Source organism: Lagenorhynchus albirostris, chromosome 3, assembly GCF_949774975.1.
Source record: "Lagenorhynchus albirostris chromosome 3, mLagAlb1.1, whole genome shotgun sequence".
Lineage (NCBI taxonomy): Eukaryota > Metazoa > Chordata > Mammalia > Artiodactyla > Delphinidae > Lagenorhynchus > Lagenorhynchus albirostris.
The window spans coordinates 153,711,454-153,842,773 of record NC_083097.1 but is presented as its reverse complement, the minus strand read 5'-3'; the positions used below and the strand labels follow the sequence as shown (position 1 = coordinate 153,842,773).

The window sequence follows — 131,320 nt, the reverse complement described above, 5'->3', positions numbered from 1 at the left end:
GTTCTAGGGAGAGAGGGCTGCATGAGAGGACTCAGAAGAGCTGGCCCACTCACCCGTAACACGCTGAGGCCCGAGCAGCACTTCAGGGCCCCCTCACAGACTGTAGCTCAGAGGAGAAGGGCCAGTCTCTCCCTATCCCACCCCACCCCTCTCTGTGAGCAAAGGCTTGGGGACCACTGAGGCACTGCTGTCATGCTGGGTGCAGGGTTGGGGCTGCTTGGAGTCGGGGCAGTGCTTGGTGTGGTGGAGGAACTGAAACCTGTGAACTTGCTTGTGGCCACAGCACATGTTCCAACTGCCTGAGTGAGGCAGGGCTATGCCTGGGACAGGGAAGAAGGCCATGTCTCCTGAGGTCTCCTGCATCCTGTCTCGCTGCTCCGGAGGTCAGGTATGTGTTGAGAGTACAGCATGTGCTGCAGTCACCACCTCCCAGCAGCTCCTTCAGCCGAGCCTCGAGGCCAGCAGGGAGTTCTGCTCTGAGCTGTCCCCAGCTTGGCGGACACTGGCTGCAGGTGCCGTGGCTAGACCCTGGGAGAGGTCTGGCCCCATGCAGGCACCACATTTTCCCGGGCCCCTCCCCAGCCTACCTGCATCCATCAAGTCCCTTTGGCCTGTGCTGCCCCAGCCTACCTTCCCACTCCAGAATATGCCCAGGGACTAGTCCCCGGAGTGTCCGGTGTTGGGACAGAGGGTGAGCAATCCCGAGAGCTATCATCTCAGTCTACTCTGCCCCAGCCCCGCCTGGGACACACCTCTGGTGGATATTTCCTGAGGGCCTATGTGTGCTCTGCACCATGCCGGACACTAGGATACCACAGCGAGCAGGACATGGGGTTCTTGCCACTTCAGAGCCCACAGTTTAGGGAGAGGAGACTGAAAACTAACCACACAAACAAAATAAAAATGATAATTTCAGAGAATCCTAAGTGCCATGAAGTCACCAATACAGGGTGAGGTCTTTGAGTGTGTCCGGGGCTACTTTACATGGAAGGGCTCAGGTAAGGTCCCTCTTGACACATGGGGTTTGGGCTGAGACCCTAAGGAGGAGTCAGCCCTACAAGGTCTGTGGGAACATTGTTCTTAGCAGAGAGGATAGCAGGAGCAAAGACCCTGTGGCCAGCTTACACTCCTCTTTTGTGAGAAAGACAGGAGGCAGTTGTGCCTGGAGAGTAGGAGAGGGTGCGGGAGAGTACAGAAGCCCAGGCGGAAGGGGCCAGGGTCAGGTCGGGGCCTCCTGGGGGTAAGGAGCTGGGACTCTGTTCTTTGCGTGTGGCCCAGGGGCGGGCTCCACCTCAAATCTGTCAGCAGCCCCTCTAGCCGGAGGTGTACTGGTCGTGACGCCCATGAGACCTTTCCCAGCAGCCCCAGTCACTGCCTTGGTTGCCCATGGTCCAGATGGCACCTCCCACCCACATACGGCTCTGGGACCACCTGAATTTGTCCCACCAGCCCAACACTGGGATGGCGGGGCTGGGGTCCTTGTCCACTGAGGAGGCCACTGCTGGAGCTGCTGCACTGAAGTACACATGAGGGAGGGAGACAGGCAGGGGACATCTGAGAAGCACAGACCCGGGGCAGGGGCAGGGGGCTGGGGGACTGGGTGATGGGAAGATGAGGAGAAAGTGTGAGAAATCAGAGGCAGCTGGGGTCTGGCCAGGGTGGATGGGGGATTTGCTGAGACTACGGGGCCAGGGAGCTATTAGGGGACATCTGGAGGCAGCTGGATCTGTGGGTGCAGTCTGAGGTAGGCCCTCATAGGTGAAGGAAGGAGATCCTGTGGTCCCAGCTGCTGTAGACACTCAGGCAGTAGCCAGAGCCTGTGAGGGCCTCTGCAACATGTCGGCCCCAACTCTTGGCCCAGCTGGAGCAGGTGACTCAGGAACGAGCCTGACACCAAGCAGGCTGCCAAGCACCGGCACCAATAATCAGAGAACAGTGAGGACAATTTTGGCCCCTGGGCAGTGCATTTTATTAGTGAAACCCACAACTCATCCATTCTTGGATCTGGTGAAAACTCATCTTCTCTCGCTGCCCCGGAGGTCAGATCTGTGTTGAGGGTACAGCATGTGCTGCAGTCATCACCTCCCAGCAGCTCCTTGAGCCGAGCTGGCTCTGGTGAAAACTCTGCAAACTTACTATGAGGGCAAATCTCCAGGGGAAAGTCATCACATGGCCAGCCACTGGTGGGGGGTAACCGTTATGGACTGAACGTGTCCCACTCAAATTCATATGTTGATTGTGAATCTCTATATTGTACACCTGCAACTTATATAATATTGTACATCAACTATACTTCAATTAAAAAATCTACTGTGGGGCTTCCCTGGTGGCGCAGTGGTTGAGAGTCCGCCTGCCGATGCAGGGGACACGGGTTCGTGCCCTGGTTCGGGAAGATCCCACATGCCGCGGAGTGGCTGGGCCCGTGAGCCATGGCCGCTGAGCCTGCGCGTCCGGAGCCTGTGCTCCACAATGGGATAGGCCACAACAGTGAGAGGCCCACGTACCGCAAAAAAAAAAAAAAAAAAATCTACTATGTATCATATAAATGAACTGCAAGGATATATCGTACAGTACACGGAATATAACCAATACTTTATAATAACTTTAAATGAAGTATAATCTATAAAAATTTGGAATCACTATGTTGTACACCTGAAACTAATATAATATTGTAAATCAACTATACCTCAATTAAAACACAGTTCATATGTTGAAATCCTAAGCCCCAAGGTATTTGGCAGTGGGGCCTTTGGGAGGTGAACAGGTCATGAAGGTAGAGCCCTCATGAATGGGATTATCACCCTTATAAAAGGGACCCCACAGAGCTCCCTTGCTCCCTCTGCCATGTGAGAACACAGTGAGAAAGTGGCCATCTGCAACCTGAAAGAGGGCTCTCACCAGAACCTGACCATGCTGGTACCCTGATCTCAGACTTCCAGCCTGCAGAACTGTCAGAGAGAAATTTCTGTTATTTATAAGCCTTCTGGTCTGTGGTACTTTGTACAGCAGCCTGAGTGGACTAAGACAGTCACATTTAATGACTGTGTATAGACCAGGGCCCTGACCATCCACTGAGTCTGGGCAGGGATCAGGGAGGAGAGAGAGAGTGTGTATGCATGTATGCGTGTGCTTGTAATATGTGAGTGTGTGTGGCATGTGTGGTGCATGTGTGTGGGAGGTGAGTGTAGGTCTGGTCCCCATCACAAAGCTCCAGGCTTGGCTGGCTGAGGACAAAGGCTGGCATTACAGATGGGGGGGGGTCCCTGGAAGCGGGGCGGGAGATGAGGTGCAGGTGGTTCATGTAGGAGAGGATCCCAGGGAGCTGGGGAAAAGAGGGAGGGTGAGATAGGGAAGGGTGGACAGCCCATAAAGGGTGCATTGTTCAGATGGTTACTGTCATGGCTGATAAAGGCCTAGACCCTTTAAGGAACTGTACAGGAAGTGTCTCAGCATTCTCCTGCTGGGCAGAGAATTTATCCATGTCCCCTCTACTTCCAGGTTGCTCCTGCATGAAGGCTGAGTGTACAAGCAAAATTCCTGAGGCAGAAAAGCATGAGCTTGAGGCTGGCCACCCCAGCACACGCACAGTGCCATCCACCCACCTGTGCTGAATGCAAGCAGGTGAGACTGAGTCTCGGAGTACAAAACTTGCCTGCTACAGGCCCCCGTGGGACACTCAGATTCCCTCAGGTCACCCCCTTTCCCACCCCTCCCAGAGTCCCCTTGCCTGCAGGCAGCACTTCTGCCAGCTAGGTGGCATAGCTGGGGGTGGCCACCCCTGCTGACTCCTTTCACTGCCTACTGGTTCAGTGGCACGGGGAGCCCAAAGTGGCCCAAAGGAGAGACTGAAGTTCAGAGGAGGCATTATTGGGTCCTGGGGGCAGTGTCCAGCAGAGCCTAAATCTGCAGGCCTGGAAAACACCTCCTGAGGGTCCTCAGCTCCCAAGCTTAGGGGAAAGTATGTGACATGATGGGCCCACCAGGTTCTTGTCAGGGGACTGATGGCATAAACCTCCCCTTCCGTCCTAAGTGCCCTTGGCACCTGCCACAACTTGAGATCTCATTTATCCAAGATGTCAAATGTCACTGTGCTTAGGAATCACCTGGAGCACATGAGGAGAGGCAGCGCCCCAAGACCCCCATCAAGACTCAGGTTTAGGGGTCTAGGTGGCCCCACAGTCTGTGCTTGTAACAAGAGCCCCAGGTGATGCTGATGCAGGCAGAAGATGGGTCACACTTCAAGAAATGCTTATTAAAAAGGGTACAGGGTGGGGGCTTCCCTGGTGGCGCAGTGGTTGAGAGTCCGCCGGCCGGTGCAGGGGATGTGGGTTCGTGCCCCGGTCTGGGAAGATCCCACACACCGTGGAGCGGCTGGGCCCGTGAGCCATGGCCGCTGAGCCTGCGTGTCCGGAGCCTATGCTCTGCAATGGGAGAGGCCACAACAGTGAGAGGCCCGCGTACCGCAAAAAAAACCCAAAGGGTAGGGCTTCCCTGGTGGCGCAGTGGTTGGGGGTCCGCCTGCCGATGCAGGGGACGCGGGTTCGTGCCCCGGTCCGGGAGGATCCCACGTGCCGCGGAGCGGCTGGGCCCGTGGGCCATGGCCGCTGGGCCTGCGCGTCCGGAGCCTGTGCTCCGCGGTGGGAGAGGCCACAACAATGAGAGGCCCGCGTACCGCAAAAAAAACAAAAAACAAACAAAAAAAAAACCAAAGGGTACAGGATGATCCCTCCCATTTTTGGTGGGCAGAATAATGGCCCCCACAGATGCCCAAGTCCTAATCCCCAGAACCAGTGAATGTGTGACCTTACACGGTAAAAGGAACTTTGCAGGTGTGACTTAGTTAGGACTTTGAGATGGGGACGTTACCTTGGATTATCAGGGTGAGCCCCATATAATCAATGGGTGCTTAAAGGCAGAAGAGGGAGACAGAAGAAGAGTCAGAGAAAGATGTGAGTATGGAAGCAGGGTCAGATGCTACTCTGCTGGTTTTGAAGATGGAGCAAGGGGCCAAGAGCCAAGGAATGTGGGTGGCCTCTAGAGGCTGGAAAAGGCAAGGAAACAAATTCTCCCCTAGAACCTGTAGGAGGAACCAGCCTTTCTGACACCTGCTTTAAGCTCAGTGAGACCCATGTGAGACTTCTGATCTACAGAACCGTAAGAAAATAGACTTGCACTGTTTTGAGCCACTGTTTGTGGTAATTTGCAGTAGTGGTAAGGGGAAACTCGGACACCATTCCGCAAGAGAGGCATGGAGAAGGCAGGCAACTTATGCAGGTGGCACAACAGGGCGGGGGCCCAAACCCTGCATGCTTCCCATTAACTGCCCTGGGGGCGGGGTGGGAGGCAGGCAGGTCAGGATCAAGCTGCTGCCCGCCGAAGGGCCCACAACTGGGCAGAGTGGATGTGTTATGGACCCTCCCTGGGAGCTCATTTACAACACAGATGCCCAAGACCTTGGACTCAGAGGATCTGTGTGGGGCCCAGGAATCTGCATCACAGCATCAAAATGGTTTACCGACCTTCAATTGTTTAGAATTTATCAGCAGAAAAAGCACAGAAGGTGGTTTTAGGACATCCAAATATCCCAAATGTGACGCTGGCAACCTTGATCATGTAAAAGTGTGTGTGAGCAATGTGGCAGTGGAGCCCAGGTTTAACACCCATCTGGTCAAGTGGGACCCACAGAGGCTGCCACAGAGGCAGTGACGTGTGGTTACAGCTGCATTGTAGCAGGCTCACTCCAGTGTGGGGTAAAGGCCGGGCTGTGGCTGGACAAGAGTGGAAGCCAGGAGCCCCTCTAGGCCATCACAGCCACTGCTGAGCTATCTGTTGGAGATGGAGCCAAAAGGATTGGAGCCTCCTTTACCCAGGCAACTTCTTGTCCTTAGTTGTCAGCTCAGCTGGATTAAGTATTTGTGTCTTATTAATGGGACACGGGAGCCTCTCAGCAGGCGTTTGCTGAAAATGAAGGAGTTGCATGAGGGGAAGAGGGGACAGGAGGGGTCCTGGAAGTGGGGACCCCTGGGAAGCATCCTGGCCCAGCTGAGGAGTCCCGACATAGTCCTGTAGAAGGATGCATTTTGATTTTGTGCAGAGGCGGCAGTGTGTCCATGGGGAGTGGGGCTTTCTGCCTCCAGCTAGGCTGCTGGGCTGTTTCTAGACCAGTGGGTTTGGGAAGAGCCTCGGCCAGGCTGTCTGCCTATGCTCAGCAGGGCTCAGCCTCGTTCCACAGGCCCACAGCACACACAAGCCCCAAGTCCTCTCACTGCCACCACCACACTGCCTTAGTCTTTCCTGGTCTGATGGGTCCAAGGTGGCCCCTCACGGCTGTCACACCCTGCACTTCTCTGCTAGCTCACCCTCATGCGTTTGAAATTTGCTGCCTCCTGCTCTTCCCAGAATAAGCCCTGCCACTACCCAAAGGAAGCTCTTTTCTATTTAGTTTTCTGAGAGTCTAAAACCAAAACAAAAATATGTTATTTATTGAAACAGTTTCAATAAACACCCTTGCATTCGTGAATAAACAATACAATCTTGGATTCAGTTAGCATCTTTGAAAAGGGCATAATCTTGATCTGTCTTTATTCAATTTTGGAATCAAGATTAATCCAGCCTCCTAAACTGAGTTGGGTGGCTTTGAAAATCTTGGATAAGTTAGTTTGTTTCTTGAAAATGAGTAAAAATTGATCTGTAAGATTAATTTTTTCTGGAGAGTATTTGGGGGTGGGAGGGTACCCTTTGATTACCATTTCACTTTCTCTGACAGCCACTGATCCACTCAAGTTTTCTGGAGGCCACCCAGAGCACACCCGCTCCTCTGGCCTCAGACCCCATTTTTGCATGCTCTCTGGCTGTGGGAGCTTATGTTTTCTTCCTGCCTCCATTTCCCTGACTTTAAGATGGAGATGATACTGACCTCATGGAACTGTTGAGAAGATTAAATAAGCTCGTATGTGTGATGTGCATAGTACCATCATTCCTTGAGACAATTTCAGTGCTTTATATATCTATAGAAATTTGTCTACTTCTTGTAGATGATCACATTTATTAGAATACTGTTTATTTTCTGTCTATAATAACTTCCCTTTTCCACTTTGTCACTTGCATATTATTTCTTGATCATATTTCTAGAAGTTTATCTAGCTTATTAATCTTTCAGATTTGCTGATTTTTTTCTCTCATTTTTATTTTCTAGTTTCTTGTCCCTGTCCTTATCTTTATTATTACTCCTTTTCCATCTTTAGGCTTGCTCTGTTGCTCTTTTGTCAATCTCCTGACTTGAACATTGAACTCATTAAAAAAAAACTGTCCTGTTTTTCATAAATGTATTTAAGCCTTAGCTGGGTCAAATTTGGCATGCAGTGTTTTTCTGAGGTCATGCACTTTTAGGAATTTCATAATTTTTCTTATGATTTCCTCTTTCACCTAGATTGCTTTTAGAGTATTGTTTAGTTCCCAGATATGTGAGATCTTTTCAAATTTATTTTGAAATTTATTGCACTATCACAGAAAAAGTTGTGTATTTTTAACTTTGGAATTTATTGAGGCGTCCTCTGTGGCCTGGTATATAGTCAATTTCCTTTAAATTCTATGTGTGATCAAAAGGAATTTGCCTATTGGGTATAATATTCCCTATGAGTCCAAGTTTAATAACTGTGGCATTCTAGTCTTCTAGATCTCTGCTAATTTTTCACTTACTTGACCTGTCAATTTCTGAGAGGAGTGCATTCAAATTTCCACTACATTTTATAAGTTATTTCTCCCCAGGGTACTGTCAATCATTACACACACACACACACACACACACACACACACACACACACACACAGAGATTCTTTAGTAGGTTTCTCTGATGTCATGTGGACACATTTATCCACACGAATGCTGCCTATTATAAACACTACTAACATATCCACATTTAATAAAGTATTTATGTATATGTCTATGTATACTTCTTTGTCTTTAAAGTACATGCATATACCTCATTATACACGAGTTTACAGACACTAAAAAAGTCTAGGGGACTTCCCTCGTGGCGCAGTGGTTAAGAATCTGCCTGCCAATGCAGGGCACACAGGTTTGAGCCCTGGTCTGGGAAGATCCCACATGCTGTGAAGCCACTAAGCCCATGCGCCACAACTACTGAGCATGTGCTCTAGAGCCACGAGCCACAACTACTGAGCCCATGCGCCTAGAGCCTGTGCTCTGCAACAAGAGAAGCCACCGCAGTGAGAAGACTGCACTGCAATGAAGAGTAGCCTCTACTCACCGCAACTAGGGAAAGGCCACGCACAGCAACAAAGACCCAATGCAGCCATAAATAAATAAATAAATAAATTTGTTAAAAAAAAATCTGGTTGCATGTAAAAACAATCAATGGGGGGAAATTAGTGACTATATGCCAGCATAAATGTGTGTATACAGGAACATATGCATCTATATAAGCAAATGTGCATGCATGCATGTATAGCTGTATGTATGCAGAGAAGGTTCAAGCACATGTGGTAAGATGTTAACCTTTGGGGAACTGGGGTGAGGAAAGGTATACAAGAACCCTTTGGACTATTTTTGCAACTTTTCTGTCAGTCTGAAATTATTTCAAAATAAAAAGTTAAAAACTTAATGAAGTCAGTAGAAAGGACTGGAAGGAATCAGCTTTAAGGAACTTCCCTGTTACAGCAATTTAAGTCTCCAAAAGAATGACTGGAAATACTCAAAGAAAGAGAAAGTCAGAAATATAAACCTTCTTGTGATACCATTTGAGGTAGGGATTGAACCCACACCTTACTCTGAGCATGGTTGCTGAAGGTAAGGAACAACACGTGGAGCCTGCCTTTCAGCCAGAGCTGATCTGGGAAGCTCTCCCTGAGAGCAGAGTGACAGCGAATGATGTCAGTGGGATGGCTGAACTAAGCCCTTGTAAAATTCCTGCTCATGGCAAGGATTATCATCTGGGGTTAACTGCACGAGATATATGGTGGATGGGGCCCCTGCCAAAGTAAGCCCACGTGGATGACTTTCTAGTCATGAGAAAAACACGACTGTGTGACAGAGGATTGGACTGGCATCATCCGAACCAGAGGTCAATTTTAGCATCGGTGACAGCGGGTCAAAAAGATATGAAATGTCTTCTGGTGTGAGTTCATATAAAGAACACACTATCACTTAAATGTATTATAACCAAAAGATGTGGGTGTATCTATCAAACCTTTGGATATGCATTCCAGATCCAAGAAATACTGGAGATGGACAGCATGGTCAATGCAACCCCGTGGAAGCAGCCACACAGAGCTAGAGAGTACACATCCTGCAGGCCAACCTGCCTGACAATCCTGGTGTCACGGAGGATTAAAAGATTCTTAAGAACATGACAACCAGAAACCAGATACCAGGAATGCAAGAGCTTCAACTAGATCCTGGCAGGACACACTAGTAAAAGGACTTTGGGGACGCTAGGGAAATCCCAAGGCCCTGGGTATTAAACCAGATGAAAACTTACCGACATGGACAGCTGGAGACCATTAACTGAAAAATGTAGGTTATAAAATGCATGTACAGTGTGACCTCATTTGGGCAAAAAGCAAAACAAAAAATCATCTAGATATGTATGTGTCCATAGAAAACTATCTGACAGATATACAATAAAGTATCAAGTGGTCATCTCTGGATGGGGGAATATGTTGTGTTTAGTTTCTCATTCTTGATTGTGTTTTCACACATATCTTTTTTTATTTAAAAAAGGGAGCAGATGGGATGAGAGGAGGTGGAGAGAATGAGTATAGACTGCTCTTCATTTCTGTTGTGAAGGGGAGCAACTCAAGTTAAGCAGCTTTTTCTTTTTAACACAGGTGACATAAAGGTAGGAAGTGATGGAGCAGAGGTGGGGAGAGTGATGACACAGGACAGAGATGATTGTAGGAGTGAAGTTCCTGAAAGGGGCTGGGGGTCAGCTCCTGTGGGAGCAGGGAGGGTGGGTGAGGGGAGGAAGAGGCAGGCCTTCACTTGCTGCATTCTATTCCTTTGTCAAGTACCGTTAGGGAGCCATCTTTGAGAATATCTGAGAACAAACACGTACAGCTGAGTGTTCTGGTCAAGTAGTTATTTTTTTAAATAGCATCTTTAGTATGATAATTTGCTGCTTAAAAACACCCAAGAAATCAACTTTAATGTGGAGAGGTGGACAAACTTAACTATTAGTGAAATTCTGTATGCAACTCTAGCCCAGATTAAAATAAAAAATAAAAACAAAGTAGCCTGACTGCTATTAGCTGAAAAAAGGCAAGGTATGTTCAAGGTAATAAACTGTGCTGGACGGACACAATTCTGTAATCAACAGGCTACTGGAGGGCAGCTTGGCCCCTTGTGGAATCACAGTTGCGTGCACTTCAAAACATCACTTCTTTATTCACGTGGAAAGAAAATAAGGCCAACACTTGTTTCTACCCTGCTCCCCTGCCCACTCACTCACTTGTGGACACTGAGACAGCAACTGGTCGCATTTCTAAGTGGCCACAAGATCTCAAAGGTGTAGACATGAAGGGGAAGATGGAGCTCACCACCTTCTCCTCCCAAGAGAAAATAAAAGAATGAACTCTGAGAACCAGTGCCCGGTGCCAAACTCATTTCTTTTCTTGAAGTAAGTACATCAGAGACACCTGCTGAAGTGTCTTCATGATTTCTTTGAGGTGTCCATCAAGATTCTTCTTCCTGACCTCATGGCAAGGTAACACTCCACATGAGCTGAATGACAAGCCATTGGGCTGAGAACCCTACAGAGGAGGCTGGCAAAGTGCTGGCCACATGGCTCCTGTCACTGTGACTGCTGGGTCTGCCTAAAGGCTCCATCCTGCCGCTCAAGGTTATTAGTCACCTTGTGGATAACTTTTCAGAAGGCCTGTTCATGCTCATAAAACTGACGGATGTCACAAGCTGGCAGACAGAATGCTTATGAAGAATGACAGAATCAGGATTAACTGCAACATCACAAAATCCAGTAATTTTGCTGGATTACAGGCTGTGAGTGTGATGTGGCTGTTAAAGCTAAGGCCACCTGAGACGGTGTTCATTAGTGGGGCCTTGTTTGGAGGGCGTGTGCTCAGGCTGTATCTGAAATACTACGTTCACTTCTGGGCCCATGTTCTTAGGGTGCACTGAGGTGGTGATGCTCTGGGGGCTTTTTCATATGAAAGAGGGTTGGGAGAACTTTGAGTTTAAGCTAGAGAAGGGAAGTCTTGGAGCTCACTTTTCCAACTAATGTATTAAAGCCTGTCTCATAAAGGTGGATCAGACTCACTCTATTTCACCAGAAGGAAAGACGTGGGACCAATGGGTGGAAGTTGTGGGAACCAGGTTTTGGTTCAGTTAAAGAAAGAACTTTCTAACAGTCAAAACTACAAAAAATTCAGTGGGAGGAGCATTCTCTTCACTAAAACCATCTGAGCAGAGGCTGGATAACCTCTTCAGGTTGATTCCTACCCTGAATGGCAGTATGAACTAGAGAACCTCTTCATCCATTCCCACTCTCTATGAAATCTAAGTGTGTAGACAAAATAAAGCCAAGAATTTATTTCAAAGCTCAGCACAGAACTACTTCTTTAAAATGAAGAGATTCATTTAATCACATCTGTGTTTCTATGAAGTCTGTATTATAAGCCTATAGTTCCTACCCTGCACCTAAGTTCCATGTGGAAGGAATACTGTAAATGATCCATTTCACTGAACTGAGACTCTATATGCTCTTTTTGACACAGAACAAGAACACTGACTTGTGCTGGGGCTCAGAGTAAAAATGTCCCTATTTATACCCAAGATCTGTATGTAAAAGTGTCAGAACCACTAAGAGCAGAAAAGGCCAGCAGAACTCTCCTTCAGGCTCTGCTTCCCTCTAAGACCACAAAGCATCTAGAAGCTGCTTCTAGAAAGGGGCTCTTAACACGGTATCTACCAGGGTTCAGGATTCCTCAGAAAGTTTGGCAAAATTTTGTGCTCATGGCCTTTTTCTAAGGAGAGGATCACAGTTTTCATCAGACTCTCAAAGGTGTTCACGACTATGAGAAGAGTAAGATCTGCACGAGTGTGACAGCACTCTGAGGGCAATTCTGCTGCTCCCTTCCTGATGTGGGTCAGGGGCTGCAGCTTCCTCACTGTTGTGCAGGGGGTTAGAGAACTGATTCTGGATTTCCCTTCCAACACTAAAACCCCACAGCACAGAAATAGCACAGCAAACACCCTTGTTCACAAGGACCCCGGAGCCCTGAGGACACAGCAAATGAAAGGTTCCCAATGGCCATGACAGGCACATCCCTCTTAAATCATGGTCACATTTGGCTTCAAAGAGATGTCACTGGCCAATCTGTCACTGTTATTATGCATTTTATTACCACCTTTCCTGATTAAAGACCAAAAATATCAAATAACCACCTTATTGTCAAAGGTAAGCTTACACTTAAATTCACACAAGTAGCTACAGAATCTTCAGGAAAGTATATCCTAAGTTATTCTGAAATACTACCCCTTCCCCCACCAAAACAAAATCCCACCCACCTACATGTACCATTTAAGTCAATAAATTAAAAGTATTTTAGTACTATCTACTCTGAAAGTAGGAAGGGGGTAAGATAGAGAAATGGAACCTAGATTATTTTCAAGAGAAATGTTTTCCTTTTCTAGAAACCTTTAAAATTAAGATTGATACTCATCCATCTGGAATGATTCTAGTCCTTAAAGCAGTGAAGAGAGTGAGCCATTGTGGGCCCTTCTATTCCTATGGTTTTAAGTAGTAAACATCCTAAAGTGCCTCAAAACCAGAAGCAAAATGAAAGAGGCTCATCCATGCACAAAACCACAAGCACAATGCTGGAGAGGGTGTGGAGAAAAGGGAACACTCTTGCACTGCTGGTGGGAATGTGAATTGGTACAGCCACTATGGAGAACAGTATGAAGGTTCCTTAAAAAAACTATAAATAGAACTACCATATGACCCAGCAATCCCACTACTGGGCATATACCCTGAGAAAACCATAATTCAAAAAGAGTCATGTACCAAAATGTTCACTGCAGCTCTATTTACAATAGCCCGGAGATGGAAACAACTTAAGTGTCCATCATTGGATGAATGGCTATAGAAGATGTGGCACATATATACAATGGAATATTACTCAGCCATAAAAAGAAACGAAATTGAGCTATTTGTAATGAGGTGGATGGACCTAGAGTCTGTCATACAGAGTGAAGTAAGTCAGAAGGAGAAAGACAAATACCGTATGCTAACACATATATATGGAATTTAAGAAAAAAAATTGTCATGAAGAACCTAGGGGTAAGATGGGAATAAAGACACAGACCTACTAGAGAATGGACTTGAGGATATGGGGAGGGGTAAGGGTAAGCTGTGACAAAGCAAGAGAGTGGCATGGACATATATACACTACCAAATGTAAAATAGATAGCTAGTGGGAAGCAGCCGCATAGCACAGGGAGATCAGCTTGGTGCTTTGTGACCACCTAGAGGGATGGGATAGGGTGGGAGGGAGGGAGATGCAAGAGGGAAGAGATATGGGAACATATGTATATGTATAACTGATTCACTTTGTTATAAAGCAGAAACTAACACACCACTGTAAAGCAATTATACGCCAATAAAGATGTAAAAAAAAACAAAACCCACAAGCACACAAGCACCATTAACGATTTGAAGTAATACAAGGAAAGACTGACGGATTGGTGGATTCTTCTGGCCACACCTTGTGAGAAAACAATTACTCCGAATACTCGATTTTGCACTGCATGTTTTTGAAAACTCAGATTCAGGAATCTGCAGAATATTTTCAGTAAGAGGTCTAACAGAAATGTTTTGCTTTTCAATTTAAAAATATTTGCTAATATTGATTGAAATGATGACACTCCAATATCTACCTGTGTTCATGTTAAATCTGTAATCAGAGACGGTGATGTAGAAATACACAGTCAACTGTCACTTAAAAACACACCACAAAAATTGGACATGCTATACACTTCTCTTTTAAAATGTATTTGTATTATTTTCACCAATCAAAACACACATAATATATTTTATTATAAAACATTAGGCAATGTTACTTTTGAGATATGCAATCTGAAAGGTCACACCTGTGTTTACTACCAGTGTGAAACACCAGAGGAGTTACATTAGAAATCAACCAGACAAATTCATCATACATCATTACCATGACTTACACAGCATCAAATCTGGATTAAACCAGTATCCCATTCAGTGTTTCAACTATGGACTCTGGGTGTCAGTAAGGGGCCCTGCCAAGGGTTTTCTCCTTTCAGCACTGCGGCTCTGAGTTTCAGGGTGCAGAGATAAACACAGAGCCCTGTTTCCATCTCCTGTTTCCACAGCTGATCAACACTGAGCAGGATGTGTTTCGAGAATGCTCTCCTACTCTGACAGACTCTGTCTGCTCTCTGGAACCTGTACTTGAAATCAAGACCTGACATAGGGGAGGCAGTCACTTCCTTTTTAACAAAAAACTAAGTCAACAAACAAAACGAACCTAGTCCAAATTCCAGGCTAATAATAAATTACCTGGTTTATAAAAATATGTGTCCAAAATAGTTACTTCAGGGTTGTGTACAATATAAATTACAAAAATAAAATAGAAAAGATGAAAAATTGAGCATAATTTTTCAGTTCTTTATCCAACATCAGCATTTATCTATGGAGAGCAGTTTGAAACCATCTGCACTGCACCAGGGCCCTGGCACATCTCGGCTCAGGAGGGAGGACCCTGAAGTGGGGTGAGGTATTTCTATGGAGCTCGGCTGTCTGCAGCCCTGTGGCCTGTCCTAGGTGCACTCACTGATCTCTGATGGAAGGTGGTCTTGGCAGGAAACCCGTCCACACCATCACGGACTCCATCCGTGAACACACAGAGGAATGAGTGAGCAGAAAGCCAATCTGTGCGGCACCTAGCTCCACTTACAAATGACGCCTGGCTGAATGTACAATCACCCAGCGAAACCTTGATGCGCCCTCAGCATCCCTGTGCTGCATATACATAAGCCTAGGACAGATAATGTATTTTTAAAACTCTCACCTTTGTTTTTCTCTTTAAAGATAGATTTAGTAAAGTCTTTTTAAAGAATGTGTATTAGAGAGGAGGCCATTTTAAGATGTTTATATATGTATAGTGATAACTTGCTTCACAATACCATCAGGCCTCCAAAACCAAAATAATCCTAAGCCATGTAATAGGTGTTTCTGCCTCAATTCAAGTTAGTATTTCCATCTTATAGTTGAATGTGTCTAAACCTCACAATATAAAACTATTTATTACTTCAATATTAATTTTGTTCATCAAGGGTTCCAGTTTCCAGTGATAAGACCAATAAGATACAACTGGTGTAGAGATAATCATATATTTTAGATAATATTTATAATAAACTTTCTTATCAAAGTTCCTCCTCAGAACACATTCTATAGAATGTGAACAATGTTGATTCAATAGCTTCCAAAATAATTAAACACAAGATATGAATTTGTCACAGAATAAGCTCAAGGGAAAAGCATTATGAGCACAGGTAGCCGTATGTGACCATCGTAACTCCATTTCTGCAATGACACTTCAATACCCAGTATTTTACTGAACTTTGAATGATTTCCATATCAGTCTGAAAGTATCAATTTCAGGTGAGCAGTTTAAAAATCAGAAAATGTTCAATAGTTAATTATTACCCTTTAGGGTATTTCCTCCATATCCCTCAGAAGTTTTTCCAGAACATTCATGGATTTCCCTTAGGAAAAGGAAATGCCTCCACAAAGTGGAAAACAAACCATAAACAGGCATTCTGAATCAGTCTGCTTCCTAAAACAGACCAAAGGGGGATTTATGTGGTTTCTTTCAGAGAAGAAAGTCGAGTAAGAATGCTGTGTTGGAAGAGGGAAACTCTGCCTTGTGAAATCACGTATCTCACCTTGAGTGACAGAAGGTAAGAAAGGACCCAGTCCAGGCTCAAGCAAAGCAAGCACTTAGTAAGTGACTGCAATCATCTTCAGTGATCACTTCATAAAATTCTACTCTAACAGCAGGTGATGGGTTCAAGAATCTATTTGCCATCATATTATTGACATAGGTATTAGGTGCCTAATAAAGAAGGTGAAGTTCTAGGTAGCATTTTAAATTAATAAGTCCAGAAGACCAAGAAAAAAGAGATAGGGAAGATAGGATTTTAAAGGTATATATGTTTTAAGCAGCACAAAACAAAACTTAAAATTTTATCATGCAGTAAAGCTGAATGTACAGTCACCCAGACTAAGACAATTTAGAGAAAACAAAGTGTCCTGGTCTTATGGTAATTCTCAGCCCCAAACATGACAAATTTAAGAAAAGTTACATTTTAAATTTATAGATTTAATTATATTCCTTCTGAAATACGAAAGAAAATAACTCATACCCTAAAAGAAGGTAATATATGATAATATGATGGTGGCCAATTAATACACATAAATCTATTTTTCTGGACAGACACCAAATTACTTAAGAGGATTAAGAGACAATTCTAGAAGCAGCACTACCTTGAAGATTATTTGGCTTTATAAATACTGATTTCCAAAGTGCTAGAGGGCAAGTCTGAGCAAGCATTTGTGGTCACATGCATATAAGTCCCAACGGTTACTGAGGATGAGAAACTGTCACTATTACTGTACAACTTAAGAAAAAATTCATCTATTCTAATTGCTCACCTGAAATGACCTTGAACAAAATCTCTAAAAGTGTGGTTTGCACTTTTTTTCTTTAGACATAATCTGCTTCATTTTATAATCTAAGCAAGGCAAGCCTAGTACGACTGAGTAGGGGCAAGGCATCGTGTTTCTTACATGCAGAACATGGAGTTTTTCTATTTGGTTCCATCAACTCCCAAGTATTTCAGGCCCATGGAAGCGAGAGTTCCTTCACTGATGACAAGCTTGCTATTTCTAACTTATCATCGACAACCTTCAAGGGGTCCTGTTGAGGCATCCAGACTGCTGTCTGTGTCTGAGGCCAGCGTCTGCTCAGTGGACATGGATGAAATGTCATTGATAGACGACGACTGAGAAGGAGTGGCGTTGCTACTTACTGCTGCATCTGTGCTAAGAAAACCAAATATAATAAAATCTGAGGCACGACATTGCTGCAAATACAGGCAACGAGACTTCAGGTCATTTCTCAGCTCTGTCCTTTTGTAGTTTCCTATACTATTAGTATAAACAAGAAGTTACTTGACTATATATTTTGAACTTTTCCTGGAGTCTTTCTTTAGGCTCAAAATCCCAATTATTCCTCCGTCTTTCCCTGCAATATTCTCTTTCTTCCCAGTGGCTAAACATCATACATGTACTCATGTATAATCATGTTATTAACTTCTTTAAAAATACCTGCTGGTTTTAAAAAGATATTAAAAGAAAATTGCTGAATTTATCCTAAAACTATCAGTATCACAAAAGGCTTAAGCCCAAGTAGGATTCAAGTGTCATCAGACATTTCAATTATAATCATAAACACTTAGTCCAAGGAAAAAAGCATCAACCTTTGAAAAATTCTTTTGCAATAAAAATACCTTCTAAAAGAAGGATTACATGCAAATTAAAAAAGGAAAAAAAATTAGTGGACTCTTGTTCATTTTATTTTTGCTTTCTAAATCCCCAAAGCTGACATGTTAAGGCAAATGAAACTATCCTATTTCCTACTATCTATATTTTAGTCTGGTTTGAACAAAAACAAAACATCCAGGTTCCCAGAGGTAAGTCTTAAATTTGTGCTGAGTTAACAACGAGCACCTAAATTCGTATTGAAGTTATATAATCTCTAGACACTTGACACATTTGTCATGCTGAATATAAAATTCAAGAATAAGAAGCAGTCCAACATGTACTTACGTGTGTGTGTGTGCATGCACTTTCCAGTGGGAGTGGAGTGAGAAAATAAATATAACTAAAGAGTTTTGTTTAAGTAGAACCCTACAGGACACCATATATACTATGTCTTTAATGCTCATACAATTACCTAATTGTCAGACTTCTACCACTAAGTAAAACATGTAGAAAGATGAGAGAATTATATGAACAATTTTCTCAAAAGAAAACCCAATTCCATTTTATCTAGATTCACATTAATTTTCGTTTTTAACTGGTTAGGGGCAGTACAACGAGGGTCATGCACATTGAAAAGGCTTTAAATTCAATTTCCTTATCTATTAACAAAACTGACAGCAGCTGTTACAAGGATGAAACAAGAATGTTTATAATATAGTTGGTTCGCTGCCTGGCACAACAGTAAAATGTTAGCTGCCACCACCAGGACAAACCGAAAAGGAGAAGACTATTTCACATAAGGAGTTTTCAAATCCAATGCTGGTCAAGCTGGCACTTAACACACTGTTGCCACTTATAAAAAATGAATAGGGAAAGAAAAATATTATGCAGTCAAACTATTAAAGCAATCACTAACCTGAAGGTTGATCTTTCACAACACCATTCTTGCTTCTTTCTTCCCAATCCATTACTTCTTTGTAAATTAGCTCTTCAAATAGAAATGCAAGTTAAAATGCTTCATCAGTTTCTTTGCATCTCAAAATACTGCTTCCAAATCAATTGGAACCACTCCAAGGGCACTGTGATGTGCTATTTTTAATTGTGATAGACAATTAAGTAATATAGTTTACCTAGACCAAAATATAATTTGATCCATTATATCTCTTCAACCCAGCTATTAAGACAGCCAGGGACTTCCCTGGTGGCGCAATGGTTAACAATCTGCCTGCCAATGCAGGGGACATGGGTTCGATCCCTGGTCCGGGATCCCACATGCTGCAGAGCAGCTAAGCCCATGTGCCACAACTACTGAGCCTGTGCTCTAGACCCCGCAAGCCATAACTACTGAGCCCGCGTGCCACAACTACGGAAGCTTGGACATCTAGATCCCGTGCTCCACAAGAGAAGCCACCGCCTGTGCGCTGCAACAAAGAGTAGCCCCCACTCGCCGCAACTAGAGAAAGCCCGCACGCAATCAAGACCCAACACAGCCAAAAAAAAAAAAAAAAAAAAAAGACAGCCAAAAATGTATGGTAGCTCTGGATCCATGATGGGGGTTTTACAAAGTGGGGGTGAGGGAGAGAGAATGAGAGAGACACACAGAGGGAGAGAGGTGGGGAGAGACGGAGGGAAAGTACTAGCAAAGTGGCTCTAACAGAACAGTTTAAGTACTGGATACTCTCACATCTTTTTGCACATGTTTTCCTCCAACTTTACTGTGGTTCTCCAAATATAACCCCTCCAGATTGGTCAGAAATTAATCTAATTACCTAAGTTTTTTCTTGGCTTCAATCTCAGTTTTCCTCAATTTTCATGTGTAAGAAAAACTAATTACCTATTAACTAAGCAGCTTCCTAAAATTTTGCTATTCATGAAATAAAATTAGCATATTGCAAGCAGTTAGTGAGGCCTATGGGTGTGTGCACATGCAGGTTGTTGGTATCCCTATATCCCGGGGAGGGGCTCTTGGGAAGGACACATCACCATGTTTGACTTGCGCTGACCATAGTTCTCAATTACTACTGATTCTTCTTTTTAATGAAAAATTTTTAGTTCAGCCTCTTTTTTACTGGTTTAGTTTGCTGTGGGTTGTTTGGTTAATCTTAGAGTGGTAATAATAACTATCTGCATATTTTTGATCTGCAATTTTCCCCAAACTCTTATTTTAAAACACATATATAACTACATGGCTTACAAATACAGCAGAAGTTCACATGACCCCAGTGGGGTCTCCCACGTCTGCTTTACAGAGACCTATGAATTGGGGTTACTCAACAATTTGCAACATGTTGTCAAGGTAAGTGTGATACAATCACTGAGTTTAGTTTACAAACCAAGATTTGATAATGTAAGATTGTGTGAAAAAGCCTTTATTTTTCTCTTTTGAAGCAAATAATATGCAATTCATACACGTTCCTCTCTAATTCTGTTATCTTCAAGTTCTTTTTCTACTGGGAAATAGGAAGAGAGAGGATAAATGGGCTTCAGGGTTTCTCAACCCTCTCTTAGAAAGGCTATTGTCAAAAAGTGCAGGCATGAAGCAGAGGCAAGTGTTTTTTCTTGATGCCACATCGAAGTGAAATTAGAACAGACTAAGCCACACAATGATTTCATATTTGCACAGTATAGAACACTTCACAGATACCTCTGCTTTGCCTACCTGTATACAATGTTGGCAACATACACTTTTTTAAAAATCTTGCCCCATTGCAAGAAATGTCATAAGTAACAATCAAAATAAGTTCCGTCTTTACCTTTCCATTCTTCAATTGCATGTTCTCTTTCTTCCAACTGGGCATCATAAATTTGAGGTGGTGGCTAAAAGTTAAATTACAGCTAAAGTCAATAGTTAAAAAAATAATGAGGCATGAAGAAAAAGAATCACTTTGTAAGACTTCTAAAATATTTATAATATGGATGTAGTTTCATTAAATACTTGGCTTATTAAAGATTTCTTTATAAGTATGATTTCCATCAGTTTCAGAATCAAAATAATTGAGGAAAAGTTAACCAAAAAAATAGAGAATTATAGTCCTCTTAATAATCACACTCTAAAGACATCTGCCCAAATGTAATTATAAAATTAGTAATCACAGGCTGCTTCTTAGAGATCCACCCTGGACAAGGTACTGTGCTATGAAATACAGAAGCTGCAAAACACATTTCAGGTTTATATTTCTTCCTGTTAGAACTCCCAAACTCAACCCCCAATTCATAAATGGACTGCTTCAAAAATTTGCTTAAAATCATGTGTTTATAAATCAAATTCTTTTCATATAAAACAATGTTTAAAATGGTGGTTAAATGCATAGGCCAAGACATAATAATGAGCATGCCACTATGTGGTTATTTCACTTCCAACTAAAGACCATCCATACCAATGCTGCTACAGAAAAATGCACATGAGCACCAAACTCAGAAGTGGAACCCCCCTAGCAGGTACCTCTGGGGAAGGATGAACAAACTTGTGATTTTCAGGAAGTTTCTTAGCCTGACTGGGTGCCTAAACAAGATGATGTAAAGCAAAGCCCAAGGCACAGTGCCAGGTACACAAATGGATGCCTAAAAAAGGTGATATTATGATCACACATCAGCATCTGCATAAATGAAGATAATTATATCACCACAGCATAAGCATGTTCACTCCTGAGGTACTCTGAGTAGAGCCCCACTAACAAGAGTCCCAAAAGGGGTTGTGAGCCATGTTACATGGCCTCGTTGTAATCAGGAGTCCTTTTAAATCTAGGACTTTATGTACCCATTCCAGACTAACAGACAGAAGGTCCAAGGAAATGTATGCCCTGCCTTTACACATAAGTCTTTTCAAAATAGATGCTTACCGCTTCTGCTTCAGCAGGGTCATACCAAACAGTGATATAAGGGTGACGCAAAGCTTCATCTACAGAGATTCGCTTGTCGGGATCTATCACTAACATTTTTGATAGTAAGTCTCTGGCTTGACTTGCTAGGGTAAAAACAAATATTAGATTAATAAAGTAATACCGTTAACCTGAAAATCACACAATAAAGAACTAAATGTGATAGCAGAGACAGAACAAAAATATATTAACTTTGAGAAATTGTTGATAGCTTCAAGATTATTAGAGTCTTTTTCTTTAACAGTAAGTCAAGCAGCCACTTCCACTACAAACCAGGCTTTCAAATGTGCTTTCAGCTTCTGAATTTGGAAGGGAGAAGGACAGGGCACAAGGCTGAGAAGCCACATCCAGGGAGGGTGCAGGAGCTAAGCTAAGGGTGTCACTGCCAAGAATGCAGGCATGAAGCAGAGGCAAGTGTTTTTTCTTGATGCCACATCGAAGTGAAATTAGAACAGACTAAGCCACACAATGATTTCATATTTGCACAGTATAGAACACTTCACAGATACCTCTGCTTTGCCTACCTGTATACAATGTTGGCAACATACACTTTTTTTAACATCTAGAGATTAGTAGTTAGAAAAAAATCCAACAACTTTGATAACTTGGTTAAATATAAGGCTCACCTAGGTTTTAGCAATTAAAATTCACTAGTATAGGCAAAGAAGAGATGGGGCTTTTCTGAATGAGGCACAGTTTATCTTGATGTAGAGAGAAACAAATCTATTCTTTCCCTTAAAACACTTAGTGATAAGCACAGGAGAAGGGGAGAAGGAGCCTTTTAAAATTTCTGACTGTTCAACTGGGCTAGAATCTGTATTCAAGTATTCTTTATACCTGAAAACTGTTTGAATTCCATTTGCTGTAATTAACATAAGAGTCTTTCAGACTGATGTAAATATTTTGACCGCAGGCTTCAGTTACGTCACTTTATTGAGGACAAAACTTCTAGGTCTTTAAGCTTTCTTTCTGAAATGCCTTCATTTTACCTGTAAATGACTTTGAGGGTTTCAACTATTTTGTCTCTCAATGTTCACAGGTTTTAGAATGCAAACATAAAGTGAAAGCTTCACCCAGTATAAGAAAAAATGATATCTTACTTTTAATTTTGTCTCGTTCAGATTCTGATGGGAATATCCAATCTGGAAAGAGTTCTTCAAATTTGATTCCAGGATACTTTGGTCTGTTTTCTACGTAATTCCTCACAGTTGGCTGAAGTTTCTTCATGAAATCTGCAGATGGTGTTCCTAGCTGCTCAATAACTTTATTCCACTGATCAATATCTAAGGAGTCTCTTGAGGAAAATACAACTGAAATGCCTTATATTCATATTACATAAAGTAGCATCATTCAAAGAAAAACTTAAATTATATTTATACTTATCAACAAGTAATTAACCAGGCCACCTCACTGGGTCAGCAGAAGCATTCTGAAATAATATTCGAAAAAGGTTTGGGCTCCAAGTTAAGACTATTTAAAAAAAACTCTGCATCTTTATAAACTCTGATCACAGTTTATTAAATCAACACGATGAAGTCTATATGCCTTCCCATTCTAGATCAAAATAAAGTTATCTTGTAACTGAAGAATACCTATGACTGAAAGGCTTAAACATGAAATTAGGTAGTAATTATATAGGCAAATTGAAATCAGTTCTCATAATAAAACTATGTTAGATCTAAAGCTCCCTAAAGTAGAGAGACCTATCTGATTGCTCAATTTACAGCTGGGAGCCACCCCTGAGAGGCAGGTCTGGAGGGATGGGGTGCATGAGGGGGTGGGCAGGAGCCAAGGCTCTGGACTTTCTGAGCTCTCACCATGTCCTTTCCCACTGTAGCTGTGCTTACATTGAGCAGTGACAGCTTTGAGAGGTCATTCTGTTTTACTTGGCACTGACCCGGACCATCACTGCAATACAAAGGAGTGTGTTTCATTTCCTTTCAAAGTATATGACCTGGGTTTCAGACTCCATTGTGTATTAGACACTCACTAGGTGTCAGGCAGTCAATCTCCCTTGGGTCTCACCTTCCTATTTGTAAAATGCAGACAATACCAGCTTTGCCTCTTTCACTTGGGGCTTGAGATAACTGGCAAGATGAATGTGGAAAGGGATTCTATTGATAAAACCATAAAAATTATACAAGAGAACACAAGCCAGAGGAATCAAATAAACAGCATCTTTAAAAAGTGACTAATTGAGGTATGTCTTAGAAAAATAAAATGACATCACTGTGAAAGAACCTAGGGAACAGACACATGTTCTTTAAAGAACAAGGAGGAGGCCCTCTCGCTTCCTGTAATGTCTTTCTTCTTGCTGGTACACCATCCACTGGAGGATTCCATCACCAATCAAACATTTTTTTTCTCCCATCTTAAAGCAACAGCCACTCTCCTTTGGCTGAACATCGTAGCTTAGCTACCATTCCCATTTGCAGCAAAACAGAGTTGTCTATACTTGTATCTCTAACTCCCAGTCTCTCATATTCTCTCTTAAACATCCTCTCATCAGGCTTTTCCCCCATCACTTCATGAAAACTGCGCCCATCAAAGTTGCAGGTGACCATCCCTCAATTCTCAGTCCTCACCTTTTTGACAGTGTCAGTGAGCCTCCCTCAGTAACCTGCTTCCTGGCCTCCAGGGTCCCTTGCTCTCTGGGAGGTGCCTGCCTAAAGCTTTCTCTTTCTCTTAGGCCATGTTGGGACAGGAGTTCCTTTTCTACCTCAGGTTACGAATCTAAAACAAATCTCTGAGAACTGCAATCTGGTTTCTGGAATCTTTTTCTATCTAATGTTGGAAAAAGTTAGCAAAATTGTCTTTGGAAAATGATGTAATCTCTGTGTATGTTCTGAGAATGACAGTAGGTGACGTTATACATAAAATTATTATTACTGACATTGCAAGATGTTAATATGTAAATTAAGAATTTTAAATTACTTAATAGTGTACCAAAGAGTTCCTACACTTTTCATTTCTGTACTTTCTGAAGAAAACCTTTAATTAATTAAAGAAAGGAAAGTCACAAAATGAATTAAAAATTGAGACAAACTGAATGTTAAGTAGATACTTCTAATTATGTATCTTTAGGGCATTCCCTGGCAGTCTGGTGGTTAGGACTCTGCGCTTTCACTGCTGTGGGTCCAGGTTCAATCCCTGGTGGGGGAACTAAGATCCCACAAGACTTGTGGCATGGCCATCAATCAATCAATCAATCAATCAACCAATCTTTAGAATACATCAACTTTTCCCTTTTTAAATGAATTTATTTGCAAATTAAAGATCTCCTTTTTTACATATTGAAACAACTGAATCTAAGGTAAGGCTATGGAAAATTGCTAGAAAATTTATTAGAACAAAATAAAATGCTGTATTTAACTTCACATAAAATCTGTGATGTGAAAAATGTCAAGGAAGGTAAATAAAATGATAGGAATAAAATCTTTTCATTCCAGGTCTGTGTTGTGAAGAATTTATATTACAAATAAACCAACCTCATAAAACTATAAAAAACTAAAATTACTTTAATAAAATACATATAAAACATGACTATATAACTTAATTTCTTTTAAAGATAACCATCAATCTGCCAGCAGAGACCACTTTCATAACAAAAAACAAAATCAAAAGACTAATGGAAATTTTAGGTGGTTAGAACACAAATGAAAAAGGGTATACGTGAAAAACCATGTTAGAGCAAAAAATATTGAAGATGGAAGAATATGAGGAATATGAGAAAAGAAAGCTATTGAAACTATCATATATCTATTCTCCTTTATGCTATATATCATTAATATGATTTGCTGACCACAGTATAAGTTAACCTTTTGCATTTTATATTTATTTAAATGTCTGTTAAACTTCCCCAGTGTGTCACAAAATAACCTAAGTGGATCTTCTAAAATTTTCTACAAAATGTCAGAAGAGTAACAAAACAAAAAAATGTAGCAAATATTGTTTCTCACAAACTTTTTACTTTAATCTTTTTCATTTAGGTCTTTATGTAGTGTGCTTCAGTTCTTACTTTGGAGGAAAATATTTTAATTCATCTTGGTAACTAATGAAATAGTATATTAAACAAATTAAACAAATTACAAATTATTGGCCTATTAAATTTAGACAACAACTTTCTAGATAGCTAAATTAACTGAATTAACTAAACAGAATTTTCATTTAAATATCAGAATACATTTGTCAAAGAGTAAATACATTTCTTATAAGTTATTTTTAATAAAATTAAGAACTAATATAAATTGGTTTAACTTAATTCTATGCCTCAATAAAATTGTTACAGGTAGTCAAACAAAAAAGAAACATAAAATTGAACCATTTGGTGTGTGACACTAATTTAACAAACATAATCAAGACCCCCTTAGAATACAGTCTAGAATTATGACATTTTCCTTTTGACCTCCTGCTGCCCTTGGTATTTATGGAAAACATGGCCGGGAAGGTCCCCCGGGAAGGATACGATCAGTGCCTTGGAATATCACACAACCTTTCACCAGCTCTCCCATGATGCAACCCACTGACCAGATATCAACTGAAAATAAAGTGAAATGACAAAATTATGAAGTGCCATGAACAAAACAAAGGTGAGGAAAAGGATTCTAACAGTGTACTAAACACACAAACAAGGAAAATAAATTGCTAGTAACGGGTGAACTTTTTTACACAGTATGAAATATTGCTGACCTCTATTTTGGCCTTCGGTTTGCAGCAATCTGGGCTTTTAGTGCCAAAGAGTCCAATACTTTACAGCTTCAGAAACAAACAAAGTCCCAGAAACAAGAAGTGCCTGTCCCCACAAAGCTGTTTCCAGGCACATGCCCACCCGTGCCCCCAGCCTTCGTGGTTAGTGCTGGGTCTCTCCCTGTGAAGGATACAGTCTCTTCCTGGGAACAGGACTTTATGGAGGACCATTTCTGCCATGATGCACCCGACAGACCAGATGTCCACTACCAAACACCAGGTGATTAAAACCAGCCAGAGACCCTCCAACACATGTCCTTTCTCAAACCCCCTCCCAAACAAAGACAAACCCAGCTTGTCAGCAGGACTTTTGTAAAATATGAACACCACGCTTCCAGAATGATCCTTTTTAAACTGTCAAGTCAGCAGGGCCTCACAGGGACAGGCTTGTCTGGGCTCCAGGTGAGGGCCAGAGGTGCCCCAGCTTCTGGCTGTTCACCATCTTCTGTGGGGGCCCAGCTGAATTACAGGCCTCAGGTGACCAGGCAGAGGGCTATTTATTGCCCCTGCTGCTGGGGGTGGGGTGAGAGAACTAACAGGGGACCTAATTTTCTCTCATGTCCACAGAGGACTGGAAGCCCACAGAGCTGTGTCTCTCAGAATGGGAGCACAGGTTATAAAACATCTGAATAAACTTGAAGCACAACTCATTTCAGATGACTTAGGCAAACTTTCAGATTCTTTTTTTTAACACGTGAATGTGATTTAGTTCTTTTTGACAAATTTTTCAGAAGTTAAGCTTCAAAGAGCTCTGATATTGCTTGAATAAGTTTTGCTGTGAAAAAAATACCAATTTTACACACAAAAAGCACATGTTGTATTATTCCATTTATATCAAGTTCAAAAATAAGCAAAATCAATCTCTGCTGCTGGAAATCAGGATAATGGCTTCCTTTGGGGATTGAGACCCAGAGCGGGGCTGGGGAGGCCTTGGGTGCTGCTCGTTATGTGGGTGTGCTCCCATTGAGCTGCACACTCGGGATTTGCATACGTTTCTGTAAGTATGTTATACTTTGATAAACATTCAAAAATATTAACTTTAAAAGTGAATTTTTAAAGTGGATAATTTTAGCCAATGGAAATATAAAATTAATTATTTCTCATCTGTGAACTATGATAACCTATGTATAACACAGCCTCCACATTATACTTCATACAGTTCACAGGAAAGAGAAAAAAACTAGTGATGACGAACAGCACTATTTTTACACATCTCGGCCTCTTCCAGTTCTGTCTGTACTCACCGTTCTCTTTGTAGCCCATGCCCAGGATGACTTCAGGTGCCCGATAATACCGCGTTACCACGTAGGGGGTCATCATAAAGTTGGTGCATGCTGTGCGAGCCAGGCCAAAGTCAAGGATCTTAAGGGTACAGTCTGACTTTACTACAATGTTGCTAGGTTTCAAATCCTAGGGCAGAAATGATTTAAATTAATAAAAGGAACCAAAGCATGCTAAGTAAACAATCTCACATTGGTAAGGATTTGTGAGGTATGTGAGAGTGCTGGGAGAAGGAGGAAAGTTAGAATTGAACCCTGGGATTTTGGAACCATTTTGGAAAATCCTACTCTCATATTGAAACTAATACAAATCAGCCTAGAGAGGCCATATGGTTGCCCTTACCCCTGTGTGGAAACCTTCATGACACTCCTTTGCTTAAAACCTTCTGAGAACTTCCACAACGCCCTCTCCTCCCTCACTCCACGTCTGGTCATCCTTCAGTTCCCAACACTCTGGCTCTTCCCTGCTGTCCAATACAAATATAACTCAACCCACATGTGTAATTTACATTTTCTAACAGCCACCTTAAAAAAAGTGACGAGAAAAGGTAAAATTAATTTTAATAATATTTTCCTTTACTCCAATACAGTATATTTCCAGAATATTCATTTTAAAATGTAACCAACATATAAAAATTATTAATGAGATATTTTACATTCTTTTTGTTTGGTACTGTCTTTGAAATCTAGTGTTTATTTATAATTATAGCCACATTCTGAGTACTTAATAGCCTCAGGTGGCTAGTGGCTATAATACTGGACAGCACATGGCTAGAATTCTCTGACCCTGGAATCTTCCAAAGGCTTCTTCTTTCCTTGGAAGAAGAATCCCATGATTACCAACCCCAACTTCCCACCCTTCCCTGGGACCTACCACTCCCCACCACACATACTACCCTCAAAGTCCCTCCTCTGCCCCTCCCAGCATGGGCTCTGTAAGAGGAGGCCTCAAGGGTCTCTCTGTGCTTTCAGCTCTTAGCCCGGAGTTTGGCACAGGAAACTCTCAGAAAATGTTTGCTGAGTGAATGTACACATCATACTCCACCACACTCTCAGCACAACCTATCACTTCTGCAGTTTTTTCCGTCATAACTCTAGGGACTTTCTCCACGGTCATCCCCCACATCCCAGACCCTTCCTCAGACCACAGGAATTTGACTCTTGCCTTGGACTCCAGCCTGCAAACTCACCCTAGAAACTATGACTTCTAAACAATCCACATCTATTCTTTTCACAAGTGCTTTCCAGTGTGTAGCTACAACGTCAAACTGCCAAGTCACACCACACAGTAAGACCGTCACTTTTAGTGACGTTTCAGGCCCAGCACCTGGCTGAAACTTTCCAATCGATGTGTCACCAACGGGCATAGGTGTGTCTTGAGTGATGGCTGCCAGGTGTTATTGGGATAAGCAGAAAAACACTTAAAAATTACATCAGCTAAAATTATGTTTCATTACTGCTAAGCACTCTCTTTCTAAACATCCGGAATTCAGTAAAATATAACTTATAAATATATATCGCTTAAAAACATAATTAAAATTCCCACCAAGCCCATGCAGATGCACTGGTCCCTGGCTAGCCCCAGAGCACTTCCGCTGTGCATGTCCCGATGTGGAGATGTGCTGTGGGGAGCACTGCCAACTCACCCACAGCTGCTATTCTGCACAAAGGAAAGCAAGCGAAGAATCAGCCCCACGCTCAAACCAGTGACCCCTTCCTGTGAGAAAGCAGTAATACAGCTAAGGTAAAACAAACCAATCTGTTTCTAGATTCCTTTTTTAAAACCAAAGAGTATGGCAAGAACAGGCATTTCATAATACAAATTACTAACACATAAAATAATGCTCAACTTCATGAAAATTAAAAACCCAAATGACAAGGAACAATTTTTAGTCTCTCTTCTGGCAATGAGGAAAAGAATGGCAATATCCAGTGCTGGAGGAAGAAGCAGAAACAGACCCTTCCTTACACTGTTGGTGGGGACGTCAATAGGTGCTTTCTTTTTAGGAGACTGATGTTTTTAAAAATTTGAGACGTCTATACTTTACCACCAGCAGCCCCTGAAATCCAACCTGGCCCTGAACTAACACAGCGCCACATGAACAAGGATGATTAGAGTAGTGCCACCGGCCAGTCTGATGAACTGCTGTGTGATTAGTAGACATGCCCATTCCAGCCACCTCCACCTGTCAGAAAATTGTCCTCTTGCACTGATTTTGTTGGAACAATGCACTTTACTGCCATCTGCTGGAAAACTGTGATAATAAAATGCAAACCAAGCTGTCAAAGGTGTGGCTTGTTGTCCTGGCAGGACTGGGAGAGGCAGCCCCGCCTCCCAACGCTTGCGGATGGGAAGGTGCTTAAAGAGGTCTCAGGGCGCCTGAGGGCTCCCCACATGCACAGCCGCTCTCCCACCAGTCTCCACACACAACCAGAAGAAGCTTTCCACAAACGAACTGGACTTGTAGTTTGAAGATGGCAGAGTAAAGACAGTTCTGCCCCTTCAAATCTTGAAAACCACTCCAAACAAGAAACACACATTAAAATAAAAATGACACCTAAATTTGGGGGCTTGACCCAGAGTGCGGGGATGGCATCACTGGGGCAGCCAATAAGGGTGCACAAAATATCTGCAACCAAAAAAGGGCAAGAGCAGAGGAGTGGAAGGTTGAGGCCGTTGCTATTCCTGGTCAGTTCTCGGTATAGAACCCACTGACTGAAGAGGTGTCCCTGCACATTGTAACAAGCGTCCACTGCCTTGATCTCCCCACAGGTACCTATGACCCCTTACTCAGGTGACTGTACCTGGGAACAGCAGTCATTTGGAGAAGTGTTAGACACAAGTTCTAAGTGGATACTGAAAGTCAAAGACCCAAAGCAACATCATGCCTCCTCTAGCTGGTGGTGGGGGGTGAGTTGTGGAGGCCAGGTAATAAATGAAGACTGGTCCAGATCTCTTCCAGCTATATTATGACACAGGCCTAGGGCAAAACTGTGAAAGAATATTGCTGTTCACCTCACATGAGTGTGAATGGTTTCTGATCGTCTTTTCTAATCAGTATGGAAGAATGCATCTGCCCAGTCAAAGGCTACATGCCACACCTGAGGCCTTATTAATCTGCTCTAGCAACGACACCGTGTCCAGCACAAGCAGCTGCAATCAGGACTACTGATCAGCTAAGGCTCGATGGTCTACATTCTCTAGCATCCATCTAGTTTCTTCAAGGGCTGGACTAGTGAATTAAACTGAGCTATGAGGGACCACCATCCTCGCATTCTTTGGGTTTTAATGGCAGCATTAATCTCCTCCATTCTCCCCCACCTCCCAGAGTTCAATAATGTTTTTGATGTACTATCTTGAGGGGGGCAGTTTCAGGTTTCCACTTGGCCTTCCCCATCATAACTCTTACCTCACAGACCAGAGAACCAATGTAGGGGTCACTCTGCTAAGAGTACCAACTGCCAACTGTATCAGTTCCAATCACACACTTGAGGACTGGGGAGATGACTGTTGGGTGGGTCCATGGACCCTGTGGCCCATTGTGAGCCACCAGACTTAGACCCCTCAGGAATGAAGGTCTGGGTCACACTCAGGTAAGGCACAGAGACCTGCCAAGGTGATGGCTGAGGGTATGAATAATGGAGAATGGAGAGAATGAGTACCTGTTGTGGCTCCAAGGTCAACTGTAGTGAAAGGGGCTATAGTTGGTCCCTTCCCCTCAGAAAGGGAGGCCCACAGGGAGCCTGAGGGGGCTGGTCCTGACCTGTGTGGAGAAGCAGAGCTGAGGGGGGCAAGGGTGGATGGTGGTAGCCATGAAAATGCGTACCTGGCTCTCTGCTGTGGGACTGCAACTGACAGACACCCCACTGAGGTACCCTGACCCTCCCCTTTGCTTATGACAAGGCCACACACCCCACAGTGGCTCTTGGCTAATGACTGCATGGGGAAGGAGGTCCATTCTTATGAGACACCAGATTCCTCGGACGGGCAGCTCCCAACCCTCCTTCGTGCCCTCTCTACTCCAAGGGGTCAGACTGGGCTGACCCCTGTCAGCTTCCCCACCTCCACTGACTCACTCCCTCTGTTCTTCCTCACAGGCCTTCTCCCCATGCATCTCTTGCATGTCTAATGCCATCGTGCTACACTAATGCCTTCAATGAAAAACCCCACATGCTCTATGGGGAGGGAAGGCAGCAGAAAGGAATAAATGACTTGGCTGAGTAGAGTAAATTCCAACCTCAGTGAGTGGCCCACAGTGAAATAATGTGGACCACAACACCTGGGAAGGGCTTAGGAATTGAACGACAAGTACTGTGGAAGGCAGGATGGGGCAGGGAGCAGGACACTGAGGGATCTGGGGTGGGGGAAGGTTCACAGAAAGGTAAAGGTAGACCTCCCAGATCCACACAGAGGTGTTGGTTCCTCCTTTACTCCTACTGGCCTATTATCTAGAAAAACTGAAACCAAGTTTCCAGACTCAGGCCTCAAGCACAATACCAACAGATCTGCTGGTATGAGGCACAGGAAGGGCATGGGTGAGGGGCCCAGCCTGAAGACAGGGTGCTGTAGCGAAGGTCTGCATTTTGCCACATGAGAACTTCAGCCCCACCCCACACAGCCTTTCATACCAGCAGCCAGACTGCTCTCCCTCAGTCAAGAGACCGGAGCCTTTTCTAGAGAAACTAAATGATGTCCAGAGAAAAGACCTGCAAACAGAGACACCTGTGGCTATGTGTTGCTCTAGAGAAAAACCCCTCATTCAACAATCCCAACCCATGCACTTCCACTTGGCCTTCTAATCCTTCAGTCTTAAATAGGACCAGTGACAAAAGGTCACCAGACGTTTGAGGAAAACCTCACACGTGACAGCGAGAGACCAAATGCACTAAAACAAACAAACAAAACAAAACAAAACAAAACCTCAGGGGAAAGGAAAACACTGCAGGCAGCAATAAGAAAACTTCAAAGGGACTTCCCTGGCAGACCAGTGGTTAAGACTCCCAATGCAGGGTGCATGGGTTCGATCCCTGGTCGGGGAACTAAGATTCCGCATGCCACACAGTGTGCCTAAAAACAAACAAGAAAAACCCAGAAAACAAACTTCAAAGAAATTCTAGCCTTGTAGAGATGATAGTGTCTCCATGCAAGAAGAATAAAATGCTATTTACCACAGCCAAGACATGGAAGCAACTTAAGCGCTTATCAACAGACGACTGAATAAGAAGATGTGGTATGTGTGTGTGTATATGGAATTACTCAGCCATAAAAAAAAGAATGAAATACTGCCATTTGCAGCAACATAAATGGACCTAGAGAATATTATACTTAGTGAAATAAGTCAGAGAAAGACAAATACTATATGATATCACTTGGAAGCTAAAAACTGATACAAATTAATATATATACAAAACAGAAACAGACTCACAGATATAGAAAACAAATTTGTGGTTAACAAAAGGGAGAGGGGGGGCTTCCCTGGTGGCGCAGTGGTTGCGAATCCGCCGGCCGATGCAGGGGACACGGGTTCGTGCCCCAGTCCAGGAAGATCCCACATGCCGCGGACCGGCTAGGCCCGTGAGCCATGGCCGCTGAGCCTGCGCGTCTGGAGCCTGTGCTCCGCAATGGGAGAGGCCACAACAGTGAGAGGCCTGCGTACCGCAAAAAAAAAAAAAAAAAAAACAAAAACAAAAGGGAGAGGGAAGAGGGGTATGGGATTAACAGATACAAATTAACAGATACAAATTAGGGGTATGGGATTAATAGATACAAACTACCATATATAAAGTAGGTAAGCAACAGGGAAATACTGTATAGCACAGGGAATTACACCCATTATCTGGTAATATGGAATGTAATCTGAAAAAATACTGAATCACTATGCTGTACACCTGAAACTAACACAATATTGTAAATTAGCCATACTCCAATAAAAAAAAGAACAAAATGCTATAAAAAGGAACTTTTAAAAATAAAAAAGAGCTCCAACTAACTCGTACTTCAGAGAAAGACAGAATAAAGAACACAGTAAAGAAGGCATTCTGAAAGAAATAATAAAAAATTTTCCAGAACTCTATGGCATGTTCTTCCAGACTGAAGTGCCCACCACAATTAACGAAAAAAATTTCCATATCAAGGCATATCATCCTAACATTTCAGAATACAAGAAATAAAGAAACTTTAAAAAATGTTTCCAGAGATAAAACAAAACCCAAAACAGGGCACTTGCAAAGGATCAGTAATAAGAATGGCATTAGAAAGTTCAAAAGCCATACAACACTACACAACAGGGTACTGTATTTACACCTTAGAGGGGAACTGATTTGTAACTAAGAATTTTCTATCCAACTGAATTATTAATCATGTGAGAGGGCAGAATAAAGAGTTTCAGCTATCTGAGGCCTCAAAAATTTTACTTCCCATGCATCACTTCTGGGGAAGCTATTGGAGGATGTGTCCCACCAAAACAAAGGAGAGATAGGGATCAGGAAATGGGCTCCAACTCCAGAGAGAGGTGAAGGAAATCCCCAGGAAAACGCTGGAGCGAGGTCCAGGATAAGGTCTCTGCATCAGGTATGGGGGCAGCCAGTCCAGATGTGAGCAGGGCTGAGGCGCCAGGAGACAATCAAGGTGATGGAACAGCTAAGACATTTGGATACAGTGAGAGAAGACTTAGATACCTGGCAGAAACCTTAGGGTTTAATTAGCAATAAGGATGTGGAAAACTGCTCCCTCCTTAAAACAAACAACAAAGACCAAAACTCTAACAAATAAAAGACAAGTGTTGTTAACTCTAGGGACAAAAAGTTGAAAGGAAAAGAAATATAATCATGGTGTAAATATAGGCTTAGCTGTGAAAAGCGTTTATAGGGTCATGATGACGTAAAACACACTATGGACACTGATCCAAACCAATTACATTGTAACTATACTGGGAGGACAGGGGGACAGGAAAGGTGGCAGGTGAGGGGCACGATTGGTGAAAAAGAGCTAAGTCAGTACCTTATGTCCCAAACTGAAGAAAGATCAACAAATAGAGATCTCATCATATTATTTCAAGATATGGAGATAAACACCAAAATAACAGCTAAAAGAACTGAAAGAATTTGTTCTGGGGAGAGAGAAATAAGAGGGAGGAGGTGGGGGCTCTTTTTTAGTAAGTATTTGTAAAACTATTTGATCCTTGATAAAAATACAAAATTCAGCAAGTTGCAGAACAATATATGTACAAGATGATCCTGTTTTTGAAAAATATAAGTTAAAAAGGACGTTAGTATAGACAGATATGTTGGTATTAGCATCAGTAAGAAAATGTGTCAGTGTAAAGTTAGGAAGGAAACACACCCAACTGCCATCACTGGCCTCCTCCAGGTGACAGTGGTGGGCTGGGGACTTCCATTCAATTATTTGAATTATACAAGGTAAAAATTGGTGGGATTACAGGTGTTTTATTTTTCAAGTAATTAAATTTTATGTTTAGAACGAAACCATCTTAGTAAGCAAAACCGAATGTGTGTATTTATGCCTATCGTATAGTATACAGAAAAAAGGACAGGAAAAGTTCACAGAAAACCGTTAACAGGCTTAAAGGGATAACTGCGGTTCATCACCTCTTGGGACCTGGAGGGGTGGTGGGTGTGCAAACAGGTGCCTTATCTACCTTTCCCACAATGACCACGTGGTACTTTCACAGCAGACACAAAGTCTGGCAGACCCACAAATGTGTGAACAGGAGGGCATAAGACAAGGGGAGGGAGACCCAGTGGGGAGGTAAATGGGATGGAGAGGTGGTTGGCAGAATCATGCTGGGCAAACCAAAACTTTCTTGGACCTTCTGGTCCACAGGTATGGGCCTAAACCGCAGGGACGTAACATCACCTAACACAGGCACGTGCATGCTGCAGCTCTTACAAGACCCCCTAAAATGGGAGGATATTGCTGCCCCATGTATATCTGGGCCCAAGAGGGGAGATACAAGCAAGACAAACTGTTTCCTTTTACAAAATTAATAAGGCCTAACATAATGAAGCCTAATAATCTGGGAACTTATTCTCAGTTAAGACTTTAATACAAAATATATTTAAGAGAAATTAGGAGTGCCTTAATTTATATAAAGGTCTGTAAATATTTCTGAAGAGAAATAGAATGTTATGCTGGGAAATCTTTATTTTTAATTAAAAAGACCAATGTTACTATTTTTAAAGCAAGTTTGTCAACAGTATTTATATAATTTAAACTGAACACTTGGCGGCAGCAAAGGCTGTATTTTAAATGACTGAAGACTGGTCAGGACTCTTTGTGCCAGGCGCCCAACAGGCACTGGGAGGGCCAGGACTGGCCTCAGGCTACAGACCTCACTCAGGCCTCAGGCCTCATGCTCACAAGGGGCAAGAGTTTGGCCCTCTCTGGATTGGTGGGCTCTGCTACTGTGTTAGGTCTCTGATCAGTGGCTGTGATGGAAACAGTCTTTCCTGGCACCCAACAGATCCAAAAGAATTACTACTACTACACCATCAAAAATCTCTCTATTCTTTTTTGTATGAAAAGGCTTCATTGTTTTTGTCTCACTATCTTCTTCCCCCCACAGATTTCAGTTCAGAGAAAATACAACTTCTTGCTGTTGAAACATAATATTGAAAGACAGTCTGTCAACAAAATTAGTATAGTAATAATTTAAGGAATGCTAAGAATGTTTTCAATAAAACTATCTCTGCCTCTAGTCTCACTCAACATTATAGTTGCTAAAAAAACAAACAAACAAAAAACCAAACAAAAAAACACAACTCTATCATAATCTGCCCACACAGCAGTACAAGTGAAGAAAATAACAAAAACTCATAAAACCAGCTTAGAGAATATCTCTCTGGTTTTTAAATATGTACCCCCTGACAGGCAACACCATCATTCAAATTCCAGCCTTGGCCTATTCAAAAGATCTGCCTGGAACCTTTCCGAAAGCTCCCACCAGTATGGCTGGGATGCTGGAGTGGTAGAATTTTACGATGTAAGCAATGAACACTTGGGCCATAATTCACATAAGACTTCTCAAGCAACTGTATCATATACTACTTGGCCTCTAACTTTCCCCCACCCCAAATCCAAATTCCTTGCTCACTAAAAATGGGATTTCAAATATGGAAAAACTATTAACACCAGGTAAATCTGGGTAAAGAGTAAAGTTCTTTGTCCTATTCTTGCAATTTTTCTCTAAGTTTTAAGTTACTTTCAAATAAAAACTTAAAAAAAAAAGAAGTATTTTTCTGCAGTACTAGTCTGAACAGCTGGCTCATGCCTGCATCCAGGGTGGCTCACATGGGCCCAGGCAAACCAGGCATTCCACAAATGTCTTCTAATCTCAACTATATTTGGAAGAGTAACATGATCCCATAGTTTATTTGGATTTTCGACATTGACAAATTTTTAAAAAATATTATGTTCTTTTGTAACTGGAGATTATGACAACGAAATGATTGTGATTAAAAAACAAAACTAAACAATATGGTATCACTACTTACTCTATGAATTATACCAGCTGAATGTAGATGTTTAATACCACAGAGCATCTGGTAAAGAAGGTAGGACATTCTTTCATGGTCCAACTCCATATGAATAACCTGACATAAGTTAGCATCCATTAATTCCATAACCAAATACCTGGGGAAATAAATGATCAGCCATGTACACATGAAAATTATCCAAAATTCCTTTATGGTTATTAAACTAGAATTTTTATGAAATAGTAATAACTTACCACCTAGTCACTGCACTGGCTAAAGTAAAAAGATAACTTGTTTTCCCTAAACATTTATAAGGTATCTTGAAAAGAAGCAAATGTATAATGAAAGTTTGTAAAAGTTTTCAAAAAATGAAAACAACTAACAACAAAATGCCTTTCAAGTTAAATACAAAACAATTTTTATATCATAGTAAATAGAATCTCAAACATTCAAATTCTCCTATATTTAAACATTTTTGCTATTGGATCATTCTTACCAATATAGAAACCATGCTGTTATTGCTCTCATCTTAAGAAAACTTTGACCTTACTTCCCCCACCAGCTACCATCCTATATTTTTGCTCCCTATGCAAGCAAAACTCCCCAAAGAGGTGTCTATACTTATCATCTCCAATTTTTTCTCCCATTTTTCCTTAATCCCACTTTAATCAGGCTTTTGCCCCCACCACTTTGCTGAAACTGTCCTCAAGGCTCCATGTCGGCCTTCCATGTTGCTAAATCCAGTGGCCAGTCCTACAATCCTGGCTGACTGTGCCCTTTTCCTATCCCCAGCTTCTTACTGTTGAAGTGCCAGCACTTGGTCCTTGGTCTTCTTTTCTCTAACTGTACTTACAATCTTGGTGATCTCTGGTCTCTGGTCTCAAGACTTTAAATACCATCTATAGACTGACAACTACCAAATTAATACCTTCAACCCAGACCCCCTTGCTGAACTCCAGGCTCATTTATCTAACTGCCTATTTCACAGTTCCACTTGGGTGTCCAACAGACATCTTGAACTAAAACTGAGTTCCTTCTACCCTGCCTCGCAATCTGTTCTGACTGTAGCCTTCCACATCTCAGTTGAGAGCACTTTTATCCTTCTGGTGCTCAGGCCAAAACTCCAAGTGTTGCTCTCAGCTCCTCTTACTCTCATACCACACATCCTCTCTAGGAGCAAACACTGGGGTTCTACCTTCAAAACAGTGTCAGCATCCTATCTCTTGCCTTTACCATCACTATCACCCCTCTGGTCTAAATGCAGCCATCATAATCTCACCTGAATTGCTGCAATAGCCTCCTGACTGGTCTTCTGTGTCCTACTTCTAACAGTGGGTTCTCGACCCAGAAACCAAAGTTATTCTTTTAAAACATAAGTCAGATAAGCTTACTCTTCCTGCTGAAAGTCTTACTGACTTGTAAAGGAAAATCCTTACAGTGGCCTAGAGGCCCAGCAGTGTCTGGCCCTGTCACTTCTTTGAACCCACCTCTTCAACTTTCCTCTGCTTCTTCTGATTCAGCCACACTGGCTCTTGCTGTTCTTATAACACACCAGGCACACTCCCTCTTCTGCTCCTTTACACTGCCTGTTCCTTCTATCTTGATACTACCTTCCCCCAAATATCTGTAGGACTAACCTCCTCACTTCCTTGAAGGCTTTCTTCACATGTCACCAATCCAGTGAGGTCCTTCCCTAACTACTCTACTTAAAGTTGCAACCTGACTCCTAACGCCCAGCACTTCTGAACCCCCTTACCCAGCTCCATTTCTTCTACAACATTTGCCACACATCCTAATGAATGACATCATTTCCTTATTTGTTATGTTGACTGTCTATCTTCCCTGGCTTTCCTGCAAGCTCTAGGAAGAAATATGACCACCTGCGATTCTTAAAAAATGAAAGGGATTTTTGCTGTTTTGGTCACTAAAGTATGCCAAGTTCAAGAGACTGTCTAGCACACAGTTGGCAATCAAATATTTGTTTGGTTTTTTTTTGGCCTCACCGTGTGGCTTGCGGGCTGAAAGCATGGCGTCCTAACCACCACACTGCCAGGGAATTCCTGGCAATCAAATATTTGTTGAATGAATGAATGAATACATGAATAAATTTAGGATAAAGTTGTGTATTATATCTCAATAATAAATTAATATCTCATTTCATCATTACTAAGATAATTCTATTTCACATTTTGGAAGTTTAATGACTTACCCATTTCAAATAATAATTATAAACACCTAAACCCTACAATCTTGGGGACTAGAGAAAAACATGTTATATTTTATATTTCAGTAAAGGAAATCAGCAGCATTAATGGCACTGTCTGCTCTGAAGAATTATTTTCAGTCATCCTTTATCTGTTGTAGAAATGATAACCATCTAGGCACAAATAGTTGAATACTATTATTCATTTTCCTTAATATTTCTCTTCCACAGAGAAAAGTGGCTAGGATATCATTTAAAAATGTGTTCTCACCTATATTTCCTAAGTAAAAAAAGGAGTTACTTTCTTTTCTAAATTTTCACTCTTTGATGAGCAGTGTATTACTGAATAAAAATTATACTTACACATCTTGAAATTCTTCTAGAGTTTTCTGTGGTGTAAACACATTTAACAAACTAATTATCTGAAAAGAGAAAATTATATCTCAGCATGTCAAATGACTCTACTTGATTATAAAAATTAAGTTTAACATTAAAGTGTGTTAAAACTAGAAAAAAAATCACAGCAGAGCTTTGTATTTATTATTATTGTTATTGCTTTTACCAAAACATTCTATTACACAGCATTTGAAAAAAGCTAAATGATTCGGATTCTCAACTTGGAAATAATATGCACTTTTAATCAAATCACTTTTATGTGTCCCCAGTAACTTATTACTATAGAATTTTAACACATAATGTCTTTCTAGCTCTGAACATAAAAAAGTAGCAATTACAAGTAGAAAAACACTAAATAAAGCAATATGTTAACTCTGAAAACTTAAATACAATATCCAAATTTCTAAAAAGTTTTGAAATGTAAAGGCTAAGCTTATATTTTTGGTATGATAAAGATGAAATGCCTCATAGCATTACCTATTAACATTACCTTTATGTAAGGAGGATTCAAGAACGGACCCCACCACAGGCCTTGGTCCTGGCACCCCAATGGTGAAACAATGAATTCTGCTGCTTGAGCATCAAACACACGTCCTCAATCATTTCAAATGACTGAGGGAAAGATGAATTATTCAGTATATAGGATTGGAGTGGCTGGCTAGCCAAGGGGGAAAAAACTAGATTCATACTTCAATCTTTACACCAAGATAAACTCAAAATGGAACAAAAATTTAAATCTAAAACATGAAACCATGAAACATTAAAATATGAATAAACATTTATAAAATTCTGGTGTAGAAAAGCCTTTTCTAAGCATGACAGGAAACCTAGGAGATTTGATTATGTTAAACACAACAACAAAAATCAGTATGACAAAAACAACCTAAATTAGGTCAGATGGAAAAGTGAGGGTTGACAGCTTTAATATACAAAGATCTTCTATAAATGCATAAGAAAGAAACCAACAGTCCTAGAGAAAAATGGACAAAGGCCATGAAAAACAAACTCTCAAGAAATAAAAATAAATGGCTAATAGAGATATGGAAAGAAAATCAACCTCACAAATAAAAATAAGGTATCATTTGTCATCTATCAGTTTGGTAAGGTAAAACAAATCAACAGTATGTAGCTCTGGGGTATTTTGAAATAAAAGACATACTCAGATACTCAATAAAAGTGTAAAATTGACAGTCTTCCTTGAGGTTAATTTGTCAGTATATATTATTAAAACCAAAAGTGTGCATAGTCTTTGACCCAGCTATCTTGGCCAAGGAATTCACCTGGACAAGTGTGCAAAGATGCAATGTATAAGGATGTTCACTGCAGCACTGCTTATAATAGCAAAAAACTGGAAACAATCTAAATATCTGATAGTAGGTGATTGGTTAAATGAATAACTGTGCATCTGTACTATGTAGCCATTTAAAAAATGGTTTATATCTATGTTCATTAATGTATATGAGATCTAGCAACATTCCACTAGGGAAAAAGCAGGATGTGTAATAACATAACTGAGCTTATTTATGTATGTGTGTATATATATGCATAAGAATGCTCACCAAAATGTTAATGATAGTGGGTGGTGGGATTCAAGGATTTTTCTTTCTTGTTTATACTGTTTGAATTAAAAATAATAATAAACATATTTTTTTGTAACCTGAAAAAAAAACTTTTTTACTTTTTGTTTTAAACCTGTAAAATAAAGCATGCATTGGAGAATTTAAAAACAAACTCAAACCACAGACTCAAAAGATTGAACCTATCTTAGTTTTGTGTTTAATGTCCCTACACCAGAAAAATCCAGCATAAATGTTACAACAAAAGGAGCCATATAGAGTTGAGTGTACTTTTAAATACTTATCCCCCCCACCCCATAACAAAAAGAGGTCACATGGGAGGGGATCTCCAAAGCCCCTGCCAGACTTAACATTTTATAATTTTATAACATGGCAAGGTTATCAAAATCATGTTCAAAATAATGCTCAGGCATCAGTAGTAGAACATAAAATGGGCCTGAGTACCTCATTTTCTAGAGATATACTGTTTTTCCTTAAAATTTACAATGCTTTGATTTCTGTAGAGATGCCAAATACAACTATCTTGAATATAACATCATCTAATAACATTTATTTAAATAAATGTGAATATGTAAAAGCTACTTATAGAACAACGTTTTTCTAAAAAGTATTTGGATATTTCTCAATTTGCCAGGTCAATACTGTTGCCATTTTATACACAGGGAAACAGTGAAAACCAAATGGTTACAAGGTTAATTGACATTCCCATCTGTGTTGAGTGACCTAAATTCCTATGGACAATGATGCCTCTTGCTGACTTCAATATCTCCAATGTTGATTGAAAATTCTGTCAATAAAATATAACCATTTAAATAGTATTTTCATCACTAGTTTACCCTAGGTCTAAACTCTTTGTATCTCCAAAGACCCAGATGATTATGGCAGCATTGACAACATTAAAGTATTAGAGGAAATATAGACATAACTTACATTTTTATGATTGACACATTTTAAGAGGACAAGTTCACGATAAGCTCTCTTTGCATGAGTCTGATTCTGAAAAGGACGGCTTAGTTTCTTGACTGCAACATTTATCCCAAGAACTGTATCAAAAGCAGCACTATAATTAAGAAATATAATAGGCAACCCATTAGGATGATTTTGGAATATACAGCAATGCAGAATGTACATTCAATGTATTATCTTTTTAAATGAATAACAAATAAGGAAAAATCTGCTTGCTTCCACTCTGGTACTTCCGCACATTAAGAGCAAGGTGAGTTGGCTAAGCGTGCAGGACGAACGGACTCCTCTGCAGAGGTGCCACCATGGCAGCTGAAGCTAGGATGGGATTCAGCAATCTTTGCACATGGACGTCTCATTATATTAGTTGAGATTATTATGTTCAGAACCAAGTAATTTAATACAGAGCATGTAAGACTGCCCAGAAAACAAAATCTTCAGTTTAAATATGCCAATAAGTTGAAAAAAAGTCACTGGTATCACAGAATGAAATATAAGTATATTTTGGAGTATCACAGTGGAGAAAATGGTTTGAACTCATGAGACGGATATAATAAATCTAGATTTTGATTGATTGTGTTTTTCCCAGATGTAAGAATCTAAAAGGAAAACAGAAGCCAAAATCTCAGTTCATGGTAAATCCCCAAGATACAAAATCCCTAACATAAGCAATTGCTATACATAAAATTCTGCTAGAAATACCTCCTCATACTACTATGGTTAAGAAATAAAATCTTCTAGGATCTTTGTTTCCAGAATCTCAAGTTCCCAGCTGAAATTTATGATTAATTTTCCTCCAGAAAATAGACAGGAAAAATTGAGTACCTTCTGTACTAGTTTCAAGCTAGCACTAACAGTATGATTGCTGTCACTGTTACCTTTTGGCTCCTCATCAGGGGTTAAAAGCTGCTAAAGACCATCTGAGAACCTAAGCACCATTTAAAATACTGTTTCTATTTATTTATTCTATTCAGTTTATAACACTGTTTACACTTATTCACTTCAATTAATTTTTTTTGCCAAAAAACCCAAACTTAATTCAATTTTAACTTTTTAAAATTAAAGGCTGTCTGCTGTAGCATTTGGTTAAGAATTATTAGAAGCTTCCTGTTACTTTGGAATTACTTTTTCTTTAATTCACATTATGTGTTCATGTATACACAGATGTAAAATCACATGCCCAGGGACTTCCCTGGTGGTCCAGTGGTAAAGAATCCGCCTTCCAATTCAGGGGACTTGGGTTCAATCCCTGGTTGGGGAACTAAGATCCCACATGCTGTGGGGCAACTAAGCCCGTGTGCCACAACTACTGAGCTCACATGACGCAAACTGCAGAGTCCACGTGCTCTGGAGCCTATGGGCCACAAGTAGAGAGAAGCCCGCATGCCACAAGGAAAGATCCCACACGCCTCAATGAAGACCCTGCGTGCCACAACTAGGGCCTGACGCAGCCAAAAAAAATAATAAAGAAAATTAATTAATTAATTAAAATCACATGCCCATATGCAAATGTAATATTCATATGGATTATAAAATGTCAAAAATAAATCTATTTGTGAAACAAATCATTAATTAATACATGCACATGTGATTTGTACATATATATATATATATATATATATATATATATATATATATATATATCTCTCTCTCTATCTCAGTCTTGAGAATTTAAAAACAGACACAACTTTTTTGGTCTCAAAAGTTTTTGTCCAATGAGCCAAATGGACCAATTCTGAATATCTGAGCAGACTCATGCTTCCCCATTCCTAGTTCCAACTCCAGGAGGAGCTACCTTCAGTTATTCCTGGCTTTACTTCTTTTAGTAATATCTCAACTCCAAAGAATATACTTTTATCACTATTTCCTCATTTATCAACTTCAGAAATTAGCTATTTACTCCCCATTACGAACACTGAGGATTTAGTCACTTCATTGAAACCCCCAACTCCTCCTAGTTTTTTGTTCTCATGTTATTGTTATTATTATTTGTTGTTGTTGTTGGTACGCGGGCCTATCACTGTTGTGGCCTCTCCCGTTGCGGAGCACAGGCTCCGGACGCGCACGCTCAGCGGCCATGGCTCACAGGCCCAGCCGCTCCGCGGCATGTGGGATCTTCCCAGACCAGGGCATGAACCCGTGTCCCCTGCATTGGCAGGCGGACTCTCAACCACTGCGCCACTAGGGAAGACCTCTCATGTTATTTTTAACTTTTCCCTTGGTCACCCTTGTAACTTTAAATAACATGCCTAAACTTGCTGCATCAACTTTCAAAGGAACCTCTTGCTCCCCACTATGTAAAATGAGAATATTACACTTCATCTCCTTTTTCCTCCAGCTCTCTAATCTCTTTTCCTCCAATTTCTGTCTTAAATGGTCAAGTTTAATAACACATCTTTCAATCCCTATAATTAAATCTTCTGTGTTTCTTCCTTAGGATGTGTCTAAAAGTTGAAAATCGACTTACAGAGTGTATGTATGTATGTGCACACATGTAAACATTACTAATTTCAGAGCGAGGATTACATTTCATTTCTAAAGATCACATGACCCTTGCCACTCATAAGAGAATGTGATTGTTTCCAGCATTAAGGTTAAATGGATTCTCTTCTGACATTCCGTAAGTTCTCAAACATCATGCTGCTTTAAATTTGTTTTATTCTTAGATCGTGACTTTTTCTAACTTTTCTACCACAAGTTTCTAATAAACTTTTTTTTTCTTATTAAGAGAAGACAAATATACCTCTTTAGAGCTGTCACTAGTACTTCTTACCTCCTTACTCACATTATCTATTGTTTGGAATCTATTCCATTTTTCAGAAAGACATTTTTCTTGGGGTTTCAAGGCCTGATGTGTACCTATAGCCCTGGGATTTCTTTTCTCTGGCTTCCACTGTTTCTGGTGTTACACGTTCTTGTATTCTTTCTTGTTGGAGTACACTCTCAAGGAATTTCCTCAGAAAAAAAGGGCATGGAAGATAAATTATCTTACTCTTCCTTTATCCTTGATTGATAGTTTGTTTTCTAAGCTCGAAATCAATTTTCTCTCAGAGCTCCAATGATTTCCAAAGTTGAGTGCTGTTGGTGAGAAGGCGTATGCCTGTCTGGTATTCATTCTTTTGCTTCCTTTTTTGTTCCTCGTCTTAATGATTTATTACAAAGAACCATGTTTTGTCAACAACCCCAAAGCGCTCCCCCCCACTAATCACTATCCTTCCTGCCCCCCAAAGACAATAACTACTTCTGACTTTATTTTTATACTATAATTAAATATATTTATTTGGCTGTGCTGGGTCTTAGCTGCTGCACGCAGGATCTTCAATCTTCATTGCGGCATGCAGGATCTTTTAGTTGTGGCATGTGGGATCTAGCTCCCTGACCAGGGATGGAACCTGGGCCCCCTCCATTGGGAGCATGGAGTCTTAGCCACTGGACTACCAGGGAAGTCCCCTACTGACTTTTATCATAATCACTTCCTTGCTTTTACCAGCTAAACATGTATCTTCAAGCCCCTGCATCATTTATTTTTGCCTGGTTTTTGAAACTGTCTATGTCTGACTTCTTTCACTCAACATTATATTTGTGAGGTACATCCGTTGTTGTGTGAAGCTATAACTCATTCTGTGTCATCGCTATAATATTCCTTTGTTATGATTATATGACATAATGTTGATAGATACATTGGTTGTTTTCAGTTTACAAGCAAAAAACATGGTCATAAACATTCTTGTACATGGTTCTGGGCATGCATTTCTGATGAGTAGATAGCTAAAAGTGGTATTACATATAGTTTATTTTAGTAGATAATGCCAAACTGTTTTCTGAAGTGGTTTGTTCTATCAATTTCTAGGCATTTGATTTTTTTGTCGTATATTGACCCTGTGTCCTGCAAGAGGGCCAAGTTTAACAAAAGGGAGATCACAAGGGAAGGGGTGGGGGGGCACTAATCCAATCACGAGAACCCTTTAGAAGCAGTTTGTTTTGGCTGGTGGGAAGAGGGGAAAGTCAGAGAGATCTGAATCCTGAGAAGGACTAGACATGTTGTTGCCTTTAAGATGGAAGGGGGGTCACGTGAGAAGGAATGTGGGAGCCTCTAGGAGCAGAGTGGCCCCTGGCTGATAGAGAGCAAGGGAATGGAATGGAGACCTCTGACCTACAGCTGCAAGGAACTGGGTTCTGCGAAGAATCTGAACGCACTTGAAAGCAAATTCTTCCCCAGAGCCTCCAGATAAGAGCCCAGTCCAGTGACACCTTGATTTCAGCCTTGTGAAATGCCAAGCAGAGAACCCAGGGAAGCGCACCCAGATTTCTGGCCTACAGAACTATGAAATTATAAATGGTTGTTGTTCTGCTTTAAACCACTAAGTTTATGGTAATTTGTTACGCGGCAATAGAAAACAAATACATCCTCTCTTCCATATTTTTCTACCCTTTTGTCTCCCCAGGCTTCATTCTGGATACTTTTTTCCTCACCTATCTTTCAGATCACAATTCTCTCTTCAGTTATATCTAATATGCTTTTAAACCCACCCATTAACTTCATAATTCAATTACTATGTCTTATAGTTCTATAATTTCTATTTAGTTGTTTTAAGTTTTCATTTTCCACCAAAACTTTTTCATACTGTCTTTTATCATCCGGAACATAACATCATAACTCTTTGGAAGTCTGGATCCAATAATGCCAATAACCCCTGTGGATCTGTTTCTTTTCTCTGTTGTTTGTGCTGGATTTTGTGAATGTTGTCCAATCTCCTTGTGTGACTAGTTATTTCTGATTACGTCTTGCACCTTGAACTTGCAAAACTGTTTGCTATCTAGAAATAATTTGATATCCAGTATGATCTATCTTCCTCCAGGTGGAATTTACATTTATTTCTGCTGGGTACCTGGGGGCACTAGCAATTTGGGCTCACCTCACTTTGGGTTCAGCAAATGAGATGATGTGAAGTTAAGTGGCAGTTCCTGCAAGGGCCAGTTTCTTTTTGGTTCATCCTTACTTCTAGGATGCAGCCCTTTATCGGACCCAGTTAAAGCAAAGGAAGTTCACTAAGCCCCTTTAGAGGGCCCTGGACGCCAAACCCTGTCTCCTATAGCCCCACAAGGCAGTCCAAAGGACTCTAAGTCTCTCAGCTGCCCACTCCAGAATTTTCAAATGCCCTCAAGGGAAAGAACACCCCAAATCCTGGGCTCCTCTTACTAGGCTTCTCCTTCTCCAGATACTGGCCTAATAATTCTTCATTTACTTACTCACTCTCTAGGGGCAAATGCTGAGCATGGGGGTAGGGGTGGGAATGTTGGGAGCCAACTAGCAAAACTGTTTCATAGACACACTTTTAATTAACATCCCTACTTCTAGCCACCCGTTTCATCTTCGTTTTTTGTATCTGGCATCTGTATACTCACAACCTCTTTGGAGTTCTACTATAGATAGGTTCTCTTCTTTGTGGCAAATGTCTTACCTACTTATTCTCACTTCCTCTGCAGAAACTTGTTAAATGCTCTCATATCCACTGATTACTGCTCTCCTGTCTCTTTGTTTAGGTGTCTGATCTTAAATTAGAAGTTCCAAACTATACATTTTAGAGGTGTAACTATAAAGACACAATGATTTGCCCAAGGTCACTAAGAACTACTGCTATGAGGATCTGAGCTGGACTTAGAACTCAGTTCTCCTGAATCATAGCCTTCCTATGCCTTATAGCATATATCTTCTTTATCACAAAAATTTTGTTGTGGACATTATGTTTATTTATATATACTAACAGAAAACAAAACAGTATAAGAACAGGCCAACATTCATGCTTGTACAGAACTAGAGGAAGCAAAAAGGGATAAGAGCTATACCAACCATTTCATGTTAAGGTTGTAACTGTCACTTCTAAGCATTGTCAGATCTAATATTACACTTTTTTTTTAAACACTTCATAAAAGATGCTCAACATTGTTGATTATTAGAGAAATGCAAATCAAAGCTACAATGAGGTACCACCTCATAGCAGTCAGAATGGCCACCATTAAAAAGTCTACAAGGGACTTCCCTGGTGGCACAGTGGTTAGGAATCTGCCTGCCAATGCAGGGGACACGAGTTCGAGCCCTGGTCTGGGAAGATCCCACATGCCGCGGAGCAACTAAGCCCGTGCGCCACAACTACTAAGCCTGCGCTCTAGAGCCCGCAAACCCCAACTACTGAGCCCACCCGCCTACAGCCCATGCTCCACAACAACAGAAGCCACCACAATGAGAAGCCCACACACCACAATGAAGAGCAGCCCCTGCTCGCTGCAACTAGAGAAAGCCCGCATGCAGCAATGAAGACCCAATGCAGCCATAAATAAATAAATAAATTTATATATATATAAAAAGTCTACAAATAACAAATGCTGGAAAGGGTGTGGAGAAAGGGAACCCTCCTACACTGTTGGTGGGAATGTAAGCTGGTACAGCCACTATGGAGAACAGTATGGAGGTTCCTCAAAAAACTAAAAATAGAGCTACCATATGATCCAGCAATCCCACTCCTGGGTATATATAAAGACAAAACTATAATTCAAAAAGATACATGCACCCCTATATTCATAGCAGCACTATTCACAATAGCCAATACATGGAAACAAAGTAAATGTCCATCTACAGATGAAAGGATAAAGAAGATGTGGGACATATATACAATGGAATACTACTCAGCCATAAAAAAGAACGAAATAATGTCATTTGCAGCAACATGGATGGAACGAGATTATCATACTAAGTGAAGTAAGTCAAAAAGAGAAAGACAAATACCATATGATATCACTTATATGTGGAATCTAAAATATGACACAAATGAACCTTTATGAAACAGAAACAGACTCACAGACATAGAGAACAGACTTGCGGTTGCCAAGGGGGAGAGAGGTGGGAGAGGGATGGATTGGGAATTTGGGGTTAGCAGATGCAAACTATTATATGTTAGAATGGATAAATGACAAGATCCTACTGTATAGCACAGGGAACTATATTCAATATTCTACGATAAACCATAATGGAAAAGAATATTTTAAAAAAAGAATGCATGTATACATATAACTGAACCATTTTGCTGTACAGCAAAAATTAACAACATTGTAAATCAACTATATTTCAATTAAAAATTTTTTTAATAAAAGCAGAAAAAAAAAGTTAAGCACTTCGTAGAACTGTTTCATAAAACAAATAGTCCTTACTACTTTGGTTAAACAGCTTGACATTTTAGAAGGAGAGAGAAAAAGTGAATATATATATATATATGAAAGAAATGTACACATATTTTCCCCGTAGAGCTTTAAAACCTTGAATTACTTAATTCTACTAATAACTTAATTTTATAAATACTTCAAATGATAAACATTTTAAAACTTACTTCCTAATTATTTTACTAACAGTTTTAATGAACAACAAAAACATAGAAACAAATAAATCAGATAACTGTAAAAACAATTCAAAATTAGGAGTCAGAATATTTTATTTGGACCCCAGCTCCTCCTTTTAATCCTGTATCAATACCTGCACTTTGGTTTACCTGCACACCTGTCCCTATATCTTTATCAAGCTCTAGTTTAAATAGATGATTAACAAGTTTTGTAAACCATTCATTATTGCTACTATGATATTTTACTTCTCAAAAATGTAAAAACACATGTATATTAGTTTCCTATTGTTGCTATAACAAATTAGCACAGATTTACTGATTTAAGACACAAATTTATTATCTTACAGTTCTGGAGTGTGTGTGTGTGTGTGTGTGTGCACACATGTGCACGTGTGCATCAATCAAACCAATCACATACTCCTTGGTTCGATCAGAGAGAAGGCTCTATTCCAAGCATGAGGTGAGATTATCTGAAGTTCCACAGATAAGTCTCAAAAGATCAGGGATAGTGTCAGGACAGGCACAGAAGAGCAGGGTTTCAGAGGAGACTCCAACCAGGAGATGCAGTGGGGACAAAAGTGATGGGCGTGGGAAAGAACCTGTCATATTTGCAGAGAAGGGACCATTGGAGATAAGAAGTTATCTAAAAGTTAGGGCTTGATGGTGGGTATACTCAAGCCCTTCCATCACTGATGAGGAAGAAAGGAGTCTAACTGGCACCATTCATAGTTTCTTGCTCTATCTACACAGCAGAACAAGGTAAAAGATCCTCTCCTTGAACCGTGTATAAAAAGAACACTTTTCTTTTAAGGACCTTAAAGCATAATGCCAATATCCAAGACTCTGTGCAAAACAGAGCCAGGAAAAAATCCTCTGAAGACATGTGGGGGAAGTATCACAGGAAACATTTCTCTCTTGTCAGTCTGGGACTACCATTGCCTGCACCACCACTGCTGCAGTTCAATGGTACCACAAAGCCTCAAGCCTAGAAGGAAGGTGAGGAGTAGTCACCCACCTTCCCGGCTGAGAGGAAGCCAGCACAGGCTCTGGTAGAAAGTAGCAGTAAAGTAATAATGGAAACCAGGTCTCCAACCATCTAGGCCCAGCTCTCGTGACGGCACCTCCTCTAAAAGCCAAAAGAAAACATCCCAGAAGTCTAAGAATAATTTTCATAATTGCACAAACATTTCTAAAAGAAAGTATCAATAATCTGAATCAAGTTAACTAACCTCTTTTCCATGCATCAGTAAAGTTAACCCAACTAAAAGGTTTTGATCTGGTAATGAATAACTGGCTTGGGTTACAAAGTTAAGTGAATAATTACATCAAAGATCACAAAATAAACTCTAGCTGTGCAAAAGGCTCATTAAGAGCTATTTTAATCAGTTCAAAGACTTCTTTCTTGAGCAGAAAAGCGTGAAACCCAGTTTTTGATCCTTCCTTAAAATCAAAATTCAGGCTATGGAAGTGGGAATTTGCAAGACGTGAAATTTAGGATGGTGTTAAAATTTTAGCCTCTACATGTATGTGAGGTGAAAGTTGCTCATACAAATGTTAATAAAATTGTCATAAAATTATTTAAATGAAAATACTAAGAGTTAAGTGAAAGTACAGTTAAGACTATATCAATATGTAACGTAAGTTACAAGAAAATGACAACATATTTTAATGCATAATATAACATGAAAATATTACATATAATACTATAGTATCGGGTTAAATATCCATTAAAAATGACAAATATCCTTAAGTTAAGGCACCTTTCAGTTTACATTTTTTTTCAAAAAAAATTTTTTTAAGGGGGGATTCACATAAACATAAAATGAACCATTTTAAAGTGAACAATTCAGTAGCATTTAGCACATTCACAGTGTTGTGCAATCACCACCTTTAAGTAACCCCAAAAGATTTTCATCACCCCAAAAGGAAACTCCATACCCATTATGAAGTTGCTCCCCATTCCTCTCTCCCCCTTGCCCTTGTTACCACCAATCTGCATCTTTCTCTATGGATTTACCTACTTTGGATATTTCACATAAATGGACTCATATAATAATACTACCTTTTATGTTTGGCTTCTTTCACTTAGCATGTTTCTGAGGATCATCTATGTTGTAGCATATATCAGTGCTTCATTTTTTTTATGAATAATATTCCATGTATGTATATAACACAGCTTGTGTATCCATTCATTTATTGATGGACATTTGGGCTGTTTCCACCTTTTGGCTATTGAGAATAGTGCTGCTATGAACATTTGTATACAAGTCTTTTTTGAACATCTGTTTTTAATTCTTTTGGGAATATATCTAGGGATATTTACTGGGTCATGTAATAATTCTATGTTTAACTTGTTGAGGAACCGTCAAACTGTTTTCCACAAGTGGCTGCACCATTTTACATTCTCGCTGGCAGTGTATGAGGGTTGTAATTTCTTCACATCCCTGCCAATCTTTGTTATTTTCCATTTTGTTGATTATGACCACCTAGTGGGTATGAAGTAGTACCTCACTGTGGTTTTGATTTGCATTTCCCAAATGGCTAACAATGAGCATCTTTTCATGTGTTTATTGGCCATAAATCTTCTTTGGGGAAATGTCTATTCAAGTCCTTTGCCTGTTTTTTTTTTTTTTTTTTTTAATTGGGTTGTTTGATGAGAACCTACTGTATAGCACAGGGAACTCTACTCAGTGCTCTGTGGTGACCTAAATGAGAAGGAAATCCAAAAAGGAGGGGATATATGTATACGTATAGCTGATTCACTTTGTTATACAGCAGAAACTAACACAACATTGTAAAGCAACTATACTCCAATTAAAAAAAAAAAAAGATGCTTTTACCTAAAAATAAATAAATTGGGTTGTTTGTCTGTTTGCTGTTGAGTTGTAGGAGTTCTTTATATTCTGAATATTAGACTCTTACCAGATACACGATTTGCAAATATTTTCCCATTTGTGGGTTGTTTTTTCACTCTCTTGACAGTGTTCTTTGATACACAAAAATTTTTAATTTTGATAAAGTCCAATTTCTTCTTTTGTTGCTCATGCTTTTGGTGTCATTTCTAAGAATTCAAAGTCATGACGCTTCCCCCTTTGTTTTCTTCTAAGAGTTTTATGGTTTTAACTCTTACATTTAGGTCATCGATCAATTTTGAGTTAACCTTTTACATGATGTGAAGTAGGAGTCCAACTTCATTCTTTTGTATGTGGGTATCCAGTTGTCCCAGCACCATTTGTTGAAGAGACTGTTCTTTCCCCACTGAATAATCTTGGCATCCTTTTTGAAAATCAACTGGCCACAGATGTATGGGTTTATTTCTGGACTCTTACTTAGTCTTTAAAATTCTTTAAAAATTCAGAACTTTCCATCTTATAATTCTACCACTGCTTTTACCAGAGGAGGTTTAGCTTATAACTCTTTATTTGGGAACTTTCATTTCAAAACTAGAATTTTTTTAATGAAAAATATACACCCATAATGAGTAAATTCATTATTAAACATTTCTTTAAAAAACAAAGATAGGAAGTAGGATATGAAAACTGGAAATCAAAACTAATCTCCGAAAAACAGTATTTTTTAAAGTAGCATGTAATTTTATTGTCATTTACCATGCTGTAATGAAGTCATTAATTTTAACTGCAAAACCCTTGTAAGGCTCTCCATTATATAATTAATTATGAATTTCTAGTCAAGCTCTTAATGTGGTTATTACATTAAATGTCCTTGATATCAGTCTTGCTTAATTCCCTATGTCAAATTACCATCCAGTTCCAAATAAGAGATGGGTTATAAATCAAAAGAATATTTTACTGTCTAGAACTTTTTATTAACATCAAAGTATCCTAATATGAACCATCCATTCACTTTAAAACTTTCCTGGCACACTGGATTTAAGTACCAATATAGCATGTTATCAATTGGAAGTTAAGATCACCACTATTTTAGATGCAAGCCAGGCATTCCTTCCAAACAGCCCCTTCCCTCTCATTAGTTTTTCTGGGAATCTCTGAACTACCACCTCCTCTCAGCTTCCAGGGCCTCTAACTACCTAAGCCAAAGAAAACAACTAACTTCCCTGATCACATATCTCTACAACAGAGGATCAATTACTAACCACTGATGCAGATTCTCTAAACTCAACATCTCTAATAAAAATATAAACTCTCCTACCAGACCATCCAAGAGTTCTCTTTTATCTTGAATCCCCTTTACCTACAAGCTGTAATCATTGGGTGTTTAGCTTTACCACAGTTCCTTTTAGATGCAAAGACAATCTTGTTTTTACTAACCAAAAAAAGAAGAAAAGATTTGCCAAAAAACTAAGGGATAAAAAGCTTGGGAAGTGCTGATAACTGTAGTCTAGAAAACATGTGAAAAACTTTACCTTTAGCTGGCCAGTGATGTCGCGGCAGCTGACTGTCTTACCAAGCAAGAGACTAAGGTTCAGGGTCAGACCAACGGTTCTGACGTTCTGGGCTGGACACATAGTTGAAGTGAGACACCAAGGAAGAGACGGCCAGCCCAACCCCTCATACGGCATCCCTTCCTGGTTAATCCATGGGGTGATAATGACACTGACTGGCCTCATCCTGCCAATGAAGGGCAAGGCACTGCAATGACGGCGCCTAGAAATGAATAGGAGTGATTGGGAATAAAAGGGGGAGGGGGGAAAGGTGGCCAGGATGAAGAAATGAATAAAACTCCAAATTTCTGTTACAACTCACTGTCATACCTATTACTCTAATATCATAATGACAGGGGGAATGGAAAAGAAAAAAAAGAGAAAAGAAACAAAAAAGAAAAATTGCTACCTATTTAAATTTATGCAGCATTCTAAGAATTTGAGCTTGTATCCTACAATCTGACTATATGTAACTAAAGCAAGAGGTTGATTCAATTTAGCTTATAAACCTATAGCAAAGAAAAGGGTATTTTTATCATCAGTGTTTCTAAATTCTGACGACTTAGATCTATTAAGTTTTTATTACAACAAAAACTCAATCTACACTACTGAAACAGACCATACTTACCAGACAATTCCTTGGGCTCCAGAACCAATTGGTTTCAACTGCTGGTAACGTTTTAGGACAGTGAAAGTTGAATCTGCCACTTGTACACTGTAAAACTGACTATCACATTTACTGTCACTCATGATGTAGTGTCATATAATATTCCGAAGAGCTGGTACAGTCGTCAGATTCCTTGAAAGAGAAACAGAATGAACATGGATTCTTACTGAAATTATACATGCATAGCTCACTTAATAGTGTTTCAAATTCATTGGTATATAAGACAATGTGGCTGTAAGTTGGTAAACTGAGTTAGACCAAGTTCTGAACTTAAGCAACATGCAAAAAATGCAGACATTTTAATGGTACAAGATTATCATGAAAGGAAGGAATTCTGAGACCCTGCATGACCACATCTTAAGGGATTGGATTAGGAAATAACCACCTTTGGAGAAAAGAATTTGTACATTTTTATTAGCCATGACAAGACTACATCACTATGTGATTCCCATCAGCTTGCTTCCTGTGGGACCAGATTACACCGTGCTGTCTCAACCAGATATGGAGTCACTCTGGAGATGCTGCAAAATGAACGTCTACAATTCATTCATGCAGAAAAACAAATGGACCAGTCTTCTGCTGTGTCCACAAATTCAGGTTAAAGTGACGAACTAGAAAGCAAGTCCGATGCCAAAGTGATTGTAAAAGTGGTAAGTTAAAGAACAACGGGGTGTTGGAGGCCTGGTGACACCTGTGTGTGCCGTGGATGCTTGTGAGTGCGCTCCTACCTTGTGAGGTGGTCCCGGAGCCGGCCTACATTCCCTAAATGCTACATCACTAGTGGGCTTCAATACAGACAGCCATAGATGGAGAACTCTGTCATAAGCTACAGTCAATAACATGGACACTATGTTATCCACGAGGCATGAATATAAACTGGAAGCCCCAAAGCAGCCTTTCTGTGGTTTAGATAGTAGGCTGAGATTCCTACGCTGCAGGAGCCTCTATGATTTTATACAGAAAACAAAGCAAACAGAAATCGGCAGGCAGCTACCTTTACTCCGTTCCCTGGCTCTTGTCTGATAATGTTTATTCAAAAGTTAGCAAGCTATTTATATTGGTCATTTCTTAAAAATTAAAAAGCCAACAATAAAATCATTTAGGTAAATATTCTACACTGCTTACAAACACAGAATTTAAATTTTATTCTACAGCTTCCCCAAATTCCTGCTTGTTTGTTCTAACACCTAATATTTAATATCTACCCACTGAGTTTTTGGAGTGATGATATGTGTTTCAACACAATGATGTCTAGGACTTCCATTAAACATGGAAATTGATTAACAACAAGACTGAACAAAGAATTTAAATCAAATGAATAGTTTCTCCAACTGACTGTTGCTTCATGTTTTACCATTCTCAGGGCAGTGGCTGAGGCACAGCTGGTAGGCACAGCAGCCATTTTGACCAAGAGCCATTGCACACTGGCTGGGGATTGCGTCTGGGAGGCCAGCGTTGCACTAGATAAACTAACACACTGCTCACAACAACCGACAGGAATTATCAGCCCTGTGTTACACTGGAGTGACCCAAGGCTTAGTGAGCTGGCCAAGCCATGCTGCTGTGAGAAGGGGGCCCTAAGCTCTAGGAGGGGAGGGATAGGTCTGTCTTGTTCATGGTGGCACCCTGTACTCCCAGGACAGGAGGACAGGGAGGGCCTGGCCCCTGGGACAGAGTGACCATTCAATATACCTCTGCTGATCAGACCCATAACACTGCAGCTAATGATTCCCTCACGATGCTGCTCTATTTTACTGACATCTGAAGGAGCATCTTTTTCTTAATTTATTTATAGTTTTTAAGAGGCCGAGACAATTCATCTCAACATTTACGGGGTACCTTTGTACAAGAAAGTGATAAATAATATAGAAGACATATATCAAGATCAAACAGGTATTGGTCTTGAAGCAGCCCCTACTTCACTATTTGGGGGAGAAGTGTGAGGAATGAGTCTATTATCTACATTGTAATATAAGTTATAAAGAGGTAAGGGCCATAAGCAAAATAGAAACAAAGCTGAAAGGCAAAAGAGGTCCTACCCACAAGCAGGGGTGCAGAAAACAAGAAGAGCTTCATGGAGGAGGTGGCATTTGCCCTGGATAGTTTTGCCAGAGACAGAGTAGAAGCACAGAACTCAAACTGACTGTGCTCAGACATGGTGAATTGCTCAGCTTGACTAGTGGAGTAAAAATGCAAAGGATCAGAGACAGACTCAGCGAGAAGGCAGGAGCCACTACAACCTGCTATTTCTTGGCCATGTTGTAATGCACCAGCAATACTGGTCATTCATAAAGCATTTCTTGAGCACCACTGTGGACCAGGTCCTTTGCCAGAACCTGCCTTCTGCGTTTCAAGCTTACAGAGAGCGTACACTGCGGGTATACTCAGAAGAGATCGGATGCAAGGAGAGCCCTAAACCCAGAAGAATGGAGGTTTAGGGTGAAGGGATAGGAAGTAGCATGTGCAGAGAGCTGGAGGTGCCTTCTAAGCATGACAAATCATTTGAGATTTGATTCTGCTGGGTCATGGGGGGAAAAAACTGGAGAGAAAACAAGGCCAGATCACCCCAGGCCCTGGAAGCCGCTCAGAGCCATCTGGGCCTGGGCCTGAGGGCTGTAGAGCCATCAAAGCACGAGAGGCATGGGTTCACACTTGCTTTTCAGAGAGGTCATTCGGGAAGCTGAGAAAGGGTTGGATTCGAATGGGTAGGACTCAAAACAGGCAGACCTGACAAAAATGGCAGGATTGTGGCAGGTGGGGAAAAGAAGGAAATGCACGGCTTGGAGGAAGAATGTACGTGACTTGTTGCCCTGCAGGAGATGGGGAGAAACAAAGGTGAAACAGCTGGAGGTAAGCAAGAGATAGCTGAGTTGGAAAGTACGGCTTGTTAAGTTAAATCTGAAGTGGCCAAGGGACAGTATGACAGGCCTAGGCTGCTGACCTACTCCAGGATCCACTCCTCCCTTCATTTTAGTAACAGAAGCCACCCTGTTCCAGCTGGACAAATGGCTACCCAACTAGAGATGACATCTGGTCACTTTCCTGGCAGCCAGCTGTGGCCAGATGACTAACCTTTAGCTAATGAGATGTGAGCAGAAGTGATGTATGCTACTCCCAGATCATTTTTTTAAACAGAAAGCTGCTTGCCTTTCAATCTATCTTTCTCCCTTGCTATTGGCTGAGGGATCAGCAGTCATAGATCCAGAGATGGAAGTCACATGCTGAAGATGCTAGAGTCACCCACCAGCCTGAGTCTGGAATGACCTTGTGGCACTGAGGTGGCCCCCATTCTGGTCCACCTGCCCACATTGAGATTGGCACAAATTAATCTCAACCTTGTTGAGCAACTCTGGAACTCTCTCTGCTATAGCTGTTGTAACCTGTACTCAGATTGGTACAGTATTAGGTTAGCTTTTGTGAATTTGGGGAGTACATTACATTATTAGGTCAATAATTAACATAATTTCATCTCAAGATTTTAAATAATTTTAAAATTAAAATAAGTTTCCCTTATTAGGCAGAAAAAAAAAATCACCTAAGACAGAATCTGTCAAAGCCACCTCCTCTGTCAATCTTGGGCTTCATGGGCTTCATGAGAGCAAGAGAAAGAACCCCAAACCAAACTAAGAAAGCATGTAATTTAGCTATTAATGAAATCAACTCTCTCTTGAGATTGTATTTCAACAAAATGGACCTCAACCTGGTTTCAGAAGACAATTTACAAATTGAGAGGTGTTAAGAATTCTTCATGCAACCACATTACCAACACATTAAGAATTCTTCATGCAACCACATTACCAACACACTGAAGGTGCAGTCCCTGCCTTAACTTCCCTCACCAGAAGATGCTGGTTCCTCACCTCGGTTCCCAGCAGTGGGACCCAGTGCCTACCGTGTTCACTGTCACTCGGCTTCTGCAGGTCTGCCTCTGCCTCCCTTTGCCAAGTCAGAAGCTCCTCAAAAGCAGGGAGGGCCTGTCTTCCCTCTCATAAGACATTGTTCAATGCCCACCATTTTTCCACTGAAAAAGCTCCTAGAAGAACACACTCTGCTCCTACAGACCTAACTGTGGTGAGTGGGTGCCTTGAGGTTAGGAATTGGCAAAGCCTTTGCTAAAGGCATCTGGCTCATGTCCACACTCTCCCCACTTACCATACTGCTTTGATGAATGCTTGTTTAATGAAATGCTCTAATCGAAAATCTCTATTTCTCCAAGACTGGAGACCTGTAAAATCTACCCACTCTATAAATAAACATTGGGCAGGAGAAACCTTCCTACCTGTTTAGAGCCTAGAATAAGAAATGCTTTAAAAAATTTTTTCTCTACCTCTAGTATTCTAAATATAAGCAATTCAGGTACTATAAATATTAAATCTGATTAACTTTTCTAAATAGAAAAATTAGCTCTAACTACAGCTTTACATAGTTATAAAATTTTAAAGTGGGAAAGAACAGTGGAGAGCATACAGTCTGAGTCTTGTGGGGATGACAGCTACCATTTACTGAGTTCTCCTAACAAACTCCTGACGGCCTCCTGTGTGCCAAGCATGAGGTACCAGCTGTCAATGGAGTACTAATTGGACAGTCCCTTCCCTCAAACCACCAACTGCATATTTATCACACCACGTAGGAGGTGTCCTAGGGGAATGCACAGGCTGCATGGCAGAAGCCCAGCAGAGTAGTGTCCAGAGGGCAGAGTGAGAGAACAAGTGGAATGTGTGAGTGAGAGATGGATGTAAAGGAAGGCTTCCTGGAGGAGGCAAGACCTGCGTGCAAGTTAAGTATCAACCTAGGTGTGACGAAACAGGTACTTTCACACATGATGGTGAGAACTATAAATTAGTAAAACATTTTTTGGAAGCAAAATAGGTAATACCTAAGGAAAAATTTAAATGCACAAGACTCCTAACCTGGCAACTACAATTCTATAAATGTATCTGACAAATACATGTGTACAAATATTCAAAGATATTTGTGCAAGGATGTTTGTAGCACTGCTTGTAACAGGCAAAAAACTAGAAATAACCTAAAAAGTACCCTTGGAATGACTGAATAAATTACGGCACAAAAGTATAATAAAGCCATTAAAAACAATGCAGGGACTTTATGCATTGATATGGAAAGATGTCTAAGATATATAAGGAAATAAAGCAAGTTAAAGAAGACTGCATACAGTAAATTCCAATGTATGGAAAAATACACAAACACATGCACACACACACACACACAATATGCTAGCAAGTGCAGAGAAACAGTGGGAAATGAGACTTTCATTCTTGCCATTATAATTTTCTGTTCTTTTTTTAAACTATGCACATATTTCACATTTTAAAAACTAAACAAACACTTTTAAATGAAAAGTTGCAAAATGGTCACTCTGACACCTTTACAGAGAATGGATTTGAGGCAGATGAGACTGGAGGCAGGAAGGCAAGTGGGCCAGGCTCTAAGTACACAGTTATACACCTTCTCCTAACAGCCTGTGAGGTGCGTGGTACTGTCCTCACTCTGCAAATGAGGAAACAAAACTGAGACAGTAAGGAACTTGCCCAAATTCTCAGCTGGAAAGTGGCACGGCCTGGATTTGAATTGAGGTGTATTTGACTACTATATCCATGTTTTTCCCAATATACTACTGTAATATCTCTAATTTTACTTAGAAAGTAAAGTGACTGTCCAAGGCCTGGTAAAGACCAGGCCAGAATAACGCAGATCTTCACATCTCATCTTGTTGTCTTCACCCCACTAAGACACTTTCTTCTGATGATGAAGATAATTCAGTGATCCATAGACTCAAACCTTTAATCACACTAATGTTTCAGAATACCCAGGACATTCAATATTTAAATTAACTGACTGCTGTGATTAAAAGCAGATTTTCACAATCACCCTCTTTGTTTCAATGCTTGCTGCTGAAAGTTTTAATCAAATTGTTTTTTCCTACTTTAATTCATATTAAAAATAGCATAGCACAACAACTTAATCTTTCTTGGATAACCAAAATCTTCACAGCACCTCAGGGCCATTCTTCTGAACATCAGTTCTTAAGTTACAGTACATACTATGATACAGAATTGGTTATTATGTCACTCACAGGGACGTGAGTGACTCCAGCAAGGATTCTTCCTGCCAGCTCCTTGTAGTCGTCAGTCTCCCCATCTCCAGGCCCAATGCCCGATACCCAGTGTTGTGAGTAAAGGCCTCATTGCTCCCCAGACATACCAATAGCCAAAGTGCTCTCCCAGCCTCCATTCCTGATACCTCCAAACCACTGTATATATACCACATTAGAAAGAAAGATCTGTCCACTTGAAAACCTTTACATGAATGCTTATAGCAGCTATATTTGTAATAGTTCAAAACTGGAAACAATCCAGATGTCCTTCAGTGGGTGGGTGGTTAAACAAATTGCTGTATGTCAATACCATGGACCATCACCCAGCAATAAAAATGATCGAACTACTGATATACATTACAACTTGGGTGGGTCATAAGGGTATTATGAAATTTTAGTGACAATTTTTAGTGATAAAAGCCAATTTCACAAGGTCCATAGGACATAATTCCATTTATACAACATTCTTGCAATGAAAATTACCTATATTATAGAGATATAGAACAGGTTAGTGGTCACCAGGGGTTATGGATGGTGGGGGGCAAGGCGGGTGGTGTGGTTATAAACGGGTAGTACAAGGGAGATCTTTGGGATGATGAAATAGTTCTGTATCTTGATGGCAAAGGTGGTGATTATATGAACCTCCACATGTGATAAAATGACATAGAACTGTACAAGCATTGTACCAATGCTAACTGCCTGATGCTGGTATCATACTATAGTTACATAAATATACAACCATTGGTGGAAACTGGGTGAAGAGTGTACAGGACCTCTCTGCTATTTTTGCAACCTCTTGTGAATCTATAATTATTTCAAAATAAGGAATTAAAAGAGATTTGTTGAAAATATGCAGTCATCATACTGCTCTCCTGTTTAAATTCCTTCAGTAGTGACCGACTGCCTTGACAGTAAAATTCTAATTCTTATAACAGCAGAGGAGTTCTGCAGGGCCTCTGGCCCACTCTTCGGCACTATCAAACCACCTGGGAGCAGCAGACCCCAGCTACTGCATACCTCAGGTCTCTGCCTGAGCTGTCCCATCTGCCTGAGATGACTTCCCTCCCCCTTTTGCTCTCCTGGCCAAACTTCATCCTCCAAAGCCTAGTGCAAGCACCTGCTTCTCCTGCAAGTTCTCCTCTATAGGCTTTCCTTTCAAACTGTGCAGGGCATGTCCCTTTTTTGGCACCACATCATGTATTCATTTGCATTGCAAGTCTATCTCTACTTCTACCTGTGAGCTCCTCAAGGGCAGAAAATGTGTCTGATCTACTTCTCAATCCTTTACTAAGTACACAGTGGGTGCCCAGGAAATATATGTTAAGGCAAAACTAAGCAGGAGAGTAAATGTGGTAAGGCAGCTTCGTGCAATGGCTAAGATTAGGACTCTGGAGTCAGAGAGCAGTGGGTCTGCCATTTATCTGGGTGAGTGAACTTGGGCAAGCAATTACACTCATGCGTAGAACGGGAATAACTGCAGAATCAACCTCAGAGGAAAACTAGCACAGTGTCTAGCACAGGGCAAGGTCTCAACGTCAGCTGACCTTAAGACACCCATTCTACTTATCCCAACAAATGTCTGCATTCTGCAAATGTGAATTAAAATCTGGTAAGTGCAAAAGCTGATGACGTGGTTAATACTGGTGAGCACCTCAGTGAAAGACACAATAGACAGGAGGCAATGCACAGAATTTACTTTTCATTCTAGCGTGTGGTAGGCAGATGATGTTTCAGGAAATTTTTGAATTTTTTTTTTTATACAGCAGGTTCTTATTAGTTATCTATTTTATATATATTAGTGTATATATGTCAATCACAATCTTCCAGTTCATCCCACAACCATCACTCCCCCTCCCTGCTTTCCCCCCTTGGTGTCCATATATTTGTTCTCTACATCTGTGTCTCTATTTCTGTCTTGCAAACGGGTTCATCTGTACCATTTTTCTAGATTCCACATATATGTGTTAATATACGATATTTGTTTTCCTCTTTCTCACTTACTTCACTCTGTACGACAGTCTCTATGTCCATCCATGTCTCTACAAATGACCCAATTTCGTTCCTTCCATTGTATATATGTACCACATCTTCTTTATCCATTCGTCTGTCAATGGGCATTTAGGTTGCTTCAATGACCTGGCTATTGTAAATAGTGCTGGAATAAACATTGAGGTGCATGTGTCTTTTTGAATTGTTTTTCTCTGGGTATATGCCCAGTAGTGGGACTGCTGGGTCATATGGTAATTCTATTTTTAGTTTGTTAAGGAACCTCCATACTGTTCTCCATAGTGGCTGTATCAATTGACATTCCCACCAACAGTGCAAGAGGGTTCCCTTTTCTACACACCCTCTCCAGCATTTGTTGCTTGTAAATTTTCTGATGATGCCCATTCTAACTGGTGTGAGGTGATACCTTATCATAGTATTGATTTGCATTTCTCTAATAATGAGTGATGTTGAGCACCCTTTCATGTGTTTGTTGGCAATTTGTTTATTTTCTTTGGAGAAATGTCTACTTAGGTCCTCTGCCTATTTTTTTATTGTGCTGTTTGTTTTTTTAATATTGAGCTGCATGAGCTATTTATATATTTTGGAGAATAATCCTTTGTTGATTCATTTGCAAATATTTTCTCCCATTCTGAGGGTTGTCTTTTCGTCTTGTTTATAGTTTCCTTTGCTGTGCAAAAGCTTTTAAATTTCATTTGGTCCCATTTGTTTATTTTTGGTTTTATTTCCATTAATCTGGGAGGTTGGTCAGAAAAGATCTTGCTGTGATTTAAGTCAAAGAGTATTCTGCCTATGTTTTCCTCTAAGAGTTTCATAGTTTCCGGTCTTACATTTAGGTCTTTAATCCATTTTGAGCTTATTTTTGTGTACGGTGTTAGGGGGTGTTCTAATTTCATTCTTTTACATGTAGCTGTCCAGTTTGCCCAGAACCACTTATTGAACAGGCTGTCTTTTCTCCATTGTATATTCTTGCCTCCTTTATCAAAGATAAGGTGACCATATGTGCGTGGGTTTATCTCTGGGCTTTCTATCCTGTTCCATTGATCTATATTTCTGTTTTTGTGCCAGTACCATACTGTCTTGATTACTGTAGCTTTGTAGTATAGTCTGAAGTCAGGGAGCCTGATTCCTCCAGCTCCGTTTTTCCTTCTCAAGAGTGCTTTGGCTATTCGGGGTCTTTTGTGTTTCCATACAAATTGTGAAATTTTTTGTTCTACTTTTGTGAAAAATGCCAGTGGTAGTTTGATTGGGATTGCATTGAATCTGTAGATAGCTTTGGGTAGCATAGTCATTTTCACAATATTGATTCTTCCCATCCAAGAACATGGTATATCTCTCCATTTGTTTGTGTCATCTTTGATTTCTTTCATCAGTGTTTTACAGTTTTCTGAGTACAGGTTTTTTACCTCCTTAGGTAGGTTTATTCCTAGGTATTTTACTCTTTTTGTTGCAATGGTGAATGGGGCTATTTCCTTAATTTCTTTCTTATCTTTCATTGTTAGTGTATAGAAATGCAAGAGATTTCTGTGCATTAATTTTGTATCCTGCAACTTTACCAAATTCATTGGTTAGCTCTAGTAGAGTTCTGGCGGCATCTTTAGGATTCTCTACATATAGTATCATGTCATCTGCAAACAATGACAGTTTTACTTCTTTTCCAACTTGTATTCCTTTTATTTCTTTTTCCTCTCTGATTGCTGTGGCTAGGACTTCCAAAACTATGTTGAATAAAAGTGGTGAGAGTGGATATCCTTGTCTTGTTCCTGATCTTAGAGGAAATGCTTTCAGTTTTTCACCATTGAGAATGATGTTTGCTGTGAGTTTGTCTCATATGGCGTTTATTATGTTGAGGTAGGTTCCCTCTATGCCCACTTTCTGGAGAGGTTTTTTTATCATAAATTGGTGTTGAATTTTGTCGAAAGTTTCTCTGCATCTATTGAGATGATCATGTGGTTTTTATTCTTTAATTTGTTAATATAGTGTATTACACTGATTGACTTGCATATATTGAAGAATCCTTGCATCCCTGGGATAAATCCCACTTGATCATGGTGTATGATCCTTTTAACTGCTGTTGGATTCTGTTTGCTAGTATTTTGGTGAGGACTTTTGCATCTATATTCATCAGTGATATTGGTCTGTAATTTTCTTTTTTTGTAGTACCTTAGTCTAGTTTTGGTATCAGGATGATGGTGGCCTCATAGAATGAATTTGGGATTGTTCCTTCCTCTGCAATTTTTGGAAGAGTTTGAGAAGGATGGGTGTTAGCTCTTCTCTAAATGTTTGATAGAATTCACGTGTGAAGCCATCTGGTCCTCGACTTTTGTCTGTTGGAAGTTTTTTTTTTTTTTTTTTTTGCAGTACACGGGCCTCTCACTGCCGTGGCCTCTGCCATTGCGGAGCAACAGGCTCCGGACACGCAGCCTCAGTGGCCATGGCTCACGGGCGCAGCCGCTCCGCGGCATGTGGGATCTTCCCGGACCGGGGCACGAACCCATGTCCCCTGCATCGGCAGGTGGACTCTCAACCACTGCGCCACCAGGGAAGCCCTGTTGGAAGATTTTTAATCACATTTTCAATTTCATTACTTGTGATTGGTCTGTTCATATTTTCTATTTCTTCCTGGTTCAGTCTTGGAAGGTTATACCTTTCTAAGAATTTGTCCACTTCTTCCAGGTTGTCCATTTTATTGGCGTAGAGTTGCTTGTAGTAGTCTCTTATGATGCTTTGACTTTCTGCGATGCCTGTTGTAACTTCTCCTTTTTCATTTCTAATTTTATTGCTTTCAGTCCTCTCCCTCTTTTTCTTGATGACTCTGGCTAAAGGTTTATCAATTTTGTTTATCTTCTCAAAGAACCAGCTTTTAGTTTCATTGATTTTTTGCAATTGTTTTCTTCATTTCTATTTCATTTATTTCTGCTTTGATTTTTATGATTTCTTTCCTTCTACTAACTTTGGGTTCTGTTTGTTCTTCTTTAATTGCTTTAGGTGTAAGGTTAGGTTGTTTATTTGAGATGTTTCTTGTTTCTTTAGGTAGGATTGTATTGCTATAAACTTCCCCCTTAGAACTGCTTTTGCTGCATCCCATAGGTTTTGAATCGTTGTATTTTCATTGTCATTTGTTTCTAGGTATTTTTTGATTTCCTCTTTGATTTCTTCAGTTATCTCTTGGTTATTTAGTAACGTATTGTTTAGCCTCCATGTGTTTGTGTTTTTTACATTTTTTTCCCTGTAATTTATTTCTAATCTCATATTGTTGTGGTCAGAAAAGATGCTTGATATTATTTCAGTTTTTTTAATTTACCAAGGCTTGATTTGTGAACCAATATATGATCTATCCTGGAGAATGCTCTGTGTGCACTTGAGAAGAAGTGTAATCTGCTGTTTTAGATGCAATGTCTTATAAATATCAATTAAATCTATCTGGTCTATTGTGTCATTTAAAGCTTGTGTTTCCGTATTCATTTTCTGTCTGGATGATCTGCCCATTGGTGTAAGTGAGGTGCTAAAGGCCCCCACTATTATTGTCTTCCTGTTGATTTCCTCTTTCATAGCCGTTAGCATTTGCCTTATGTATTGAGGTGCTCCAATGCTGGGTGAATATGTAATTGTTATATCTTCTTCTTGGATTGATCCCTTGATCATTATGTAGTGTCCTTCCTTGTCTCTTATAACATGCTTCATTTTAAAGTCTATTTTATCTGATATGAGTATTGCTACTCCAGCTTTCTTTTGATTTCCATCTGCATGGAACATCTTTTTCCATCCCCTCACTTTCAGTCTGTATGTGTCCCTAGGTCTGAAGTGGGTCTCTTGTAGACAGCATATATATGGGTCTTGTTTTTGTATCCATTCAGCGAGACTGTGTATTTTGGTTGGGGCATTTAATCCATTCACATTTAAGGTAATTATCGATATGTATGCTCCTATTACCATTTTCTTAACCGTTTTGGGTTTGTTTTTGTAGGTCCTTTTCTTATCTTGTGTTTCCCAGTTAGAGGAGTTACTTTAGCATCTGTTACAAAGCTGGTCTGGTGGTGCTGAATTCTCTTAGCTTTTGCTTGTCTGTAAAGTTTTTGATTTCTCCATCAAATCTGAATGAGATCCTTGCTGGGTAGAGTAATCTTGGTTGTAGGTTCTTCCGTTTCATCACTTTAAATATATTGTGCCACTCCCTTCTGGCTTGTAGAGTTTCTGCTGAGAAATCAGCTGTTAACCTTAGGGGAGTTCCCTTATATGTTATTTGTCGTTTTTTCCTTGTTGCTTTTAATAATTTTTCTTTGTCTTTAATTTTTGTCAGTTTGATTACTATGTGTCTCAGCGTGTTTCTCCTTGGGTTTACCCTGCCTGGGACTCTCTGCACTTCCTGGACTTGGATGGCTATTTCCTTTCCCATGTTCGGGAAGTTTTTGACTATAATCTCTTCAAATATTTTCTCAGGTCCTTTCCCTCTTTCTTCCCCTTCTGGGACCCCTATAATGCGAATGTTGGTGCGTTTAATGTTGTCCCAGAGGTCTCTTGGGCTGTCTTCATTTATTTTCATTCTCTTTTCTTCATTCTGTTCTGCGGCAGTGAATTCCATCATTCTATCTTTCAGGTCACCGATCCATTCTACTGCCTTAGTTTTCTGCTATTGATTCCTTCTAGTGCATTTTTCATTTCAGTTACTGTATTGTTCATCTCTGTTTGTTTGTTCTTTAATTCTTCAAGGTGTTTGCTCTTTAATTCTTCTAGGTCTTTGTTACACATTTCTTGCATCTTCTCGATCTTCGCCTCCATTCTTTTTCAGCGCTCCTGGATCATCTTCACTATCGTTATTCTGATTTCTTTTTCTGGAAGGTTGCCTATCTCCACTTCACTTAATTGTTTTTCTGGGGTTTTACCTTGTTCCTTCACCTGGTACACAGTCCTCTGCCTTTTCATTTTGTCTGTCTTTCTGTGAATGTGGTTTATGTTCCACAGGCTGCAGGACTGTAGTTCTTCTTGCTTCTGCTGTCTGCCCTCTGGTGGATGAGGTTATCTAAGAGGCTTGTGCAAGCTTCCTGATGGGAGGGACTGGTGGTGGGTAGAGCTGGGTGTTGCTCTGGTGGGCAGAGCTCAATAAAACTTTAATCTGCTTGATGGGTGGGGCTGAGTTCCCTCCCTGTTGGTTGTTTGGCCTGAAGCAACCCAGCACTGGAACCTACAGGCTTGAACTTCTGCTGCCAGTGTCCTTGTCCCTGTGGTGAGCCAAAGCTGCTCACTGCCTCTGCAGGAGACCCTCCAACACTAGCAGGTAGGTCTCGTTCAGTCTGCTATAGGGTCATTGCTTCTTCCCCCTGGGTCTTGATGCACACACTACTTTGTGTGTGTCCTCCAAGAGTGGAGTCTCTGTTTCCCCCAGTCCTGTTGAAGTGCTGCAATCAAATCCCGGTAGCCTTCAAAGTCTGATTCTCTGGGAATTCCTCCTCCTGTTGCCGGACCACCAGGTTAGAAAGCTTGATGTTGGGCTCAGAACCTTCACTCCCGTGGGTGGACTTCTGTGGTATAATTGTTCTCCAGTTTGTGAGTCACCCACCCAGCAGTTATGGGATTTGATTTTATTGTGATTGCACCCCTCCTACCATCTCACTGTGGCTTCTCCTTTGTCTTCAGATGTGGGGTATCTTTTTTGGTGAGTTCCACTGTCTTCCTGTCAATGACTGTTCAGCAGTTAGTTGTGATCCCAGTGCTCTTGCTAGAGGGAGTGAGCACATGTCCTTCTACTCTGCCATCTTCTCAGGAAATTTTTAGAAGACACCCACTTTCCAACATATAATAGTAGTTATGTTTCTGAGAGTTAAGAATTGGAAAAATGGATTTTCTTTTTTTCGGTACGTGGGCCTCTCACTGTTGTGGCCTCTCCCGTTGCGGAGCACAGGTTCTGGATGCGCAGGCTCAGCAGCCATGGCTCACGGGCCCAGCCGCTCCGCGGCATGTGGGATCCTCCCAGACCGGGGCACGAACCCGCGTCCCCTGCATTGGCAGGCGGACTCTCAACCACTGCGCCACCAGGGAAGCCCCACTCATTATTTTTATATCTATTAATTTACACCCCAACATTTTCCAAAGAGGATTTGAGGCACCTTTTAACAATACTTTAACTGGCAATCCAAAGGCCAATAAAAAATGTGAAAAGATCTACAGTCCTTTCTAAAAAATGAGTTCTTGCCGGGCAAAAGATATACAAACTTGTCCCCGAAATAATATGCCCTCTTAATGAATCAATGGGTCCAGGCACTGAGCATCAACAGCGGCTAACATCATAGTGTGAGCCAACCAGGACTACTTGCCTCTAGAGGAAGCGTGCACCCCCTTAAGAAGGCACCCTGGATCCAACCAAACCTCGCCTAGATCCAACTACAACTTTTCAAGAAATACAGAGGAACAAGAAATTACATTGGAGAGGTACAATCAGTAAAATCCCAATAATGGAAAAGCTATTGCTTCAACAAATAAACTACAAGGAAAAGAAAAAAAGAAATAAAGGGGGATCTACAGATTAAAAGAAATTTAAAAGACATATGAACTTATCACAATGTATGGACCTTATCTGGATCCTGATTCCAATGAAGAAACTATTAAAGAAACTATAAAATTTATGAGACAACTAGAAATTTGCATGCTGACTGGCTATTTGATGATATTAAGGAATTATTGCTTTTCAAAGTTTAAAAGACTCCTTATCTTTTAGAACATAAACTGAAAAATTCATGGATGAAATGACATCATAGTTAGGATTTGCTTGAAAATAATAGGTGGGGTGAGGTGTATGGATGGGATTAGGGACAAACAAGATTGGCCATGAGTTGGTAATTGTTAAAGCCAGATACTACTCTGTCTACTTCCGTATATGTTTGAAATTCCTCATAATAAACAGTTAAAGACTGATGTTGAAACTAGTTCATACAATCACAGAAGGCCAAATACAAATTTAATTTTCCTTAATTCTTAGGGAAAATTATGTAAAAATGTCACCTTCTTAACCAAGTATAACTACATATTTAGATTGGAAATAGCTGCCCTACTGCCAAATCAATAGTCTTAAGAAAAAAATGTGGTTTTGTTTTATCTTAGGCATCATGAAATAAATTGGCTTACTCACTGTTAATTGCTTCATCTGGCACTTTTCTCTATCCAGAAAATTAAGAAATTTGATTTTAAATAGACAAATTGAGGTGTATCCTCTAACATTTATTTAGGGAGGCCAAATAAACATATTTTAATCTGTCAACAAATTATTTAAAGTGTTATCCTGAAAATTAAATCCTCAGGAGTGGATTCTCCTCAGGAGACTCAGGAGAATCAAAACTTTTCAGAGAAGACTATGCCAAAATAGTATTATTTTTAACCCTGCAGAATCCTTTTGAAGGGGAAAAAAAAGGGTTAAATGAAGGGAAACATTATCTAAATTGGATGTTGTTCTTCCAGAACAAATGAAGAGCCAAAAGAGAATACTCAGAGCTGAGGGACCCAGGAAAGAATGCTGATCTGGGGGATACCTGGGTTCAAATTTCACTTTCCAGCTGCTTGCTATGAAGCAAGACTGCTGAAACTCTGGGAGCCTCTGTTTCCTCCTCTGCAGAAATGGGCTTCATAGCTGCTATCACAGAGCTCCAGTGACAATTAAATGAGAGTACCTGGACAAATAGGGCCTAGCTCCTCTGGCCTTGGGCTACCTTTCCAGCTCATTGCAACTCTTCCCTCCTATACAACCTGCACTGGAGGTCGACAATCCTGCAACAAAGCTGAATGAGGTCTGTATTTTGCTTGTTTCACAGCATTTAAAACATTTTAAAATTAGCTACTGCCAACATTTCAAAATCAAGAGAGTGTAGATACAAACGTCGAGTTCTGACTTCTTTCTAAAAATTGCTGGGTGAGCTGGGTCTGGTTCTCCAGGGTCCCCACTACTCCAAGCTCTCTTACACCTGGCCCAACAGGCTGATTTTGACCCCACATTGGTCTAAAGTTCTTCCTTCACCCTGCCCTTTCCCACTTCTTGCCTCCCCCACCTGACAAGTTTCTCATCACCATTCAAGGCTCAACTCCAGCACCAGCCATCACCTCCTCCAAGTTTCCATGGCACAGCCCCCCCTCTACAGCCAGCTGTCCTAATACTCTCTACATGTCTGCCTTCCCTACTGGGCTCTTGGGCTCTCTGGAGGAAGGGACCCTGTTGCTATTGCCTTTGTGTCCCCAGGGCCGAGCAGAAAGCCTGACCTAGATAATGTAGAATTCAGTAAATGTCTCCTGAATGTGTGGAAGGAAGTTACAGCTAAAACATTACAAAAATATAAGATTTTATATCACAGCTTGTTCTGACAGTTACCAAATAAAGGGGTCAAGGACATTAAAATGTTTCACAAAATGAAAGCAAGTTTCCATCTGCATACTAGTTTCACAAGTTAGTCAGAAGTCACTAAACAAACATAAAGGAAAAGCAACAGGCGGGCAGGGTCATTCATTCATTCACTGGACTGATATTACTGAGTACTTACTGTGTGCTTTCTAAGCACTGGGGATAAAGCAGTGGACAAATCAGACAACTACCTGTTTTCATAAAGCTACATCCTAGTGGGAGAGACAGAAAATAAACAGGCAAATCAATAGAATAGTTTCAAACCAGATACTAGGAAGAAAATTAAACAACATAATGAGAAAGAATTACTAAGGGAAGAAAGAGGGTGGTCAAGGAAGGCATTGTGTAAAGTGAGACATCTGACCAGAAGAAGAACCAGAAGGAGCCAGCTGTGCAAAGATCCGGGAGACAACGCCAATCACTGGACACAGCAAGTGCAAAGGTCCTGAGGTAAACAGAACGTTCAAGGCAAGTAAGGTGGGTGGGACAGGAGAACGGTGCTCTGGGTTGGGGGAGTGGTGGGGGGTTGGAGGGGTGGGTTGGTGGGGTGGGGTGGGCAGGGCCCGCTCTGGCGTTGCTGGGCACTGAGTGTGCAATGACAAGGCATTGGAGCAGCGTTAGTATGGGGGACTATGGGCGAATGGGGAGGGGGTTCCTGCCACACTCAAACCAGCAAGGAGCAGTATGCCGCCCAATTTTTCACAAATGTGCACTGGGCTCCTGCCCAGGCGCTTTCACACACATTCATATAGCCTGACAACAACACTGTCCCAAAGGGCAGACATTTCTCCCACTTTGCTGAGGGGAAAACCGAGAAACATCAAGTGTCAGTGCCTTTGCTAAGGTCGCAGGAACCAAATCCCAGGCTTCTGAGCATCCCGGAGCAGGTGTGCTGCTGTGTGCCAAACAATCGGGGGGGGGGCGCCCACAGACCCTACGGTAGGTCTGCCAAGGCCAGACTAGGGAGCGGGCCCTCAGCTTTGGGGTGCTGACAGCCGGTAGGGAGGGGTGACTGCGGCAGCCCGGGGGACGAGGGGCTGCGGCCGGGGTCACCAGCACCCCGCAGACCCCGGTCGGCCCCACAGAACCCGGTCCTCCAGCCCCGCGCTCCCCCTTCCCCGCTGATCCCGGCCGCGCGGCCCTCCCGCCGTCCCTCCCCAGCGAGGCTCGGCCCGAGAGTCCCCGCTGGGCCTAACCCGCCCGCCGGGCTCACCTCGCCTCCCCGCCGCCGCGCCAAGAGGAGAGGGCAGGCGGGCGGACTGGCGGCGCTGCGCGCTGGCGGCTCGCGGCTCCGCTGCCCGGGGCTCGGCCGGCCGCCCCGCCCCGCTCTGCTCCGCTCCGCCCCGCCGCCGCCGCCGCTGCCGCCGCCGCCGCCGCCGCCGCAGTGGGTGTGAGGGGCGCCGGAGCGCTTAGATCCCTTCCGGTCTGGCTCTCTTCTCCTCCGCCGCCGCCGCCGCAGCGGCGCTCGGCCTGACCGACCCGCGCGCCGACCAATCGGCGCGCGGTAAGTCGGACTGGTGCAGCCAATCGCGCGCGGGGTGGTGGGGACGAACTACTGCCGGGCGGCTCGGGCGGGGCGGCCGGCGGAGCCAGGGCCCTCAGTGACTGGTGAGCGGCGCTCGAAGGTAGCGCAGCAGATCGGATCCGCGCCTTATTGACGCAGGCACTGTTCGGCGAGCTAGCTGAGCTCGTTGCCCCCACAGGGGCCCACGGCGCGGCGGCCGAACACGGAGCCGGGAGACGGTGGAGAGGGCGGGCTGGCGGGACCGAAAGCCGGGCCACAGGGCTGCAGGTGCAGACTGGCAGCGGCGAGTCGGCCTGGAGGGAGACGGAGCCGGTCCATTTGGGGGAAACCCGGGGTGAGGGTGAGGGCGAGGGCCAGCCAGGGCGAGGGAAGCTGGGGCCTTGGCGTCCAGGACCGGGAGGCGGAGGCGGCGAGGGAGTGGGGACGAGAGGAGAGGACCTTGGATTCCTCTGCTCACCGTGAACGAGTTTGTAGGGGTGCTCCCAGAAGTCGGGGACGGAGATGCGAGGAGGTGGCCATGTGCAGACAAGTATCCTCGGCAGGTCAGCGACAGGGCAGGAGAGGACAGGCTGGTGCTCCTGGGGCAGAGTTCAAGCTTCTGTCTCAGAGGAGAATGGCAGAGTCGTAAATGGAGGGAAGGGAATGCAGTGCTGAGGGCCCCTAGGACCTGGGGTTTGTTGACACTGACCTTTTTTTTTTTCCCCTTATCCTGATCACTTCATTTATTTATTTTTTAAACATCTTTATTGGAGTATAATTGCTTTACAATGTTGTGTTAGTTTCTGCTGTATAACAAAGTGAATGGAATCTTTAAAAAAATGGTTCTGATGAACCTAGGGGCAGGACAGGATTAAACACGCAGACGTAGAGAATGGACTTGAGGACACGGGGAGGAGGAAGGGTAAGCTGGGACGAAGAGAGAGAGTAGCATTGACATATAGACACTGACCTTCTTTTGAGGCATCTCCCACAGCCCTCTAGCCTCTGGATCTGGTTCCAGCATGTCTGGAGTCATGTGAAATGATGGGAGAGGTGGTGTCGGATCTGTGTTTGGATGAGCAAGGCTGGAAGTGAGGCAAGGAGGCTGGACACAGTGGGGAAAAGCTCAGAGGTCCGTGGATGGGGTGAGGGGAATTGGACTTTGCGGATGGGGAGACTGGTGGACTGTGAAGGAGGAACAGCCCTCACAGGGTGGCCAGGACCACAGGGTGGCCAGGGCAGGGGCCAAACTTGGGGGAAGGAGCAGGACTCTGCAGAGGGGGGAGGTTAAGGGGCTGAGGGGCATGGAGCAGGGTGGCAGAACTGGGGGAAGCTGGCAAGCCTGTGACCCATGGCCAGGCTGGGGGCACCAGGACCTCAGAAGAGAGGTAGGGTAGAGGAAGGGATCCAGGTGCAGTGTCCCCCTTAGGCCACCCCTACCTTGGCTACCAGAACAAGTTTTCTAAAACTGAGTATGGCCCATCCCTGCTTGAAATTGTAACTCCTGAGTGTTGCCTGATTGAGGAGGGCCCACCTGATAGGCTCCTGCCCACACTCAACCTTACTGCCACCTGCCCCAGGTGCACAACAGAAAACAGGGAGCAAAAATTACCACCATCAAGGATTATGGGAAACCGTCGGAGCTGTGGTTTTACGATGGAGCACTCATGGGTGCTTCTTCTCAGATTAGGAAGGAGCACCCATTCTCACACACAATCCAGCCCTGACTTTGCAGCACTCATCCCATGGAAAGTGAGTACCAAAAATCATTGTACACACATACAAACCTATATACATTTCCTGCTGAGTTTTCTGAAAGGATTCTGCTTTTTTCTGGCTTATGAAGTACAGGGAACATTTATGGACATAGAGCTGAGGTTACAGGGTGGGGGCCAGGGAGCTGGTCTGTGCTTGGAAGAGTGCACAGGATTCCGGTTGAGGCCAACAAGAGAGAAGATCCTGTCACAAGTGTGGTGAGAACTGCAGGGGTGGGGGAAGGGGGAACACATGAGCACTGACAGCTGATCTAGCCTGCCAGGTGGAGAGGAGCAGTTGAAGAAGGCCTCCTGGACAGGAGGAAGCCCCAGCTGAGGCTGGAAAGCCAGCAGGAATGTTCTGGGCCAGTGCTTTAGGCAGAAAGCGCACTCAGACCCAGAGATTCAGAAGTGAGGACATGCATGCTATATTCAGGAAACCACATATCACCTAGTCTTGCTGGAGATGGAGAAGGGCGACTGGAGAGTTTTGAGGGCTTTGAGGTGCGTGGACTGGCACAGCTGACCGGAGGCCCATCGGCTGGCTTCAGCTCACTGATATGCTTTGTTTAACCCTGAGAGTTGTTTGTTTCTTTGTTTTTTAAGTTTTTTAGTTGCCAACATTTAAAAATTGGGAGCTTTCACCTTGGAAACACTCAATTGTTGGTTTCTCTTGAATAGTTAAAGCTCTGGCAACATGGGGCCCAGATTCGCATAGTAGTCAGCTGGAACTGAGTGGCAGCTGCCCCTTTAGGTGAGACCCCTAGTTCACCACAGTCTCCACAACTCCCTATTATCCACATCTGCCTGCAACTTCACTCACCCCTTACGTAATAGGCCTTGGGGCATCGCAGGGTGGAGACCTGGCTGTGGAGGTAAAGGGCAGCTGTTGTGGAGTATTAAGAAAGGAAGTGAGCAGAGTGATTAGATGTTTATTTTGGTAAGATCACTAGGGCACATGAAGTTTCAGGGATGAGGGGCTTAAGACCACAAGACCAATTAGGGAGCTATTGCAAAGGTCCCTGTAAGAGAAGATGAGGTCTGGTCTGGGGCCAAGGCAGCAGGTGTCAAAAGGAAGGATCTGATTTTAAAACTGTTTCAAGACTTTAGGCAAATTCAAATTAAATTACAACCCACTATCACTACACACCCCACTAGAATGGCTGTATGAAAAAAGACAATAGCAAGTGTTGATGGTGATGTGGAGCAAATGGAACTCCCAGACACTGCTGGTGGAAAAGCAAAATGGTTTATCCACTTTGGAAACAGTTTGATAGTTTCAGACAACATTAAACACATAGCTGTCATACCACCCAGCAATCCCATTCCTCGATATATACCCTAGAGAAATAAAAGCATGTTCACACAAAGAGCTTACGTGAATGTTCATACCAGCCTTACTCAAAACAGTTAAAAACTAGAAACAACCCATGTGTCCATAATTCAGTGAATGGAAAGACAAACTGTGGTACATCCATGCAGTAGGATATTACCTGACACAGAAAGGACTGGCCTGGTGGCGAGTGCACAGCACAGCATGGATAAGTATTAAAAACATGGTAAGTGAAAGAAGCCAAACATAAAACTATACATGATTCCATTTATATGACCTTCTGGAAAAAGCAGAGTCACATCAGTGGTTGTCAAAGCTCAAGTGTGGGGAGGGGAATGACTCCCAGGGGCCATGAGTGAATTTTTGGGGATGATGGGCATACTCTGTTGTATTTTAATTATGGTGGTCCTCATATGACTATATATGTGTCAAAACTCAGAATTGTGCACCTAAGAAAGGATGACTTTTAATGTGTGTAAATTATACAAAACAAACTTGATGTAAAGGAAAAAAAAAAACTGTTCAAGAGGTGGAATTGTCAGGTCTTACAGGTAGGATGTAGGGGTGAGAGAGGAGGAGTAGTCAGAGAGAAAAACCTGGCTTGGTTCTTGGCTGGGGACTTCTGCCCTTGGCCTGCTCATGCTTCTGCCAAGCCTCATTAGAGCATTTCTGGCTGCCCTTCCCTGCCCTTGATGCTGCTGCTGGCAGACACTGCCCACCTCCCCATCCCATGTGGGCCTCTTCACCTGGGTTCCAGTCAGGCTCTCCACTTAGTTGTGCTCCTCTGGGCAAGGGATTAGGCTCAGAGAGCCTCAGTTCAATGGGGAATGGGCATCGGTGGTGAACCCAACCTGATGCGAGGACTCAAGGAGCAAAGTACCAAAGGCGGGGTGCCGACCTTACACACGGGGTATGTGAGTGTTCTCATTCTGGCTGCTTTTGGCCCCCTCCCTCGACTTTGCCTGCTCTCCCCACAGTCCATTAACCCCTACTCTCTCTTCTCCCCAGCCCTTACCAGGACCAGAGATGTGCCAAAGGATTCAAGTTAGGACTGTTTTAGTTGTGTGTTATAGAAAGCCACATTGCACTTAAACCAATGGGGACAATTTGGGGGAGTTTCCTGCACTGTTGCACCTGAGGGAGAGCGGGGGTAGAGCTGGCTTCAGTACTGCAGGCTTGAGAGCCAGGCTGAGGCCTTGAAAGCCAGAGGCAAGCTCTCTACCCATCCCATTCCTCTGTGTCAGCTTCCTTCTCTCCATGTCACCTTCTGCTCTTCCACCACCCAAGGGGAGTGACCCTCTGTCTCAAGTCAAGTTTGAAAACCCCCATGGGAGGACTCTGATGGCTCCCCCTTGCAGGGCTCCCACCCTTTGCTGGTCAGTCAGGCTCATGTGAGGACGTGGCAGGCGAAAGGGCAGAAAACAGCTGGGAAAGACAGAAGTCTGGGTTTTATTCTCTGGTAATAAGAAACAGGGTGTCTTATATACACTACCAAATGTAAAATAGATAGCTAGTGGGAAGCAGCCACATAGCACAGGGAGATCAGCTCGTGCTTTGTGACCACCTAGAGGGGTGGGATAGGGAAGGTGGGAGGGAGACACAAGAGGGAGGGGATATGGGGATATATGTATACATACAGCTGATTCACTTTGTTATACAGCAGCAACTAACACAACAATGTAAAGCAATTATACTCCAATAAAGGTGTTAAAGAAAAAAAAGCATGTCTGAGCTGGGGGCACAGCTGAAGGCATGGGAGCTGTATGAAAATGGGGTTGATCCATGACTGTATGACTGAATGCAGTGACCCTCAGCCCTCCTCTTCCAGGTTTCTCCCAGAGCACCAGCCATTGGACCCTTGCTCAAAGGCAAGGGACTGGAAAGCTCTTCTCTGGGAGTCTGACCAGCCCTGAAGCCTAAAGTAAAGGCTTGACCTCCATCCCCCCACAAGCCCCCTTCCAGATTGACCGGCAGTGAATCTTGGCATCAAAATAAGCCCCACTGTGTGCTCAGGACTTTCCACCTACCTTGAATCTGACTGGACAGCCCAAGGTCACATGGCAAAGAAAATTAAGACAATCAAACAGAAAACTGCATCTTGAAAGAAACAGAGACTATGTAGAGAAGAAAATTCCAAAGGAAAAAAAAAATCATTGCAGGCTTCAAAGAGTATGAAAAAATATTGCATCCTAGTAACAAGAACCACCATTAAAAAATTCAGCACACAAGTTATGTCTTGCTCTCTCAGCTGAGATGGCCTAGAAGCAATGACATCCCAGGAGTGAAAACACAGCCAGAGCCCAGGTCTTGTTTTCTAATGCCATTCACAAATAAAGGAAACCAGGGGTCCTTGGAGCAATGGCTGATTCTAGGGCAGGGGCAGGGAATATACAAGATGAGCCTAGCACAAGTTGTAGTGCAAGAAAGGGAAGTGCTTACAAAGTACACACACAAACGAGGGGTCATGTCACAAGAGCCAACTGAAAGAGCTCCCAATAGCCATAGCTGGAACAATTCAAACAACAAAATAAGTAACATAGCACTGGGTTATGACTCAAAGTGTAAAATAAATATCCATGAGTTTCATAGTAACAGAAATAAATGATTTAACAAAAAGATGGAGAACAGACAAATCTGTACTGAGTTCCAAATAATTTATGTGGATACTCCCCTCACGGAGGTGAAGCATAACTCCCTACTCTTTAAGTGTGGGATAGGCATGATGGCTTCCTTCCAAAAAATTCAGTATGGAAAGGGGGGAAAAATAGAGTACCCGACAAACACTACCCCAGTCAAGGGTCACCTGACATAACAGTGATAAAACATGTTGATAGTATGTACCCTTGATATGAAGTGATGAGAATGGCATTTTACTTCTGGGGTCTTCCTCCCCAAAACACAGAGCGCCAGTCTAACCACAAGAATAGCACCAGGGAAATCCAAATGTAGGACATTCTATCAATACAAAATACCCAGCAACAGTCCTCAAAACTGTCAAGGTGGGCTTCCCTGGTGGCGCAGTGGTTGAGAGTCCGCCTGCCGATGCAGGGGACACGGGTTCGTGCCCCGGTCTGGGAGGATCCCACATGCCGCAGAGCGGCTGGGCCCGTGAGCCATGGCTGCTGAGCCTGCGCATCCGGAGCCTGTGCTCCGCAACGGGAGAGGCCACAACAGTGAGAGACCCACGTACCGCAAAAAAAAAAAAAAACAAAAAACTGTCAAGGTAATCAAAAACAAGGAAAGTCTGAGAAACTGGCACAGCCAAGAGGAGCCCAAGGAGACATGTGATGTCCTTGAATAGGAAAGGGGAATTAGATACAAATTAAGAAGATATGAATAAATTATGGACTTTAGTTAATTTAAAATATTATATTTATTTATATATATATATATATATATATATTCAGAGCCAAAAAAAGAGTTCTTGGAAATTAAATCATTTGGCAGAAATGGAAAATCTTGGTAGTAGACAGGTTGGGAGAGAAAATTGAAGAAATCTCCCAATGAGTAGAGAAAAAAGATAAGATGGACAATAGAAAGGATAAGAAATTACAGGCCATTCCAGCAGCTTCACCTCTGCAGTCCAATGCTCTACCCCTGAGCTATAACCCTCAGCAGCTTCACCTCTGAATAACGGAGAGGCTAGAGAAACAAAAAGAAATCCATAAAAAAGTAACTCAAGAAAACATCCCAGACTTGAAGATCATGAGTAACCAGACTGAAATCAACACTAAATGAAAAGAGATCCAAGGCACCTTTGTTGTGATATTTCAGAACACAGGGAACAAAAAGAAGGAAATAAAGAGGTCACTGACAAAGGCACACCAGAGTGACTTTGGACTCCTCAACTGCAATACTGGGAACAAGGTAAGGGAGCATTACCTTTATGATTCTGAAAGAAACATTTTTATCTGACCTAGAATTCTATAATTAGCCAAACCCTCAATCAAGTGTGAGTCATAAAGTCATTTCCAGACATGCAAGGTCTCAAAACGTTTATCTCCCAGCATCTTTACTCAAGAAGTATGTGCTCCACCAAAACAAAAAAGGACTCAGAAGAAGGAAGACACAGAGACAGGAAGCAAGAGACATGAGAGATGAGGAGAGAATCCCCTGGAGGATGGTGAAAGGTGATCCCAAGGTGACAGCTCTGCAGCAGCTGTGGAGGGCAACTGAGCCACACTGCAGCAGTGTGACCTGGCACATAGACTGTCATCACCAAGACCCCCCTTCCATCAGTCCATCTTCTTAACCTGAGGACAGAAAGCCCAGGAGAACTTGGCCCAGATTCTCATCAGTACTTGGCTTGTCTTGACCATGTGCTGATGAGGGTCTCTCCCCTCAGGCTCTGATGAGGACACGCATATAACTCACAGAAGTTTCCAGCTTTTCCCTGAGAGCGGGAGGTAGACCACGATGGGCTCAGATATAGAAAGGACAGAGCAGCCCACTCTCACTGACCAGACTTCTGCTGCATGTCCAGCTCCTGGTCTACACTTCAGTCTTGCCAGGCACCTGACTGTGGAGAGCCCAGTGTTTTCCAAGACTCACTTGTGACCTTGCTCGTGAGTTCCCCAGAAAGGGCCTTGTCACCTCCCAGAGAAGCGGAGGTCAGACCATGACCGAAGACTGCTCCACTCACCTCCTCCTGGAGCCTCTGCCCAGCGGGGACAGTGCTGCCCACTCCTTGCATGAATGGTGTGTGCTTGCCCTCCGATTTCAAGACTAGGCAGTATTATTGTTTGAGTATTATTGTATGGGGTAGATACACAGGTAGAACTATAAAGAAAAGCAAGGGAACAATGAGCACAGAAGTCAGGATGGTCATCACCTCTCAGGTGTTAAGGATGAAATACATTTTTCTGGTCCTTGTTCAGATAAAAATGTTCTGGCTAGTTTGTAGTCTCCTAACCTGAAGTTGTATTGGTCATTGTTTGGTCAGGAAGACAGAAACCAGAGCAGGCATTTCCAACAAGACTTACACACTTGTTAATTTGTGAGAAGGGCAGGAGGAAGGTCAGAGAATGCCATCACAGCCCCTTGGGTTCCTGCCAACTCTCCAGAATTAGGATTTTGGAGGAGCCACAGGAAAGCTGTGCTGGTGGCCACCACAGCCTGGAGCACTGAGTGATGGGTGAGTTGTAGGGAGCCCCACCATAGAGGATATTTTGGGGCCAAGGGCCACAACAGGACCTCCTGTCTGCCTCTGCCAGCACAGAAATAAGTTATATGAATGAGTGATATGAATTTCTCATTGAATAATATAATTTCTAAACTGTCTTTCAAATCTCCCAGAAGTGTCTCTCACTGGTGGAATTTAACCTGGAAATGTAGTTCCCAGGTTTCCAACCCCTGTGATACAGAGTAGAGCATAGAATAGGATGAAAAAGGTCACTGAATAGCCCACGGGTAATCCAGAACAAAGATCTGATGGGATTCTAGAGCTACACATACCAATTAGTTGCCATGAAGACACCACTCGAGCTGTCTGGGATAGCACTTTCATAGGGAGCCAAACTCCAACTCCACAAGAATTCTGTCTCTGGCTTTCTATCTTCCTGCCTGATTCTATTAATAAAATTGGTGACTTTATAGGCTTACTGGGGGAAAAAAGTACAAATTTGAGTTTCACCTCTGTATGCTTCATTCAGGCTCTGGGCAACCCCCTCCAACAGCTATTCAGTGGATTCTCATTCCAAAGTCCCAAATCTCCTGCATTTTGTTCCATTCTGTTAAAATAGTGCTCATTTTCATCCTAGAAGCACATAGGTCACGGGTGTGGCTACCAACAAACAGGGCTGCCCCCACGAGACACTGCTGAGTTTGTTTTGAGGAGCCCTCAAAAGCATGCGAAAAGAATGAGAATAACAAAAAAACACACGCACAAGACAAAAAAATTGTACTGTATTTATTGTCTTAAAATTGCATAGTACTTTGATTGTGCATGCTTTTAAATAGAGGGCAAGTTAGCCCTCTTGAAACTACTCTCTTGCATGGGATTTTTCAGGCTGTTTTACTATGGGCAGGAGCAGGGACCAAAATACTGCTTGATCTTAAAAAGAACCATGATGAGAGAGAAGTTGTCGGAGAGATTTAGATGAGAAGACACTGCTGAAGGGAGTTGAGATTTGACAGGACTTATAAGAGGCATAGGAAGATGGTGGGAGGGGTCTTCCCTGAAGTCAGGGGACAGGACTCAGGAGCAGCCAAGAGAGGATGGGAAAGGAGAAAGGAGTCCAGAGGGGCAATGCCTGGTGCTCAAATCTGAGATGAATGCTCCCTGCCAGGACACTGGGTGCACTGGGTAGCCTGAGGGTATGGTCTGGGCGTTACCTTGGCTACAGAAAGCCACATACTAGAAAAATAACTTAAAAGCTATACAATTGTCATTATAAATATTTTGTCTTTAAAACTAACTAGTGTTGGTTAAAAAAGGTTCACAGTTACTCTGAAGAGAGCTGTATCTCTATTGCACGGTATTGGAAAAGTCCACTCAGATCCCATGTGTAAACAATGATTCCCTTCTCCTCTGGCAACTTCAGGACACAGAGAAACACTATCTGCTGTAAGCAAAGCACTTGGGTACAAGGCACGTCAAAGCTGTCAAGCTCTACTGGAATCTACTCAGAACACGCAGAATGCCAGCTTTTCTTCCCACTTGATGTCACTGGGAAAGGTCTTAAATCAGATTAAAGGTGGTGATGGTCTTCTCACACTCTTGTTCTCATTCCACGGTTACAGACTTGGCCAGATTTCTGGGGAAGTCAACCTAAAATGACAGAAAGTAGCTGCTCAGGACCCCACAAGTCTCAGCAACACACTGTGTTTATAAAGCCTACTCTCAGAGTACTTGACGACAAGGAGACAGGTGTTCCTGGGCACCTCCAACCATGAGCTCCTTGAGACCTGCATCTTGGAAGCAGTTCCTTATTCCAGAAACTTCACTGAACTGTACAATGTTTAGTTTATACAATAAATATTTATGGGGCACCTGTGTCACGCAGTGTTAACACTATTAAAAGGATATGATTCATGCTATTAAAAACAGCTAGCTCAATTTGTACTGTTAAAAATTCACTTTTCTTGGAAGTAGATGCACTAAATTATTGGTTAAGGGTGGGGACTGGGAAGGAAATGTGACTGAGGATGGTTGATAAAGTAGCCTTCAACTTTATCTACAGGGTCTTATTTCATTTACAATAACATTAAAAAAGAGAAGAAACAAAAATGACAAAATGTTGGCAAATGTCAATGCTGGATGGTATATATACCATCGGATGTTTGTTATATTGTTTTTGGTATTGATATATATTTTTTAAAGCTTCTCAAAATTGTAGTAAAACTATTTCTTTGCACACATACTTTCTGGTGAGATCATAAACTGGTTCTTTTCTGGAACAGAAATCGACAATATAGGAGTTCCAAAATGTTGAATGATTTGCTAGACTGAGGATAAATCTTCTAATGTGGGAGGAAGATGTATATACAAAGATAATTCATTGCAATTGTTATTTATGCAGATATTCCAAAAAATTAGAAACAGTTTAAATAATAGAAGACCGGTTAAGTAATTGTTAAAATTTGTGTTGTAAGACTGCAGTGGAATATTGTGCAATGACCAAGTGTTGCTTACAAGTTCAAGATGTGAGAAAATATTTGTAATATGTTAAAAAGGAAGTTATAAAAGTTCATCCTTGATATTATCTCAAAAAAATCTTTAAAAATGCACAGGCACAAGGAAAAGACTGGAATAAAATATTAAATTTGCTAATTAACATTGCCTCTGGGTGAGAAGCTTATGGTTTAATATGGCCTTCATACATCTTGCAGTTCCCATCTTGTTTTCAGGGGGTATAAGTTACTTTAAAAACAGTTATTTTAAATGTAAATATTTCTCTTATGAATTTTTATGCCAAATAAGTATTTAAGAACCAAATGTAACTCTGGGTTATGTCTCTCCCCTTTGCTGGGTGATGTGCAATTTTTAGACGTACGTCATATCCTCGGAGTACAGCCAGGTGGAAGGAGAGGAGCTGTAGTGGAATCACACTCAGGATGCCCTGGAGGCAGTCCACGGTGTGGGGCAGCTCGATTGTTTTATATGCAAACTTGGAACTTTCAGTGTCGTCCTTGGAGCACAGTATGATTGGGCGACCCTAAGACAGAGAAATGTGATCACAAGATGCAGATCATCTCTGAAAGAAGCAATCCCTCACACACAGCAGAGTTTCTGAGATAAACATATTGCAATCATAACAGTGATCTTTTGCTTTTGCTGGAGTTATGGATGAGGTGATGTATCCGATTTGTGTAAAGGACAAAGAGTTTGGAGGCTTTTTTGGTGAGGTTCGTATTCTTCCCTGGTAGGGGGTCACCTCCTGCTGCGTTCATGCAGCACCCATTTGTGAGTGGCTCCAATGTGCTTTGCAAAGAGCAGGAGCTCTTACCCCTTACTCCAGGGGCTCATAGTCAAGTGGTAAGAAAACAAAAATGTAAATAAGCAAACCGATAAATAACAATGAATTTCAGATAAAAGCCACCTGGGCGGTAAAACCCCGTAACATGCTTGGGAGACAGTGGTGAGGTCCGAGGAGCTCTCTAAAAAGGAGACATTTGTATTGAGACCTGAATGATGAGAGGCCAACTCCCCGAAGAAGTGTGGGAAGAATGTTCGGGGCAGAGAGAGCAGCCTGTGTTCTACAAGTTCTAGCGAATTATTGAAACTGAGGGGGTGGTGGGAACTCCTGAATTTGGATCCAGTTGGTCAGAAGTGTGGGTGGCCTAGGAAACCCAAAGATTGTAGCTAGTGGCTGAAGTGAGGGCGGTCTTGTGGAGGACAGTGCCCTTCACCTGTGAAATCTGACTAACTCTGGGTGGCCAATATCAGAACTATCCCCAGGGCTCTCCACCAGACCTCCTCTGGTCTCCATGCCTGGGATCCAGGACCCCTCTGGGCAATCTGGATCACTGGGCCTCACCTAAGAGCTTCTGTGGGCATGGCCGCAGGCTGGCCAGTCCCTTTCTGAATGTGCACCACACATGAGGGGCCCCAGGAGAGAGTGTGTGCTCACGCCTACTCCCCAGCAGGAACACCCATAGCTGGTGCCGGCAGACGGTGGGTGAGGCGGGCATGTGTGGAAGAGAACAGGAGGCATGTGTGGCAGAGAGCCCTCACCTGGCGGGCTGTGACCTGTTGCAGGGCATTCTGGCATTTGGCAAAGCAAGGATCCTTCATGATGACCATGATGACGGGCATCTGCTTGTCAATCAGCGCCAGGGGTCCGTGCTTCAGCTCCCCAGCTAGGATGCCTTCTGAGTGCATGTAGGTTATCTCTTTAATTTTCTGGGGAAACACGAGGTGGGATCATTGTCACACTGGGAAGACAGGGAGCAGATCAGCCAGAGGGGAGAAAGGGGAGGCGGGAAGGAATGATTCCAGGAAGCAGGGAGCTGAGGGCCAAGAGGCAGATGGACACATGGAGCGGTCAACAGCACTGAGGGCAGCCGAAAAGGCCAGGGCCAGGGGAGAGGGCTGGCTGCTGTCCAGAGCATGCACAAAGCCCAGCACACAGCCTGTGAACCCAGACCAGCTCTGGGACACAGTCACCCGCCTTGGATGGACAAGTCAGTGTCAATCTAGCTTTCCCCCTTCCCCTCTGTAGCCAGCCACATGGCCTCCCTAACAGTTATAATTTGTAATGATGGCATTTTATTCTACATCTTCATTCAATTATCTGATTAATCACTCCCCCAATTCTAGATCATTAATAACTTCCAAAGGGTTGCTCCAACTTAACTATCAAGCAAAATCACACACACACTGGGGTGTTAATGGAGTTTTCCCCCTATGTTTAGAGAGACACATTTTTTTTCAGTTACCATTAAACCCATGTCATTGAACTGGTGAGAGTGTTGAAGAAAACATTTCTCAACTCCCTAGAACTATTTATTTGGGTCAGGGAAACATTGTCAGGAGTGTGGCTCCATCCTGGATGCCGCAGATGGCTGAAGTGCTGGTACCCAAGTCACCACAGAGGGGCCACTGACTTGTGCCAGCAGCAGCGTAAAAGCTTCTTTCTTTCCCCCAAGACTAACTTGGAGACACAGCTGAATACTCATCTTTCACCAGCACACTCAGGAGCTGCAGCTGAGCACCCCACACCAGATGGCAGAGGCACGGGGCTGGGGCGCCAAAAGTGTGCCCCACCGAGGCATTGCCTCTATTACCCCTGAGAAGCAGTGTGCCTGGCCTCTCACTTCCTTTGACAGGGGTCAGAATATCCACTGGAAGGATGTGGGAGTTGAATCTCACTGCAGTCAGGCAATTCATGGCTTGTACCCCACACCCACTCCCCACTTCCTGTAATACTGTGAATGTTTCCCACAACTGGCATCGTTCTTCCAAATGGGGGTGGTGGTGGGGAGCAGCCACTTGTTCCCACGGGGAGAGAAGGGCAGCCAAGCTGAGTTATAGATGATACCCATGTGTGGGTACCAAATGCTGCCTCACCCTCCCCTCCCCTAGCACAATGCCCTGCCCTCCTTCCTGCTGGTTTCTCGGGGTGTCTCCTGTGACAGTCTCCCATTTACCTTGCTTGTTGATCCATAAACAGCAGGTGGATAGTGAGTAAAGGGCAAGCACTAGGCTCGGGTCCCTGGACATCACTTCCCACCCTCTCAGTAGCCCTGTGGTCCTGGCATCTTACCCCTACTCCAACGGCTTTCTCTCAAGCCGGTATGGATCTTTATAGCTGCAGTGGGCAAAACAGCCAATCACTGATATAAAAAATACAGGAATTTCAATGCTCATTCCTGAAGGATCCCAGCTCCCCTTGGAAGTTTGAGGAGTAAGAGGGACACTCTACAGAGACCCAACCCTGCAACTCTGGTCTGCCCAAATCCTCCCATGCAGACTGCTTGTGGCAGTGGAAAAAAGCAAAGTCCAAATGGACCTGATTTCGAATCTTAGGCTGATCACTTCCACTATGTAATTTTGAGCAAGATGAATTTTTTGGAGGCTCAGTTTGCTCCTGGGTAAAATGTAAACAATAACTGCCAGCCTCTCAGAAGATACTCATGAGGTAAGAATGAGCTATTCCAGATGGAGCCTGGTGCAGGTTGACACCTCAGGGGCTCTCATAAGGTTGCCCTGCCCGCTTTGTCTTCAGGAGATCAGGAGCCCTCATCTCCGTGTGGCCAGAGCTAGAATACCTGGTCAGTGAGCGAAACCCTCCCCTCCCCTAGCACAATGCCCTGCCCTCCTTCCTGCTGGTTTCTTGGGGTGTCTCCCATGCCTGCCATCATGCAGGGGCCAGTGGAGGTGGGGGTTGGTCAGAGGGGGCTCACCAAGGCTCCTTCCAGGCACGTGGCATAGTTATAGCCCCGCCCCATGACCAGGAGCGACCTCTGTGTGTAGAGCTCCAGGGCCAGGTCGTGGATCTTCTCATCCAGTGACAACACTTCCTTGATCAGCTCTAAGTGAAGCACATAGCAGAGGGGGAGAGCCAGTCACACCAATTATAAAACAAGATTCACAAAGAAAAGTCATGGTGTATAAGACAAGGTTTTAGAACTCACATCACTTACACACTTGCCTTCCTTGTATTAGTTTCAAAGGACTTTAAATGTAGATTATGGGAAATAGCTTGTGTTATCGGCCAGGATTTTATTGTGATGGTGATTCGTATTTGTGTTTATACTTTCCTGAGCACATAAGTAAGTAGGGAAGTGTTATTTCTAGCTCCATTTTACAGGCAAGGCAACAGAGGTTCAGAGAGGCTAAATCCCCAGCTGACCAGCCACACAGCTGACACTCCATACTAATGCCCCTCATCTGGGCCACATGCCATGTCTGGAAACAAAGCCAGTGTAGGTTGGACCAGCACTTCTCAAATTTTTTGGTCTCAGGACTCCCTTACGCTCTTAACATTTACTATGAATTTCTAAAAACCTTTATTTTTGTGGGTTATAGCTATCAATATTTACCAGAATAGAAGCTGAGAAAATTAAAGATACTTATTCATTCATTTAAAAATAATAATAAACCCATGAAATGAAAAAAATCAGTGAGAAGAGTGGCACTATTTTACATTTTTGCAAATCTTTAATGCCTGACTTTTTCATAAAAGACAGATTCTCCTATCTGCTTCCCCATTCAATCTGTTGTGATATGTTTTTTGGTTGAAGTACAGGAAGAAAATCTGGCCTCACAGAGATTTGTAGTTGGAGAAAGAAGGCATATTTAAACAACTTTTTCAAATAATTGTGAATGTTCTTTGATAGTACACCAAACTTAAGAAGTGACAATTTCTTAAAAGGGTAGGTGCAAATGTGGAATCTGAGATCATATCAACAAACTTTTCCTACCTTGTTACATTAAAATGTATTTGTCTATCTTGCACTTACCTAAATGGGTCTTTTACATGTGCATAATTTTATAACACTGCATTGGCCATTTGCAAAATATTGGTTCACTGAGTTACCCAAATCTTCTAAAAATGGACACATTTCATTATAAAATATTTTTTAAAAAAGTCATATTTGTTAAAATCACTGTGATCTCATCAGAGATGTTTCTGAGTATTGGGAGGAGGTCAAACTCGAGCTGACAGCTACAAGTATTCCAGATCATGTTTCGGTTGAAAGCTCGAAGGTTATCATTAGCAACAAAAACTGTTATCAGGGGCTTCCTTGGTGGCGCAGTGGTTGAGAGTCCGCCTGCCGATGCAGGGGACACAGGTTTGTGCCCCGGTCTGGGAAGATCCCACATGCCGCGGAGCAGCTGGGCCTGTGAACCATGGCAGCTGAGCCTGCGCGTCCGGAGCCTGTGCTCCGCAACGAAAAAAAAAACAAACAAAAAAAAAACCAAAAAACTGTTATCAGTTGTTTTTCTCAAAGTGTCAGGATAACTTGGTTCACTTTTGAGAAAATGTCTGCCAAGTACCAACTCAGCTTGTTAATCAATCATAGGGCGTTTTTCTCTGGAACAACCTCAGGGTGCTGCATACCTTCCATTTGTCACATAGAATATTAAAAAGTGTTGCAGTTTAATAAGACTAATGCATTTTACCATATCATCAAAGACATTCCTAAGTGAAGCTATGTGCATTTCTGTCATGGGAATAGTGTGATGCCTCTGCCTTGAAATGTGCTAAAGTGCCAGCGGCGGCCATCATTGCCTTTGCAGATGTTCACACAGAGAGAAAGGCAAAAGCATCTTATTCACTATAAATAACATATTACTAAGAAAATAGTTTTGACTGAAAGGGACCCCAGGACCTTTGGGTTTACATCTTGGTAACTGCCTAGCAGAATAGAGTCCTGTTTTTGCAGGATTATTATCTGGCTTAAAGTTAAGAAAGTTTTTCTTGTCAATAAATTTTCAGCATGTTGTCTTGGTCAGATTCAGACCCCTAGAGCTTGTATGGTTACATGGTGGCTTTCCCTCACTGCCTTCTCTGAGGTTTGCCCTTGGTTCCAGAATAAAGTCTGGTGAGACTGTGAAGGAGCAGTTTGGGCCAGGAAGAGGTGTGAGGCCATTTACTCCTTCTTATGTATTTCCTGAGCAACTACTGAATGTCTGCCCTGGCTGGACACCTGGCATCCAGCAGTGACTCTGACAGACACGGTTGTGTGCTCACTGAGCAGACACGGTTGGGGAAGACAAGCCAATTCACAGGAGGACAGGTAATTTCAGATCATGGTATGTGCTATAAAGAAAAGAAATGGGCTAATGTTTTTTAGAGAGATGGGCAGGGGATTAGTGCCCCTATTAGGGTGGCCAGGGAGGGTCCCGGAGGTGACATTTGAGCTGAGACTTGGGTAATGGGAGGCGTCAGTCATATGAAGAGCTGGAGGAAGAGGGTTTTGGTAGAGGAAAGAGCCAGTGCAAAAGCCCTGTGGTGGAAAGAGCTTGGCATTGCTGAGGATCAGAAGGTCAGTGAGGCAGCTCAGGGAGGGGGAGGGAGCTCGATGAGGTCAGAGGCACAGGGGCCCAGAGTGCAGGGCTCCGTGGCCTGGTGACAAGTGCGGACTTTAATCTTGGCCCAGTGGGGGCTGCTTCAGGGATTCAGTGGTAAGTAAAAGTTTTGAGGAGAAGGGAATGATTAACAGCATTGTTTATGGGAGAGAGTCAAGTAAGAGAGCAGCCAGGAACAGTCCACAGGATTTGATAATGAGCAGTTTAGCTTTGGAACATACCAGGTAAAGATCTCAGGCCATGGATGATCTCTCGCCTTCTGTTTTGTAGTGAAATGCGGTCTTCGGACATCATCAAACCAAACATCACCAGGGAGATGAACTGACTGGTGTAAGCCTGAGGACAAAACAGTGGTGCTAGCAGAGCCGGGGTGATGTACATGTGGTGACCACTCAAGACGAGACAGATTCCTGGGCTCCCCTCTTGGCCCCCTGTCCACCCACCCAGCAGAGGCCCTCCTGCGGGTGCCCACATGGCTCCTTCTACCTTGGTGCTGGCCACGCCGATCTCCGGTCCTGCATTGATGTGGACTCCGCAGTCAGTCTCTCGGGAGATGGAGCTGCCCACAGTGTTGGTGACACCCACGGTCAGGGCCCGGCGGTCCTTACAGTAGCGCAGTGCCAGGAGGGTGTCTGCGGTCTCACCTGCCACACAGGTCCTTCTTTTCAGCTCACAGGTATGTGGGCTCTGCCAGCCTTAACCCCCAGCCCCCAACTCATTTACTTCTGGCCCTTAGGCAGAAATTGATGTCCAGACACAGTTGGTGTGTGCTCAGAAAGGAAAATGCATGCTCAACAATTTTTCTGGTTGATTCTTTTTTTTTTTTTAATGTAAGATGCTCTTTATTCAAGGGCTATGAATACCAAAAACACAGTTAGCACTTAGATCTTGAAAAAGGAGAGTTCTTTAGGTTTAAAAGTAAATAGGAAAATAAAACATTCATAGGGATTTGAATTTGAAGGTTGAAATTAATTTATCACTTCTCATTTTACCACTCAGTGTGAAGTGCATGTTCTAGGGGATGTTAAGACCTTTCTCATGAAAGTTGGTAAACTGTTCAACTGGATGGGGCCTCCATGTGGGGACCCTGACAGCACAGACATATGGGAGTCACTCGATCACTTGGGTGTTTAGTAATGCAATTAATGTGGTTCATTGTGATCATTTATGTAACTAGAAGATGAAAGCTGATTAGTAAGTGGAACTAATTTGGAAGGAATTTATTAAAAGTTTGTTCATGATTAAGTGTTGAATAGAACATTTAAGTTCTACAATTGATGTTTTCATGAAAAATATGTGAGATTATTTTTTCTAAAAATGGTTCAAGATTCTCTTGTCCCAGCTCTTCTCTAATCTAATTTCTCTTGAATATTAAGACAGAGTGGTTTATAAATACTTCTCCACTTTCTCACTTCCCATTTCCTATTCAACACACTACAGCCTGGCCTTGTGCCCTGGTTGATTCTCAGATTCACGATTTTCCTACTATTTATGTGGCGAGTGCTTGCTCATCCACTGTCTCACTGAACTCTCATGACAACTCTGTAGGGGGCATCATCCCCATTTTCCCTTGAGGATGAGGTACTCAGAGATGGAGCAAATCAATGCCTCACTCACTCAAGGCCAAGTAGCTGTGGGTGATAGTGTGGGCCTGGCTCCCAGTGCCCTTTCTCGGACTCTAAACTGCCTTATTCAGAATGGGCTGAGATTTAAGTTAAAAAGCAAGAATGCCCCTAAATGGTGTTTCTCAAACAGATCTTGTTTTAAAGGAAAACATTTCTTGTCCTAGTGTGTACTCAAATTATTTTTATAAAAAAGCTTAAATAGGTTCATGCACAAACCAGCACAAACTTCCTATGTTTGTAAGTCCTAAAGAACTCAAGCTAAATTAAATATGATCCAGAACATAAAACCAAACATTCAATGTTCACAGAGCCACCACTCTTGGCTGTGCTGTCCTAACTTCTCTGCAGTGCAGGCTGGTGCTACTATGGCCCAATTCTCCTCTCCTGTTTCTGCTCAGACTTGCGTCTAGTGAACTGGGGTGCTACAAGGCCTTCCCTTAGCACCTATGGGAGCAAGGGAGCTCTATCTTCATGGGGTGCTCTATCTTCATCGGCAACATCCCCATTTTTGATACAGTTAAAAAAATTTAATGTAAAGGGGTGAACAAAGTGAAACTTTAAACCCCTTCTATGAAGTCACTCAGGAGGTGCCACTGCATTATTTTCACATTAAAACCACTTCTGTTCTTTGGTTAGTGGCTTCCACCAATTCATGAAACATTTTTAGGCTCTGATGGGATTGTAAACCCAAAGGTAACAGTGGCAACTGAAGTCAGAGGGCAGCACCTGGGTACGAGGTGGTCAGCTAGATGGTGGCTGTGTCTGTGTTAGTTTTTCTTAGCTTGTTACTGAAATGGAAATGGTATTGAAACTTCATAATGAAAGCAGTATAAAAAGATATTAGGGTATTGCTGTTAATGCTTCAATTGCGATAATGACATTGGTGTTATATTTTTTCTTTTATCATTTAGAGATATGTTCTGCAATATTTATGGATGAAAGAACATGATGTCTGAGACTGACTTTAAAATAACACAGTGAAGGGGAGGGGTTAAAGTAGATATGATGACACAAGATGGGTGAGTTATTCCATAACATAACTGCTGAGCCTAGGTGCTTCTTTATGCAAGTCTCTCTTTTATAAAAGTTTGGGATTTTCCATAATTCAGTGTATAAAAATCCTCCTAGAGCTCATGAGGACTCCAAGCATATGACCATGGATCATCTCCCTGACCCTCCGTCCTGCCTTGAGCTGGAGCAAACACCCAAGCCTAGTGTTAGAATGCCACCCAGGCAGGGTTTCCTGAGCTGAGGGCAGCCTGGGCTCTCTACACCTGAGTAGTGTCTCTCCATGCCTCGCACTGTTGGGTTGCGTGAGCACTGTATGGTGCCCACACAGTTCTTGAAGTGACTCTCAACTAGCAGAATTAAACTTTCCTCTAATTTAAACCCAGCACACATTTCTGAGTATCTCGGTGAGTGGTCCCTTAAGTCCTGGACTTGGAACAGCAGGAGGAGGGAGAACCTGGCTGCATGGCCCTCCCCATAAAATGGGACAGTAGCTGATGGCCCTGAGGGTTGAATGACCCTGGGCATGAGAGAGTGTGGCACATGGTCTATGTGCAGAGAACTTCATGGGATGAAGGAGGGAGGGAGCTGCATGGTGTGTCACTGAGAGGACAGAGCCCTGAGATGAACTAGCGAAAACCTGTAACCCTTACCTGACTGGCTTATGAAAAAGCAAACGTCATCCCTGAACACAGGTGTGTTCCTGTCCAGAAAATCACTAGCAAGTTCAACCATCACCGGGAGCTCGGTCAGTTCCTCCAAAACTTGCCGCGTCTGAAGCCAACAAGAATGGGGACTAAAGTCAGTCATGAACAGTACAGGGACAAAGGTGGCTGGGCTTCTAAGACAGTTGATGAAATGGAACCTCTGCGTCCAGGTGAGCAGGGAACTTCAGGCATTCACAGGCCAAACTGCTGGAGAAATGGCTCCATGCCAGTTCTCGTACTGGCTCATGGCACCAAATTTGGAAGGCCAAATGCATGACAGCATTTAAGACTCATCTTGTCCTAGCCAACACTGCCTCCCAGGCACTATCAAGGGCCCAGCATGTTGCACTTACGGCCACAGCAGCATGGTAGCTAGTTCCACAGCCAATCACAATGAGCCGGCGACATCGTCTGATCTCCTTCAAGTGGTCCTTCAAGCCGCCCAGAAGCACTGCAGGACACATGCAGTGTGTTAATGCTGACATGACACAGGGATTGTGCATTGGCCCAGGGCTCGGACGAGGGATTACCTGTGTTGGTCTCAAAATTCACCCGACCTCTCATGGTATTGAAAACTGATTCTGGCTGTTCAAATATCTCCTTCTGCATAAATGCACTGAAGTTACCTGGTCAAACAAACATCAACAGGATGTCAATTTTAATGTTGTTACACTTTCACTGCTTAGCTTTTAATCAAGAAGAACAGTTGTTATGCAGTTAGTCACAGTGACACATGTAAAGGCTACTGCAGATTACAAAAGGTGTCTCCAGGTATTGTCCCACCTGATACTCATGGTGACAAGCCAGATAAGGTATGATTATTATCTTCAATGTGCGTATCAGACCCTGCAACTTGAGGGAGGGAGGGATGTAAGTAACAAATGCATGGCTGGCCTTCCTGGGCCACGCTCCTCTTAACAAGGCCAGAGGAAAGTAAAATGTTTTACTTCCTAACACCCACCTACTTAGGGAAGTACAAATTAAGCGAGCCTAAGGAAATAGGCAATTTTTTTTAAACCAAATTCCCTCCTATACACTGTATTAAAACAAAAAACCAAAAATCTTTTTAGCCACATATTTCTAGGGCTCTGATGTGAATGAAACCGGATGACATCTAAGACCCCCGACGGGTGCTGTGCCTGATGCCTGTCGACAGGTGTCCACAGACAAGGCGGGAGTGTCCTCTGGGATACACACACGCATGATGCCAAGCATCACAGTGTCCCTGTCTGCTGCCCTCGGCAGAGAACTTGTAGAAAGAGTGCCACGAAGCAAACAGAGCAAGTGAGGAGGGGTCGGGCCATTGCAGATATGGATCAGGGAAGGCCTCTCTGAGGGGGTGACGTTTCAGGAGAGATGATCAAAAGGAGCTGGTCCTGTGCGAAGCTGAGTGAGTGCGATGACCCCCAGGGGAGTAAGCACTCCGCCTGTCTGAGTAACAGTGAGGCAGCCAGGGCGGGCAGGGAGGGGCACAGTGGAGAAGGGTTGTGCAAGGTGGGGCCAGGCTGTGTGTGGATGGCTGTGGGCTGTGGCAGGGAGTGTGGGTTTTATGCTGAGAACAGTGGGAAGCCATTGGAGGGCTTTACACAGCATGATAAGAGGGTATGATTCACGTTCTTAAACGTTTACCCAGGCTGCCCTGTGGAGAGGAGGGTGTAGGGAGACAAGTGTGGGTGCAGGAAGATAAACTCCCCTCACAAGGAGAAAGTAGTCCACAGTCCCCCGTTACTGCAGGCCTCTCATCCAGAGAAGAAATGATGCCTGGGGTGTAGGAATGTGTCCCAGAGAATCTGTAAAGGGAGGTAGTTGATGGACTGGGGTCAGTTCAAGCAGGGAGACCTGGTGCCGGGGCATGGTCAGAAGCCCCTTTGGAGTAGCCAGGCCAGGTGCCCCACATCCCCTGAGATGTATGAACCACAGACCACCTGCAGCCCCACTCCGGTGCTCACAGCAGGCAGGAAGGCTGTAGTGCCCACCCATGACAGGGCAGAGAGTCTCAGGAGCTCCCCCACAGAGCACCTGCCCCATGAGGCTGCTGCACAGGGACCCTCAGAGGACACCTGCCTTTCATGATTTGCTGCAATTCCATCTGCAAGGTCTGTATGGCTCGAGATGGGTCATCACTAGCCGAACGCTTGACCCGGTGAATAGAGAGTTTCCCATCAGCCACTGCAGCAATGTCATCATCCTCAAGGAAGATGACCCGGTTGGTGTGTTCTATGATAGCGCTGGAGCAAGGAAAATATGGGTGTCAGAGATGGGGCCTGTCCTTGACAGTTACAAGATGTGGGTCCATATCAGTAACACTGAATAGCATTTTAGGATATGGCATATAAACATTGATTCATACCTCCCGCCCCTCCCCTCCACCCAGAATTATTTTGAAGCCAGTCCAGACATCAAATCATGTGTAAACATTTTAGCTTATAGCTCTAAAAGACAAGGATTATTTTTCACCCTACTACAATACCATTATCACATCTAAGAGCAATAGTTTTTCCTTCATATCATCAAGTATCCAGTATGTTCAATTTTCCCCAGTAATCTCATAGATGTCCTTTTATAATTGTTTTCCTCGAATCAGGATCCAAACAATGTCACCTTTGGAGAATGCTCAGGAACCAACACATTCTGAATAATAAAGGGAAAGAATGAAACATTTATCTTGCCTTTCCAAATGACCTTTCAGAATAACCACAGTTTATGAAGGCAAGTTTCTCTTTATAGGAGAAATATAGCTAATAAAGAAGGAATGATAGAATTATAATAATCAACTTACGAATTCCTAATCATTAATAGCCCTAATCAAGGTCCATCAGTGGCTACTGAAATGAAGAAATGAAAAGCTAAGAGCAGCTTTATAATGGATGGATAAGGCTTCTGATCTTTGAACCCCCTGATCAATTTTAACAGTACTACAAAAAGACAATGAGACATAGTGCCTCCTGATGGAAGGACAAACTACCTATTAAATAGTCTTGCCAAAAAAAAAGCAAACCTGAAGATCAAGCTTCTAGACACCTATAAACTTCTGTTTGCAGGAAATACGGTGAACAGAAGAACATGGAGGAGGCACTCAACAAAATCCATATAGTGGGAAACTCATTAGGACAGATGACTCCTTTTCTTACACACACACACACACACACACACACACACACACACACACACACACACAAAGCAAGAAAAAGCGGGGGGACTTAAAAGCAAACTATAAGATCTATCCACTAATGAAATGTGCAGTCATTGTGTTTATTTTTATAGTAACTTTCTCTGTGTGGAAATAAGAATTTTTCCCTTGAGATGGAAACAGAAAGTTTCTTTTAAAAATAAAATTGTTAGAAAAGTTGGTAAATGAAAAAGAAAGTTAGGTAATCAATAGTACAGGTGGTACATAGATATGGTAAAAACCATGAAGGTGGTACCTGAAGGACCATGGGAGAAAAAAACCCTCATTCTACCAAGTGCTACACCGACATGTGCCCTGTGCAGAAAAAGGAGCATTTAAAACTCCTGATGCAAAGTTAAAAAGAGAAATAATCAAGTTCTATGGTTCTAAGAGAGGTGTCTCCAGATCCTAGGGAAGAAAGACAAAGAAGGATGGAAAGCCACTGCACTGGAAAAAATATTTTAAACAATATACATTCTTTGAATAAAAAGCAGAAAACACAGGCAACAAGAGGAAGAAGTAAAAACGGCCCGATTCAATCTCCAGTAGATAAATGCTACTTACAAGTATTGTCCTTCAGACAGTGCTTAATACGTGTGTTTGTATTCATCTGTGTGTGTACATCTGCATGTTTAAATATAATTACTGTTTTAATTTACAGAATGGATGGCAGTCATCAAAATTACTGGCCCAGGAATTAGACCTGAGGTGGAATCCTCATCCCTGTCTCTTACCAGCCTGTGCCCTCGGGCAACACAGACATGACCCCTCTGAGCCCATCTCGGGTTCCTCTGCTTTAAACTGGGAGATGACCCCTGTGCCTTCACCAGAGGTTTGTTGTGATTATTAAATGGGATAGTCTTGGTGAAGCCCTCAACACAGTGCCCAGCCATAAGTGCACAGCAATGCTGGCCACTGTTGTCACGAGAGCTCTATGTGCCTTCGTACCTGAAACGGTCACCTTGGTCACTCTTATTTTTCAATATATGCTTTTTCATCTACACACAATACATTATAGAATCACTTTATTAAGTTCCAAAAACCTAAACAAACAAAATAATGTCAAGGATTTTAATTATAGCATCGAATTTACAGATTAAGAAGTCAATATCTTTAAAAATAATTTTTAATTATTAAATTAACTTTAAACCAATTAACGTTTTCAGAATAATATTAAGGCTTCCTACCAAGGAATGTGGAATCTCTCCCTTTATTCAAATCTCTTCTTATTTCTCATGGTAAATTTCTGTAGTCTTCCCCAAACAGGTTCTTGGACTATTTTTATTTAAATTTATTTTAAGGGATTAAAACTTTTTTTTCAGCTCTGGTAAATAGATTACTTTTTTAGTTCAACAAAAGTTTGCTGAGAGCCTACTGTGCCAGTCACTTGTGGAGACATGAGGGGGAACAGGGTAGATATGGTCCCCTACCACCCACCTCACTGAGCTGACAGCGAAGTGACAACTGCTGGAATGTCGAATTTCTATACCTTTATACTCTGACCAGCCACAAGTATAACTTCTAACAGCCTTTCAAGTGGATTTTTTTTTTTTTTTTTTTTTGCGGTACGCGGGCCTCTCACTGTTGTGGCCTCTCCCGTTGCGGAGCACAGGTTCCAGACGCGCAGGCTCAGCGGCCATGGCTCATGGGCCCAGCCGCTCCGAGCATGTGGGGTCTTCCCGGACCGGGGCACGAACCCGTGCCCCCTGCATCGGCAGGCGGACTCTCAACCAAAGAATGCTTAGCTTTTTTTTTTTTTTTTTTTTTTGCAGTACGCGGGCCTCTCACTGCTGCGGCCTCTCCCATTGCGGAGCACAGGCTCCAGACGCGCAGGCTCAGCATCCATGGCCCACGGGCCTAGCCGCTCCACGGCATGTGGGATCTTCCCGGACCGGGGCACGAACCTGTGTCCTCTGCATCTGCAGGCAGACTCTCAACCACAGCGCCACCAGGGAAGCCCTGGATTTTCAAAGTATATAATTGTATTGCCTACAAATAATTCTTTAATCTCCTTTCAAGCATTTGTCTTTTTTTTTTTGAGAAACATCTACCATACTTCATTGAATATAAGGTAACATTGATTTTTTTTTTTTACATAACAATTTTTCAATTTAATCAAATCTCATTTTTATAAGTAACTACTTCACAACAAGTTAACATGCTAAGGCAACATCAATAGATGAAAAAAGGTAGTCCCTGGCCCCAAGGAATGTTGCCCAGGAGAAGACAGAGATATGTAAAAAATACAATACAGTGTAGCGAGTGCAACAATCAGGCATGCAGAAGTGCAAGGGTAGCAAAAAGAAGCATGTGATCACAACACTAAAAAGAAGTCTGCACAAAAGACATAATATGTAAACTGAGTTTTGAAAAATGAAGTGGGTTTCCCAGATGCCCCATAGGGAGAAAGGAATTCTTGGAGGAGGGAAAAGCATAATTCAATTCATATAATCCTAGAAGTGAAGTAGTCTATGGCAGGAGAAATGATTGGACACAGGCGTCATGAATACTTGTATGTCTGCATTTTACCAAGTCCATTCTAAAGGAAACTTTGAGGATCAACTCGGGGGTGGGGGGCCACGGGGGGACAGAACTAGTCATTCTTGTAAGAAACACTGGAACCAGTTTCTACCAGCCCACCAAAAAAACTACTTCAAAGGCAACAGGGTATCACAGAAAGGGCTTGTTTTTAGTTCATTAGGCCTCACTTAAAATTCTGATTCCACAATGCACTTGCTTTGGGATCTTGAACAACACTCATAACCTCTGCAAATTTCAGTATAGTAAGTTTATGTGATTACCTTCATCTGTAATATCCCTGCATTGCAATCTTAATGGAAACTCAAGTTCAGGTCAAAGACAAGTTTCTCTGTGACTTCTCCTCTAAATTTTTTTTTAACGTCTTTATTGGAGTATAATTGCTTTATAATGGTGTGTTAGTTTCTGCTTTATAACAAAGTGAATCAGTTATACATATACATATGTTCCCATATCTCTTCCTTCTTGCGTCTCCCTCCCTCCCACCCTCCCTATCACACCCCTCTAGGTGGTCACAAACCACTGAGCTGATCTCCCTGTGCTATGCGGCTGCTTCCCACTAGCTATCTATTTTACGTTTGGTAGTCCATGCCACTCTCTCACTTTGTCACAGCTCACCCTTCCCCCTCCCCATATCCTCAAGTCCATTCTCTAGTAGGTCTGTGTCTTTATTCCCATCTTACCCCTAGGTTCTTCATGACCTTTTTTTTTTCTTAGATTCCATATATATGTGTTAGCATATGGTATTTGTTTTTCTCTTTCTGACTTACTTCACTCTGTATCACAGACTCTAGGTCCATCCACCTCACTACAAATAACTCAGTTTCGTTTCTTTTTATGGCTGAGTAATATTCCATTGTATATATGTGCCACATCTTCTTTATCCATTCATCTGTTGATGGACACTTAGGTTGCTTCCATGTCCTGGCTATTGTAAATAGAGCTGCAATGAACATTTTGGTACATAACTCTTTTTGAATTATGGTTTTCTCAGGGTATATGCCCAGTAGTGGGATTGCTGGGTCATATGGTAGTTCTATTTGTAGTTTTTTAAGGAACCTCCATACTGTTCTCCATAGTGGCTGTATCAATTTACATTCCCACCAACAGTGCAAGAGTGTTCCCTTTTCTCCACACCCTCTCCAGCATTTATTGCTTCTAGATTTTTTGATGATGGCCATTCTGACTGGTGTGAGATGATATCTCATTGTAGTTTTGATTTGCATTTCTCTAATGATTAATGATGTTGAGCATTCTTTCATGTGTTTGTTGGCAATCTGTATATCTTCTTTGGAGAAATGTCTGTTTAGGTCTTCTGCCCATTTTTGGATTGGGTTGTTTGTTTTTTTGTTATTGAGCTGCATGAGCTGCTTGTAAATTTTGGCAATTAATCCTTTGTCAGTTGCTTCATTTGCAAATATTTTCTCCCATTCTGAGGGTTGTCTTTTGGTCTTGTTTATGGTTTCCTTTGCTGTGAAAAAGCTTTTAAGTTTCATTAGGTCCCATTTGTTTATTTTTGTTTTTATTTCCATTTCTCTAGGAGGTGGGTCAAAAAGGATCTTGCTGTGATTTATGTCATAGAGTGGTAACATTGATCTTAAGATCATGATTATTTTATATACTTCTAAGAAGTATATAAAAACTGTAGCAAATTATAATTCCCAGATGCCACTTACAGATGCTAAAATCTATAGAATAATTGCATGTCCTAGAATCATTGAAATAATATTAGCTTCTCATTGAAATGGTGCCCTAAGGAACACAGTTTGGGAAATGCTGACCTTTCGTATCAGCATTAAGTACAATGCTGGCTGTGGGCTGAAACAGGCCTTGCAGCCTGGGCTGTAGGTTCCTGTTACTTCACGTGTCCCAGGAGACCTCACCTGGTGTCCTCCCTGCTTCACAGCAAGGCCTTACCAGAGGCTGGTGGGAAAGAGGCATAATAAAGGTTTGGATAAAGGAGGTAGTAATGGTGGTGTTTATGGTGGTTTTCTATTTCAACTAGCAGGAAAGTGTTTTGGTCTTTTCTAAGTGTATGTGTGTGTATACATCTTTTGTACTAAAATGGGCATGAAGCCTACTTTCTCAAATTTCAGAATTACTGTTTGGTGTATTGATGAGAACATGGACTTTGGACCAAAACCCTCAATCTTGGCTCTGTCTTTTATGAATGGTCAGACTCTGGCAAAGGCAGGCAAGGTTCAGGAAGGACCAAAGGTCTGGAGACACTTGCCCCATCTAAAGGGAGCAGACTTTGAATGGCCCCAAAGAGGGTTGGGGGAGCAGTCTGGTGTGCTCAGATCTGCTGGTTTTTTAGAAAAGCTAGAAATTCAGATTTTTATGGGAAATTTCCCAGTTTTAAAATGTTGGCAACGAATTCCTTTATTCTGTACAGGCCCAAAACATTGTGTAGATCAGTAGACCTTGCCTTTGGCCACCAGGGCTGCTGATGACAGCCATGTAAAAAGTGCTCAGTGGGCAAGGATTCCCTCAGGAGGGCCACCGAGAGCTGAAATCTACCATCACCGCTTCGCCTTGCTGACCCTTGAGAAAACAGCTCAAACGGGGGAGTAAGTAAGAAATGGGGGTGGTTAGCCAGTCATTATTGATTACATCATCCTAGGAAAGACAGGAAACAAGGTGTAGCTACCTTGCATCAGAAGCAAAGAAGAATTCCACTGCTTTATCGCCTACAGCATGAAGGCAGGTCGAGCTGTCCAGCCTCTTCATCCTTGTTTTACAGATATTCTTCACATTCTCAATATTGCCTAGCAAATGAAGGAAAGGATCACAAATCCCATTAGACTATTTTCTTGGAACAACACGAAGAAGCCAATTTCCCCTTTGAATATGTGTGGGAGAAATGGGCAATTTTTAGCTTTGGCTGCATCAGCCAAATTGTGTAAAAGATCCCCAAATAGTAAGAGCACTGAATCGGCTATGAACAAAACAAACCAAATCAACACTCCAATCAGGGCACAGGTGCCTTTATATAACAGAACCACAGCAGCAGCTCCCTCAACTTGGGTATGTGCTTGAAAATATCCACAAGAAAAAGCTTTTGAAAAAATGGAGCCAAGTCCCAGTTGCAGGAAAACCTTTTGGACCTGGCCCTAGCAGAGTGAAGGAAGGCATCCTGCCTCTGAGGGGAGCTGCTGGCACCAGAACAGTGCTGCGCTGTTCAAGTCCTTCTCAAGAAACTTACGTGTCCTGTATAAGATGGGGATCTGTTCTGTGGAGAGTTTATATTTGCTCCTCACTCCAATGAGCAGGGGGCTGCCTCTCCTGTAGGGACAAGAGGGAATCGAGTTACCCATTGCCTTGACACCCTGGGCCTGGCTGGATGTCCTCTGAGCACTGAAGAGAGGGTCCCCGCATCTAGCCCTCTCCCCAGTGCAAAGTGCTCCCAAGACATGCCAAAGTTTGTCCCAGAATTTATAGAGCCACTAATTATAGACATTTTAGAAAAGTAAAGCTTTACTGCTTCTTCACACTATCTTCTTCTGCAAACTAGTAATAACATGGTAATAGATTTTAAAAGGAGTTTCAAAATTTGATAGGGACCAACTGGCATTTTATAATTCTCTGATTTGAAAGACTTAAATTCCAAATGGTAAATTAGTTCCTGTCCCAGAAAAAAATAAAATCATAATATATTCACATAATTTCCTGCCTAGATACTATGACAGTCTGGTCCACAGGTGCATTCTCAATGGCTCCCCAGTGTCTTCACAATAAAGCCTGCAACCACAGGGCAACCTAGATCCTGCAGAGCTGGGCCTCTGCCCACCTCCCCACTCCCCACCAGCTCTCGAGTTTCATAGGGCAGTGTCCCTACAATCTTGTTCGCTCTTGTCACCCATGCCTGGTACACAAAAGGTGTCAGTAAGCACACACTGAGACTAGAAGAACCTCAAGTCCCACCAGTGCCCCTCCCCGTCACCATCCTGGCCTAACTGCAGATCCCTAAAGCGCCACAATCACTCTGGGCTCCTTGTCTTTGCTCACGCTGCTTTCTCTGCCTGCCTTCCCCAGGCTGACACCTGCTTCCCCTTAGGCCCCCCGTGCACTGCCTCCCAACCCCCATCACAGAGCATCACCATCTTCTGCCCTGCTCTGTCCTCCTGCACAACTGTCCAGTCCTTAAGTCAGGGGTCCCCAACCCCTGGGCCACAGTATCAATCCGTGGCCTATTAGGAACCAGGCCACAGAGCAGGAGGTGAGTGGTGGGTGGGCAAGTGAGCGAAGGTTCATCTATATTTACAGCCGCTCCCCATTGCTTGCATTACTGCCTGAGCTCTGCCTCCTGTCAGATCAGCAGTGGCATTAGATTCTCATAGGAGCACAAACCCTACTATGAACTGCACATGCGAGGGATCTAGGTTGCCCGCTCCTTATGAGAATCTAATGCCTGATGATCTGAGGTGGAGCTGAGGCAGTGATGCTAGCACTGGGGAGTGGCTGCAAATACAGATCATCATTAGCAGAGAGGTTTGACTGCATAGAGACTGTAATAAACCAACTGCTAGAGACTCATATCAAAATCCTATTGGTCACACAGAAACGAAGACCCAATACAGCCATAAATAAACAAATAAATTTAAAAAAACAAAACAAAACAAAAAAACCCTATTGGTGACTGGCAAGCGAAAACAAGCTCAGGGCTCCCACTGATTCCCATAATTCCCACTGCATTATGGTGAGTTGCATAATTATTTCATTATATATTACAATGTAATAATAATAGAAATAAAATGCACAATAAATGTAACGTGCTTGAATCATCCCGAAACCATCCCCCCTGCCACTGGTCCGTGGAAAAACTGTCTTCCATGAAACTGGTCCCTGGTGCCAAAAACGTTGGGGACTGCTACCTTAAGGGTAGGACCAGGTTGGGTGTCACTAGGTCCCCAGGGCTCAGCACACAGTAAATACTCAACAAATATTAGTTGGATGGATGGATAGATAGATGGGTAGATAGATGGTCAGATTGATTGATGGATGGATAGACAGATGGATAGATAGATGGACAGATAAATGGGTAGATAGACAAATGAGTGGATGGACAGATGGACAGATGGGTGGATAATCCACCCATCTGAATATAAAATTATAGGATGGCACTCACATGCCCACTTATGTGAATCCACACATTGCTGGGGGCCACAAGGGCTCTAACAGAAGGACATGTGGGCTGACCCAGGCCCTCTCAGCTGATTCCTGAATCACACCTGGCATGAAGGTGATGAAGCTTGAGCTCTTGGCCTTCAAGGCCTCTTCTTTACTGGATTCAAATCAACATTCATTTTTGTTCCTAATTTCATGTTCATAATTTTGCATGCTTTTTCTAAAGGGAATCTCTGAAGTTGACCTGAAACCTGGACCTGCCCTTGCTATACAACTTTATTTTTAGTTTGAATTTGTTGTCAATTTCTAAAAACAAGTCTAGAGATTTCAAATAAAAATCCAACTTTCTAGTTTCTCTTTAAAAAAATCAGAAGCTCCAGCCACAGAGCTGGTGGGGTACATTCTCTGTGGCTAAGCCACAGTTGTCTCTTAGATAGAGTGAGCACCTTCTGTTTTGCCAGAGGCCCTTGTGCCTCAAGCTAAGTGATTTTATTTTATTTGTTACTGGAAATGTCAATGAGTTCTGCCTCACCTTGTGGCCACGGCTTCTCCGGGGTAGTGGATGCTCTTGAAAACCAATGCAAATGCGCCTTCCTGAAAAGACGGGAAAGGAGAGTGAGGAACAACTTACTCTGGCTAAGCTAGGTTGCTGCAGCTCAGCCCACTACCCCAGACAGCTCTCCCTGGGAGCCTCTTCACTGCGGGCAGTCCTGGGGTCACTCACCCAGGGTGCTGAATGTAGGACAGCTTGCGCAGGGTGATGTCAGGAGGGGAAAGTGAAACAGGCGGTACCACAGTCAAGTATCAAAGACCAGAACTTGTGGATTTCATTGTAAGCAATATAAACCTCCCTGTCCAGGCCCACAAGGAACAGTTCCCAGCTCTGTGATGACCTGGGTGGACTGCTGCAGTTAGAACCTCAGGAAATGAGAACCATAGTCAGGGGTCCTGCCCTGGGCCTCAGGGATGGTGCCTACTCAGGGAGCAATTGTGAGGATTAAAGGGGCTAATCCACGACCTAAGTTTAGCTCAACACACGTTAGTGTCCGGGTTCAAATCATGGCTCCACCCCTTAACTGGGCAATCACTGCAGCCTTCTTTGTGTCTCATGGTGAATGGAAATGAGAATAGTCCTACCTTGTATGGCTTTTGTGAGCTAATGCATTTTAAATGCTTAGAACAGTGCCTGACATATAGAGACACATCAGAAGTATGAGTTGTTACAATTATTCCTATGGCAACGACTGCCATTTGTGCTCTGTGCCTCAGCTTGTTGGTTTGTGCAAACCAGAGTTACAATATAGTTCTCCTAACTCAAGACTCCAAACGCTCTTCCTATTTAAAAGTTCAATGCAAAATTCTCTCCTACATTCTGACCATCCTGTACTAATCATGACCCTACTTGACTTTATGTACAGCCAGCTATAAATCTGGATTTACAAGGTTTGGAAAACTTGGCAGACCTCATGGCCTCATGCTATGGCCAGTTTGCCAACTCAGTAACACAACCAGAGAGACCCCAGGGCCAGCATCTCCAGGTCCCTAAGGGCCTTTCAAACTGCCCAAAATGAAGGGGCTTTAGACAGAACCTGAGGAGCCTGACATTCACCCTGCTGGTTTTGTCAGCAATGAAGTAGGACTAAATAGAAAAACTCTTCCCGTTCTCTGCCAAAAAGAGCCCTGTGTTGCTTCAGATAAATCACTGAAGTTTAAAAGTGCCATCACTGAGAGACATTCCCAAAATTTAAAATTACAAATGGAAAAGAGAAAGTACTATGCTGCAAAACTATATTGGTTTACTGTATATTAGTTATGGGACAGGCTTTTATTTATAAATATGTCCTCTAAATTAAGGTCCCCCAAAATGGGAGTCATAGGGCAAAGGGTTTGACTTACTTTTAAAAAAAGACTGAAAACACCAAAGGGTCATATATTTTAAACCACAGTGTTGTACCCAAAGCAGCCTCTGACCCCAGATGTTCTAGATTCTCGGCCCTGAACAGTCTCCAAGCTGTCTCCATCTCAGGGGAGCTATTGGACAGCTTTGATGCTCAGAAGGATGGATTCTAGTAAGTCTGGAGCCCTCTCCTCCTCCCTCCACCGTCCCATGGCGGGCCTGGGTCTGCTCTACCTCCTCCTCCAACGAGGTGTCTCTCTTGGACAATCCCTCCACAATATGCCTCTTTGCAGGGACCTTGTTCCATGGGTCCAGCCCTCCGGGACATCACCAATCTCTTTCTCCCACCTGGATCATTCATTTCAGCACACAGACATGATCTGATATCTCCTACCACAAAAATACAATCCTGCCTCAGAACTGCAACCCTCTCCCTTCACTGGGCCATTTCTTTGCACCCTTCTTCTTCTACAACCAAACTTCTCAAAAGTCCACACCTGCTGTCTTTATTGCCTCTTCCTTCCTTCTAACTCCACTCAGTAAGGACTTGTGGGCATTTCTCCCACATGACGAATAACTGCTTTACTGAAACAGGAGGAAAGACTACAATCCTAAGTCTCCAACATCAGTTAAATTCATCTTGGGTATGTATGCACACAAGTCAACAATGCACACAAGTCAACTGATAAGATGACAACATGAACTGCCACAATCAAGGTCCCTTGTGCAACACACCATTGGTAGAAGCCACAGATCAGAAGGCCTATCACCATTTCAGAGATGTTAAAACAAAGCAAAGCAGTTTCTATTTGATGTTTACTACCAAAACCTCAGAACTTCTCCCAATTCTACAAGGATGTAACATTTTAAGGCCAGGCACTGTAGATGAGCCATCTTTAATCCTCAGGTACTTGGTGCAAGTTTGCCTAATAAATGTTTATAAAAACCGAAGGAATGAAGGGATGATTTAGATAAGTGAGACTTGTAACTCACCAACTGCTGAATGACTCTCTCAACCAGTGTTGAAAATGTAATGTCCTCAGTTTCTCTGTTGTCGAACACATATTTAATCAGCTTGGCGATGGTCTCTGTATCTGTTTCTGACTCAAACTCATAGCCTTTGCTTTCCTGGAATATTTGGTTGGACAGAGTGTCAGATAATGGTTGTTGTGCAATGCTGGCCTGGCCAGCTCCCTCTCCTCCCTTATGATTTGTCCTTGGAGTGACTTAAGGCAAGAACAAGGAAAACGGGGAAGGGATGAGAAATGTTTGCCTGAATCCCACAGCCTAACACAGCTGAGTCATTGTAGTCTTCCCTGAGATCATCCCGCCTCAGAAGCTTGTCCTTGCCATTAATCTGGACATTGCAAAATAACAGCAATCAGAATGATCAAATACATTGAGTCAAATCCACCCACCTCCCAACCAATACCACAACCTCTTCATACCTTAAACTCTCGCCGCCTGCATTCCCACCCCACATTCCATTTGGTGTATGAGTTGGTATGTTATTCAGTGCAGATACTTTAATAAAAAGAAGTTCATGTTCTTTTGATTCTGCTCTGACTCTGCAACGGTCTTTGAGGTAAATGAGAATGCCCTGCTCTCTCCTCCAGCAAGATCTGGGGAGGAGCCTGAGCTGGGGATGAGTTTTGGGTCTAATGTGGTGACGTGGCCAAGAGTGGACCTCAATCAGCTTCTGCCTTTTTTTCTGGAGGGAAATGAGCTGGTTGGAAAGTTTCTGGGAAAGACCAATACCACTTGACTTAGATGTTACCCAGGGGAAGTATCTTACCAGAAATTTCCTCAGGTCTTTGTAATTTGTAATGATCCCATTATGGATGACCACGAATTCTGGAAGAAAAGTTTAGTCAAGAGAGAAATGCTATGAAGAAATGAAGTTCAACTCAGATGTGAAGAAAGACAATTTGACAGCTTGAAACCTACAAACTCTGCTCATACAGACACTTGTGTTAAGCAAACTGCATTTACAGGGATTAGAGCTGACATCTGCCATGACTGCAATTTAAACCCAAGGAAATAACACATTTCTCTTTTGATAAAAAGCATCCACCAACCTGGCCACGCACTGAGCTCTGACTTGTGGCCTACAGTAGCATGAAATAGGCTTTGGTATTTATGTCAAAAGGGATGATTAACCCTTCATTATCTATTAACTGTCTTCACAACCATCCCGTTCTCCATTGTTTTCATATCTATTGTGACTTTATTTCTTCACATTATTTTCTTAACCCTGTCACATTTTCTTTCATCTCAGCCTATTGTCTTAACTTCTCATCATTAATTTGTTTCCTAGAATCTGTGTTTTCTTTGTGAAAACTTCTTTGTGTAATTTTCATATGCAGTGTAGTTGCTGGGTATAAGTCTTCCTTAAAAGTATGCTCTGGGCTTCCCTGGTGGCACAGTGGTTGAGAGTCCGCCTGCCGATGCAGGGGATGCGGGTTCGTGCCCCGGTCCGGGAAGATCCCACATGCCGCGGAGCAGCTGGGCCTGTGGGCCATGGCTGCTGGGCCTGCGGGTCCGGAGCCTGTGCTCCGCAGCGGGAGGGGCTACAACGGTGAGAGGCCCGCGTGCCGCAAAAAAAAAAAAGTATGCTCTTTAGATATCACTGATAAGTCGTTGGAGAAATTTTACAAATCTTTTCTTATTTCCCATGTTGTTTTATTTTCAATTACTCATCCTGAGTCACGGCAGGCATTTCCAAATTTGGGTGTGGGGGCAATCTCCTTGGAGCCTAGCTGCTTTGGGGACACAGAATCATTGTCTGCAGTGAAGCGGGGGTTCACCCTATCATCTCAGTGGGCAGGAGGCTGAGGTTGAGGTGGCGACATTTCAGGGCACATGGTCTTGGTACAGTGTGTTACCTCAGCCAACACTGTTGCTCCAGGGACCAGCCTCTGCATCTGGCTTGGGGTTTGGCTGGATGTATATCGTAGGTCCTCAGCACCGTGGGGTCTATTGTCCCCCTCCTGAGTGCAGGGTGCCTGATCCTGTAGTGGGGCGTCTCATGGCTCAGGGCATGGACCAGATGCAAGGAATGGTCCCCAGCAAAGAAACCTCACTACCCAAGTCTCTGACCATGTAGGTGTATGTATAGCCTGGTCCCTGTGCTATCTCTGGCTGCTCTGATGAGAGAGGTGCATGGGGCCCTCCTGTTCTCTCCGGGAGGCTTTCCTTTCCAAATCGGGCAGGGTGAGCTGCCTCCAGGCACTGCAGTGTCCACAGGGGCAAAGGACACTGACCAGGGAGGTGCTGCTCTCTCCTGTGGCCTGACTTCCAAGATAATTAATGGCAGTGAGGCGTGTCAAGTGTTTAGCTAATAGTAAATACCCTACAGCTACTCTTACTCTAATATGAGGCTTGGCAAGAACCTGCATTATGCCACATTCTGGAGTCGGCTTGGGGTGGAGGATCCCAGCTGACTCCAGAAATCACTCTCTCCACCGGACACCCTCTCGCATCATGCCCAGGTGTGGGTCATGGGTGCTTCTGACCTGACCAGGCCCAACCCAGAGTGGAGACCCACTAGAAGGCCCAGTCTCCATCTCATATGCCCATGTGTCCTACTGCCAGAGGCCTGACACCCCTGGGTGCTGACCACAGAGTCCCTGAGAGCTACCAGTGGGAGCTCCAGACCTACCAGTCCTTCCCCCGTCAGAGGAGACTGGGACATCATTTAAGAGAACCACCACATAAAGAATTGTCCTGGGGGCTCAGGCAAGTGATGTGGACCCATGAGCTGGGGCTGACATGGTGAGGGGGGAATTGGGAGAACTGGGTGGCCCTCGTTACAGGGACCAGGATTGGAGCAGGCACCTCATATGTTAAACAAGATCAGCACTGCCACCTGCCCTGGCTCAGGACCACTCTCTTCAGGGGCAGGGATGGGTATAGCTGGACGAGGAAGGAACCCCAATCTTTCCTCAAGTGCCCAGCCCTCTGGAACACTCTGGTCCCTAACTGAGGAGCAGTGCCCAGGCCTTCAACCCTTTACACCACCAAGTCCCACTCAGGCTGGGTCCCCAGAGCCAAAGGCATTCATGGGAAGTGCCACTGTTTTCCTGTGGATGCCTGCAGGGTCAGCACTACCAGGGTCCAGGTTGAATTTGCCTCCTTTCTAGGGCCCAGTGCCAACAGTTTGGATACTCGGGGAAGACAGGGATGCTGAGAAGCCAGTTGGTGGTGGGTGTGGATCAACCCTGGCACAGGTCAGGGCCAGGCACAACTACTAGGACAGGGGAGCAAGGCTATACTACATACCGTTGCCTTTGTCTGAGCGCTGTGGGTGGCTGTTGACAGCATTGGGAACCCCGTGGGTGGCCCAGCGTGTGTGGGCAATGCCAAAGTGGGTCTCAAACTCCACTTTTAAGTCCATGCTGTCCTGTTCTAGATGAAGGAAAAATAAGTTTGCCGCACTTTAAGCATTGACATGGTACTGTTACATGAGGTGACTTCATTACATGAAGACACATCAGCTACACCAAAAGTACATCCCACCATCAACCACAAAGGCCCCATTCTGGAGAATTCTGCCAGACCCTTGCTTTAGTTAGTACTTATCAGTAATCTAACTCACTTAACTGAAATAAACTTACTTTAAAAAGAAAATTACAGGTCCCTACCATAAATGGAAAAGCAGTATCATTTGCCAGAAACATTAAAATACATAAGTACTAAATATTGAAAAAAAAATTCTCAGTGCACCATCACCTGAAATAAACCATCCCACATTCTGGGAAACAGTTTTGCAACATGGACTTAACCCTCCTATTTTTCCATGCTTGGGTAGGTTAATATTTTTAGTCTCCAATGCTGTTGGAATTAAAGATTTTAAAGTGATCCAGGCTGCGATTATTACTCTGACTTGGAATGTCTTTCACATACTGTAAAGTTCTTCATCAAGAGCCTTGACATTTCCTCTTTTCTTGACTAGCTGGATATGTCTTTCTTTGACTTCGTTATTATTTCCATCGATTGCCACACCTGTAACATAAACATGATTTTTTGTACTGGAATTTAAGTTTTGTCTCCCATGCTTCATTACAGGGAATGACCCTGGGTGAGGGCTATACAGAACTGTGGATTTATTAGTTCTTATTCCCCAGGCTTGCTACCCAGAAGAGAACTAGACAGTGTTAGGATATTGACTTGGAAAGAGGAGGCTGTGACTGTGACAGTGCTAACCAGCAATCAGGGAACATGTACCTAGAACCCAGGCTGTGGCTGCCTCACCCCGGCTTTTAACCAGGGTAATTCTCGAGTTTGCCTGCAGGAGAGGTGCCACCACGTCTGCCACCAAAGGCAGTGGGCTCATTTAAGGACATTTGTGCACTTTGCATTCTGCTACTTTAGCTGGTGTTTCCATTGCACTAGTGTTCCTGCAATCTTTCATCTGACTTGCTTTCTATTAAGAATTTATAGGAATATATAATTATCTGGCTCTCCTTTTTCTCCTAAGGCTACTTAATTAAAAATGGGAAACAGACTAAATATCCACCTGTTATGTGGATGAAGGAGTAAACTCTGAGATAGGCATCCAGTGGAGGACTGTGCAGCCACTTAGAAAGATTATGTTAGGAAGTGTTTAGGATAATGGAAAAAAACAATGTAAGTGCAAGAAGAAGAACACAAAATTACAGAATTGCATAATTATAATTAGATAAAACAATAAATATCTGCATGACACCTCTACCATCCCCAGACCCCAGACAACCACAGGAGGGACACAGATATTGATGGGGGGTGCTTGTGATGGATATTTTTTTACCTTTGTTTTTTCTTTCTACTTTTCTATAGAAATTTTCAAATTTGTTTAATGAACAAGTATTATGTTTATATGGCAGCAGCCTGCAAAGCCTACCTGCTGAGTCATAGCCTCTATACTCAAGCCGCTGCAGTCCCTTGATGAGGGTTTCAAAAATCTCCTTCCTTGTCCGGGGGACTCTGTAGTTCATGTAGGCGAAGATTCCTATTAAAAGAGGGAAAACCATATGTTTATAAAACAATTGGTTCGTGTTTAGAAGAAAACACTTCTGGGGAAACAGATACCAGTGGAGGCGCATCGCTGAAGGGCTTCCAGGCTGCCTGCAGAGGAAGGTGTGGCCTTCCCCAGACATAATGGAAGAGCAGAACTCCCTTCCTGCTTCTAGAAGGACATTGTATGCAGCCCTCCTGCAGTGACAAAAGGACTCACAAAGCATGTGAAGAACACACTCACACACCATGGCCTTGCCATTCCACTGTGGAGAATTTCTCCTATGGACATACTCGAAGAAGACGCCTTTCATTGTGGCAACATTTATAACAGAAAAGATCAGCAAAACAAAGTAACCACCTAGGGCCATCTGGAAGTCCCCGCTATGTGTACTCCTTGGTTTGCACAGAACACACCTGAGAAGAGTCAAAAGGAGGTCACCCCAGCCTCCTGTGACAGGTAGGAACAGGGGCTGGGGCCTTTGCTCCACTTTCCACTTGGCCCTACTGCTTGGAGTATTACCATCAATAAGCACTACTTTTACGACAGCAAGCATAAAATCATCTCTTGGCCTCATAGAGAATCCTTATCTTCAAGGGAGGCCCACCAGCCTAGAAGATTTTGTTTGGCTTTATTTTCTGCATTCATATATTAAAATAATATTTTCCCAAATAGGAAGAAACAGTCATCATGTTGGTTCTTTCCAAACTCCTCCACTTCCCTGCTTGAGACTACAGACCCTTGGTCTGTCTCTATCCTGCTCTGTGAGTGTCCCATCCCATTACCCCTCTGTCCTTTTGCCCTACACAGGAAAACCTCCCTTCTCAAAGTTCAGCTCCAACCCCACCTCCCAGGGCAGGCTTGTCCAGGCCCTGGCCAGAAGTGTTCACCTGCTCTTACATCCTGAGACATCTACATCCCCTGACAAGGTCACAGGCGTCTTGGCACATGGTCCTTGTTCAATAAATGTATGTGGATAGAATGACCATGAATCTGTATTAAGCAGGGAAGCAACAATATGGATCGTGAAAAGGAACTCATCTTATTGAGAACTCACTATATGCCAGGCACTGGGCTAAGCACTGCTACACAGGTATCAATCAAAGCTTGAAGCAGTCTTAGAGGTTGGACCTGCCATTACCCTCCCCTTACCTTCTGGAACTGGGCCAGAGTCAGGAGTGAAACCAAAGAGACCTGATTTTAGGACTTAAATGATACTAACCTCTGGGCAGCACTGCCTCGGGGATGAATAGGGTTAAAAGAAGGTTTATTTTCTCAATTTTAATTTTTAAATTTTATTATTTTTAAATTTTCTCAACATTTTTCTGGTATGACAGAAAGGTCAGCAAAATTTTAAAATTTCCAGATACCTGTACCTGCACTCCCATGTTCATTGCAGCATTATTTACAATAGCCAAGACATGGAAACAACTTAAGTGTCCACTGATGGATGAATGGATAAAGTAGCCATGGAATATATATGTAGTATTATTTTTATTAATTAATTAATTTTATTTATTTATTTTTGGCTGCGTTGGGTCTTTGTTGATGTGCGTGGGCTTTCTCTAGTTGTAGCGAGTGCGGGCTACTCTTGGTTGCAGGCTTCTCATTGCAGTGGCTTCTCTTGTTGTGGAGCACGGGCTCTAGGCGCACGGGCTTCAGTAGTTGTAGCACGTGGGCTCTGGAGCGCAGGCTCAGTAGTTGTGGCACATGGGCTTAGTTGCTCCACGGCATGTGGGATCTTCCTGGACCAGGGCTCAAACCCATGTGCCCTGCATTGGCAGGCAGATTCTTAACCACTGAGCCACCAGGGAAGCCCTATATATGTAATATTAATGGAATATCATCCAGCCATAAAAAAGGAGGAAATCCTGATGTTTGTGACAACATGGACGAATCTTGAGGGCAATACGCTAAGTGAAATAAGTCAGACAGAGAAAGACAAATACTGTATGATCTCACTTTTATATAGAATCTAACCAAAAAACTAACTCATAGATAAAGAAATCAGATTGGTGGTTGCCAGAGATGGGGGATGAGAGGTGAGCGAATTAGGTGAAGGTGGTCAAAAGGTACAAACTTCCAGTTATAAGATAAATTCTGGTGATGTAATGTACAGCATGGTGGCTATAGTTAATATTCTATTGTATATTTGAAAGTTGCAAAGAGAGTAGATCTTAAAAGTTCTCATCACAGTGAAAAACTTTTAACTACGTGAGGTGATGAATGTTAACTAATCTTATTGGGGTAATCATTTTGCAATATGTATATACATATACACATACATATGTAACATATACCAATACATATATACATATACAAATCATTATGTTGTATATCTTAAATTTATACAATGTTATACATCAATTATATCTCAATAAAACTGGGAAAAATATTTGCCAGATATAAACCTTGGAGAGGGCAACCTGCCTGCAGATAACTAAGGGATGATCGTGATTATACAGCAAACCACATGTCATATCTCTGTAATATCTGTAATGACTCTAGGTTATATTCAAGTCAATATAGTATTTTTGAATGAATGATTAATCTAAATGATTTAAATTAAATGATTAAAGCAAATATTATACTCCTAAGCAGTAAGTAGGGTCACATCATAGAAATTTAACTTGCTAAAATTAATCGAGACACAGTCAAAAAATAGGCGATGAGATTATACAGTGCTAAAAATTATATTTTGCATTCTTAGGTACTGTATGCTACTGTACACAGGATATATTTGCACACAAGTATTAAGGGGCAGGGTTTATATTTAAAAACATGCACACTGTGGTTTCTGAGCAGTTACAGATGTTTTCTTTTAAAAATGGCCAAGGATAATTTTGGCAGTCAGCTATTTTTGTCTTCTAGGTCAGGTGAGAAGCGCTTCCCCAGCTTAGCATCTGTGCTTCAAGAGCTCACAATTTACCCTACGCTTCAAACCTAAACACTTCTGGTCAGAGGATGTATTTTTGTCACCTTACATATATATAAAAAAAAAAGACAGCTACTTTTTAATGTAAATTTTTTAACAGCTTCATTGGGATACAAGTCACATACCATAATATTATCCCATTTAAAGTGTACAATGCAATGGTTTTTGAGTATATTCACAGAGTTGTGTAGCCATCACCATAATCTATGCTTAGGTAAAACTTTCTATAACATTAATTTTTCTGCAAAAAAATCAGGAAGTTCCCTGGAGGGATATGGTCAAATTCCAGTCAATGTAAAGAGCACATAGCTATGGGAGGTGGCTATATGAAGGATGGAGCAACTCACAAACCATTTTTGTAGTCTTTTAAACTGCAAAACTCTCCTGGCACCTTGGGAATTATTCTAGAATTATACCTGCACCCTCACAAAGGGGAGCTAACAGTCATTGCAGATGACACAAAGGCCCATACACCAACTCTTGTTTTTCTTTTGGTGGGGGGGGCTGGGTGGAGACAATGTATATTTCCAAAAGTCAAATTATTGTCTATTTTTCTCCCATAAGCATGGAATAAAAGATATATATTTTTTATTCTATTTTGTTCAGTGGCCTTGTCTTCTTTGTTGGCTTTATGCCTTAAAAAAATAATACACAGTTTTATATACAATCTACTGTCTTCTTCAACTTCTTTTTATTTATTTGTTTGGCAAGAATTCATCCTCTTATTCATTCTTTTGAAAATATCTAGAGCCTTTTTCCTACATGGCATTCACTCTGTTAGGTCTTACAAATATCAAGGAAAATAAAACATACATGATCCTTATAGTCAGAATGAGAGGTGGTCATCAAACAAATATATGCATAAATTATTTTAAATGTTTTGAAAGGAAAAACACCAACTCTTTCAAATCCGAAATTCTTTTACAAGAGCGCTGTATGTTTGCCGATTCTCCCCTGCAATTCCCCGTTCTCTGGGCCAAACTTCACTTCTATGTTTATTTTTTTATTTTTTATTTATTTATTTTTTACATCTTTATTGGAGTATAATTGCTTTACAATGGTGTGTTAGTTTCTGCTTTATAACAAAGTGAATCAGTTATACATATACATATGTTCCCCTATCTCTTGCGTCTCCCTCCCTCCCACCCTCCCTATCCCACCCCTCCAGGCGGTCACAAAGCACCGAGCTGATCTCCCTGTGCTATGCAGCTGCTTCCCACTAGCTATCTACATTACGTTTGGTAGTGTATATATGTCCATGCCACTCTCTCGCTTTGTCACAGCTTACCCTTCCCGCTCCCCATATCCTCAAGTCCATTCTCTAGTAGGTCTGTGTCTTTATTCCTGTCTTACCCCTAGGTTCTTCATGACACTTTTTTTTTCTTAAATTCCATATATATGTGTTAGCATACGGTATTTGTCTTTCTCCTTCTGACTTACTTCACTCTGTATGACAGACTCTAGGTCTACCCACCTCATTACAAATAGCTCAATTTCGTTTGTTTTTATGGCTGAGTAATATTCCATTGTATATATGTGCCACATCTTTTTTATCCATTCATCCGATGATGGGCACTTAGGTTGTTTCCATCTTCAGGCTATTGTAAATAGAGCTACAATGAACATTTTGGTACATGACTCTTTTTGAATTATGGTTTTCTCAGGGTATATGCCCAGTAGTGGGATTGCTGGGTCATATGGTAGTTCTATTTGTAGTTTTTTAAGGAACCTCCATACTGTTCTCCATAGTGGCTGTATCAATTTACATTCCCACCAACAGTGCAAGAGTGTTCCCTTTTCTCCACACCCTCTCCAGCATTTATTGTTTGTAGATTTTTTGATGATGGCCATTCTGACTGGTGTGAGATGATATCTCATTGTAGTTTTGATTTGCATTTCTCTGATGATTAATGATGTTGAGCATTCTTTCATGTGTTTGTTGGCAGTCTGTATATCTTCTTTGGAGAAATGTCTATTTAGGTCTTCTGCCCATTTTTGGATTGGGTTGTTTGTTTTTTTGTTATTGAGCTGCATGAGCTGCTTGTAAATTTTGGTGATTAATCCTTTGTCAGTTGCTTCATTTGCAAATATTTTCTCCCATTCTGAGGGTTGTCTTTTGGTCTTGTTTATGGTTTGCTGTGCAAAAGCTTTGAAGTTTCATTAGGTACCATTTGTTTATTTTTGTTTTATTTCCATTTCTCTAGGAAGTGGGTCAAAAAGGATCTTGCTGTGATTTATGTCATAGAGTGTTCTGCCTATGTTCTCCTCTAAGAGTTTGATAGTTGGAAACACAAAAGACCCTGAATAGCCAAAGCAACCTTGAGAACGAAAAATGGAGCTGGAGGAATCAGGCTCCCTGACTTCAGACTATACTACAAAGCTACAGTAATCAAGATAGTATGGTACTGGCACAAAAACAGAAATATAGATCAATGGAACAGGATAGAAAGCCCAGAGATAAACCCACGCACATATGGTCACCTTATCTTTGATAAAGGAGGCAGGAATGTACAGTGGAGAAAGGACAGCCTCTTCAATAAGTGGTGCTGGGAAAACTGGACTGGTACATGTAAAAGTATGAGATTAGAACACTCCCTAACACCATACACAAACTTCACTTCTGAACTCACGTCAGGCACTTATGCATCTCTGGCTCTGAGACCCAGAACAGCCCCCTTGGTGGGAGGTGCTGCTGCCAGAGCCCCTGGTGGGCTGGAACTGGCTGGAACGGCTAAAGGGTCCTTGCCATCAGGACCACCAGCTGTGTCCACACCCAGCTGGGAGGCTTGGCAGCCACTCAAGCACCATTTGGTTGATTACTGTGGTGAGAGGGGCTGCCAAGAAGTGGTTTTCAAGGTCTTTGTGCAAGAAGGCATAAATCTAATTTTTAACATGAAATCTCTTGCATACCAACCTCTTTTCAGTAAATTCTTTTAAGCACTGTCTCTCTCCTCTCTCTTGGCTGGATTCTCCCTGCACACCACCACATGAAAGTGAATAAAGCAGCACCTATACTGTGCTCTTATTATTTAAAAAAATAATGGAATAGAATAAAGCTGCTTTCCCAGGAATTTTGTTTGCTATTCATATCAGAATTCCCTTCTGGAATCCCATTCATCTGCAATAAAAGCTGCAGTGAGAATCCATTTTTTACCTATGAAATCAGTAAAGATCCACCAGTTTGACAACAAGTGAGAGTTTAAATTTGTACACTCTCTTTGGAAGGCAATTTGGCAATCTCTCAAATTAAAATGTACACATCTGTTGCACAAAGCTTCTGCACTTCTAGGAATGTCTCCAACAGATATCTGTGCAGAGATTCAACTGTGCATGCATTAGGATAGTTGCTCAGCGCTGTCTGTGATAGCTGAAGACTGGGGACAGCCTGATGCCTGGCAGGGCCCAGGTAAGTGGTGGCACGGCCACACGTGGCCACTGTAGGGCCACATGCAGGCAGCCCTATACAGAGAACAAGGTGAAGCTGTGTGTTCTCTTGGAAAACAGGCTACATCTCCAAGATGTGTCAAGGGAAAAAAGTGGCCTGCAGAACATCTGTAAATTACCCAAGGTGGGGCAGGGAGACACATAGCGTGTTCCTGGAAGACCCAAGGAGCAGTGGTTGCCACTGACGAGCATGCTGGACAGAAGGCAGAAACTCCTCTCCCACTGCATGTGTCCCTTTTGTACAGTCAGGATATTTTGCCATGTGCTTGTATGTAGTATGTTACCATGTACCGCTCTATGAATTAGAGAGTGGTGGGTACAGGATTGTCAGCTAGCCCAATCAACTTCACCGTGGCTCCCCAGCTCTGCTCACCTGGAGGGACAACAGCCATGAGAAGGCAGAAAGCAGTCTGAGCACACGGTCCAGTGCGTAAAAAGACAGGGTCAGGGTCACCCCGCCTGGGTTCCTCCTCCCTTGCCTGCTCACTAGTCTGTAACAGCAAGAAGCACAGAGGGTGGCAGCTATGGCCTACCACCTTCGCCAAATATCCATTTCAAATCCCAGCCCACTCCTTGCTTCTGCGTGGCCTGGAGCAAGTCACTGAACTCCCAGTGGAGCGTGGTGATGGCAGCACCTACTTCCTAGGGTTGTTGTGAGAATTCATGGGAGTCTTTGTAAAGCAAGAGGAACAGTGCCTGCTGCATAGTAAGTGTCTGTATCTGTGAAAATGGAGCAGGCAAAGAGCTTCCTCCTCCTGGGGAGCATGCAGCACAAATGCACGTATGTATACAGCACAGAGGAAGCCCCTGAGAAATTATCATTAAATAAAACCACAAGGAAAATAGTACCAGTTTACTGGTATTTATTTTTGGCTTTCTACTTGGGGAAATGATGATTAAACCAAATGTGTGATCTGGTTACAGATTGATTAAGATGTAAATCATCCCATAAACATTTCTCTGGCCCACAGGGGCTTCATCACTGTGCTGCGTGCTGCGAAGTGCCAAGATAGACCAGTCAGGGGGCCTTGCAAGGCGAGTCATGAGAGGACATGATGCACAGGGACCACCCGACCCCTCAGGAGACTTGCAGGCAGAGAGGCTGAGAGCTGAGAGGTGGGAAAGGGGCAGAAGGCTCCTGGACCGGCTCTCTGCAAAGGTGGCCGACAGTTCACCCACAGGCCTTCTCCTCTCCCGATTTTTAAAAAGTTACATGGCCCTGTTTATTTCCTATATAGCACTTCCCTTCTTGTCTGTTGTCTGACTCCCCACTGGATTGTAACCTTCATGAGGATGGAGACCACACGTGTCTTGTTTATCTGTCTTATTCCTTGCTATATTCCCAGAACCCAGCACAGAACCTGGTACATTTTAGGTGCTCAGTAACTACTTTTTGAATGAATGAATACATGAATAAATGAATGGATTTGGTGGGGGGCGTTGATCAGAGAAGGTGACCTTTGAGCTGGGCTGGAGACAGCCACCCTCAACCACGGACAAGCAGAGAGAACCCCCAAGTATAAGCACGAGGGACAGAAAGGCAAGAGAGGTGGGTAGTGCTGAGTCTGGTGTCCCTGAGTGTTAGCTCCTTTCACCAGGGCAGTGAGGCACTGCTCTAAAGGTAACCCTAAGACACTCAAGCACAAAGGCGTATATGCCCCAGCATTACCCACCCCCAACCATCATGCACTGTGAGGACCCTAGGAATAGAGTGGAGAACCTTCTAGATAAATGAACCAGGTCCTGGGGAAGGATCCCGGAACTCCACTGGGTGGGATTGCAAAGTAAATCACAACCACCACTATCACCACTCATGAAGTCTTTCCATGTGCCAATACTTTCATAACCTCATCTTGTCTAATCCTCACAATGCCTATATCCAGGCTGTGGTTCCCATGGACAGACAGGGCATCTCTGGCTCCAGGTCCAAAGAGTTGAGTAAATCACAACCAGGTCCACCTGATTGCAGGGGGCTCATCACTGCTGCCCCCCAAATTAGCATAAGACCTGTCTTAGAATCCTACTCCAAGGGATGAGAAATAGCTTGCAGAGGGGGCCTGGCCCGTGGGGAGATGCCCATCTGGCCTCTGATGGACATACTCAGAGCTCCCCTGGTGAGGTCCAGGCCATGTTGATACACCCTTCCCTGACCCCTGGGAGGTCACTCCTTCCCCGGGACATCCCTGCTTCTAACTCCACCTTTCTCTTCCCATCTAGGCCCCTCCTCACAGGGCAGAGGCAACCACAGCAAGGCTGGCTCCCACTACACACCTCCCTTGACCAAGAGGGATGGCGAAATACCTCCAAGCTGGTTGGAGAGATGCCCAGCCCTGGGGCAGAGGCTGCCTTGGCCCAACCACTGCAGCTCAGTGTATACCCCTTGCCTACACTGCCATCCTAGCATCCAGAGCTTCGAAACAGCTTTTCAGGGTCCCACTCTTAAAACTGATGGGAAAAGTGAGTGAGAAAAGGTTCCAAAGGTAGAAAAATCCAGACAAATTCAGAGGGACTCCAGAAGAGACTGTAGATGTGATGCAGGATGGACACGAGCCCTTTAAGAAGGGACTGTGGCTCCTTAACCCAGCCCACCTGGGGGGGTCTGGGAATTCTAATGTTCCCTCCAAATATGGCTTGAGAGATCATGTAGGAACTCAGGACCAAATGCACCACAGAGGTCCATCCATGCAGGTAGGGGAGCTTCGACCTTCAAGTGACAGATAATGACAATGACAAGATGGAGGGGCAATGTTTCTGGATTCCCAGCCAGAACTAGGATCACTGAACTCCTGGAACCTTCTCTACAACCCCTGGGGTGCTCGGGGTATTGGATGGGGGGAGGGATTGTTTGGGGTCTAGAGGATGAGGGAAGAAGGTCTAAGTTTACAGTGGGTGGGCTAGGGTCCACATTATGATTCTGTGGCTATCGTTTTGGAAAACTTCTCCATCTTTCCAAGAATCAGCTTCCCAATGAAAGACATTGCCCTCACTGTGACTGAGGGTGAACAGTCCCAGGCAGAGATACCACCCGTACCTCATACAGAGTAAGGCTCACTCCACTGGAGCTATTTCACCACCCAGCCAGGATGGGACCCTCTCCAGACCAAGGTCACTCTTTCCACCACCATCCAATGCTTCTCAGAATTGAAGAGGTTGACCTCCTTAGTCCGTGAGTCTACTAGAGATTAGGTAATATTCTAAGTCCCAAATTGGAAGACATGGCCAGTTGGATTTATGCCTCATAAAATTCCTGAGTGTGTGTGTGGCATGCCAGGGGAGGCGGGCAGTATACCCTTCCAGGTGAGGCCCCGAGGAAAGGGAGGCCACTGGGCCAGGAGCAAGGGCTGCAAAAGGAGGCTGTGGCCTCTCTGGATGTCCAGGCCTCCCTTGTGCAGACTGGGGAAGGCCACTTTATTCATGAAGTGGGAAGGACAATTTCTGCTGCTTCCTCACAGAAGTAAGAGTAAAGGTGGAGATCGCTCAGCTGGGTCCTCTCACAAAGGCAGAGGAGTCCCCAGGCCTGGCTCAGGGTCAGGAGGGGGTTGGCTCTTCTGGGGACAGCCTTACCCTGTTTCAGGCCTCCTTGGGACTCCAAGGGTTCAAGTTACCACAACACTCTAATCCCTGAGATAACAGGGGACTCTGCTTCCTGCAGTAAATGTGGGCAAGGCATTTTTCTTTTTAATAGAAAATTCCTGGTGTCCCTGTCCCGTTAGGGCTTCACCAAAACAAAGGGGAAGCAACATACAAATACTCTTAATTGTACTTAAAAAAAACTTTCAAGAAAAAAAAAAGAAGTTCAAACTGCCAAATTCAGCTATGAAAAAGCCAGACTTTTTTTTTCCAGTGAAATATTTCCTTTGAAAATTAAAAAGAGGCAGATGACTAGATTAAATTACTTGGCTTTGCACCTAATGAATCTTCAGAACGTTCTCCCAAGAGTGTTTGTAACCTCAAGTTACTACTCCTTTATAAGCAAATTTTGCTAAATATAAAAATAACTCCTCAATTTAAAAGCACTATTTACTAATCTTATATCACAAAATGTCCAGAAGGTTTCTCAGAACTCGGGAAACCCCTGATGAATAAGACTGATGGGGAAATGGCATGATGATGCGGCGGGGGGAGAAGGAGGATGTGGAGGAGGGTGGAGGCCATGCTGAGCCCCTGCCTGGCTGGCCGCCCAGCTGGCCTCTCTGCAGCTCTCCAGAGAGTGCCATAAAAGTCCCATAAGTAGGGGCAGGGGTGTTAAAGAGCTGCTAAGACTGGCTCCGAAGAGCCAACTGTGTGCATCTCTTCCCAACTCCATGCTCAAGGACCTCATGCTGGTGACCTGAAATTAGCCACGGTGAGAGTATTCACACCATAGAAACTGGCAAACCAAAGAGCTGGTTGTTAAACATTTATCTGCACACTACTGTGTAGGGGGCTCTGTTTCTCAAGGCTCCTATGGCTTGGAGAGGCAACAAGCTAGGCGTCCTGACCCCAGAGTCTGTGCCCCATCAACTCCAGTCCAGTCTCTTCTGAGGCATCCATCCATGAACTGAACTGTTATAAGGAGGAAGGGAGTGTCAAATATGACAGGGTTCTGAGAGCCAAAAGAAGTTTGGGACAAAAGGATGAGCTTTCCCGAGCCAAGTAATCTCCCTGGATTGCTGTTTCCTCACCTAAGACGAGAGGCAAGCGAGTCCCCGTAAGCATTTGACAAGTTCTCCTGAAAGACTGCTGTGCAGTAAACACACTGTGTGTGGGTGCGGGTGTGTGTCCTGGCCCCTCTTGATTCTGGGGAATAAAACCATGCCTGTTTCTTGCAGAGAAGAGATGAGTGGGAAGGGTATCACGTACACACATGGAAAGCAAGATGCAAGATATTTATATGACATGGGAACTGACTTTTAGAGAAAGTATGAACACTATTTGGTCCATCTGGGTGTGTGGCATGATGCCAGTGAAGGAAGGGGTATTTAACTGATGCCTACATTCACCTTCTGACTGGGACCAGAGGAGTTGGGTGTGTGTGGTGCAGATGCTGGTAGCCCTCTGGTCAACATTCTTGTAGCCATCTGGGATTGGCAACACTGGACTATTCTTGCAGAAGGCATCTGAAAGCAAGAACCCAACTGTAGCAGGATGAATAATCGTCCTCAAAAATATTAGGTCTTAACTCCTAGAATCTATCTGTAAATGGAAAAGCGTCTTTATAGATGTGATTAAGTTAAGGATCTTGATATGGGAGATTATTCTAAATTATACAGATGGGCCCTAAATGAAATCACAAGTGTCCTTATAAAAGGGAAGCAGAAGGAAATTTAATATGGAAGAGGAGAAAGTGATGTTACCATGGAAGAGGAGACTGGAATGAGTAGCCACAAGCCAAAGAATGCCAGCAACCACCAGAAGCTGGAAGAGTCAAGGAACAGATTCTCCCCTAGAGCTTCTGGAGGAAGTGGGGCCCTGTTGGCACCTCCATTTTGGCCCAGTAAAACTAATTGTTGGACAACTAGTCTTCAGAACTGTGAGAAAATAGATTTATGTTGTTTTAAATCAGCAAGTTCGTGGCAATTTGTTACAGCAGTCAGAGGAGCTAATACAAAAGATGATGAATTCAAGGCAAGGGCTTTACCTTCTAGCAAAAACTAAGAATTTTTTCTTCTTCAAGTCTTTTTTTCCCGCCTCATAGATGACTAAGTGTAGTAATGAAGGACAGGGAAGATTTAAGAATTCATAGACGGGACATGCAATCCTTTTTGTCACATCCCCAAGCACGCATGCCGCCATGCCCTTCCATATGCTGTGCCCTCAGCCTGGCACACCTATCACCCTCTTCTCTCTGTAGAGCTCATACTTGAAATCAGGCCTGTGACACTGTCCCAGGTCCCTCTCTCTCTTCTGGGGAAAGTCAGTGTCTCTGCTTCCACTGTGCTGGGGTCCCAACCTCAGACTGCATGGGGGCCATCAGGTACCATCAGTGAGTGGGGCAGCTGGGTCAGGGTGGGAGAAATGGGGAGCTTGCACCTGTCATCCCAGGGATCACTGTAAACTATTCAGAAACATGGACTCAGAGTTGCTCATCTTCGATTTTTTCAAGAGAAGTCAAAATCCTACCTATTTAATGTGAAATCTCCCAATTGTGTTATTTGGTAACTACAATAATTTAAAAAAAAAAAAGTTTAAATTCTGTGCACCAAACAGAAAGGTGTCTGGCTGCCGGTTTGATATGGGGCTGCCAGGCTGCAGCTCGTGCCCTAGGTCTTCCCTCTATGGCAACATTTACCTCATGAGTTACTCTATCCCTGGTCAGCCTCTGGACTGCCCCTCCAACTACCTGCCCCTTCTCTGAGGGGAGGACCATGCCCACAGAGCCCCAGGGCCTGGAAAACAGGGCCTCTCCAGGAGCAGTTATTCTCTAGAGTGGGGAAAGTAGGGAGGGAGAGGGAATATAGTAACATTTTCATCAGCAGAAAGTCAGCAAAATGCCAGCAATTCCCAGATGTCAACAAAACCACCCATGAGTACCTATGTGTTGCTTCAGATAAACTCTCAGTTCATTAAAACTTTGAGGGTGATCTGCTTAGTGTGTGGAGGATCAACTAGAACTGGGTCCAGCTTCCTGTGGGAGAAGCAGCAAAGACAAGGGAGAGCAGGAGGCACTGTGAGCCCAGTCATCAGGAACTGATAAGGAAAGGCCTTTAGCTCAACCCCTGCTGACCACTGCGGAACCAGCCCCAGAGATCTGAGCTCTGAGGTGGCTTCAAGCCCAGCAGGGCTACAGCCAGTCCAGAGAAAAGACCTAAAACAACTGCTCAGACAAAGGTATGCACAGACCTCTCTGGGCCTCAATTTCCCCAAATGTAAAGTGAAGAGGTAAGTGGTTTATTCCAGGAGCACCTTCACAATTTTTGTACTATCCTTGTACCAAAAGCACAATCATTTCTTTAATATTTTTCTATAAAACTGACCAAAGTTTTTAAAACTTAAATAAATTCATTACAAAAGAAAACAAACATAAAGGAAAACTAGTATCACTTGCCATATATACACAGATCATAATCCAAAAAAAAAACCCACAAACAAACTACACCAATGGGTTCAATTTTAGCCATCTGCTGCTCTGAGCTCTGAGCCCAGGACAGCTTCCTCCGTGCAAGGGGTGCTCCAGCAAGTGTCAGAAAGATGTTAAAGGCACATTAGCACCCAGCTGAGACTTTCTCTTGGCTACTTGAAAAGGAAATAACTTTCCCATGCAGGAATTCCACAAGACTCCCAGACTTCACTGAGGACTGGAGGGTGGGGTGTGCCAGCAGGGAGCCCTGTTGGGAGGACACAGGTAGTTACAAACCAAAGCTCATCCTTTCCCTAGGGGCCAAAAACACAGCAGCCCTTTAAGAAAGCGGAACAAACTCAGAATTGAGAGTCTGAGCGCCCCCAGGCTCAGAAGGACAACAGAGAAAGGTGGGTATACAGAGGAAGCAGGATGGCTAGGGTGGTGGTAGGGGCGGAGGGCATCTGAGAGGAGGAAGGAGGGAAGCTGCTCATGCTGGAGGGGCAGACCCAGTGGGAGGGTCTTGGTGCACCAGTCTGGCTCTAAGACCACCAGGTGGCCAAGGGCCTTGAATGCCACACTAAGGAGTTTGGAACCCAAAGCTTCTTGGCAAAATTGCCACCTTTGCCTTATCTCTCTCCCCAGGAATGCCTACCGGCAGCCCTATATGTACATTACCAATGACACTCAGGAGTACTGACATTTTTGCTGAGGGTTCAGGAATTTAAATTGATGTCTGCTTGGCCTGGGGAAGGCTGCACCCCAAAAGTCAGCTGCCTGCTCCTTGGTCAGTCTGTCCTTTTTCACTTTTTCAGGAGCGCCTGGCCTCAGAAACAAGGCCTGTACAGACCTTGGCCCACGGCTCACTGCTGGCACACCCGACCCCAGCAGCCCTGAGCACGGTCAGACAGAGGCCTTTCATGGCTTCAAAAGTTCCACCAGGTCCTCCAGCCACAGGAGGCTGGAATGGGAAACTGAATCCCACTCAAGGAAAAAAAAAAAAAAAAAAAATGCACAGTGACCTTTTGTCCCAGCAGAAGTTCTCGGCCCTCTCCCCAGCCAGCGGAGGCGGTCCAGCAAGGAGAGTAAGGAATTGCAGATGTGCGCGCAGGGCCGGGCCGCCCTCCCCACCGTCCCGCAGCCTTGAGGGACCGCGCCCAGTCACCGCGGTATTCGAGACGCCGGGGCCCGACCCCGCTCCCAGTCCAGGGCTCCCTCTCCCAGATTCCGCCCGAAGCTCGGCGGTAGGTGCTGCTTCTTCCCCGCGCCTCGCCGAGAGCTCTTTCCAGCGAAGAGGCGGCAATCCGGAATCAACCTTTCTAGGGACAAGAAGTTCATTTTGGGACGCGAAGAGGACGCACAGGCCCTTCCCAAGCGCACGAGGGGCTGCTCTCGACACCACGGGGACGGTGCAGGTGTGGTCGCCTCTCATCGGTGTTCACGATGGGCTAAGAGCCGCGTTGGGCACCCCGCGCCCGGGATGCGCGCTAGCTTGCGCCTGGCCGCCTTGTGGGCGACTTGGGGGAGCTTTCCTCACTGGACATGGGTTGCGGACACACCTCTGTGTTTCGAGGGTCCAGGCCTAGGACAGGACTAACTCCCTCCCCTCTGTGCGTTCGAGAACGGGGTTGAGCACCCTCCCCTTCACCCCTCCTTGGGACACCCACTCGGCGGCCGGGGCAAGGGGAAGCAGGCCCAGCCCGTGAAAGCCCCTCTGTCGGGGACCAGGGCAAATCGACGCCCCCATCTCGCGCCGTCTCCAGTCCCCAGGGCCCGGCTCTTGGGCCCAGGCTCTGAGAGGCCGGGGCGCCGGAACCCGCGGCCGCCACGGAGGGGGCCGCAGGTGGGCGCTGCACTCACCACACATCTTGGCCGCTCCTCACACCCTTCCCAGCTCTGGGCCTCTACTCTCAGCTGACACTGCACAGCCCCGTGCGCACCTCGCGCTCCTGGACTCTAGCTCCCGCCGCTCGGCCTCTGGCCCTTATAGCTCATAGCCCTCCTCCAGGGGCGGGGTCGAGGCGTGGCCTCCTCCCGCCTGCCCGCTTCCCATTGGCCCCCGGTTGTCGTGACAACGGCGGGCACTTGGCCCCCAGGAGTCTGGGCAGCGGGCTAGGGGCGGCTCCCAGGCGCAAGTCCCGGCTGTAGCACGTGGGCGTCCGGCGTTAGATTCTGGAAACGGGCCGGTGGGGGCAGCACGCTTCCTGAGTTCAGACCCAGACTCAACCAGTGAGTAGACGTGGGACCTTGGGCAGGGGACTGAATCGCTCTGCGCTTCAGCCTTCCTGTCTGTAGAATAGGGATAACAATGGAACCTACCTCCCGGGTCGTAATGTTGTTTAAGGCAGTCTGTGTAAGTCACAGAGTACAATGTCGGGCATAATAACACGTGTTCCGGGTGTGCACCCCTCTGTGTGCCAGACTCCTCTCAGGGCACCAGAGACGCAGCACAAGGTAGGCCCAGAGATGGAAAGGGACTTTGCCAAAATTGGGCAGCCGAGGCGGTGTCAGAACTCGAACCTGGGATTTATTGCAGAGCCGGAAGTCGGAGGCCGGGATTCCCCAAGTTTTGAGCAAAGCTGGGGGAACCCAGGAAGCCGCCTCCTCCCAGAGGGGCGCTGGTTGACTTCTCCGCGCAGCTGGCCTGCGCTCCGCCGGCCTAATCTCAGGAGCCCTAATCTTGCCCCGCTGTGAGTCACAGAGGCCTGCGTTCCCCCGCCTGGTTACCGGCTGCCCCCTCCCCTTCCCCCTGTACTTTGGGCTGGGTCTCACGAGGAAGGTCACGAGAACTGGCCCAACATTTGCGTACTTCGAAGCCATCTGGTGTTTTTTATTTTACTTAAAAAAAAAAAAGTCCTGAAATTCTAAACAGATACTCTTCAGTTGTGTTAGAGAAAAAACGAAGCTTTTTACGTCTTCTCTAGAGCATTTTTCCTAATGTAATCCGTCTCTAGCTTCACAAGGCTCTGCAGGCCCTGGCAGGAGTAGGCGTTTATTGCACACATTGGACCTTTGAGGAAACTGAGGCTCAGCGACAGTAAGGAGCGGGTTGGTTGAGTAATCCTGCTAGGAAACAGCAGAGCTGGTTCAGGAGCTGCCGCATTTGCTTCTCAACCTCCACAGTGCACTGTCAACTTTCACTCACTCGTTCCCTCTTTCCTAAGCAGCCGGCTTCATGCCTGTCCTGGTACTAGGGACCTAATGGTGAGTGAAAATAGATCCAGCTTGGGCCCTCGTGGCACTTAAAAAGTGGTGGGCAGCAGACACTTAGTCTAGTGTCACAGAGAGCTGGATGGTTCCAAGTGGGATATAGGGAGGAGGGACAGACCTGGCTGATGTGGAGGGTTCCAGGCTGCCTGGAACTTGGCTGGGCCTGAGGCTGGGGCTGGTGCAGGTCAGTATAGAGTCAGGGCAGTTGCCAGAGGAAGTTAACAGACTTGAAAAGGGAGGTACTGGTATGTGCAAAGGTCCCATGGCTGAGGGCTAGAGCTTGAGTTGGGAGATCAGGGTGTTCTGCCCCAGGGCCTCTACCCTCTGTAACTGCGGTGGGGATAGGATGATATTCTTAGGCCCTCTTCTAGCACCAAGACAGCAGGAACCCTGAGGTCCTAACAGGGTCCACATCTGCCCCCTATCCTCCTCGGGGATTCACAGCTCTCTGGTGCAGAGGAGCATGAATGCTAGGACCCCTGTGGAGGTATCTGCAACTGCTGCCCTGCCTTGGGGACCAGCCCCTGAGAGACCTTTGGGAGGACAGTGGCCTGGGCCTGGCTACATAACCACTAGATACCCCTTGCCCTGGCATTGGTTCAGGGATTAGTGTGTGGCCCATGCTGGGCCCTTGTCAATCTGCTTATGGACATGGGAAAATCAGCAGAAAAGATGAGCTTGTCCCTTGCCCAGTGGCACAGCTGGCTAGAGGGTAGAGTGGTGATGCCGGGGACCTTCTTGTCACCTTTGGGGTTGGGTGGGGAGAGGCTGTCTGAGAGTGAAGAATCCAGAGCAAAGCAAATCCCTAAGATGGAGAAAGATAAACATTTTTGGAGCCCTGGGTTCACCCGGGCCTGAAGCCAGGATCTATCGCTAGGTTTCTCAGTATCAGAGCTCAATAAATTACCATCTTCACTTGAGGCACTCTGAAGTGACTTCTATCATTTGCAACCAAGTAGAGTCCTGATTCCTTCAAGCTGTCGGAACTGGGATCTGAGGTCCAGGGGAGCAATTAGGCAGCTGGTGGCCCCAGCCCATAAGGTCTTGCTGGCTGGAGACCCTTCCTGCTCTCGCCTTGTGTCTGGGACCTGTCCGGGTGCAGCCCAGGAGTCCCCTGAGGTTTGATGAAATTAAGCAATCTGACCAAAGTCACAAAGCCAGGAAGTGGGGGGCTGGTCTGGATCTGGAGACCAAGGCTTGGTCCCTCTCAGAGGAGGGAGGATGTGGGACCATGCATAGACACCTTCCCCAGCCTGGCCCCATACCTGTGCTTCCAGAAGGGTGAGCCTGAGGAGCTGGAGCCAGAAGCCCACAGGGCGTGGTGGAGCAGGGCTCTGAGCTTACTCCCAGTGGGTGCTAGGTGTCTAGTGCCCAGACTGATCACCCTGGCTAGCTCTGACCCCACTTGTTAGGAGTGACCTTGACCCCTCTGGCCAGCAGGGTGGGACCTCACACTGGGATTGCAAACTGCAGCCACAGACATGGCTTCTTCACCTGCACATTTTTTCTAACCTCAAGCCAACTTTTATAGTCAGAAGATTTGCTCATTGATCTAGTTTCTCCCAAACAACCCAAAGATCTGCTCTCCTGCACCCCATACACAGTACAGCTGAGTCCCATGGCTGTTCTGGAAGACAAAGAAGGTGCCTGCTATCTCCTGGAAGGCTGATATAAGCCCTGTTCAGCTGTTTTCCCTTTGACATTTCTGCTGGGGCATAGGGAGTGTTACAGGGTCGTGGTATGGTGAAGGCCACTCTCTAACTCCTGCAGGAGTTCTGGCTGGGCTGCTACTAGCTCCCAAGGACTCCCATCAGGGGCCTTGCCCCCCGTTTCCAACTGCCCCAGCTGGGCTGTGGCCACTGGGCAACCTGGGATGATGACCTGGTCTTCCTTATCTCTTTGTACCCCTCTGGGAGCAGAAATGCCAGGCAGACCTCGATATTGGCTCCTTTTGTCCAGAGACCCAACCCTGCCCAGAGCTGTGGAATACAGTGCTTCCCAGGCCTCGGGAGGGTCCAGGGAGCTGGGGATGCAGGGTACTGGTGCTTGCATCTGGGAGCCCTGTATTGGATCAGTGCATCTGGGGGCAGGCACAAGATTCTAAGGGCACCTTGAGTGGTCCCCACAGCAGATGAGGTTCAGGGAGCCTGGGCCAGACCTCAGATGTCATACCTAGATGGAGTACCCTGACTCAGGACAGCTGGGCCTCGGCTCAGACTTGAGATGGGGAGAACAAGGAGCAGCAAAGCATGAGACCAGACCTGGTTGTGGGGCAGGAAGCCACCCTCCGGCCCTCCACCCCCTCCCTCCTGGGAGCTGGGGTAGGTGGATGGGGGATGAGTGGGGTACAAAAAGCCCATGGCTAGGGAGAGTCTGAGAGACTGGCCAAGGGCCAGGGTTCAAGGACAGCCAAAAATGGTGAGCTGGGTGGGAAAGTGAGGCAGGAATCCTTCCACAGAGGGAGGGCCTGGGGGAGGAAGGCCTCAGAAGCTTGGCTAGGGCATGGGAAAGAGGGAGGGTTGTGCAGCTCAAGTTTTGGCTGCCAGATGGTTCCACTCCACCCCCACCTCACCCCAGCTCTGAGGCAAGAGAAGACCACCCTTTCAGCACAGGCTGGGGCTGCACAGAGGTGACCTTCCTGAGGAGTTCCTTGGAGAACTTTTTTCACCTTCTTTCTCTCTCCTGCAGGCACTGAGGAGGAGGTCTGCCACAAGGCTGAACTTGTGTATTCTTTTATAATTGTAAGTTAATTTTTTTAAAAATAGGGCTAATTATAAATCTTTATAACTTCATTCTTCGGAAGAAATACATATCCATTTTAGGAAATACAGAATAAAAAAATTTTTAAGGGTTAATCACTGTCAACGTTTTATGCCACCTCCCCCTGTCCCCACTACAAACGCTCTTTTTTTTTTGCATATATAGTCATTATTTAAACAACAACATGGCCCTATGTTGGGAAAACTAGTAAAGTAGTCTTGTTCAGGCTTCAGAGGCAGA

General features: G+C 43.5%; 2 protein-coding genes and 1 long non-coding RNA gene across 8 annotated transcripts; 1 reads left to right on the top strand and 2 right to left on the bottom strand.

Annotated features, from left to right (window-relative positions):
- Positions 1 to 14,013: 14,013 nt before the first annotated feature.
- On the bottom strand, positions 14,014 to 72,372 carry MAPK9 (mitogen-activated protein kinase 9). 5 transcript variants are annotated; one of them, XM_060144392.1, is made up of 14 exons: positions 72,271 to 72,372; positions 71,371 to 71,502; positions 71,197 to 71,269; positions 54,517 to 54,687; positions 42,063 to 42,192; positions 39,523 to 39,581; positions 36,975 to 37,113; positions 27,426 to 27,591; positions 25,901 to 25,972; positions 22,536 to 22,718; positions 21,397 to 21,521; positions 20,311 to 20,374; positions 18,474 to 18,545; positions 14,014 to 17,111 (listed from the first exon to the last, which is right to left on the bottom strand). In XM_060144392.1, the coding sequence occupies exons 4-14, from the start codon at positions 54,636 to 54,638 to the stop codon at positions 16,969 to 16,971; spliced, it is 1,275 nt and encodes a 424-aa protein (XP_060000375.1). In that variant the 5' UTR covers positions 54,639 to 54,687; positions 71,197 to 71,269; positions 71,371 to 71,502; positions 72,271 to 72,372; the 3' UTR covers positions 14,014 to 16,968. The 5 variants fall into 5 exon arrangements, with proteins under 5 accessions (XP_060000375.1, XP_060000377.1, XP_060000379.1 ...); XM_060144395.1 differs by having other exon boundaries at positions 16,970 to 17,116; XM_060144394.1 differs by lacking the exons at positions 71,197 to 71,269; positions 71,371 to 71,502 and having other exon boundaries at positions 72,271 to 72,366.
- A 497-nt stretch (positions 72,373 to 72,869) lies between these two features.
- On the top strand, positions 72,870 to 82,817 carry LOC132517356 (uncharacterized). The gene is made up of 3 exons (XR_009539715.1): positions 72,870 to 72,916; positions 74,252 to 74,313; positions 82,191 to 82,817. It is a non-coding gene; the product is annotated as an uncharacterized LOC132517356 (long non-coding RNA).
- Positions 81,542 to 127,081, bottom strand: GFPT2 (glutamine-fructose-6-phosphate transaminase 2). 2 transcript variants are annotated; one of them, XM_060144390.1, is made up of 19 exons: positions 126,971 to 127,081; positions 111,579 to 111,686; positions 110,603 to 110,701; positions 109,979 to 110,104; positions 107,493 to 107,551; positions 106,691 to 106,825; positions 104,333 to 104,394; positions 101,879 to 101,958; positions 101,324 to 101,441; positions 95,031 to 95,194; positions 93,497 to 93,592; positions 93,320 to 93,417; positions 92,913 to 93,033; positions 90,113 to 90,270; positions 89,848 to 89,962; positions 86,995 to 87,122; positions 84,824 to 84,991; positions 83,643 to 83,804; positions 81,542 to 82,417 (listed from the first exon to the last, which is right to left on the bottom strand). In XM_060144390.1, the coding sequence occupies exons 1-19, from the start codon at positions 126,975 to 126,977 to the stop codon at positions 82,373 to 82,375; spliced, it is 2,049 nt and encodes a 682-aa protein (XP_060000373.1). In that variant the 5' UTR covers positions 126,978 to 127,081; the 3' UTR covers positions 81,542 to 82,372. The 2 variants fall into 2 exon arrangements, with proteins under 2 accessions (XP_060000373.1, XP_060000374.1); XM_060144391.1 differs by lacking the exon at positions 109,979 to 110,104.
- Positions 127,082 to 131,320: the final 4,239 nt, after the last annotated feature.

Bases quoted from the DNA above. Each gene is read 5' to 3' on its own strand.
- GFPT2 (XM_060144390.1), bottom strand. The intron at 107,552-109,978 runs GTATGTAGTATA...CTTTTCTTCCAG, and splicing joins GCGCTCAGACAAAGGCAACG to AATTCGTGGTCATCCATAAT. The intron at 101,959-104,332 runs GTGAGGCAGAAC...TTGTCCCTACAG, and splicing joins GGAGAAGCCGTGGCCACAAG to GAGAGGCAGCCCCCTGCTCA.
- MAPK9 (XM_060144392.1), bottom strand. From the start codon at position 54,638: ATGAGTGACAGTAAATGTGATAGTCAGTTTTACAGTGTACAAGTGGCA. The intron at 25,973-27,425 runs GTGAGTACAGAC...CTTTATTTTCAG, and splicing joins CATGGGCTACAAAGAGAACG to TTGATATCTGGTCAGTGGGT. The intron at 22,719-25,900 runs GTATCCTTCCCG...GAGACTCCTTAG, and splicing joins GATATTCCAAGGCACTGATC to ATATTGATCAGTGGAATAAA.